The sequence below is a fragment of the Suricata suricatta genome, chromosome 7, assembly GCF_006229205.1.
Source record: "Suricata suricatta isolate VVHF042 chromosome 7, meerkat_22Aug2017_6uvM2_HiC, whole genome shotgun sequence".
Taxonomy (NCBI): domain Eukaryota; kingdom Metazoa; phylum Chordata; class Mammalia; order Carnivora; family Herpestidae; genus Suricata; species Suricata suricatta.
This window is the reverse complement of record NC_043706.1, coordinates 76,520,489-76,644,655: the sequence shown is the minus strand read 5'-3', so window position 1 is coordinate 76,644,655 and position 124,167 is coordinate 76,520,489. Positions and strand designations below refer to the sequence as shown.

General features: G+C 42.3%; 3 protein-coding genes, 3 long non-coding RNA genes, 1 other non-coding gene and 1 pseudogene across 8 annotated transcripts in view; 3 read left to right on the top strand and 5 right to left on the bottom strand.

Annotated features, from left to right (window-relative positions):
• The window catches only part of GABRR2 (gamma-aminobutyric acid type A receptor rho2 subunit), a 42,783-nt gene extending 20,151 nt beyond the window's left edge, over nucleotides 1-22,632 (top strand). The window contains exons 3-9 of the mRNA XM_029944376.1: nucleotides 12,115-12,182; nucleotides 13,705-13,928; nucleotides 14,895-14,977; nucleotides 15,177-15,317; nucleotides 18,232-18,384; nucleotides 19,332-19,528; nucleotides 21,849-22,632. Coding sequence (XP_029800236.1) covers nucleotides 12,115-12,182; nucleotides 13,705-13,928; nucleotides 14,895-14,977; nucleotides 15,177-15,317; nucleotides 18,232-18,384; nucleotides 19,332-19,528; nucleotides 21,849-22,160 — 1,178 coding nt within the window. The 3' untranslated portion in view covers nucleotides 22,161-22,632. The remainder of the gene's footprint in view (nucleotides 1-12,114; nucleotides 12,183-13,704; nucleotides 13,929-14,894; nucleotides 14,978-15,176; nucleotides 15,318-18,231; nucleotides 18,385-19,331; nucleotides 19,529-21,848) is intronic.
• Nucleotides 22,633-35,496: 12,864 nt separating this feature from the next.
• On the bottom strand, nucleotides 35,497-35,569 carry TRNAK-CUU. Its single transcript has one exon. It is a non-coding gene; the product is annotated as a tRNA-Lys (tRNA).
• A 5,635-nt stretch (nucleotides 35,570-41,204) lies between these two features.
• LOC115295279 lies at nucleotides 41,205-41,822 on the bottom strand (annotated as a pseudogene).
• A 2,764-nt stretch (nucleotides 41,823-44,586) lies between these two features.
• On the bottom strand, nucleotides 44,587-55,673 carry LOC115297056. The gene is made up of 3 exons (XR_003911237.1): nucleotides 55,583-55,673; nucleotides 55,195-55,489; nucleotides 44,587-44,753 (listed from the first exon to the last, which is right to left on the bottom strand). It is a non-coding gene; the product is annotated as an uncharacterized LOC115297056 (long non-coding RNA).
• On the top strand, nucleotides 46,859-74,766 carry GABRR1 (gamma-aminobutyric acid type A receptor rho1 subunit). Its single transcript, XM_029945530.1, has 9 exons — nucleotides 46,859-47,004; nucleotides 61,998-62,104; nucleotides 63,797-63,864; nucleotides 64,884-65,107; nucleotides 65,885-65,967; nucleotides 68,701-68,841; nucleotides 71,803-71,955; nucleotides 73,365-73,561; nucleotides 74,473-74,766. Exons 1-9 carry the CDS (start codon nucleotides 46,883-46,885, stop codon nucleotides 74,764-74,766), a joined length of 1,389 nt encoding a protein of 462 aa, XP_029801390.1. The 5' UTR covers nucleotides 46,859-46,882.
• Nucleotides 74,767-82,006: 7,240 nt separating this feature from the next.
• Nucleotides 82,007-98,496, top strand: LOC115295613. Its single transcript, XR_003910489.1, has 2 exons — nucleotides 82,007-82,100; nucleotides 98,365-98,496. It is a non-coding gene; the product is annotated as an uncharacterized LOC115295613 (long non-coding RNA).
• PM20D2 (peptidase M20 domain containing 2) lies at nucleotides 85,217-101,166 on the bottom strand. Of its 2 annotated transcripts, XM_029943672.1 has the most exons (7): nucleotides 100,432-101,160; nucleotides 98,235-98,383; nucleotides 90,576-90,718; nucleotides 89,176-89,330; nucleotides 87,053-87,188; nucleotides 85,619-85,726; nucleotides 85,217-85,406 (listed from the first exon to the last, which is right to left on the bottom strand). In XM_029943672.1, the coding sequence occupies exons 1-7, from the start codon at nucleotides 100,870-100,872 to the stop codon at nucleotides 85,252-85,254; spliced, it is 1,287 nt and encodes a 428-aa protein (XP_029799532.1). In that variant the 5' UTR covers nucleotides 100,873-101,160; the 3' UTR covers nucleotides 85,217-85,251. The 2 variants fall into 2 exon arrangements, with proteins under 2 accessions (XP_029799532.1, XP_029799533.1); XM_029943673.1 differs by lacking the exon at nucleotides 85,619-85,726 and having other exon boundaries at nucleotides 100,432-101,166.
• Nucleotides 101,167-111,862: 10,696 nt separating this feature from the next.
• LOC115295614 lies at nucleotides 111,863-112,494 on the bottom strand. The gene is made up of 2 exons (XR_003910490.1): nucleotides 112,413-112,494; nucleotides 111,863-111,979 (listed from the first exon to the last, which is right to left on the bottom strand). It is a non-coding gene; the product is annotated as an uncharacterized LOC115295614 (long non-coding RNA).
• Between the last annotated feature and the right edge of the window lie 11,673 nt (nucleotides 112,495-124,167).

Below are 124,167 nucleotides of genomic sequence, written 5' to 3'. Positions count from 1 at the left end.
AAAGATATATGCACCCCTACATTTATTGCAGCATTATTTACAATAGGCAAATTATGGAAGCAGCCCAAATATCCATTAATAGATGAATGGGTAAAGAAGAAGTGGTATATATAATATAATATAATATAATATAATATAATATATAGTGGAATATTATTCAGCCATAAGAAGAATGAAATTTTGGGGTGCCTGGGTGGCTCAGTTGGTTAAGCCTCCGACTTTGGCTCAGGTCATGATCTCAGGTTCATGGGTTCGAGCCCCGTGTCGGGCTCTGTGCTGACAGCTCAGAGCCTGGAGCCTGTTTCGGATTCTGTGTCTCCCTCTTTCTCTGCCCCTTCCCCTGCTCATGATCTCTCTCTCTGTCTCTCAAAAATAAATAAATGTTAAAAAAAATTAAAAAAAAAATGAAATTTTGCCAGTTACAACAGCACAGATGGAACTAGAGAATATAAGGCTAAGTGAAATAAGTAAGTCAGAGAAAGACAAAAACCATATGATTTTACTCAGATGTGGAATTTAAAAATCAAAGGAAAAGAAAAGACACACAGAGTCTTAGCTGTGGAGAACAAAGAGATGGTTACCAGAGGGGAGGTAGTGGGGGATGGGTGAAACAGGTGAAGAGGATTAAGAATACACTTATCACGATGAGCTCTAAGTAATGTATGGAAGTGTGGACTCACTATGTTGTACACCTAATCTAACATTGTATGTTAACTACATTGGAATTTAAAAAAATAATTAATTAAAAAAAAGATACTGCCACAGGAGTCTGATTAACTCACTGACCACAGCATTTCTTTCGACACACCTTGATGTGCTTTTCTCTCCCTTTAATGAGTAAGTTGTAACTCCTTAGTACCTGGGAGCAGGCATCACTAATAATGACCAGCCCTTCTTCGAGTGTGGCCCACAGAGATTTTTCTACTGTTGGGCTTCCCCCTTTTATCCTGTGGTACCATCTGGAGCAGTTTATTTTCTGCTCGCACTGCTGGAGGGGAGTGAAACCACACTTCACCTACGGCTGGGTGATAGCCCAGGCCCCGAGTTTGGCTGTGTGGAGTCCAGGGACAGTGGGCAGGCAGAACACCATGGGTACCTGTGATTCCTTGGGGAATCCGGTCTACAGTATGGCCCCTCAGTGACTAGACACCAGGGCCAAGGGTTTGGCAGTCATTCCTTCTCCTCACGTGTATTAAGCCCTCCTCAGGCTAGGCTCCCTGTTCTGTGAGTGCTGAGGGAGACACAATGAGTAAGTTTCAGGCTCTCCCCTATGGGTAAGTGAGATAGGCCATAGTAATAATGACAGTGATAATATAACTAGTAATAGAACATCTTTTCTGAAAATATTTTTTTAGGGGCGCCTGGGTGGCTCAATCGGTTAAGCCTCCAACTTCAGCTCAGGTCATGATCTCACGTTCGTGGGTTTGAGCCCCGTGTCCGGCTCTGTGCTGACATCTCAGAGCCTGGAGCCTGCTTTCGATTCTGTGCCTCCCTCTCTCTCTGCTCCTCGCTGCTCATGCTCTGAATCTCTCTGTCTCAGAAATAAATAAAACATTTAAGAAATTTTTTTAAATTAAAAAATAAAAAAATTTTTTAATGTTTTACTTAAAGGGGGAAGGGCAGAGACAGAAGGAGACACAGAACCGGAAGCAGGCTCCAGGTGCTGAGCTAGCTGTAAGCACAGAGCCTGATGCAGGGCTCGTACCCATGAACGTGAGATCTGACCTGAGCCGAAGTCGGAGGCTTAACCGACTGAGCCACCCAGGCGCCCAAAAATAAAATTTTTTAAAAGTTTTATTTATTTATTTTGAGAGAAAGACAACACAGTGGGGGAGGAGGGGAGGAGCAGAGAGAGAGAGAGAGAGAGAGGAAGAGAGAGAATCCTAAGCAGGCTCTGCACTGTCAGCACGAAGCCTGATGCAGGGCTCGAACCCATGAAACTGTGAGACCGAAACCTGAACCAAAATCAAGAGTGGGACACTTAACCAACTGAGCCACCCAGGCACTCCCAGTTATAGAACATCTTATATGCCAAACCTGGACATGGGTTTTACATGGATTAACACACTCAATCTTCATGACAACTGTATGAGGTTGGTCTATAATTATACCTCTTTTACAGATTAGGAAACTGAAGCACAGAGAAATTATGTATCCCCAAGGTCACACTGCTGGTGAATGATAGGACCCAAATCCAGCTCCTGGCTACCACCGTGGGTTTATTTTTTGCCTTTTTGAATCAGAGTCCTTTGAAAATCTATTTGTTTCCCGGAATAATGACAATCTCTGTTACCTGCACGTGCCTGCACACACACACACTCTCACACACACACACACACACACACACACACACACACACACTTACCTTTTACTTAATTTCAGAAGGTTCACAGAATCCTTGCACCTGTCCCTCGGGGCTCTATGAGCTCAGGATAACTACCCCCGCCTGCCTTGCACAGATGATCTCCACATGAGGGCACTGGTGGAGAGTGACAAATCACAGACATGACAAAGCACACAGGGGCAGCTGGAAAGTGGCATGAAGGGTCCCTAGGGAGGGCAGAGGAGGGAATGCAAGGCCAGGTGGGGCCCTCTATCCAGCTCCAGAGCCTAGTCTGTCTTCTGGTCCTCGTGAGGGCAAGGTGGCTTTCTCGGGCTTGTCTTCCACTTTCTGATTTGGATCATTCATGCCTATGGCAGAGGCTCTTCCACCCACTGATGAACTGGTTGGGGAAGACAGGAGTGGGGGACTCAGGGAACTGCTTCCTTAATCCGAGTTGGTAAATGACCCCTATCTTCTCCACCTGTGGGACCACAGAGTCTGCAACATCCCCCCTTGCTCTTCTTCTATACTTTCAGAGGAACCTCGTGCCATTGACCTCCCGTCTTGTTGTCTATTCATATGATCACTGCCCCACCCTACTCTAATGTGTGGGGCTGAGGGTGCAGAGTTTGGAGGCTGACAAAGCAGAAAGACAACCCTCCCCCCCAGTGGTTGATGGGGGAAGGGATGAGTGTTCTGGTAAGAAAAGAACAGGACATGGAGGGGTCCCGCAACCTCAATTAGGGGGCCGGGGAAACCCTCCTAGAAGAAAGGCGGGTTTAAGCTGAGATTCTGATCAATTTGACTAGATTGAGTAGGAATATCTTGTTGTGTTTCGAATGGAGTTATGTCTATTTTATGTGTCTATGATTTATTTCCTCCTTTTTTTTGAAATGTTTATTCGAAGTCTCTTGCCTGTTTTTGTGTTGGGTTATCTGACTTTTTCTTAATGGGCCTCCTAAGAATTATTTATATATTCTGCATACGATCTCTTTGCCAGTGGTGGTTTTTGACAAATAGGAGTTCTTGATTTCTTCAGCGAAAAATTTTTTATTGAATTGTAACTATATACAGAAAAGTACACAAATCCTAAGTGTACAGCTTAGTGAATTATCTAAAAGTGAACACTTTCATGTAATGAGCATCTAGATCAGGAAACAGTATTTCCAGAAGTCTTCTCCCAGTCATTATCCTTCCAACCTGGGCAACCATTAGCCTGACTTGCAATGCCAAGTATTCGTTTTGCCAGATAATCTCGATTTCACTGTAAATCTATTGATCTTTTCTTATGGTTAGTGTTTTTGTGTCCTGATACCGTATATTGCTATCCTGAGGTAAGAATATATTCCCCTCAATGGCCTTCTGGAGCTTTCTTGTTTTGCTTTTCACATTCGGATCTATAATCTACTTGGAGTTATTTTGCATATTGCATGATTTGCATATGTATGGCCAGCTGTCCCAGCATCAGTTATTAAAGATATATTCCTTCTCCAATCACCTGCAGCGATGTTTTTATAATAAATCAGTGTTCTTGGGTGGCTGCGTGGCTCAGTCAGTTGACCACGCAGTTCTTGATTTCGGTTCAGATAACGAACTCGTGGTTGTGGGATTGAGTCCTGGGTCAGACTCTGTGCTGAGCGTGGAGCCTGCTCGAGACTGTCTGCCTCTCCCTCTGCTCTCTCCTCTACTCGTGCGCGCGCGCTCTCTCTCTCTCTCTCTCTCTCTCTCTCTCTCTCTCAAAAAAAAAGTCAATGTCTTCAAATGTGTATGTCTGCTTCTAGACTTTCCATTCTGTTCCATTTTGTCAATTTGTCCATTTTTATGCCGGTTCTTTACTTCCTCTTCACTGTAGTTCTGTAATGAATCATGATACCTACAAGAGCACTCCTACCACTCCATTTTTCTTCAAGAAAGGTTGCTTTTAATTTCCTAATAATCATTTTGTCAAGTTCCATAAGAAAATCGAGTGACATCTTGATTAGAATTTCATTGAGTGTATAGATCAATATCAGATAATTAATATTTTTATAATATCAAATCTTCCAACTCAGAACCATGATCTATTTTTCCATTTATTCATGTCTTTTACTTCCTCTCTATAATATCTCATTGTTTACTTCACAGAGAACATGAAGATATTTTATTGGATTTCTCTCTAGGTACTTATTTGATGCTATCGTTAACTGTACTTTTGAAAAGCTTTCCTTTTCTAACTTTGATTTGTATATACTGACTCTGTATTCAACATCCTTATTAAAATCTTTTATTGACTTTAATAACTTATCTGCTAATTTAAAAAATTGTATGTCCAATATTATACAAATAATGGCACTTTTCTTTTTTTCAGTCATCATAACTTTTTCTCATTTCTTGCCTTATTGGGCTCTCTAGTCCTTTACATACAATATTGAATAGAAGTGGCATTTATAGAGATTTTTGTCCCATTCTCTGTATTAACGAAAAACTTACAACACTTTACCATTAAATATGATATTTACTGTAGCTAATTTTGGTACTTATCTCTTTTCAGGTTAAGGAAGTTCCCTTCTATTCCCATGTTTAAAAAAAAATCATAAATGGCAAAGGTTTTTCTGTTAATATAAAAGATTATATTGATTGATTATATCTTTATAGTTTACAGTTTTATGCAGAATTTCTAAATCAATTTTATGATCTCACTTAGTACAACAAGATATTTTATTTTTTAATTTTTTTTTAGGGTTTATTACTTTTGAGAGAGAGAGAGAGACACACACACACAGAATGTGAGTGGGGGAGGGGCAGAGAGAGAGAACTGGCAGCACAGAGCCTGACTCGGGTTTTGACCTCAGGAACAGCGAGATCATGGCCCAGGCCCGAGTCAGATGTTTAACCAGCCGAGCCACTCAAGCGCCCCACACTAAGATATTTTAAAGTTGATGCTATTTTAATATCTAAAGCCCCTTGTTTCTACCCTCTATTTTTTCTCCTGGTTATTGTGTATGTCTTATTTTCTTGTGTGTCTGGTTATTTTTTATTATGAACTATAATTATATTTACAATATTTTTAATAGAAGTGAAGATAACATGTAGGATGGTGTTATCTTCCCCAGAGTGGATTTCTCTTTATTTTTATTATTAAAAAAATTTTTTTTTACATTTATTTATTTTTGAGAGACAGAGCATGAACAAGGGAGGGAAGAAAGAGAAAGAGACACAGAATCCGAAGCAGGCCCCAGGCTCTGAGCTAGCCGTCAGCAAAGGGCCTGATGCGGGACTCAAACCCACGAACCGAGAGATCATGACCTGAGCCAAAGTTGGACGGTCCACCGACTGAGCTATTCAGGCACCCCAGATTTCTGTTTATTTATACCAGGTACCTGGTAGCATGCTCGAGGCCACTACCACTCCAGATAACTCTAAACTACTGATTTGGACTGATGTGATTTGAAGCTGGGCTGCATATCCCACAGGGGCCTATCTACCTTCCCTGCGAGGGTGTACTTTTGGGGATCCTTAGGTAGAGCAGCCTGCTTGGTGGGCCCTGGATTCTAATCCCAGCCCGGCAGCTTCCTCAAATCATCAAAAGCATTCTTCAGCTTCTCAGTTGCCTTCCTGAGCTGGCAGCTGCCCCCAGGAGAAATGGGTTCAAACACTGAACATACCTCCCTGGGACTCTGCTTCCCTCTCACATCCTCCTCTAGGTTTATTTTGCTAATGTCAAAGTCTTCAGAAAGAAATTTTAATATTTGGTCCAGCTTTTTAGTTTTGGGTAGAAATGTTAGTGTGAATTATTTAGATTATTTAGCTTGCTATTACTCAATGTGGAGGTCTTTGATTTTCCAATGTAAAAAAACCTTGCATTCCTGGAATAAACCTGATGTAGAAGTGATTTATCTTTTTTTAAAATTTAATATATTGCTGGATGTGATTTGTTAATATTTTGTTTAGGAGCTTTGATTCTATGTTCATGAGCAACACTGACCGGTAATCTTACCTTCTCGTGCGGTCCTTGTTCTGACTTCATCAAATAACTTGGCATCTTTTGACATGGATTTTGATTTTTTAAATATTCTTTTGATATTCTCTGGAAGAGTTTATGTAAAATTGGTGCTCTTTCCTCCTAAAACTTTGCTAGAATTTGCTGGTGAAATCATCTGGACCTATCATTTTCTTTGTGGGAAAATTTAAATTAAAGGCTCCATTTCTTTAAAATTTTTTTCATGTTTTATTTTTTTTTTTTGAGGGAGAGAGAGAGACAGAGAGAGACCGCATGAGCAAGGGAAGGGCAGAGAGAGAGGGAGACACAGAATCTGAAACGGGCTCCAGGCTCTACGCTAGCTGTTAGCACAGAGTCCTCCTATGTGGGGTTCGAACCCACAAACCGTGAGATCATGACTTGAGCCAAGGCCAGACACTTGACCGACTGAGCCTCCCAGGTGCTCCTCCATTTTTAAAATGCTTATAGGACTTTCAGGTTTTTGTATTTCTCTTTTTATAAGTGTTGATCAATATATCATATATTCCTGGGAATTTGACCAATTCATCTAAATTTTATTTATTTATTTTATTATTATTTTTTTATTTACTTGTGTGTGTCTGTTTGTTTTTGGAAGGGGGAAGGGCAGAGGGAGAGGGAGAGGGAGAGAGAGAGAATCTTAAGCAGGCTCCTCGCAGGCTCAATCTCATGACCGTGAGATCATGACCTGAACTGAAATCAAGAGTCAAGAGTCAAACACTTAACTGACTGAGCCCCCTCGGCTCCCCTCACCTAAATATTAAAGGTTATTGTAAAAAAGTTGCTCAGAATAACTTCTTTTAATCTTTTCATGTTTGTAGCACATATAGTGATGCCTTTTTGTTCCTGATAGTGGCTCTTTTTGCTTTCCTTTTTACAAGACCAATCTTTACAGAATTTTATCAGTTTTATCGGTTCTTTCAAAGAACCAATATTTGGTTTTAACAGTATCCTTTCAGTTGTGTGTTTTTTATTTCAATACTTCCTGTTTTTACTTGTATTATTTTCTTCTGTCTACTTAAATTGCTTTTCTTTTCCTAAGTTTTAAAGATGGATGCTTAACTCATTGAATTTAAGCATTTTTTCTTTTCTGGGATGATAGTTAAGGTTATACATTTTTCTGTAAAAAAAAGATTTAGCCTACATTGCATGAGGGTTTTTAAAAAATTTTTAAATGTTTTTATTATTTATTTATTATTGCTTAACTGACTGAGCCATCCAGGCTCCTCGTATGAGTTCTGATATGTAATACTTTTTAATCATTTTGTTAAAATTTTCATTATAATATCTTCACTGACCCATCAGTTTTTCAGGAAGTATACTGCTTAATTTTATGGAGATTTTTCTAGGTATATTTTTGTTATTAATTTCTAGTATTCATTGAGTTCATAATTTATATAAATTCTAACCCTTTAAAATTTGTCAGAACTGCTCTTTAGCACTGTATATGATAAATTTTTATAAGTGTTCACTGACTGCTTGAAATGTTTATTATATAGTTTTTGCATTCATTGTCCTATATATGTTTATTATGCCAAGTTTGTTAAATGTTTTAATCTATGTGTCCTTACTGGGATTTTTTTGGTCTGCCAAAAAATTTCATAAATTCTGAGAGAGATGTATTAAAATCTCCTGCTATAAATGTAAGTTTGTCTGCTTCTTCTTCAATTGTGTCCACTTTTGATTTTTGTGTTGAGGTTATATCAGTAAATGCACACAAATTTATATGTATATTTTGTTGGTGAACTGAGTCATTTATTATTTCTAAATGCCCCCTCTTTACTTATCTTTGTCTACTTTATTGATATAATATAACTATACCCATTTTCTTTTGGTTAGTATTTGAATGTTTTATCTTTTGCATCCTTTCTTGTTCTACTTTTCTGTATCTTCTATTTTCTTTTTTCCATAATATTTTATTGTCAAATTGTTTTCCATACAACACCCAGTGCTCTTCCCCTCAAGTGCCCTCCACCATCACCACCACCTGTCTTCCCCCCTCCCCCCTCCCCCCCTGTGTCTTCTATTTTCAATGTGTCTCTTTGAACCGCACAAAGCTGGGTTTTGTTTCTTGATCCCATCTGACAAACTTAGAGCATTTCTGAATTATTACATTGGACAATGTTTGTTTGTTCATTGGGGCATTTAGTCCATTTTTATTTATGAATAATTTTTATGTTGGTTTTGAATCTATCATCCTGTTCCGTCTTTTTTATCGTCCAACCAATTCTATGTTCTTTCTTTTTCTCTTTCCTCTCTTGTTTTCTTGTGGATTGATTATTTTTGGTTATTCCTATTTTGGTTTCCCTCTTGTAGTTTTGAACATGCGTACTCTTACTGTTTGTCCGTGGCTTCCCAGAAAACAACACAAACTCTTGGCTTATCATCCTAGTATGTTAATTAGCTACTTCTATTGTTCTCCCAGACAATGTGAAGACCTTATAGCTTTTACTCCATTTATTCCCCTTCTCACTTAAATGTTATTTTTGCTTGCATTTCTGTTTAGTTTTTTCATTCCCATAATACATTATAATATTGTTTTATGGGGTACCTGGGTGGCTCACTTGGTTCAAGCGTTCAACTTCAGGTCAGATCATGATCTCAAGGTTTACCAGTTCAGGCCCTGAGTTGGGCCCTGTGCTGAGAGCTCGGAGCCTGAAGTCTGCTTCAGATTCTGTGTCTCTCTCTCTGTGTCCCTCCCTCACTCATGCTCAGTCTCTCTTTCCTTCAAAAATAAATAAACATTAAATTTTTTAAAATAAAATTTAAAATAAAATAATATATTGTCTTATATAGTCAGTGTTTACTTAGAATTATGCATATGTTTACCATTTTTGTTGTCCTTTATTCATTTTGGCATCTCAAGCTTTCCCTCTGGGATCACATTCCTTTGGCTTGAAAAACCCCTTCATTTAGGGCAGAACACATGTTGGCAAATTCTGTTTTAGTTTGTCTGAAAATTCTGTCTCATATTTATTCTTGGAGTCTGTGGGGAAGAAATGACATATATCTTAATTTAAAACATGGATAAATTCCTAATGTGTGCTTTTGAGGACCATGTGAAGAGAAATAATGGTAGAAAGGCTAAGAACAACAACAACAAAAAAATGCTTGACTACATGGATATCTCCCTTATGCTGCCTTGAATTTGTCACCTCGTTGGCTGTACTGCATGAAATCCCACTTGAGACTTTGATTTAGCTTGCCAGATCCATCTCTGAATGCAGAAAAACCCATACCAGTGTGAAGAGGCCATGGCATGAATGCCTACTTAACTAGACTTTTCTTTTTCTTTATGGGCTCCAGTCCTACTCAAAACATAAAATGTTCACAGAAGGAGGAAAAAATCCAATAATTTGGAAGACTTTCTCCCAAAATCAGATTAGGAAGGGCCACAAAATAGAGAGTTCAGAAGAGCCTGCAAGCATTCGCCCTACTAGGGCAGGTCAAAAGCAAAGATCAACTCCATTGACTCTCAGACCAAGGAGGGTGGGGCTGCTGGTTCTGTTCAAACTTGAGATGTGAGTCCCTAGGAAAACAGCTTTAGAGCCTCCTGAACACACACATTGTTTACCTCCGACGACCCGGGTCTCCTGAGAACTTGACCTGCACTCCCATGTGGGCAGTACCTTGGAGCACTGACGTCATCCTCACAGGCATTATCACATTTCTCTTAGGGGAGCTGTGGAGAGCAGGGCAGGCCCTGAGAACAGAGAGACACAGTAATAGACTCCAAGCAAGCTGATATATTTTATCTTGAAAATGTCCTTTGCCAAAACCAGCTCCTATTCAAACACCGTGCCCATTATCTGAAAACTAGGCCACTGGGAAGTAAATCCAAAGAGGGCAATGGCTATATTGTTTCTTCCCTTTGGCTCCTGGAACGACTGGATGTTGCAGATCACATGGCACCTTAGAGAAAGGGAGAGAGGGGACAGGAGAGCTGGTCAGGTACAGCACGTGTCCATGAGAGGCAGTGCTGCCAGGGTTAAGGACTCAGATTTTGGGCTGTTTTAACATCTCTGGCTAACAAAGCATCCTGTGGGTGAAGAAATTAACCAGCCCCACTTCCCCGATGGCAATGTTGGGGGCACACAGCCCCGTGAAAGGGAGCAGGGCCTGTGTACTAGGAGAGGACCCTGGCCAGGCTGCCTGCAGACTCTCTCTCATGTTGCAAGGCCTCTGGGGGAGAAAGGCAGACTAGTCAGCCCTAGGAGGGGGCCTCCTCCCCACACTGACCATTCACTCTGGCACCTTCAAACAACCCCAGGAGCCTGGAATAAAAGGAGAACAAAACTGTTAGAGTGGGGCCTTCTCATGGGCCCTGATGACCTAAGTCATCAGTTGCAAAATATGAGAAAATAAAAAGATCAGCTTACACCCTGATTTATGTGAGAGGGAAAAAGTAAAAAAAAAAACTAAAGCATGGTATTCATTTACTTTCATGTTTCAGAACGTAGAAAATATCCATTAAATCCTGCTAGTAATAAATAAAAGGCTTCCATTCTATTAGGCTCGGTCAAAACAACCAAATCTTTAATGGTGGGATTGCAAGTTTAGCAGGTGTACGGGGAAAATTTGAGGGAGTTGGTGAGCCCATCCAATGCTCTGAGCTACTTCCATGAGGACCGTGGCTCCCAGGTTGAGGTGGAACTGAGGATCGAGCCTTCTGGTTACATGTCAGAGTCTTTTCCACCCCATGACCAAAGTCTTAGTGCCTTCCAGACCTTCTCACTCCTGAGACCCAGACTCCCTCAGCCATGCTAAGGTACTCCCTGCTTAGACCACAGTGGGTCAGCATGCCCTGGTCCACACCGGCTAGCCAGGGTTCAGCGGCTCTCAGTGCCACCGGGCTGGCCTGGCCCTCTGCCCAGTGCCACCTGACTCAGAGATATTTTTTTATCTATGACTATAATAGCCTTTGTTAGTATGCTTGACAAACACAGGTTTTTGGGTTTCCCCATTCTAGGTTTAAAAAATATATTAAAATCTAAGAAACATTTTATGGAAGTATAACATACACACCAAAAGTATACCAATGATAAGTGGACAGCGCACTAAGTTGTCACAAAGTGAATGTAACCATCAACCAGCCCAGGAAATAGAACAGGAGCCACAGATAGACCCACCACTACACATGGTTTTAGAAATCTTGCCACAGGCCAGGTGGGATTGAGTGTCAAGCCCCTGTGCTATGTTCTCTCCTACTTCTCATCTGACATGACCTGAAAGGATTTAAAAATATTGTACGGTAATGTCTTTTACACAGAGATCTTGTCTCACACCCGACTGAAGACTTCTAGAGGGCAGGATCTCAGTTATCTGTTAGGTCCTCTGTAGTAGAGTTTGAATAATCGAAAAAATCTAGCCCTGGGCATGCAGGTGTCCCAAGTCCACATCAGAGGCTATTAGGCATCATCTGTCCTCTATCAATGCCAAAGGAGGACAACTGACCAGGGTCCCTACTCAGACACTAGAGCATCATTCCCTTGACCCTCCAGAGATAGCCCTGGGATGTAGAAAGTAGTAATCCAGCTCATCGATTCATCCGACAAGCATGGGTTAAACATTCTCCTTGGCTCGGGAAAGACAACATAAAGCAGACTCAGGCCCCGCCCTCAGGAAGAAAGCTGAGGCACCCAACATGTCAGAAAGTAGCAAGGAAAAACCCTTATAGAATTTGAGCCACTGCCTCACCCCTGCTCCACTCAGGCTGTCCCCAGGAAGGGGGTGGGGGTTGCTGACCCAGTGGTAGATAGAAATGTGCCTCACCAGCTGTCTTTGCTCTTCGCAGGCCCTGCTATCCCAGTGGGTGTGGACGTGCAGGTGGAGAGCTTGGATAGCATCTCGGAAGTGGACATGGTATGTAGTGCCCTTGGTGGGGCAGCCTCTGGTGCGGGGTCCTGGGGTTAAGGTTTCGGGGAGCACCTGTGGCTGGTGGGGCTCCCTGGGTGTGGGCTGTGCCCTGCTTGGGAATAAAACCGAGACTCAGTTGGCTCAGGTGCAGTGAAACCTAGAGCAGGGGTTCTCAATTAATGGGTAAAAGTAACTTGGGGAATTGGTTACATGCAGATTCCTTGGTCCCACCCTGGACTACCTGAACCAGAGTCTCTGGGAGTGAGGCTCAGCCCCTTACATTTTGAACACACCCCTCAAGTGATGTGACTGGTCAGAAGAACCACACTTGGAGGAGCACGGGAGGTGGACACTTTCAGACAAAAAATTCTGTAGTTTTTGCTTTCTAGTGCCTGCCTTGAGCATCGCTCCCCTACGCGTTCCTTGGCAGGGTCCACCAAGGTCAGTTGGTAAGAGAAGGCTCTTTGAAGAAGCTTTGTTTCAGCTAAGACCTGAAGGATTATAAGGAGACAATGCGGGGAGCACCAGAACAAGAGCAGGGAAAATGCCCCTGAACAGAAGAAACCGGTTATACTTAAACTAAAACAGTGGAGCACAAAAGGAGGAAGAGGTAGGGGTGGAGGATTGGATGGGTGAGGCGCTCCCCTCTACGAGTGACCTCACAGGACAGCCAGGAGGGGTATAGGTGTGCTGGAAAGTAGAAGTTTGTGGGCACTAAGCTCTGAGTCTTTCCATCCTTGCTCCCAGAAGAAGATGTTTGAGGTGCTTATTTACTTATTTACACTTGTAACTTAGCACTCACATCTTCTGGCTATGACAGAAGGGCCAGACTCTTGGTTAAGGCATCACCTATGCAGGCAAGGAGACACTGTTTAGCAGAATGAGCTTTGAGGCTGAAATTATAGCAGATATGCAGCTGTCCAACCCTTCATCCGTTTATTCTGACATACCCCCATTTTTCCATCCTGCAAATATCTATTGAGCACCTACTGTGTGCCTTGCCAGGCACTGAGTTAGGGCTCGGAGCTTCAGTGGTGGGCAGGACACAATTCTGCCTTCAGATTCTACAAGACCAATGATAGAAACTCTCTTAAATGAGACACTTGACTGTATAAGTTTCTCCAAGTGTCCACTAACCTGAAACTGAAAGCTTCGCCAATAAGTAAGGAGCCCTGTGTGCACAAGTTGAGGTGAGAGAGAGTAGGACTTTGGGGGAAATCCTGCCCTGCTGGCCCCCATGTCAGGCTGTCCACCTTATACCTGCGGGTTTCATTTGCAAAGCCTGAAGGAGGGGATGCTCACTCTCCTGAACTCCAACTTCATGATGCACAACAACGAACTGTTCTCTTTCCTATGGTTTCCTAGCAGCACCATTGTCACGGCCGCTGTCCTACAAGGCTGCAGAACTGTCACCTCCCACTCTGGAGGTTGAGCCTGAGGTGTCTGTTACATTGGTTGATGATGGGTTGACTGTCAGAAAGGAAGCTGTCTAAGCATTTCTGTTTCGTATCATCTCGGGCTCCCATAGGACTTCACCATGACCCTGTACCTGCGGCATTACTGGAAGGATGAGAGGCTGGCTTTTTCCAGCAACAACAACAAGAGCATGACCTTCGATGGCCGGCTGGTAAAGAAGATCTGGGTCCCCGATGTCTTCTTTGTTCATTCCAAAAGGTCATTTATCCATGACACCACCACTGACAACATCATGCTGAGAGTGTTTCCGGATGGGCACGTGCTGTACAGCATGAGGTAACTGTCCAGGGGACACTGTTTCTTTGTCCAATGTCATTCTACTACTTAAGGTCAATCTCTTTGGCCCTGAAGAGTTTGTCACTATGGTTAGGCCTGTGAGCTATACAGATGGTCCAAGTTAGAACTTTCTAAAGATGAAATTGTCACCCTAGTAGCCAGTGACTTTCCTGTCCTCTGGGATCTCCAAGCTCAGGTTAGGAGAATAGTTAGGCCTGAATGAGTTCAGGGAATCAATGACCTTCTAGATGCCTTCCACCCCTGAGAGCCTATCATTCTAGTTTGTTGGTAATAAGGACTAAAAAGGTAATAATAGGGGCACCTGGGTGGCTCTGCCAGTTAAGTGTCCGACTTCAGCTCAGGTCATGATCTGACAGTCAGGCTCTGTGCTGACAGCTCAGAGCCTGGAACCTGCTTTGGATTCTGTATTTCCCTTTCTCTCTGCCCCTCCCCTGCTCCTGCTCCCTCTCTCTCTCTCTTTCTCTTTCTCACAAAAATAAATAAACATTAAAAAGAAATGGTAACAATAGCTACTGTTTATTGAGTGCTATTGCAGATTGACTTCTGGACTAATGAATGTTACACAGACTTATTCCACATCTTGGCCTGCTCGTATGGTTCACCAGAATTCAATGCTAATAGCTTTGGGGTGGCAGAGGTTGGGGGAGAGCATAACCACGCAGGCATCTTTGAGGGAGGCAGCCCGCTGGCTGAGGGTAATGCCCAGGGAAGGGTGCAGGCATGGGCCACCGACAGCCAACACCTTCTGTAGCTGGAGCCTGGGCAGAGCACTGCCAACATGTCCTATGGAAATTAGGGTCCTGCAATTTAGATATTGGAGTTAGCGAACTGCTGAAGCAGATATGAGGAGGCAGCTGCTCTTGGTCATGCCTGTGTTCTTACTCTGAGCAGACCTGTGAGCTGATAACTCACTGCATGAGCCAATATGCTCTTTTGGTTGCCTAGGATTACGGTCACTGCCATGTGCAACATGGACTTCAGCCACTTCCCCCTGGACTCCCAGACCTGTTCTTTGGAGCTGGAAAGCTGTGAGTATCCATGGTCCTAATGGCAGATCTTTGCTTTATTCCCTCTCCAATCTTTGTGCCATTTTAGTAACCATGAGACCGAGTCCTGCCTGCCAGTGTTAAGACCTGTTTCCACTGAAACTGGTGTAGGATTTCCCTGTTGTTTCAGCCTGCATCAGAATCAAAGGAGTCACATTAAGTTATTTTCCTCTCCCTAAAGATGCATATACAGATGAAGATCTGATGCTGTATTGGAAGAATGGAGACGAATCCCTGAAAACAGACGAGAAGATCTCCCTGTCTCAGTTTCTGATTCAGAAATTTCACACCACTTCCAGACTGGCCTTCTACAGCAGCACTGGTAGCTAATGTTTACCATGGTCTGATTCAGATGTGGAAGAAAATACATGAGAATTCTCCAGCCTTAAACTTTTCCCCTTCCAATGAAAATGAATTTGAATTATTAAATAATACATAATTCTACCAAACATTACCAGCACTTAAAATCGGAGTTTTAAAAAACTGCTGTCCTCTGAAATCCCACGGCCAGGGATGACCACTCCTAACAAAATGGCACACACCCTTACGAACATCTTGCTTTAATTATGTAATTGTACAGAATTGGGGTCATGTTTCCCATGCTATTCAGTAATCTGGTTTATCTGACTTAATGATATGGATGATAGATTTCCTAGGAAAGTAATACATGTATTTATTACTTATATTTCAATCTATAGATTTATTTTTAATGCTTAGTATAACTCATCCAGAATCTGGGGTTGTGTCTGAAGTTTTGGGAGGATGCACTTGTTAGTCCCCCTCTAATCTCACCGTGAGCTCTTGTAGTAGTTTTTGGAGGGCTGTCATAATAAAGTACCGCAGTTTGAGTGCCTGAAAGAAGTGCAGTGTATTCATGCACAGTTCTGGAGGCCAGAAGTCTGCAGGCCATGCTCCTCCCTTGTGCTCTAGGGAGGAACCTTTGCTTGTCTTCTGCTAGTTTCTGGTGGGTGCTGCATTTCTCTAGTGTCGGGCTCTGTTGTCATGTGGCATTCTCCTTGTGTCTCTTCTCTGTGTCTTCACATGCTGCTGTTTCCATGTCTGTCCACACTTCCCTCTTCTCTAAGGATACCAGTCACTGGTTTATGGCCCACCCTAATCTAATATGACCTTGTCTCTTCTTGATCCCATGGACAAAGACCTGATGTCCAAATAAAGTCACATTCACAGAAACTGGGAGTTAGGGCTTGGTCATACCTTTCTGAGGCCCACAATAGCACTGTGGTAGCTCCAGGACCCTAGAGGACGTCTCATTCCTTACCCTTGTGTACTGAGAAGCCCAGGCCCTTCTGGGGGAAGCTTTTGGTCTACTCTCTGCCCCCACATGGCCACCATCTTCCTGTTCACCTGCCTCCCTCTGACCCCTGTCCCCAACATCAAACACGGAAAAGGACTGAGCCTCTGGGAAGGTTGTGTTAGTGTCTAGACAGCCCAAGCCTTCTTCACTTTATGCCCACAGTGCTCGTCCTCATCCCTTTCTTCCCCTTTCTACAGATACATATTGCCACAGAATTTTCTTTTCTCATATCTTCTTGGTAAGTTCAAACCAACTCTTTCTGAAGTCATTTTTAAGAATGTCTTCTATAACTTTTTATTATGTTGCACTTTTAAAAAAATCGTTTTTTCTTTTTTTATGGAGGGAGAGAGTGTGTGCATGCACATATGCTCATGCACATGTAGGGGAGAGGCAGAGAGAGAGGGAGACAGAGAATCCCAAGCAGGATCTTTCCTGACAGCAGAGAGCCTGACAATGCTTAGTATAACTCATCCCACAAGCGATGAGATCATGATCTAAGCAGAAATCAAGAGTCAGACACTCAATAGACTGAACCACCCAGGCATCCTTTTATTTCTTTCTTTTAAGGAGAGATAGAGACAGCGTGAGTGGGGGAGAGGGGCAGAAGGAGAGAGAGACAGACAGACAGAGAGACAGAGAGAGAATCTTAAGCAGCTTCCATGCTGAGCATGGAGCCCAACTCAGGGCTTGATCCTACGACCCGGGGATCATGACCTGAGCTGAGATCAAGAGTCGAGCACCCAACTGACTGAGCCACCCAGGCGCCCCTAGAGTAAATATTTTTAAAGCTCCTGGTTTCTTCCTGGTGTTTCCAAAACAACTCTCTTTGGTTTTCTTCCAAGAAAAGGACAGTGGAGTAGCCCTTAGTAGAATGAAGGGAACTCTCAGCCCTTCCAGAAAGACCCTGTGCAAACCTAAGGAACAGTGTGATTTGCTTCATGGGTGCCAATTTAAGTATAGAAAATAAAGCTGACGTGACTGGGTAACTGTTGTAGATGAGTAAAGGATTGGGAGTTTCTGTCATATTTGAAGATGACTTGCTATGTATCCACTCCACCGGCGCACCTACCTCATTGAAACAACCCAGGAACTTACACAGTTACTATATGTCACACTTGTCTGCACCCATCCTATTGTTCCAGCCTTCCCCTAATGATCCACCCCTTCCTTGCCTGACTCAGTACTAACTTTCCACCCCTGTCTCAGCAGCCCAATGTCCTCCTGCATCCAAACCATCAGAGGAGTGTGTTTGACAGGCAGATTTCTGGGCCCCATTGCAAGCTACCGAGTCAGCATCCCAGGCTGGGCTGAGATGGGAGTGGGGTAGGTGTGTGCACACAGTTTCAGTCAACTTTATACATTTATACCGCCCTTGCCACCATCTGTGGTCCTAGTGATTGTGTAATGACCTTGTGGATCATTTGAAGCCTGTTCACAACCACTCAGCTAGTGATGTATGGGGACACTGGCTCAGCTGACCAATCTACAACAAGGGAACAGTGACAAGAGCCCAGCTCTGCTGGCTCCTGCCTCCCTGGTATTGGCCTCAATAAAATAGAGCCAGTCCCCCTTCTTAGGCTCCTGAGCAGTGATTCCTCAGGAAATATGGTCGTGGTTGGCAAAAACCAAATACCAAACAAGATGCTAAACCTAGATCTCTCTTTCTACCTTTCCCTAAGATGCTGTGGAGAGAAATTAGGTAATATTGAATAAATTTGTTTATAGGAGAGAGAGCTACGATTTTAGAAAGGAAATGTATTATATTAAGTCAACTGATCATTCACTTTTAACTTTCTGCTGAAGATGAGAGCATGGGGGAAAGAATAGGGGATGAGAATATGGGGGAAAGAAGGCTCCCCGGGGAAGGAGTTTGGTTTTGCCTCTCGCACTGAACCTCACCAGCTTCTCCTGTGCCCCCCAGGCTGGTATAACCGTCTGTACATTAACTTCACGTTGCGACGCCATATCTTCTTCTTCTTGCTGCAAACCTATTTTCCTGCTACCCTGATGGTCATGCTGTCCTGGGTGTCCTTCTGGATCGACCGCAGAGCTGTGCCTGCCAGAGTCTCACTGGGTAAAAGCATGTGATAATGTGTGATAGGGTGGTTATTTTTTTATAACTGGTCACTAAAAAAGAAAAAGTAAAATCATTATTCAGAGTTCTTAACCAATGGGCTACCGGAGCCAAAAGAAGCAGACGTCCCTCCTGCTTCTTGGCCTCACCGTTCCCACGCTGCTCTCGGTTTCCTAGACTACTTTATGAAAACCATAGGGAGCTACAACTGCATCAGCTTTGCTTGAGTCATTTCAGGAGGAAATAGCTTGTCTGGGGAATAGACTTCCACCACCAGCAGTGTTAGAGCTCAGTACTTTGATGAATAAGATAATTCTGTAAATACAAGAATTTTGTTTGTTGGCCTTGTTTGAGTAGAGTGAGTGTTTGAAAGCAGGGCCTGTATCGGGGATTTGAGGGGAGGGAGAGAGCTGTACACCTTGCATTCGTGGTGTTAGTCCTTGGAGACCCCCCAGAGTGAACCTTTACAGCTCATCATTGTCAATCTGGACACAATCAGGTTGGGCTCCCAGAAATGTGAGGGTTTACCCTGCAAGGCACAGTGAGGAAGAAACTAGCATGCAGGCTTCCAGGAATTTTCACAGTTTTCAGAGACTTAATGTGGCCAGAGAGAGAATGAGGCCATTCCATGCGGTGTGGGAAGTTTCCTTTAGAGATGTCTTTTACTCACTCTTTCCAATTCCACATCTGGACAGGTCCTCCATTAAGCACTGCTGATGTGGTTAGCCACATCGCAGAGACCCCCCAAAATGAAAGAGGACTGGCAGCATCTGGCCAGGGCGGGGGCCACCTGCTGCCTGTGGGGCAGATCCACAGTGTGGATGTTTCTATGCCCCGGGGATTTCTCATTAGCTTTAAGAGATGGAGCATGTAAAACGGGGACTCAGTGGAATGTGGGAGCAGTTCTGTACCCTTGTCGTTGGCTGAACTAGAGCTGGATGTTACAGGGATCACCACCGTGCTGACCATGTCCACCATCATCACGGGGGTGAACGCCTCCATGCCCCGCGTGTCCTACATCAAGGCGGTGGACATCTACCTCTGGGTCAGCTTTGTGTTCGTCTTCCTCTCGGTGCTGGAGTACGCAGCCGTCAACTACCTGACCACGGTGCAGGAGCGGAAGGAGCGCAAGCTCCGGGAGAAGGTGAGACCAGTTTCATTCATTTCCTGTCCTAGCCCAAGCTACTGGTTGGCTGAGAATGGCGGGAGGGAAGGTTGTGTGTCAAAAAGGGCGATGTTTACACAAAAGGAGGGGGATCTATTTTAGACTCAGTTCTAGCTTCTACCACAAAGGATCCCAGAAAGCAGAAAGTCTTTGGATCAAGACTAGGAACAGAAAGACTTGGGTTCTTAGGGCCAACTCTGCTACTTATGTTGGGCTTCCCTTTCCTCATCTGTGAAAAAGGTATAGCTGAACCCTCACCTCACCTTCCTCCCAGGATTGTTGTAAGGATCTCATGAAGTAATGTATATAAAACTGCGGGGTTCTAGACAGACATAAAATATCACTGTTCCTATTGAACAGGTTTAGGGACGGTGCCTCCATGTCCTATGACAAGACAAGGAGAGAGTTCTAGAATTAAAAATTCCTCTATTTATCTGTGCTCAGACACAGATATCTGTGGCTGTGAAAATTCAGCCACATGCAAGTTTAGCCTTTAGACTCATTGGAAATGCTGTGCTATGCACACTGTACTACACTGTACTATATTAACCTATTACATGAGATAGAATGCAAATGAGGAATTCAGGCAATGTGCATGGGCCTTTGGCACAGGGAGGAAAAGTTAATCCCATTCATATTCAGACTCTAATTAATCCCAGTAAGAAATAAAATGCCAGCTTGTTACTAAATCATTGCTCATCATTGCACCAATCAAAATGGGCATTCACCTAAAAGTTATAAAGGTCAAGGGATATTAAAATCCCACATTTATGCACATCTAGGTGGCTAGTAGCTCCTTCACATAAAGGAGCTTTAAATTTTAGGAAAAGAGGATGTGTTACTTTTTCAAAAATAGTCTTTGGGGCGCCTGGGTGGCTCAGTGGTTAAGGCGCCAACTTCGGCCCAGGTCAAATCTCACGTTCATGGGTTCGAGCCCCGCATCGGGCTCTGTTCTGATGGCTAGCTCAGAGCCTGGAGCCTGTTTCTGGTTCCGTGTCCTTCTCTCTCTGCCCCTTCCCCTCTCATGCTCTGTCTCTCTCTGTATCAAAAATAAATAAAACATTAAAAAAATTGTAAAAAAAAAAAAAGTCTTTCAATGCCCACATCATACCTGTTAAATATTTCTACAGTGTCTCCAAATAGGCTAAATTGTTTAAGACTTTATTTTTAAAATTCTATTCAAACCTTTTCTACTTTAGCATTTGGTAATATTCACTCAGATTTTCAATAATCTGCATATTGGTTATGAAAATGATTTTGGATTATATTTAAACACTTTTGATTTATAATCCAATGAACTTTTCTGTATAGAGCTGTTGAAAAAATAGCAAGCCTTCACCTGACAAATATGGGCTCATGAATTGTTGAACAGTGTCAGCTAGAAGCCCACTCTTGGCTGACTCAAATTTTGGAAAGAAGTTAAGTGAAACCATTTAGAAAGGCATTGCAGGGGTGTCTAGTTGGCTGAGTTGGTAGAGCATGTGACTCTCTATCTCAGGGTTGTGAACTCAAGCCCCATATTGGGCATGGAGCCTACTTAAAAAATAAAATAATAAAAAAGGATTGCAGGCACCGTGACCTTTTATGCTTAAATTTAACTTCTTAGAATAAGGATGCTGTCCTACCTAATCATCTTTAGATTGATGCACAAAGAGGTGAAGACCCACATTTGGAATGGGAATGCAGAGGTTTAAGGTTTTGACTCTGACACTAGCTATGTAATCTCAGGAGAATTATATAGCCTTTCTGGGTCTTAGCCTATCTGCAGTTGAGAGCATGTGAACTAAATCAGTGATTCTGGACCCCAGCTGCACAGAAAAATCACCTGGGGAGCTTCAACTTAATTAGGTTATTTTAAAAATTTTTAATAGCTGGCAGTTTTATTTTTTATTTATTTTTTAATGTTTATTTACTTTTGAGACAGAGAGAAACAGTGCGAACAGGGAGGGGCAGAGAGAGAGGGAGACACAGAATGTGAAACAGGCTCCAAGCTCTGAGATGTCAGCACAGAACTTGATGCAGGGCTCGAACCCATGAACTGTGACATCATGACCTGAGCTGAAGTCGGAGGTTTAGCCAACTGAGCCACCCAGGTGCCCAGATGTGGCTATTTTAAAGAACTCCCTGGGTGATTCTAATAGAGAGTCATTGGGCTGAGTGACCCCTGGAGATCCTTCTAGTTTTGCCTTTCTGTGGTTCTGAGTAGCCAGGAGGCTCTGATCTCGGTGCAGGCCACCTCCTCTGCCCCTCCGCAAGGTCTAAACATGCCTTCCACCTCTCTTGTGTTTGCTGCCCCCAGCCTCCCTGCACATGTGGAATGCTCCACTCAAGAACCATGATGCTGGATGGAAGCTACACTGAGTCTGAGGCCAATAGCCTGGCTGGGTACCCAAGAAGCCATATTCTAACAGAAGAAGAAAGACAAGACAAGATAGTGGTCCACCTGGCTCTGAGCAACGAATCCAGCTCCTCCAGGAAGAAGGGGCTTCTGAAGGGCCACATGGGTCTTCGCATCTTCCAGAACACCCACTCCATTGACAAGTACTCCAGGCTGATATTTCCTGCCTCCTACATATTTTTCAACTTAATTTATTGGTCAGTGTTTTCCTAGGAGCCCTGAGGCTATGCCTGGGAAAGGACATAGACCTCTATGGGGCCTGGCCAGCCATCTGCACATGGACCTGCTGACCACTCTTCCCTCACCAGATGGAGCAGCCGCCCCTGGACCACCAGCTCCTGGACCATCATGGCAGTACCCCCTCTCAGAGGAGCCCAGGAGCCCTCCAGCTTCCCTTTCCCTGGCCTCATGGGTTTGCTCTTCATTAATGGTGTTCTGTGTCCTACTTCATGTCTCATTAGGATTGTCATCTTCTGTTCTTATATGTAAACAAGAACACAAGGGCTCCTCCTCCCATAAAAAGTGACTCGAACGCCTCCTAGATGTTCTGAGACCCTAAGGAAGCCCAGGAGTCAGTTGTGAAGGGACAAGGAAGAATAAAGCTTAGGGGCTTTCTGGATAAGAGATGGAAATAGGATTCAAAATAGGAATTAAAATATCTGTAAACCCATACAACTAGATTAAGTGCCTACCTAGGAAAGAAAAAAAGCTCAGATCCCAGATGGGAAATGATTTGGCCTGTGTGGGTCTGGCAACTCACATGGTTTTGTGATCCATTCAATCATTCATTGAATATTGAGCTCCCATCCTGTGCCAGGTACTGTGGAAATGAACAAATAGAAGTCTCTTTTCTCAGAGAACTTCTCTAAGCCTACACTCATTCTACATATGGCAGAGGGTACTTCTGCCCTTCTCTCTCTCCCAGCGCCCACTTATCCCACAGATCTGTTCCGATTGCTGGTGCTTTTACTCCTATGTCTACCTAAAAAAGCACTTCCAGTCTCCTATGAGGCCCACCTGAGGCCAGCTTAATACTTCTGTCCTGGAATCTCCATGCAGGGCAAGTATAGTGCTGGGGAGAAGGCACTTAAGAATTGGTGATAACAGAACTTGGTCTTGGAGAGGCAGGAGCCATGAGTGTGCTGTGGAAATGTGTTCCACATACTATCTTATCTCCCTTTCTGGGCTTCTCTCCCAGCAGGCAGATGTCCCCAGTATCTCTGTGTCCAAGCCCTGCCCCCATCCCAGGCACCCTACTTAACCAGATGTGCCCCTGCACCCTGGAATGATTTTTTCTTTCTACAAGGCAGTGACTCTCCTCTAACGTGGCTGAGCTCAGATTAGAAAAGCAATTTGATTTATTGAATCTACAGTAAGTTGTGGATAACTTTTTCTCTTAGTCCTATTTTAGGTATTTGCCAGTTAACTCAAATGAACTTCTAATTAGCAGTATTTATGGAAATATAAAGGATATGATTTTGAGGAGGGGGCCTTTTCTTTAAATCACAGTACTTGGAATCAGAGGGCTGATCTAGGGAGCAGGGAAGGAATGCCCAGCTCAAATTTCTTGCTTAATCAAAGAAGCTCTTCTGCTCTTTCCCCTACCTACTGCCCCTTCTACCTTCCTGCTCAGGGTCTGATCATCTGGTCAGAAGTATACAAATGGTACAGCAAAAGTGAGAGTGTAACCCTGCCTTAAATCAAGTGAGCTCTGTCCTGTGGAGTCTGATTTGCAGCTCCTGACTCCCAAAACCAGGGATTCTTAGTTCCTGAGGAATAGAGCACAGATGGGTACCAGAGCCTCCTAAAGTTTCAAGTCAAGGGCCCATAGGTCCCTGATCTGCTCACTTCTCCCTCACCAAAACTGCCACAGTTGCCCTATGCATCTCAGATTCCCTAGTCTTTCCTTTTGTCAGTCCCCCCCACATTTCCTCTGTTCCCACACCCCTTCCTTGTGTGATCCTGGTCCCGGACACCCCCTTGCTTCACCACTTCTTCACCCATGTTGAGAGCCAGACTCACCATCTCTGTCCACCAGCCCTGATCTGAACTGTGGCCTCCAGCCCTACCAGTCCAGAGGTTGTGTGATCACGGCTAGGATTGGAGGAGTTAAACCCTCAACAGGACAGCCTCCAGGCAATAATATAGCATAGATTACCTCGGGCAACTGTGAATTTGGGAGGTTCCCAAGACTACTCTCAGGTTTAATAATTAACTGGAAGAACTCTCAGAACTCAGAAAAGCCATTATACTCACAGTTATGTTTTAAAGTGGCAAAAGGATACAGATTAAAATCAGCGAAGGAAAGCAGCATTTAGGGCAGGGTGCAGGAGAGACCAGGCACAACTTTCAACTGTTCTCTCTCAGTGGAACCAAGCATTTAGTGCTTATTTCTCTCAGCAATAATGTGTGACAGTATGCACCAAGGATATGCACCAAGGAAATGTACCCAAGTCCATCAAGATGTGCGGAGTTTTTATTAGGGGCTGGCCATTTAGATACAGCTAACTTTCCACCTGGCTGGCCTTAGCCTCCAGCCCTTTAAGAGGTTGAGCTGACAACTCTTAGCCTAAGGCCTCCATCATAAATCACACTGTTAGTATAGACTATCTGGCTTGGCCCAAGGTAAGGTAAAGACTCTTCTATTAGGCAGGACCTTCCAAGGGATTACCTCCAAGGAGCTGAGACTGACCCAAACCCTTTCTTTTGTCAAGGCTAATCCTTCATTACACAGCAATCTTTGTAAATTGCTTATTGTTAATGCTGATTGCTGCATTGCTATTATAGATTCATGCAACAAACATTTTAAAGCATCCCTTGCACTAGGAGGTTCAAATTAGAACAAGTTAGTTATAGCTGTCACAGAGGGTACACATATATAGAAAACAGCGTACACAAATACCTACAAGTTAAAAAGTGTTAAGTGCTACAGTAGTGGTTCAAAGTATAATGGGAGTTCAGAGGAAGGAGAGAATGATTTCTACTGGGAAGCCTGGATCTCAGGGAGGATGCAGCCCCTGAGCTGCCCCTTGAGGCTTGGGGATTTAGAGATGTTCATGCTAGATGCACATGTAGAAAAGTACATATGGGTCTGTGCTGTCCAACATGGTGGCCACTAACCATGTAGCTATTGAAATTTAAGTTAAATCAAATTAAAAGTACAGTTCTTGCCACTGTACTAGGCATCTTTTCCAACTGTTCTGCTCAATTGCCGCGTGCGGATAGTGCAGACCTATAGAATATTTCCGCAGCCACAGAAAGTCCTATTAGATAGCGCTGTTGTGGATGAAGGGGTCAGCCTGAGCAGAGGGGTGAGAGAGGCAGGAAAGTCTGGGGCTGCACAGGGCAGGGTTTGTGGGACAAGTCACCTGTTTTTGCTGGGTCCTAGGATATGGGAAGAGGGAGTGAAAGACCAGCACTTTCCACAACACTAGGGTCATGGCAGGCCCCCCATGCCACTGCCAACAAGGACAGGGTCCCCTTCCTGGAGTTGTCTGGCTTGGAACCGCTGGATTTCCCAGCCTCATGGACAGATGAAAGATGAAACTATGTAAACAAGGATTATTGGATGGTACAGGGCATCTGGACTTGTTTAGAAATGTTTACTCTGTAGATTCTCCTAGGCCACAATGCTACTCAAAAAATGATAATTATGTTGTCATTAAATATATTGCTGTAGTTGTCTTATTTCATTCCAACACTGCTCTGCTTCTGATTATGTTGTTTTCATAAATTGAGGCTCATATGGCATGGTGGCCTGTTTACACTTAAACAAATAAAGATGTATTTTAACTAGCTTATATATTTAACAGGAGTTAATTGTATAGCAAACATGTTCACAAGCATAAGCAGCATTTTATCATGTAGAATCATAATATAATGACACTACTGTGTCTAATCAGCACTGCCTTACTGCAGTGTAACACAGTTTGACTCTACTTGAGAAAAATAGAAAATTAAAAGGAGGTAAAGAAGAGACAGTAGGGGTGTCTGGGTGGCTCAGTCAATTAAACATCTGATTTTGGCTCAGGTCATGATCTCCTGGTTCACAAGTTCAAGCCCACCATCAGTCTCTGTGCTGGAAGCTCAGAGCCTGGAGCCTCCTTTTCTCCTTCTCTCACTGCTCCGCCCCTGCTTGTGCTCTGTCTCTGTCTCTCAAAAATAAATAAATGTTAACCAAAAAAAAAAAAAAAAAAAAGAAGAAGAGACAATAGTAGGAGTAGAAAACAGGAACTAGGGAAATGTTGAGGACATGGAATGATTCACTCTAGAGGTAAGAAGACAGCAGTAAACATGACTGTTATCAGGAATGCTTGAATAATACTTTATTTCACTGAATCTAAGGCACCAGCAATGTAAAATGCACCCATATTTTATGTACCACCAAGAAAGAAAAAAAAATGCTACTAATTAAATTATAGCATGCCAGTGATTATGAATCCTGATTTTGCCAATGTTAAGTTGTGAAAAAATATGCATGTTGGATACATGAAATAGGTATTATACAAAAGCTGATCAGACATACTTCTTTGAAACCACAGAACCAACATTTATTATGTGTTTGTCTTCAGTGTCTCATGCCTGGGTGGGGGATGGGGTGATGGCAGATACAGAAATAAATGGGAAACACCTTCCAGTGATTAAGAAGTTTACACTGCAGTGGGTGTGTTTCAAAGGAGGGAGAGATAATAGAATTTGGGGAATAAATGCTATTTGTGGTAAATTTTGAGCAATGGATAGATAGAGTTTTGACTAGTAGAAAAGAGGTAACATGTAGAGGGTAACTAGCAGAAAGGATGGTAACATGGCCGAAGGAAAGCTGAGGTGTGTTCAGGAGACAGTGGGTAGACATCCTACCAAACGTACAAAAGTCTCAGGTTCTCATCTTTGTAGTTCCATGATCCTGATATCAAGGTCCTTTTAGGTTCATTCTGCTTAGAATAAACCTGGGGGGAGAAATTTGTCTGGTCTGGTCATGTTGAAGATGATCAGAGCTCTATGTTATGTGTAAGTTTAGAAAGAACTCTTAAAAGACATTTTGATTGGGTTCAGTCTTTTGTAAACATCGGCAGAAGGGAGGCCAGGAATTCAAAAAATGGAAAGCTGCTTGGTCTGAGGGAACCAATGAGGCAGAAAAATAATGGTAAGTATATGGAGAAGGTTCACGTTACATTCAGTTATGTGTGAGAGCCACAGCCTGTGTGGGAAGCCAGGAGAAAGAGCTATTCCATGTGGAGGGTGAGGAGTTTGGGCCTGGCAGACAAGTGGAGATGTGAGTGCAAGTTATAAACGTTGGCCTGGAGCTGGAGGGAGGTAAGGACCCCTCCGAGATGGGCTCAATGAAGCTATCAGAGTGGGTGGGACTCCAGGAGCAAAGCAGAAGAGAGGAAGTCTGCAGACAAGAGCTTAGAACTATATATTTAGGTGGGAGGAGAAGGACTGATCAGAGAGGTAGGAGACCAAGACTGTTATGCCTTAGAAACTGGAAGAAGGGAGCCTCTCAAATGGAGGAGGATATGGCTGGGAGCAAACGATAACCATAAAAATAGAGAAGGAAAAACACTGTGATCAGACATGGCAAGATGGAGGCCAGAGGCTTGGTAGGATCCAGCACACAGGTAGATGTTCAAGAAGAGGGACTCTTCTCCTAACTATAAGTGATTTAGGGAGGTGGAAGGGAAAATGCCCAGAGACTCTTGTTTTCTTGGAGGATTTAAACCTAACACGGTGGCATACCTGGCCTGGGTGAGGATTGTGATCTCAGTGGTTGGTGTCCCAAGCTATTATATTGGAATTTAGGGGACTGGTCTGAAAACAGTGTTTATAAGCTGGTTGCCAGGTCTGTGGATGTGCAACAGTCTGAGGACATGTGCCATCCTCTGCCCCGCCTACATGGGGCAGGCACCACCAGGAGACACTGTGGCTGCCACTTCAGCCATCATGGAAGACAGAACAGGTGTTAAAGCAACTCGTTGTGTAAAGGGCCAGGTACTGAGTGCATTCTCTTTGCTTGATACCATGATGAGAATGGATATATGGTTCCCAACTCAATTCTCATGTAAACCCTGCTGAGGTGGGAAGGGTTGCCCCTACTACATACCCACGAGAGCATGTTGCCTTCCAGAACTGTAGTCAACACATTTAGGTAGGTGGACTTTGTGAAGCAATTATTATTTCCCGTAGCATTTTCAGGCAAAAGGGCAATTTATTCCCTTATTCACATGGATGGAGATAAGGTTAGAAAGAGTAGGAAGAAAACCCAAGCCGATCTGGGCTGTGCTGACACACATGGCTGTGAAGTCATAACTACACCCAGGTGGAAACTTAGAGTCAACTAGGGCACGTGGTTTGCTCTTGAGGCTGGAACCTGGCCCATGGGACTCGCAGCTGTTCAGGGTGGCCAGGACCAAGCAGGATGGGTTTCCACCACTTGTGCTGTTGTAGGGAAGGAAAAAGATTTCCTGGACCCTCTTAGAGTCCCTGGCTGAGTCTGCAAATGAAACAGAAAAAGACAGAAAGACAGATTAACAGGGGAAAAGCATACATATTTATCTAATACAAATTTCATGTGACACCGAGCCTTTGTAAAGAAATGAAGACCCAAAGAAATGGTCAAACCTGAGCGTTTTTGTACTAGACTTGATGAAGAGTGAAGTGGGAAGATATAACGGGACAAGGGTATGAGGTAAGTGTAGTAAATGGGGGTGGGGGAATTAGCAAGTCCTGTTTCTTCAGATTCCCCCCCCCCTTCATCATTAGAGATAATGGGTGTGGAAAGGGCACCTGTGGCCTAAGGGTTATGACTTGCTTCAGGGGGTGGCCAGAAATCCTTCCTGAACAAGCTGTTTCTCAAATTCCTTCCTCTAGTCAATAGGCTATATTTTGGGAGTTGTGTGTCCTGTTTGAAGGGTATAAAGACCAGCAGAATTCTGAACCCCACCACCATTCTTGGAGACTTCTTCCTTTTTCCTTTTGTTGCAAGAGAACAGACAGCTGCAGTTGTGGGATTAACACTGGATTGGAAGCAGCTGATGCGCCCACCCCCAGGCGATCACTAGGAACTGTGGCAGGAGTTAAAATGGTTCCCACGAGGCAGGCTGCGTGCCCAACCTGTCAGAGGGTGAAGGCGCTGGCGGTTTGCACAGAGGCCTAAATCCCGTGCCAGGAGGCTCTGTTGTCCCAGCCTGTCCCATCCCCGGAGTCACCGGTGAGCAGCTGCACGAGCAGTATAAAAACATTCGCCATTAGCGGATTGGATAAAGCACTCAATCCTCACCCTCAGACCGTCAGAAGTCATTACGGAATGACATTTAGGTCAGCCACTGAGAACATTAGGTTTGGGATTTATTTTATTTTATTTAATTTATTTATTAATTTAATTTAATTTATTTATTTATTTACTTATTTTTTGTCCTTCTGTGACTAGTTTATTTCACTTAGCATCATGTGCTCCAGGTTCACCACATTGAAGCCTGTATCAGAATTTTCTTCCGTTTTTATTTATTTTTATTTTTTTTTTTATTAATAGCTTATTCCCAAGTTGGTTTCCATATCACACCCAGTGCTCCTCCCCACAAGTGCCCCTCTCCATGACCATCACTCGCCTCCCCTCCCCTCTCCCTCTTCAGCCCTCAGTTTGTTCTCAGCATTCATAGGTCTCTCATGATTTGCCTCACTCCCTCTCCTGAACTCTTTTATCCTCCTTTCCCCTTCCCATAGTCTCCTGTTAGGTTTTTCCTGTTAGACCTGAGTGACAACATATGGTGTCTGTCCTACACTGTTGGTGGGAATGTAAACTGGTGCAGCCACTCTGGAAAACAGTGTGGAGTTTCCTCAAAAAACTGTCGATACAACTCCCCTATGACCCAGCAATAGCACTGCTAGGGATCTACCCAGGGGATACAGAAGTGCTGATGCATAGGAGCACATGTACCCCAGTGTTCATAGCAGCACTGTCAACAAGAGCCAAATCATGGAAAGAGCCTAAATGTCCATCAACTGATGAGTGGATCAAGAAGATGTGGTATATATACACAATGGAGTACTACATGGCAATGAGAAAGAATGAAACCTGGTCATTTGTAGCAAAATGGATGGGCCTAGAGGGAGTCATGCTAAGTGAAATAAGTTGGGATTTATTTTAAAAGAGAAATTGAAAGATAAGCCTCAGCTATAGTAAACCATTGTTCAATTTAAACCAACTAGGTTTGTGGTGGCAAAGCTCTTCTCCACCTTGTCCATTTAGCCCAAGACTCTGCAGGGCACATGAGTAACCCGAGGGCTTGTTAACATGCACACTCACATCCAGTAGGTGGGGAGGGGACCCAGATTATGCACTCCCAGCAAGCACCTGGGAGATGTTCGAGCAGCTGGTCTGTAGACCACACTTCAAGTACAAGACCCTAGAGACCCCTGCTCATCATTTAAAGTTGAGCTTAAATGTCACCTCCTCTCTGAGGATTTCTCGACTTTCTCTTCCTTCCTGAAGCAGAATTGATTACTACCGTACTGACACCCCAAAAGCATTTTATACATTTGAGCATTAAGAAATTTCTTTTATGTTGTGGTTATCCTCCTTAATATATGCTTTCCTAGCTCTGGCCAAGTGGTAGTCTGTCACCTGGGGAGTTTAAAAAAAAAATCTCAGTGCCAGAGTCCCACTAGCCCAAGAGTTTCTGATTTTATTACGGTCCCCACTCTTGTAGCCAGGGCAGAGGGGTAGCAGAGCACCTGGCTCCAGGGGTCCCACACAGACAAGATTTGAGCACTTGTCACTGACAGAACCCAAAGGCAGAGAAATTGAGTGGTGGTGAAACAAGAAAGGAGTTTATTTCAGTGAGGCTGATGCAGAGAAGACAGCAGACTAGAGCCTCAAGGATTGTCTCCAAAGTGTGGGAAATACTTCCAGGTTTATATGAGAAAAATGTGGGAGAAAGGTTGGTGGGAAAGTGCAGGTGGGCAGCAAAGATCAAATTGCTCAGTGTCTTAGAGTCAGTCAGGTGAGGTCTTGCTGGCTCAGGGCAGTGCTTATTGCCTGGGGCCTGGGGGCGGGGGGTGGGGTGGGGGGATAGTTTCAGTTGGCATCAGAGGATGTTCTCCCTGCAGGGTCTTTTGCTTGAGTTAAGAGATAAGTTGGAAAGAACTTAATTAGAAACTACAGACCAAGGTCAGAATGGAGGTAGTTGAAGTTCTCTTTCACTCTTTCTTTTAAGTAATACTAATGCTTTTTTGAAGGTGGGTACTAAAATCTGAAATAAATTTCCTTGGGAGAGTATTGTCTCGACTTGGTTTGGAGGGTTTGCAAACTGTGTTCCCTGGGACCCAGTGGGCTACTCCAGGGGTGGGAGATGGGAGAATAGGAATGAACAGAGGGTGTGGGGACAAGGCAATAGACCCAGCCCGACTGGGAGAACAGTAAGGAAGGAACAGAAGCTCATCTTTCCTCTTTTCCCAACAATTTTTTTCATCCTGCTCTTGGGCAAACCACCTAGTGCAACAAAGAAGACAACCTGCTGTAAGCAAGTGCCCAGTGCTTTAATCTTTCCAAGATCCCCATGAAGTAGGGTTCACAGAGGACATAAGAGGCAAATACGGCAAATTCTGGGGCCAGGACTGCAACAGGACTTCTGACCTCAAGTCCTTTCACTTGGCATGGTTCTCTGCAAGAAAGCTGTGGAATCTGAGACACAAAGGCCCCCAGGAAAGCCTCTGTCTTCTCCCATCGGCACTGAATATACCTGGCTTCTTGGTGACAGAGGTGGAATGAAGGCTAGAGGAGGGAGGGACAAGTAGGCACGAACCACCCACAGAACTTTAGGTTTCTGCACTGACATCGGATTTGCACGAACTATTTGGAAAAAGCTTATAGCCCTGGGTCCTGGTGTTCTGGCCTCCAGCCTACACCCACTTCTTCCAGTCCCCATCACTCTCCTCTTCCCTAAGAGACACCACTGCTCTGCCTCCGGTAAGAATGATGGCATGATAGCTCCATTTCTCCCCCCATGTCAGCTCTGCCATTGTAGAGTTGTAGAGTGCAACATGGCCACAAACCTTATTCATTCCTCCTGTGAGCAGAAAGAGTGCCCGTGGGTAAAAGCTGCAGCAGAAGATGCCATCACAGAAGCAATAAGCCCTAGAATATAAGCTCCATGGGACAGGAATTTCCATCTCTCTTCTTTTTAATTTTTAATGTTTTATTTATTTTTGAGAGAGAGAGAAAGAGACAGCATGAGCAGAAGAGGGCCAGAGAGAGAGGGAGACATGGAATTTGAAGACAGGCTCCAGGCTCTGAGCTAGCTGTCAGCACAGAGCCCGACGTGGGGCTCAAACCCACGAACCACGAGATCATGACCTGAGCCGAAGTCGGATACTCAACTGACAGGGCCATCCAGGGACACCTGGGCATCACTCATTCTTCGTTTTGCAGATTAGAAGACAGACCCAGAGAGGTTGAATAACTTGCATACTGGCAGACAGGTAATTTTGAAAGGAAGAGTGCTTACCCAGATTCTCTCTTCTGCCAGTTATAGAATCCAAATTAGTTAATATTCCTCAAGTGACATGAGTTGGTAACAGTATGTGATCTGGGTTAAGACTTCTCCCTTTGGCTAGAGATTCCATCCTCTCAGCCCTGTGACCCACTGGGATGCCTACAAGTGCCCAGACATTGGTACTTCATGTGTTTTTTTTCTGAAATTGGAATGATGACATGGGTCACCTCTCAGGATTCTTCACTCAATCATGCTTTTCACTGAGTTTCCTAGAGCATATCTCTGGCCTCAGAAAAACTCCGTTGAAAAAATTTGCTTGATATCATTGAATACTATCCAGGTTTATACATTTGCTCTTAGTGACTTGCTGAATGTCATCTATACCAGGTTCAGTTAGATTCAGCTACAAATAAAGACCATGGGCATAAAAAGAAAGAAGTCCGGAAGGGGCAGTCCAGAATGCTCTAGCAGCTCTGTTCCATGTAGTCTGATGAAAACTCAGGCTGTTTCCAGCTCACTGTTTGCTGCTCTTAGAGTGTGGCCCTTGACGTCATGGTCCAAGATGGTGCTAGGAATCCTAGAGATGTTTCTGTAGTTGAAGAGGCAGAATGCTTAAGTGGAGGAAGAAGGAAAAATGGAGGATGCCAGCTATTTTTCAAGGAAAGTGTGCTGTTGCACACTTCCCCATTGGCTGGAACTTGGTCTTATGGCTGCTTCTAGCTGCAAAGAATGCTGGGAAGTGTATTTGCTCTGAATAGGCATATACCTTGCTAAAAATAGGGTATTCTGGAAGAAAAGGAAAAACATATAGAGTGGGAAAGAGCAGTTCCTGCCACGCCACCCAAGAACACACCCACTTGTTTCCATGAAGCCCTGGCTGAGAACAGTTAAGGTCATAAGAGAAAACAAAATGTTCAGCCATTGCCTCCTGCCTCCCTCTCACCCAGATACCTTCTTGTTCCTATTCTCAAGTGTAAAGCAGGGCAGAGATACATGGGTCTTTCTAAAGCATTGTGTTGATGCCAAGAGCTTCTGTTACTACTGAGCTCAGAGACTTGGAATGTTTCTATGCCCAGAAATAGGACCTGGGAACTGAGTCCCTGCCATCATTTATTTTGAAAGAGGGCAGGCGTTTCCCTTTCCCTCAACTCTGCCAATTTTAGGAACAGGCAAATGGGGTTAGTAAATCTGAGGCAAGTCTCCTTGGGATAGACTGTGAAGGCCCAAAGCCCCTGCCCTCACTACTGCTCCACCTGTTTGTATGACTGTTGTCTCCAGGGGCTGAGCTGGCCTGTCCCCCTCACACTCTAAGGGGCCTTGAATACTAGAGTCAAGAGAGCAAAATAGCCTCCAAGGTGATTCTCAGTCTGAGGTTGTTTTTCCAGGGTTGGCCCTGAATCACCCCCATCATCCTAGTTAACAGTAGTACCTTGTTTTGAGATCTCCCGCCAGCTTGAAGAATGTAAATGTGACACAGAGGAGAGCTTCTGAGTTTGAGTATCTTTAGAAGTTGAGTCAATCAGCAAATAGGATATACATATATTAAAAATAAGAGCTACACCTGGGTGGCTCAATCGGTTAAGCGTCTGACTTCAGCTCAGGTCTGATGGTCTGATCTCCTGGTTTGTGAGTTTGAGCCCCACCCGTAGGGCTCTGTGCTGACAGCTTGGAGCCTGGAGCCTGCTTTGGAGCCCCTCTGCTGCTTTTCTCCTCCTCCGCCCCACCTCAAAAATAAATAAATATTTAAAAAGTAATAATAAGAAAAATACCAGAGTGAGGTAAGTAGCTGGAATCTATTGTTCTGGAGTTTCTTTCTTAATAAAAGAAACAAAACTACATTTAAAACAATATATTATGAATAACAATGTGTTAATTAATGCATTAGTTATCCGGGCCATTCGTGTGCCTGTGATTCAAGTTACTGCAGTACTCTTCTGTTCTTGTCTACTTCATGTTCATCAATGGGCCACATGAACATGGGCATCTAAATGGTTGGCATATCTAGTCATATCTGTATTTCTGGAAAAGCTACCTTTTAGTAAACTATTAGTTTTTTGTATAAACCATCTACAGCTGACAGCTTTTATTGATGTATCTTTACATGCAATGAAATGCACATATCTCAATTGTATCGTTCAGCGAATTTCAACAAGCGTGTATATCCAGTAACCCACCTTCCTAGCAAGAGATGGAACCTTTCTGACCCCTCTTATGCCTTATTTCCAGTCAGTCCTTCTGTCCACCTCCCCCTGACCTCACAGCCACTGCTCTGGGCTCTGTCACCACTAGATTTGGGTTGTCATTTCTCAGACTTCATATACATGGAATCAAAAGATATGTACTCTTTTGTGTCTGGCTTTTTTCATTCCACATGCATTTTGGAGATTCATTCATGTTGTTGCAAGTATCTGCAGTTCATTTCTATTTGCTGCTGAGTGGTATCCCGCTGTATGAATAAAGCATGATCTCTTTATTCTCCTGCTGGCGTCTACAGCCATACCACCCTGAACGCACCTGATCTTTATTCTCCTGCTGATAGACATTTAGGTCATTTTCAGTTTGGAGAAGTAAAGCCTTTTATAATAATTATAATAAATAACAAATAAATCTATAAGTAACATACTTATAGCTTATACATAAAGAAACTGACAGGTGTGTGAGTATATGCTTGACTTATCACAAAAACATGCTCATCAAAGACACTGACTAAAGCTCTGAGGCGCAAGCATGCATCTGGAACCATGCTTTGCGTGAGTGAGGAGCTTGTGGAGGATGGGAGGAGGAAGTGAACAATTACCAATTCGTGCACTTTAAAAAAAGCTTATTTATTTTTGAGAGGGGGGAGAGGGAGTTGGAGAATTCATTAACATTTAAAAAATGTTTATTTTGGCGGGGTAGGGAGCAGGGGAGGTGCAGAGGGAGAGGGATACAGAGGATGCTGAAAGCAGAGAGCCCAATGCAGGGCTTGAATTCTTGAACCATGAGATCATGACCTGAGCCAGATCAAGAGTCAGATGCTGAACTGAGCCACCAGGTGCCCCAGAGGAAGGAAAAGTAACCACCCAACATGAGGCTCGAACCCATGACCCTGAGATTAAGAGTCTCATGCTCTACCTACTGAGCTAGCTGGGCAGTTCACATACTTTTGAAAAGTTGTTATCTTCCAATTGCAGCCAAATGAAGGAAGTAGGCTTGGATTGAAAATGATTTACAATTTAGAAATGAGTCACTCCTGATTAATTGCCCCATTTTACAGTGGAAAAATTCTTGGACTTTTAGTTTTCTTATGGGTAAAATGGAGGCACTAGTTTCTACCTAGTGTACCTCACAGGGTTTTTTTTTTTCTTTATTTTTTTGAGAAGCAAATGAGAGAAAGCACACAAAGTGCCTGTCAGCTTAAAGCTTTGTGTAAGTGCAAGGTGGCAGTGTTGTCCCTGACAAATTCACACAGTTTTCCCTTGAAAGCTTAGAGTGGAATCTTTTACATGTATCGTGCATGTTTTGTTTGTTAGCTCATTTACCTTCCTAAAAGGTAAACACTATTGCTATCATTCCCATTTTACAGATGAAGAACTCGACGCCCGGACAGGTGTAGCTCCCAGAGGCCATACAGGTATAAAGGGCATAAATGGGATTTGAATCCATAGAACTGGCTCACATCGGAGCTGTTACTATTGTGCCGTCCGCCTTTCTAAAAAGATGTCATTATACCTCCTCCTAGCAGCTCACTTTACAGTAATTGTCTTCATCCACCGCCGTTATTTCCTTGTGGGAGGGTTGCTAAATTCAGATTTGTTGGTATGCTGTCTCCAAGATATAACAGAAGGAAACTGCAAGTTTGCCTCAAATCTTACTGATTTCCCATTTTGGTCTTCCTGGAGGTTCGTGGTGAGACTGCTGCGTCAGCCATATTCATAGAAAAAACTCTGTATTTATGAGATAATCTGAACCACCCACAGGATGCAACAGACCCTGTGAGCCCCTACTTTCCCAGGACACACAGTTCGGTGCCTCGCTGAGGCGGGACACGTGGGACACAGCCTACAGCACTGAATGCTCAGAAGGAAGCATCCCCATATCCAAGACCATTTGGTCATTTACTGGAATGTCTATAAAATTCCTGGCAGACCACTGCCTGGACATTTGGCCTTGCTTCTTATAGGCCCCTGCCCCTCAGCTGCACCCCCTCTGTTCGAGAGGCTGTGGACCACCGAGTTGGAAGGCACCTTGCATGACTGGGTGGGGATGGGGGAGAGAGGATGGACAGCACAGCATTTCTTTTTCTTCTTTCTTTTATTTATTTATCTTTGAAATGCTTATTTTTGAGAGAGAGAGAGAGAGCGAGAGAGAGAGAGCACAGACAGGGGAGGAGTGAGAGGGAGACAGAGCATCCCAAGTAAGCTCGGCGCTGACAGTGGAAAGCCCCACACAGGGCTCGAACTCATGAACTGTGAGATCACAACCTGAGCTGAAGTGGGACGCTTAACCAACTGAGCCACCCCGATGCCACTTTTTGTTTTCTTTTAAATTACTGGGGCCCACTCCTTTAAAAAAGTGAGGGGGGCACCTGGCTGACTCAGAGGGAAAAGCCTGTGACTCTTGATCTTGGGGTCATGAGTTCGAGCCACACGTTGGGTATAAAGATTACTTAAATGAATAAATAAATTAAAACTTAAAATAAAATTCCTGGGGACCACTAATTAACACCTCCAAATTGATCTGAAAATAAAGTTCAGTTTTTAAGCAAAATAACCATGGTTGTCTAAAATATTACATGTCCCTAACATTGAGGTTTTAAAATGTGAGCTGTGGAAATTCTAAAGTTAGGTGAAACTTAGCAACTTCTGAAACTGAATATTCAACTCTAGAAGAACCAGCTGAGAAAACCACCTGTGCTGCTTTCTTTAGCATTTTCTGCAGAAAAATTAGAAGCTGGAGCTATGGTCCCCCAAACCACATCACCAGGGATTGGCTATCTATCTTCAGCATTGACTAAAACAGGAAATTACCAGTGATACCTAAATGGAGCTAATAAGAATGAGAACCTCCTACAACTTTGTAGCACGTGGAAAAAGCAACCCAATGGGCTCCTGGGTGGCTCAGCTGGTTAAGTGTCTGACTTTGGCTCAGGTCATGATCTCACAGTTTGTGAGTTCGAGTCCTGCAATGGGCTCTGTGCTGACAGTCTGGAGCCTGGAGCCTGCTTGGGATGCTGTGTCTCATTCTCTCTCTGCCCCTGCCCTACTTGTGCTCTGTCTCTCAAAAATGAATAAATGTAAGAAAAAAAAAAGAAAAGAAAAGAAAAGAAAAAGCAACCCAAACCAAATAAGCCATCTGGACCTATTTTCTGTTCATAAATGAGGTGGGTGAACTTGAGGAGCACCAATACCTCCCACACTGGAATGGTCATGATTCTATCCATGGATGATCAAGGACATGATTCATCCCTCGATGATCAAGGACTGCAATCCTCCACTAACCTGTGAATTTATGTCACACGAGACATAAATTCTGGGTGTTCTCCTGGTGGGACAGTGGAGTAGGGAGCAAGATTCAGGGCGATTTCAGAAGCCCCTAAGGAAAGCCCAGCACTGGCTCTCAGAGGACAGAAAGTGGACACAAATCTACAAAAAAGCATTCATTTCACTGACTCCTAAGGGTCTCCAGTGTTTTTTCTCCCCTTAAAGCAAAAAACCAAGTCATTTGAAAAACTGGAGACAAATGAATACACTCTGAGGCTAGCCATTTTGTTTTTATTTTTCAACAGATTCAAAGAGAGAGTGGAATTTATGTTAATTTATTTTAAGAAATTGTATGCAATGAAAATCTGGAGTCAAAGCAGTCACATGCTAAAAAAATTTTGTTTTGTTTTTAATTTTTTTAATGTTTATTTTAGAGAGAGAAAGAGAGAGATACAGAATCAAGAGCAGGCTCCAGGCTCACTGCAGAGCCCACACAGGGCTCGAACCCACGAACTATGAGATCATGACCTGAGCCAAAGTCAGACACTTAACCAACTGAGCCATTCAGGCACCCCTAAAAAAAAAAAAGCAAATAGTCAGACATTAAATTGCACAACTGTTAAGTCCTTTTCTGCTGCTGAGTTCAGTTTAAGCCCATTGTTTATTTTATGGTAAAATTAAATGATATTCTTTCTTTTCTTCAAGAATTGAGCAGTTCTAAATGTGCCTTCTTATTCAAAGAATCAATTCTTACCCTGGCCAAATAGCCTTTCATTCAAATGAATCACTTCCCCTAATTTGCAGGGAAAAATCTGGAACTAATTAACTAAAAGATCTGATGTGTCTTCAAAATGCTTTGGGCAACATGTTAAATAAGACAACTGTGTGGCAGGGGCGCCTGGGTGGCTCAGTTGGTTAAGTTCCTGACTGCGGCTCAGGTCATGATCTCCCAGCTCTTGGGTTCGAGCCTCATGTTAGGAGTGTCAGACCCTGTGCTGACAGCTCAGAGCCTGGAGCCTGCCTCTCTCTCTCTGCCTCCCCGCTGCTTGTGCTCTGCCTCTCAAAAACAAACATTAAAAAAAGAAGAAGACTGTGTGACAAGATGATTTTGCAGACCTGCTATTTCAGGAAGGGGGAGGGTTAGAGTCAATGGAAAAGTCCCTGGGATCAAAAGCACAAGTTTTCTTGTTTATTAACCACATGTCCTGGGAGAAATAACTTAATGTCTTGGAGCCTCAGGTTTCTCGTGGATGAAGTAGAAGTAATACTCCTGTGCTTGCTCTCAGGGCTGGTTCTTGGGGCCACATGGAACCCTGGATATAACAGTGTTTCGTAAATGCCATAGGACCGCTCACTTGCAAACTGCAATTATTCAGCATTTGGGTTGCCATGGGGACAACAAAAGAAGTCCTTGTGTTTTGCATTTACCCCTTAGACCACATTAGGTCACAGAGGGAGCTTCCCATGACACCCCTCTTTCATCCCAGCTGCTCCATGAAGGGCTCCAAATGGTCACTGTGGCTTTAGGAATAGACTGATCTCACAGTATTTCTTTTTTTCTCCACAGCAACTCCCCTGGAACTGTGGCAAGCATATGAGATTCCATCGACAAGAAACTAGGGGACTTTTAGTGACGTTATTATGCCTGAACCTAGAAGCCTCTGTGACTTGGAAATGAGAAAAAATTACCTTAACAATTTTATCATGATTCCAGCAGAGGGAGACAGGGCTGTGCTGACTTCCCCACAGGACCAGTGATGTTACTCATAGATTTATGTCACAAACAGCCTTTCTTCCTTCCTTCTTTCCTTTCTAATCAGATGACTGTAGTCTCTTGAGAGAGAGAGTGACAAAGCAGGAGCGGGGGAGGAGCAGAGAGAGAGGGAGACACAGAATCAGAAGCAGGCTCCAGGCTCAGAGCTATCAGCACAGAGCCTGATGCAGGGCTCAAACTCATGAACCGCGAGATCATAATTTAAAATTTTTTAATGTTTATTTATTTTGAGAGAGAGAGAAAGAACAAGCAGGGGAGGGGCACAGAGGGAGAGAGAAAATCCCAAGCAGGGCCCATGCTGTAAGAGCAGAGCCCCACATGAGGCTGGATCTCACAAACAGTGAGATCATGACTTGAGCTCCAGTGCTTAACTGACTGAGCCATCCAGGCGCCCCTGGAGTCATAATTTTAATATCACCAGGTGGAGAAAATCTATGGCTGTAGGCCCTTATGAATTCAGTTGCACTTGTAAAACACTTCTAAAATGGGTTCACATTTTATTGATCACAGGAGCCACTAGGGTGTTTGGAAACAGGGGCAAAGGCAGGTCGTGCATTCAGTCTTCACAGTGCACAGCCTTCACACCTGTGGTGGGTGCCACTCGTGGCTGAGCCAGCTTTCACCCTGTTTTCCTCCTTCCTGAATCACAGTTCGAGTTTTGTTCAAGAACCTGCCCCTTCCCAATCCAGAGGTGGATCCTGATTATTCCAAGTCAATCAGATCACATTTTTCCCCAGTGAAGGTAACTGGTTTAGCAACAGACTTACGACCTTACTTGGCCCAGTCAGACTGAAGGGAAGAGCTTATCTTCCATGCCCTGGCAAAAGGTATTTTCTGTTTCCCACTGAATATGAATAAGGAGACTTGTTGCTGTTGGCAGCCATGTTGCAACCATGAGTAAGGAAACAGAAGACACATGAAAGAATAAGGGAAGGAAAGAACCTGAATTGTTGTTTTTTAAAAACCTGATTTTTTGTGACACTGCTAAATCAAACAAACTTGCAGCCTGAATTTCTTGCTTTGTGAGATAATGTTTCTTTTTAAGCCTGCTTGAGTCAAGTTTCTATTTTTTGCAGATATAGTATCTGTACAGATTGATGGGCTCCCTTGGCCTTTGCCAAAGGCACCCAGTGGTTTTCAGTCCACTGGGTGGGCTGAAATAATGGTTGAGAACCACAACTTTTTGTTTTCATTTAAAAAAAAAATTCCAGTATAGTTAATTAGTTTCAGGTACACAATTTTGTGATTCAACAATTCTATGCATTACTCAGTGCTCATTATGATAAATGCACTCCTAAATTTCCATCACCTAATTCACCCATCCTCCCAATTCCCCTCTGGTAACCATCAGTTTGTCCCCTGTAGTTAAAAGTCTGTTTCTTTCTTTCTTCTTTTTTTTCCAACCAATGTGGCTCGATTTTATTGCAGGGAAGCTAGGGAGGGGCAGCGCAAGTGAGGGTCTCGGTGGGAACTCCCATTGCTGAGTAGGACTGCCAGGCCCCAGGTCTGCCTGGAAGGCTGGAGAGGATCAGAGGCCTGCCCCCTTTGGTCCATCTTGGGCCCAGGGGTCTAGGCCCTTGTTACTTGGAGCCGAGGTAGGAAACAGCTTTTCCTGTTTTTCCCAAGGTCTCCAGCAGAAGGTCCACACTGTGCTCCGAGTTGATGCAAACCTTCTTGTTGGGTAGGTCAATGTCAAACTCAACTCCTTCCAGCTTGTTGAGCACCCGACTGACAGCACTGGAGCAACCTTCACAGGTCATGTTCACAGAGAGCTCGTGTTTCAGCTGGCATGCCCATGGGTGTGGTGGTAGCGCCGCCTCTACTGGCTCTGAGCTCTAGTGTCATGTGCTTCAAGAGTCTGTTTCTTGAGAGCCATTCCTTCTGACTACTTTGTAAGCAATCTATTGGTTTTCCATGGATCATTCGTAAAGGAGGTTGTTGCAAATTATTTCCTTGATATTATTCCTTTCATTGACATCACACTTTATAGATACTTATTATTTATTGCTAGTCCTAGATGGATCTGTGACTTAGAAGGATTATTCTAAATGAGAGATTGTAGTACAGCAAGTCAAAGCATACCCCAGGTCACCCAAGATGTCCATTACTGTGCTGGAAATACTCTGTATGTCGTAAGTGCTCCTCTCATTACTAGTTCTAGCCTGATGGAGGGGAAAACTCAAGTTATCTAAAACGGCAAACCATGATAGTTTAAAAAAAAGTAGGAATCATTAGTGCTGCCTTCCTTCATTCTCTTTTTCAAGGGTGGGTGATTATATATGTGTTTTTCTTCCTGATTCTGTTGCTAGTTGATGTTCATAAACACTAATCAAATTAAACAAAAATTACATTTTGAAAACTCACTCGTGGCTCCTACTGGAAAGAACTTGCCAAAACAAGAAGTAGAGGTTGCCACATAGGAAAGAGACTGAATACCCAACCTCCCAAGGCCAAATGTTTAAAAGATTATTCAGGGAATCACCAGATAAGCACTCATGAAGCATTTATTTGTCTAAGCTTTCATGAAACATTTATTTTTTGACCATAATTATGAGAAATAAAGAATCAAAAAGGAAGGGATTTTTCAACCAACAGTGTACAAAGTCTTGGGCTGGATGCTAGTGTGATAGAAAGATGAAAAAGATTCAATTGATGCATTTTATATTGCCGTTAGAGAAAGAAAGTTAATTAATACAGTGTATGTGAAATAAGTAGCCAACTGTTTTAGGAGTTAGATAATTAAATGCTAAGGTTTAGGGGCACCTAAGTGGCTCAGTCGGTTAAGTGTCAGGCTTCAACTCAGGTCATGATCTCATGTGGGTTCAAGCCCCACGTCAGGCTCTGTGCTGACAGCTAGCTCAGAGCCTGGAGCCTGCTTCAGATTCTGTGTCTCCCTCTCCCTCTGTCCTTCCTCCACTTGTACTTTGTCTCTGTCTCTCTCCCTCTCAAAAATAAACATTTAAAAAAACGCTAAAGTTTGCAGTACAGAATAAGAGATACCAGTACAAAGAGAGAGAACTTAAGGTGAGTTATCAAGCGAGGTTATTTTATAAAAAGGAGGGTTTGATTTCGGATGAACTTTCAAGGTGGGGCAATTATGGTATTGTTTAAAAAATTAAGTCGGGGCACCTGGGTGGCTCAGTCAGTTGAGTGTCTGACTCCAGCTCAGGTCACGATCTCACGGTTCGTGGGTTCGAGCCCCCTGTCAGGCTCTGTGCTGACAAGTTCAGAGCCTGGAGCCTGCTTCACATTCTGTGTCTCCCTCTCTCTCTGCCCCTCTCCCTCTCATGTTCCTGTCTCTGTCTCTCAGAAATAAATAAACACTAAAAAATTTTTAAAAAATTAAATCAATGTTAATAAAAAATAATTTTTGTTTCAAACACTGTTGAACATTTTCCTAAAATGTACCAATACATGAATATCTGAAATTGTTTCCTATACTTTGAAATGCTTTAAAATTAAACTTAGAAAAAATTTAAATGTATTTACGTATTTTTTCCTTAGGAAATAAAAGCATTGGGCATTTAATACGTTCATTATTCATTCACTAAATATTTATTGAGCACCTCCTGTGAGCCAGCTAAGATTCTAAATGATGAGCAAAAGAGATATGCCTCATTGATGATTGAAATCTTGTTTGGGGAGATAACAATAAAGGAGTAATTAGAAAGGGAAAGAACAGATACAAAATCTGTTGATCACAGGAGCCACTAGGGCATTTCTTATCTCTGATTTCCTACCTAGCAAACTTCAGTCCAAAACTGGGAAACCACATTTAGACACTGAGTTCAGAGCCTGTGCAAAATTGGTGTGCATGTACCTAGAGAATGTTCTGGAATGAGTAACTTAGAAATAATTCATGAAGGCCAAGGGCCATTGTCTTGGAGCAACCAAGAGTGTGGTGTCTGAAGTTGACCCTCTTGGTCAGTGAGTGCCTTGGGCATGGAGTGTTGGGCTGGGTCTGAGGGCCAGAGTCAAGGAGACATTTGAAGAGCCTAGAAGCAATGAGAAAGCAAACTAACCTCAACTACTGCCTGTTCCTCTCTCCACTAAACTCCAACTTCTCCTGGAGTTCCTGCATTGGTGTAGAGAAGGCCATGATGATTGAGGAATAAAAAAAGAAATTAGGAAGAGAGGAGATTGGTGTGCTGAATAAAGAAAAAGGAGGATTTTTTAAAATGTTTTTTATTTATTTTTGAGAGACAGGGAGAGACAACATGAGCAGGGGAGGGTCAGAGAGAGAGAGGGAGATACAGAATCTGAACCAGACTCCAGGCTCTGAGCCATCAGCACAGAGCCTGATGTGGGGCTTGAACCCACAACTGAGAGATCATAACCTGAGCCAAAGCCTGACACTTTACCGACTGAGCCACTCAGGTGCCCCAAAAAGGAGGATTTGGTCAAAAACAGTGGTTTTTAAAATTTGTCTAGAAATGCTATACGTGAGTAGGTCAGTGTGGGTCCTCAATAAGCCTGGGGTCATGATTTCTAACCCTTCTGCCTTCCTGAATCTGGATGTTAGCCCCAACTGGTTCTCTTAGGTCATGTGTACTCTATATAAAACCCTCTTATGTCCTTGTTTTGCAAAAATGGCATGGGTATTCTCTGCAATAAAGTCACATGGTGTTGATGGGGGGAAAAGACATTTGTTAAGAACACTAATAAGTAGGGTGGCACCTAGCTGGCTCTGTCAGATAAGCATCCCATTCTTGATCTCAGCTTATGTCTTGATCTCACTTCTTTACTACCTGACAGGGTGGTCCCTGTAAACTGGTCCAGGCCAGTTTTCTCAAGAGGACTTTGCAGGCATTGACTCCATAATTACAGCCAAATTGTGTTCTTTATTTTTTAAATTGATTTATTTTTTAAAGATTTTATTTTAAATTATTTCTACACTCAACATGGGGCTCGAACTCACAACCCCGAGATCAAGAGTCGAACACTACTAACTGAGCCAGCCAGGTGCCCCCAAACTTTGTTCTTTAAAATGGCTTGTCACATCTAGTCAACGGAGCATCATTTTCAACTATAGTATTCCAGGAGAGATCTTGATTGCATAATGGAGTCTTCTAGTTATATCCTGGCCAAAAGAAGAACAGATTTTTAGTGGACATATGTAAATAACTATATTGAAAAGTTTTTACTTTCCAGACTAGGTAAGTTTCTAGATTCCGAGGAGGGTAATTGACTGTGTCAGTGAAAATCATATATCATTTTTAAATGTTTCATTTTAGTTTACAACAGCAGAATTGACAAAATTATTGTGAATTACATATAGCATAAAAAGAAAAATAAAACGCTTCTTTACACATCCAGTAAATAGGGCATTAAAACAAATCAACAATATTCCAGGTAACCTCAATAAACTTTCCTGCACCAATTGGTGCAGTCTTATGTAATTAATTCTCATTCTGATGGATATTGTGTTAGCAGTTTCATGAAACTGTCTGTTTTTGAACTATAGAGTCCTGGAAATCCTGACTAAATTCTGCCAGTATGCTCTGAAAATTATCTAAGCCATGTAAGCCAAGATTTGAAGTCAGTGCTATTTCTTCCACAAGGTCTGAGACTGCCTTTCTATGGTGAAGACATAAACTCCAGCCTATTATCGTGGTCTTTGAACAAACATCAAAGAAAAAGAAAAAAATATAATGTTCAAAAAATTCAACTGAGGAGGCACCTGGGTGGCTTAGTCAGTTAAGTGTCCGACTTGATTTTGGCTCAGGTCATGATTCTCACAGTTCGAGAGTTTGAGCCTAGCATTGGGCTCTGCACTGAAAGTGCAGATTTTCTCTCTCTCTCTCTGTCCCTTCCCTGCTCTCTCTCTCTCTCTCTCTCTCTCTCTCTCTCTGTCCCTTCCCTGCTCTCTCTCTGTCAAATTAAATAAATAAACAATAAAAAAAATTCAACTGAATACATTTTGAAGATCTTATTGCCTTTATTCAGTGAATCAGGCAACATCTAACCTAGTAGCTAGGAAGGAGCTCTGAGGAATTCTATAAAATGAGAGAATTATAGAAGCTCTGCACAGTGTAGGAGGCAACAAGGAAGTTATACCTGACATAAAAGTGGATTGGTTATTGCAAGGTTGCTTTCATTTAGGGGATGACAAGGGTCTGTCAGGTAGATTACCTAACTAGTGCTAATTAGGCGGTTTCTGATTGACTGGTTTATGATTCCATTTCTGGGGTCTCCTGGGTGGCTCAGTCAGTTAGGCATCAGACTCTTGACTTCAGCTCAGGTCATGATCTCATGGTTTGTGAGTTCAAGCCCCACACTGCTTGGGATTCTCTCTCTCCCTCTCTCTGCCCCTCCCTTGTTCATGCTCGCACACACTCTCTCTCTGTCTCTCTCTCTCTCAGAATAAGCAAAACTTTTTAAAAAATCCATTTCTGGGAGAGCTGAAAATAAGTCTCAATTTGGTGACATGAAGCTTAGCACGAGTGACTCCATTTGGGGCCCGTTGTTTTTAACAATAGATAACAGAGACTTAATGACTACTGTTAATTAATTTCTGGTATTTTTTAAATGTGAAAAGTCTGGTCAAGTTCATAATACAAATAATACAGCTGATAAGGATATTTAGTTCTTTTTGTGCAAAATACAGACAACAAAGCTTCTTCCCCACGAGCCCTCCCAACCTCAGCCCCATGGACAACCTGTCCAGGTAGGAAGCCCTGAAGTTCTGTGGATTCAGCAAAGGAAGGGGGGGGGGGTGGGGCGCTGTACAAATCCAGCCCTCAGCTAAAGCAAATAATAATGGCCGGAAGCTTAAAATAGATCCAGGGAGGAGCTCATTAACTTGGCATAGGAAGCGGTTCGGCACCTCTCGCATTTCTCATTTTGGAAATTGCTTTGATCTGTTTTCCTTCTATTCACTGGACCAGAAAATACAGACCTTTACTAACATACTCACTGCATCTGATGATGAACTAATTTAGACCCGCAGAAATAATTGTTCAACAGGAGCACAGGGCTTCAACCTCAGTTCAGAAAATCCCTGACATCTGACGTAGGAGGATTTATAGGTTTAGTGGAAATTGCTTTCTCCTGCTCTCCAGATTACATACTGTGGGTTGATTTTTTTTTTTTTGCATGAGTAAACATCCTTGTAATAATGAACAGACCAATAATGTCTTAAGAGAGAAAAAGAACATCTTTTTCCTTTTTTTGCTGTTTCTTGAGAGAACTGTTTGGATTTGGAAACCCATGTTGGGTGTCCAGAATATGAAAGTTGGCGTCTTCCTGCTGTGGTGGGGATGGGTTTTGGCCACTGAAAGCAGAGCACATTGGCGACGAAGAGAAGTACAGGACATGTCTAAGAAGGGCAGGTGAGTAGACTTTTAGGGACAGAGATAATGGTACTGCTCCAGGATCATTTCCATCATAATGTGCTTTCTGTGGATGTCTTTCCCCACCTTTTCCCTTTGTTCTCCTGCTTCCTTTCTTTCAGGAAGTTAGAATTCTGTTGTTGTTTTTTAATGATGCTAGATCAGTGCTATCTTTATATATTCTTAAATCCCTTATGAACTGTCCTGGGTGAACAGTGGACTCTGGGAAGAAAGAAAATATGCACTTTAAAAAAAAATTAAAGGTAATTCTTTGATGTCTGCATTCTAGGTTGAAACATGTCTGCAAATTCAATGGGATCTCTAAGTAGTGAAAATGATTCTGTTAGATCTAATTATTTCTGTTAGATTTGTGGGTCCCTTTTAACATCTTTTGAAAGAAAACAAGGCAGCTTTCTTCAAGCTGTCTGGCTAGATGGATCATTAGATCATCCCCTACCAGTAAATGGAAAGGGTGCAAGGATGGAATGCCTGCAGATCAGACCCTAGCTCGATGCCAACGGTACGGGCCGCCCTGGCCGAGCCAGCATCCGGGCGGCAGCTTAGGCAGAGACAGACACCTTCGGGCACTCGGCGTCTCAGGCGGCCCCGATGACAGTGCTGGTGATTAAGGGCACACTTGCACACCTGCTTGCCCAACATTCATCGATAAAATAACACATTCGGAGAAAACCCAGTCCAGCTTTCTTTACTGAGGAGGAAAGAGAGCCAGTAAGGACATCTTGACTCTCAGTTTCTGTATCAGTGTCAAGTCCAAATTAAGCTTCGGGTCTCTTTATCTCTGATGTAAATACAAATAGAGGTCAGAAATATCAACGTATGTGAAAGGAAATCCAGCTTTCTAGAGTTCAGGGCTAATGCTGGGTGTCTGGCTCCTCCGTGTCCCCCTCCTGGGTGTTGAGAGCCCTCCACACGCGGGCTCCCGCACACCAGCTACGGCTCAGGGCACTCGTTTCAGAGTGTTCTAGCAACAGCACAGAGCTAAGAGCTGAAATACCCAGGGGTCGTGGTAAGTGCTGGACGCGAGAGGACCGCTGTGTACAAGCCATGTGCCCCGGTTCTGTCAGAGTCAGAAGTTGCTCGGGCAGACAGTGGAGTCCGTGGAGCGGTACAGCCTTAGAGATTATCGGAGCCAAATGTGCTCGTCCTCGTGATGAGCATCCTAATGATCTAGCATCATTAAAAGCAACAAGGGCAACAAGCCCCATGCTTGTCATCGAAAACTTCTCAGCCTCTCTTCTAAACCAGAGTTGGAGCGGCGACCAACTGATAAATACCAATGATGAAGAGAAGTCCCAGAGAGTGAAACAGATTTTCTTTAAAAAAAAATTACTTAAAAGAACTTGCATTTTTTTATTATGAAAGTTATATATGACCGTTATTTAAATTTTTTAATAGGAAAAATGCTTTAGAAACACAAAAATCTCCCATAATCCCCAAGCTCAGAAGTTTATGGGTGTTAACATTGTTAACATTTTTGTGCATTTTTTTCAGTCTTTTTTTTTTTTTTTTTTTTCCTAAGCATGTCCTGAGTTTTAACTAGTTTGGGATTATTCTGTACATCCAGTTTTGAAAACTTATTTTATTTAATATAGTTTTGTGTGCATGCTTTCTTAAAGTCTGTATAATTATCATTTGAGTGGCTGCATTATAACACACAATAATGCACAATGTACCACTACATGAATATCTTTGTACATAAGAATAGTTGTTTACATACATGTTTATTTTTAAGTGAGCTCTACGCCCAACATGGGGCTTGAACTCCAGGCCCTGAGATGGAGAGTCACATGCTCTACCTACTGGGCCAGCCAGGTGTCCCTACATATGTGATTTTTTTAATTAGAATAGACTCCTGGAAGTGTGCTGGGTCAAATGGCACAAGAATGTTAAAGCTCCAAATACATTTGGTCGAACTACTTTCCAGACCAACCAGATTGTTTTATTTTTATGTAGCCTAAATTTTTCTACTTTTTATATTTATTTATTTTTGAGAGATAGAGAGAGATAGAATGTGAGCAGGGAAGAGGCAGAGAGAGGGAGACATAGAATCCAAAACAGTTTCCAGGCTCTGAGCTGTCAGCACAGAGCCCAACGTGGGAATCAAACTCGCAAACTGTGAGATCATGACCTGAGCTGAAGCCAGACACTTAACTCACTGAGCCACCCAGGCGCCCACATATAGCCTAGATTTTTAAAGGCCTCACATAATTTCATCCAGATTCTAAACATGTAAGTTGCTGGTAATTTGTATCTGGGCTTCTTTTCATAATTTATCCTAATGAAATGAGAAGCAAGGTGAACATACTCACACAACAGGGTGAAGCAAGAGAAGTGTCCATGGTGCAAAATTTAAGGAGGCACTTGCACGATCCTGAGAGTGCCTCCTTAGGTTTTTCCTCACTTGCCTCACTGTAGCCTCCACCCTGGCAAATTATTTAAGTGCTTTTCCTCAGGATCTCCAAGGGAGACACATCCAGGTGGAATTCTCTTCACAAATCATGTTTGGTAAATATCAGAATGCCAGGGCATTGAACAATGTTTCTAGGATGAATCAATAGTTAATGTCTCTCCCTCTTCCCTGGAGGAATGGAGGCATAACCTGTGTACCCCACAGGCCCTGGGGCAAATGCCAGCTCTTGCTCTGGGAGGGCAAACTGATCTACCAGAAGCCAGAAGTACTACTATTATACTTGCTTTGCTATGCTAAAGAATTCAAATTTGTTCTGAAGGTAAAGAGTCTGAATAGCTTCAGCAGACTTCCATTTTTGGAGAGATCCCACTGGTAGCAGTATGGTGGGAGGCTGGGAAGGGTGCGAGAGGGGAGACAGAAAGTAATCCAGAGTCTGTGCCCTAGCCCGGGTGAGAGATGCTGAAAGCCTAAAGTAGGATATTCATGGAAAGAACAGGACTGGGGGAGATGGACCTGAGAGCTTTAAGGGGATAGGATCATTAGATTAGCTCAGGTGGAAGACTAGTAGGTATTTGGATTGTGTGATTGAGGAAGGGTGGGGCCAGGGAAAGGAGAGCAGGAGAAGGAGCAGATTTCGGGCGGGGGGTGGGGGGGAAAGGCATTCCATACGAGCCTGTGGATGTGGATGTGCTGTCACAAGATGCTAAGAGATAGCTGTCCAGTCAGAGGCCTATAGTTTCGCAACTCAGAAGGGAGATCAGACTTGGAGATGTAGATGTAATGGGAGTCCTCACAGGAGGTGGTAGATGAGGTGACCCAAAGGCTATGTTGCATGAAATAAGAATAGGATCAGGGACAGAACCTTAGAGAAAAGCAACATTTAAGGAGAGGACAGAGGAAGGAGCCTTGGTGAAGGACACTGGAAATGAGAGACCAGAGAAATGGGTGCACGATTGGAATAGAAGTGTGTCAAAGAGACCAAGAGGGCCATTTATTCAAGAGTTGTCAGATGCTTGTTAAAGGGCTGGCACCACTCTGAGCCATGAGTGCTTCATGGATGACTAAATAGGTTACAGGTTTTGCCCTCAAGAGGCTTACACACCAGAGAGGCATTTCAGCAAAGTGTTAAGCGTTTCCAGAAAGAGGGAGAGAATAATAGGATCAGATCACACAAAGATACAGAGGCCAAGAGCCACTGAAGATCTCAGAGAACAGTGGTGGGTTGAAGATCAGGGAGAAGGTGGGGCGGACAGAGGTAACTCGTACAAGAAACTCGGCTGTGCCTGGAAAGGCTGTGACTGGAGAGGTTGACAGAGGGAGACAGGCGAGAGTTTTCAGGCCAGAAGAGACCCAGCAGGTTCCCATGATGAAGGGGGAAGGCCAGGGGAAAGGCAGTGATGAGGCAAGTGCTATTTGCTGTCAAATCCCTGTCCTGACAAAGCACAAGCCACTTAATTACGAACTGGGCCTCTGATTGCCCTGAGTTTCTTGTAATTTGATTTTCTCCTAAGTGAGTAAGTAGTGCTCTCTCTCCATCTTGTCCCTTCATTCTCCAGATGGCTTGCTTCAACTTTTGACTCTCCTCTTTGTGCTCCTGGTGTTTGTCCAGTTATTAGGTGCCACTCGGTCTTACCATTTTCTGCGGCCTGTGGAAGCTCCCCATGCTCATGACGCCCTCCTTATCTTTCCTCTTTCTCTTGCTCATTTCTTTTCCTGCTCCCATGCTCACCAGAGATGTCACCTCAGAGGAACTTTCCTTCTCCATCCCTACCTCTCATTCTCAACCGAGTGACTTACTGCTGAGCTTCACAGCCCCAGTCTGTCCCATCTTAGAGGACTAATCTCTCAGCATTAGCAGTTCCTCCTTGTCTGCCTTGGCTTCTAGACTAGGAGCTCCTTGAGGGCTGTATTAGTCTGCTCAGGCTGCCGTAATGAGTTCCCACAGACTGGGCAGCTTAAACAATAGACAGTTATTTTCTCATAGGTCTGGAGGCTAGATGTCCATGATCAAGGTGCCAGCAAACTTGGTTTCTGGTGAAGGCTCTCTTCGTGGCTTGTAGACAGCCACCTTCTTGCTGTGTCCTCACATGGCCTTTCTTCTGTGCTTGCCAGCAGGGGCAGAGGGGGCATCTCTGGTGTGTCTTCCTCTTCTTGTAAGGACATGAGTCCTATTGGATCGCAGCCCCATTCTTATGATCTAATTGAACCGTAATTACCTCCCTATAGGCTCTGTCTCCAAATATAGTCACACTGGGAGTTAGGGCTTTAACATATGGATGGGCAGGGGGAGGGGCGGTCCAGTTGATAACAAGGTCTCAACTAGCACCTTTATTCTTATCTCCCTGAGTTCAAGTACAATATCTGATACATGACAGACCCTCAGGAAGTGTTGGGCATGAATAAATGAGTGAGTTCCGACTCTTGCTATTCCTGTACTTCATTCGCCCAACAAATATGTAGTCGTTACATTATGCTCCAGGTACTCTGTCCAGGGCTTGATGCAGGCAATGATGGCCCCTTGAGATGCTGAGTTTAGTGGGGGTAACAGACATTTAATCAAATAATTTTTACAGAATGTCAGAATTTCAAGGACCTTAGAAATCCCTTCATTATAAGGATGAGAAGAGAAAGGCCCCCAAATGTACAATACTTGTGACAGGGTCATAAAAAATCCCTTCAAAATTCCACACCCCTCTTTTCTCCACGTCTAGTGGCCTCCTCTCACCATCATAAAGTGAGAACAGGACATTATATTGACAGATGTAAGATTCAGGTTGAACCATATGGAAATATTTTTCTAGGTCAAAACCAGTTGAGTGTCAGCCATTTTATGTGGTTTAAACATCTTGCTTAATCCTTATAGTAATCTTATAAAGTTAGGATTATTTCTCCATTTTATAGAAAACTGAGGCACAGAAAGATCAAGTAACCTGTCCAAGGTTTACAGCTAGTTTGTAGCTACCCTGAGATTCACACTGAAGTCTGACTGGTGCCAAATTGGAGTCCCTTCCCATACTGTAAGCTGCCTCAGTGAAACAGCCTAACTTTAAACAAGTGATTGTCGCTTGTAATTACTATGACATCAAGTCCCCTTGTGGCCTTTACTACCCGCGCTTCTAGGCCTGGTCCTGTTCCACTTCCAGGTGGGAGGGAGAGAGGAGGGGGTAGGTAGAGAAGTTCACTCAGTAACTTCACTTATCAAAATGCATAGCAGGCTGTCTCCTTGACTAACATACCCTTTATTTGCTTGCCTGTTTTGGTCTTGGCTTTTTATTGTTTCATTTTTTTAAATAATTATTATTTTTTTTTAATTTTAGAGAGTGATAGAGAGTGCAAAGTGCAGGGGAGAGAAACAGTGGGAGAGAAGAGAGAATCTAAAGCAGGCTCTACCTCAGCACAGAGCCTGATGTGGGGCTAGATCTCATGACCCTGGGATCATAACCGGAGCCAAAATCAAGAGGATGTTCAACCTACTGAGTCACCCAGGAGCCCCTGGTTTTATTTTTTTAACAGCTGATCTATTTAATCAGTGATAGGAATTCCACTCAAAAGACATTTATTGAGAGTCTAAAGCGTTCAAAGGCATGTAGGTACATAGTGGATGGAATATGACCAGTAAACAAAGTTAGCTCCTAAAGGGGGTAGCGTTGGGATTTGAGGCAGATCTCTACAAGGTAGAAAGTAGTATATAGAAAGTAGCCAAAGAACTATAACAAATGGGAAAAATACAACCTGAGAATTCTGATAAAGAGAATAGGTGGAAAAGAGATCAGAGCTTTAAATTAAAAGAAAGTACTCCAGTTTCTTCAAACGGGAAGGCCCAGGAAACTTATGTTGGGGCATATGTACAAGATAAAAGAGATGATCTAGGTCAAGATTTTACCAGAGACACAGAGTGACAAGCATGTTCTTGCTGTTCCCTGTCACTGGGGGTGATAGCACCCCAGGCCTATGTGCCAAGAATCTGCCAAGTGGGTGGGAACAGGCGTCAGTCATGGTGGCAAGAAGAAAACTTGATCAGATGACCTTGAGCTAAGACTCTGAGACAAGATCAGAGGCCAAATGAAATTGGGCTGGTCCACTCACACCAGACACAGCCTCTGCTGTCTTTTGATTCCAGGAAGCTCAGGTCTGCACGGGCGTACAGAACTTAGGTGTCAATGAGTGTTCATACCCTGTATTAGTCAGGATTGTCCAGAGAAACAGGACCAGTAGGATGCATGTCATACGTATCTATCTGTTACATAGATATATTGTGTGATGTCATGAAATATATATGTATATATGGAGGGAGAGGTGGGGAGGAGGATTATTTGAAAGAATTGGCTCGTGTGGTTATGAGGGCCACCAAGTCTGAAATTTACAGGGCAGGTAGCAGTCCAGAAACTCAGGGGGAGATAATGTTGCATCTCAAGTCTGAAGACAGTCTTGAGGCAGAATTCCCTCTTCCTCAGAGGACTCTGCATTTTCGCTTGAGGCCTTCAACTGATAGGATGAGACCTGCCCACACCATGAAGAGCAACTCACTTTGCTGAAAGTCTACTGATGTAAATGTTAGTCACATCTTTAAAAACACTTCACTGCAACATCCAGGCTTGTGTTTAACCAAATACTGGGTACCATAGCCTAGCAAAGTTGACACATAAAATCACCCATCACATATTCTTAGAGGTTGTGGTTTGAAAAGCAGATTATTGGTTATTTACCTAAAAGTCCACTTAGTAAGAAATCAAAAGAAATGAAATATTTACACTCAAGGAAAAATACAGAATACTTATTCACTATGGAGAAAAATGCAAGCCTATATACCAATTCAAGAAATGTAATACAAATAACATTGTGGTAACATCCTTATTAGATAAATAAAAATCAAATGAATACATGCACACACACTCACACACGCCCTGTGCTGGGGGTTCGCAAGGAAACCAGAACCATATTTGTGGGGCTCTGCCAGTGGACTGACCCTTCCCACATTGCCATCTACCCACAAGGCTAGAGCTATAAAGTGCCTCTGGCATCATAGGGATGATGCCTTCTGGAATGGACTTGAAGGGTCTCCAGGCTCCCCCATTACCCAAACCCTTATTTTGCAGCAGAGGAAAAGAAACAGAGAGCAGAACCATGTGGTGTTCTGTCGTCAGCCAGCAAAGCTGAGGCTTGGGGCCATGTGCTGGCAGGTGTCCTCCCTGCTAGGTCAATGCCTCAGAGAGCAATGTGTGCAAAGTATCATAGCAGGGCACCTGGGTGGCTCAGTTGGCTAAGGATCTGACTTCAGCTCAGGTCATCCATCATCTCATGATTTGTGAGTTCAAGCCCCTGTTGGACTCCGTGCTTATACCTCAGAGCCTGGAGCCTGCTTCAGATTCTGTGTTTTCCTCACTCTCTGCCCCTCCCCCACTCATGCTCTGTCTCCCAAAAATAAATAAATGTTAAAAATTTTTTTAGTTAAAAAAAACCCACCAGTGGACACACTGAGAGCAGCCCCAGGTCCAGGCTCAGCAGCAAAGCAAACTCAGACGCCCTGGCCTGTGTCTCCTCCCCAACCTCCCTTTATTGCCACATGGGCCTCCTTGCTGCTTCTGGGGCACACTGTGCACCCCACCTCATGGCCTCTGTCCACTCTTTCCCGGCATCAGGAGGTTGCTTTCTTACCTTCTTCAGGCCTCTGCTTGATTGTCACTTTCAGGGAAATGTTCCCTGGCCATCTACATAAAACAACCAGCTAAGCACCCACTCTGAATCCTTACCCTACTTACCATCATAGCTCTGACTTTATGTTCCCATAAGGTTAGGTGGAACCCTGGATGCGTGTCCGTGATGATTTCCTTAGAAGTTTTGGCTTGGGCAGGCACGGCTATAGACATCCCCAAGTATCTATCTCCAAAGCCCCTCAGCTAGTTGGGGCAGTGGTGGTAAGACTGGCTCCAAGCAGTAAGAAGGCCTGGTTTTGGGACCTGGAGCTGCCACATACCCACTTCATGACTTTGGATAAGTCACGTAACATCCTCAAGTCTGTTTCTTCTGTAGAGTGGAGTCAATTATGTCTGCCACCTAAGGGTTATTGTAAGGATTGTGTGAGCCAAACTACAGGGAAGTGTTTTGGAGGTTTTATGCTCAGGAAACCCCTAAAGACCCTGGACCTACCAATGCCATCTTGTCATGGGCACAGATAAGAGGCTCCTGTGCAGACTCTCATTCCACCTGCACCCCCTTAGGGCTCATCCCTGCTTTGAGGACAGTTACACTATGACATCACCCAGTGACACTCCCTGGATCTGCCAAATGGAGGCCCCACCCAGGGAAAGGAGATGAGTTGAGGATGTCTTGCTCAGTCTGAGCTCTTACTGGTTTCATGCCATTGACATAATGAGACACAGCAATGTTCCTAAGTTGTCTTTTTGATAGTTCTGGCATGTGGCCAGGAACCAACCTGGAGCTCAACTTCCACAGCTTTCATGATACCATTTGCTCTTCTTTGGAATGATCAAGAATGCATTTTCCCATATTTGGCTTTCTGGCCTCTCTCTTATTTTCCAGATTTTTCTCTGCTGCAGAATCCTTAAGTTCCCCAAGGTGTAATACATCTGGGTCTGTAGGGTTGAGTTCCACTAAAAAAAAACTAGCACAGTGAGTGTTTCTCAACATTGGCAGAGGAGGTTTGAAAGCTGTTGATGGCTGGGTCCCACCCCTGGTGTGGGGTGTGGCCTCGGAGGTTTCAAGCTCCTTGGATGACCCCAAAGTGCATTCACATTGAGATACTCTGAGTTGGATCATTTCGTGCCAGCATTTTTGCTATGCTGGGCAGTAAATACTTCTTTTCACTGCTCCCTTCCCAATGCGAAGGCCAGTCTCTCTGATGGAGATTGGATTCTCTTAGCAGAGTCCCAGCCTCACCCTAATCACTTGTTAACATTGCTCCCTCTCCTCTAAGCAGCATATCTCCCTCTGCCGACTCTCCTGGTTCAGAATAAAACTTTAAGGAAAGCTTCTTGTCTTTAGCACCTTTCTTGAGTTTCACCTTGTTTAAGCCTTGGCCTCCTTGACACATTTCTCACAGGTCCATTCAACTCTTTGGGATATATCTTTAGGTTTGTGTTTCTCCTTTTATATTTTGTACCTATTTTTGTGAAATCTGAGTTCTGCACACTGCCAGGAGCTGGGGCTACAGAGATGTATCAGATAGATCCCTCCCTGATAGAGTTCATGGTGAAATGCGTGAAATGGTCAGAAAGCTTCTGGCCACACAGGCTGGTGCACATTCTAATAAGGCATGTGAAGAAGAGAGGTGTTGATTTGGGCAGGAAGGATGGAAACTTGGGAATTCTTCTAGGAAGAGGTGATAACTTGATCTGGGAGTGCATTTCATTGTCTGGATAAGAAGGAGTATGAAGAATGATGGCAAGGACCTTACAGACAGATGGGACAGCAGGACAACAGCACAGAGGTATAACTGGCCACTGCAAGAAGTGGGGGACGAAGTGGGGGGAGCTGAGGTGGGAAAGGAGCTTTTATATACGTGGCTATTACAAATGCCATGAAAACAAGAGTATTTCCATTAGTTAGTTGAAAATATTACCTCCTTGTCAAAATTAAGTTCTCTATCTTCTCAGAGATGATCTCATCAGCAAAGTGGAGTGTAACTTATCAGGTGCTCTGCCCTTAGCCAAATGAAAGAGACTTCCAGCAGACCCTTTGCTCATCATGGGCTCCATCCCTGCTCTATCTAACCTCTGAGAGAGTTCTGAGATGTGCTTTGGGAAAACCCCATCCACATACGAGCTGACGAGGACCTATGAGAAGGAGACGTCAAGATGTACCATAAGTCACAGCTTTTCATTCTGTCCCAAAGGATAGGATGAACATGGGTGTTCAAAAATGTACCGCCCAAAAATAGACTGCCCGAAAAGCTGTCTCAAATGCCATCCTATATTATCATAACTCGGGATATGTCTGTGCTTTCTTCATAACTTCCCAGGGGCTCATTCAATAACTGAATCAGTATCAATTTTGTGCAGAGCACACCAGCTCCTATGTGAGGGGAAAGATAAGCTTGGACTTTTTACATCTAACCCAAATTCCAGACAATCAGAGCCAAATCTTCCAGCAAGACACTGTCCCACCCTTGCTTCTAACCATTGGAGCCAGACCGTCTGGGTTTGACTCCTGCCTCCATCACTTTTACATAGTTATTCAGACCCTCTGTTTTAATTTCCTTGTGTATAAAATGGGAATAATGATAAATTCCTTAGGGTTATGAGGACTAACCCTAGTTAATACATGTAATATAAGTTAGCATAGTACTTGGAAGGTAGTAAGTACTCCTATTATTTTCTGTGAGTCATACTTCATTTCAAAATTAATAATCAGGGTGCCTGACTGGCTCAGTCAGTAGAGCATGTGACTCTTGATCTGGAGGTTGTAAATTTAAGCCTCACGTTGGATGTGGAGCCTACTTAAAAAAAAACTGAATAATCATACTCCTGGCTGCTAAAAAGATGCCAATGCCATGTAGAATATTTCATGATATATTGCAACTTGAGCTTAAAAACAAGTTATAGTATCTCCTCTTTTTTTCCTCTCTCCCCTTTCAGAGGATGAGGATATATACAAAGATTATTTCTTTCTTTTTTAAATTTATTATTTATTTTTGAGAAAGAGAGAGAGTGTGAGTAGAGGAGGGGCAGAGAAAGAACGAGAGAGAGAGAGGAGAGAGGAGAGAGGAGAGAGAGAGAGAGAGAGAGAGAGAGAGAGAGAGAGAGAGAGAGAGAATCTCAAGCAGGTTCCACGCTGTCAGTGCAGAACCTGATGTGGGGCTCAAACTCATGAAACTGTTGAGATTATGACCTGAGCGAAATCAAGAGTCTGATGCTTAACTGACAAGCCACTCAGGTGCCCTGGCAATGATTATTTTTGAATGGCTTTTATTTTCTCCTTTATGGTAAAGCTATTTTATAATTTTTTTAACACGGGCATGTAAGGGGAAAATGTTATTTAAAAACAATGTTTTTAAAAGTTGTTTAAATGAGGTTGTTTAATAACAACATCAATGAAAAACACTTTAAGGATCCTATTTATCAGTCTTTTCTAGGCTAGAATCTAAGCCTCACGATGAGAAAGGCAGTGGCAACTCAGAGCGCGGTTCTGTTTCAGGCTGGCCCAAAGCCAAAGAGAACTGGGTCAAGCTTAATTTCTATTCCAAGCCCTTCTTTCGGTTCTTCCTGATTTCCTTTTCAGATGCCCATCTAGGGGGCTGTTTCCTTCTTTCCTTCAACTAACATGTGTTGAAAGCCCATAGGGACCCAGCACTGTACAAGGTACTAGAGATAAAGAAGACTCTGTTCAGTGGCCTCTGGTCTCATCCTGCCCCTGACAACCATCAGTTGTGATGGCCTGTAGCCCAAGGAGCAGCCCTCCCTCCAATCTTAGCTCTTCCCTACTCCTGGGACCCACTCTTGGGACCCAGTCCTGCTGAGCTCCTGCCTCTGTCCCACTTTGCTACCAATAACATAATCCCTATGCCTCACTCCTGATGTGGGTGCATCATTCGAGTCCTGGCAGAAAATAGCAGTGTGCTCAAAAGGGCTTAAACAATAATTGAACAAAGGGACTACTCACAGACCTGTGGCCAAGGTTCAGGGAACTAACAGGCATGCCGATGTCCTCAAGGACTAGGAACAAAAGGAAGCCATACTACCCACAGGCCTGGAAGGGAAATAGTATTATTGGAGATTATTGAAGATACTGTGATTATCTGTAATCACAGAGCAACACAGACATTGCTAGTCACTAGTATTGAAGCAGGAAGAGAATGAGGAGCAAATGCCCTGCTCTATCATCTCCTGCCAGTCCCAGTGTGGCTGAATTCACAAGCCAGAGACGGCAAGGATGCCCAAGTGATACAGTCCACCTGGCAATGTGTTACTCTCTGTAGTAACGGTTTTGTGGTAGATTCAAGTAAACAATGGCATCAATTTCTGGTCTGGGTAAACCAAAGGGGGAGAGATTTTTCAGTCAGACCTCCTCAGACCAGTCTTTCTAAGTAATTAATCCTCCAAATCCCTGCTCCTATGGGTACTGGGAAAATGCTCATCAAAGGGCTAAAGCTTCATAGTTTTACTTTTTTCTTTCACATTTTATTCTGACAATATGGGCAGTAGATCTAAAAGGCAAGAAGTACACTGTTGATGTGAGTACCTAGACTGTCTCTAGCATGGCTTTGTTTTTAATTTTCGTCGTACACAGAGACGGAAGCACACAAAGATGCCAACAGACCAGGCAAGCATGGCCATCAACACATGCACGCCATTCTAAAGATGTCTCTTCCCCATGTGTCACCTGTGGTGATTTTCAGCAGCAGCTTCCACCCCCCGCCAAGGAGCCAGAGGCAGAAGGTGGGGGACCAGAGGAAGGGAGAACCGGACAGGGAAAATGGCAGGGCTCCTGGCTCCAGCTGGGTGGGAAAAAAGATGAGGGAGGCCAGCTTTCTTCCTCTCGAAGTCCCTAGCTTCTTCCTCCCTTACAGCCATAAGGAGCATAACTTGGTCCTGGCTTCACTAGGTCAAATTCTTTCCCTGAAGTGCTTCCTTTGCGGTGAGCACATTAATTTCCTTACTATGGAAGGAAACTTCCTTACCAGCTCAGTAATGACAGTGGTGCCTTCCATTAGTATACCTTTTAGAATCTGAAGAGTACTTCCGCACACAGTATCTCATTTGTTCCTCACACCCCTTGTCAGGTCACAGAGCTTACCTTCTATCAGTTGAGGAAACCGAGTCTCCAGAAACAAGTTGCCTAAAGGCACCAAGCAGACAGCATCAGAGTGGAGCTGGGAGCCCTGTTTCTCTGTCTTCCTGCCAGATTTTTTCTCCCTACAACGATGAACGATTTCTTCAGGAAAGAAGATGGCAAAGGACTTAAAGATGGACAGAGATAGTTATAAAGGAGAAAACTATATATATTGAGGATAAAATGAGTCAGGGCAGTGACTCTTAAAGTGTTGTCTCCAGATCAGTGATATCAGGGGCATCTGGGAACTTCTTAGAGGTGTTAATTCTTGAGCCTCAGCCCAGATGTACTGAATCAGAAACATCAGAGGAAAAGGGAGTTGCAGGAACCTGGGTTTGAATAAGCCCTCCAAGACATACTAATATATACCAAAGTTTGGGAATCACTGCACCCAGGGGAAAGGTGTGTGTGATGGCACCCTGAAGGGAACACATGACTGGTGTTAGCATAAGGAAGAGCAGGGAAGGTAGTCCATTATTTCTGTGGATTCTAGAGATGGCGTTGATGGTTGGATGAAGACCATTCAAGGCCATTGCAGCATTGTTTGTAATAGCAGAAGATTAGAAACAATTCAAATATCTACCCACTGAGGACGATCATGTGAATTATGGTGCATCCATGTAATGGATACTATGTAGTATAAAACAGAACAAGAGGCTTAGGATAATTAGATATGGAGAAAAATCCGAAGAGTATTTAAATAAAGAAAAAAAGAAAAAGCAGGAGAGTTTATATGTTAACTGTGGGCTTTAAAAAGGGGAGAACTAAGAATATATATATTTGTATTTACTTGTACCTACAAGAAGCTCTGCAAAGAGACAAAAAATCGTTCAGAGAGGTACCTCTGGATGGGAGAAGGGGGTAGATGGAGGCAGAAATGGGAGGATGAGTTTTCACTGCATTTCCTTTTCTAAAATTGTCCAACTCTATAAATATATTACCTATTTAGAAAATGTAAAAATAAATAAAAATGGCCCAAGGTGTAATTCAACAGCAGAACAGGAAGCTGCCACTGATGGAATAAAAATGGTGGACATTTCCAAGGGCAAGTCCATCCTTTTTCCGCAGAATGGGCCAACAGAGGTCAAGGGTACCAAGCTCTGCCCACACCCACTTCCTCTCCTCTCTAGCTCAAACCCTCCTGGAATGGCTGAGGTGCTTTGGAGAGGATTAGACTTCTTAGTAAGGCCAGGACCAGCAGTTCTCAGTGTTAGCTACATGTTAAATCATCTGGGAAGCTTTTAAGAATACTAATTGCCAGGCCCCATACCCAAGCACCCAAAACCAAAGCTCTGAGGTGGGGCCTGGGCACTGATATTTTTAAATCTCCTCAGTTATGATTTTAAACTACTATCTTAGACCTTTTGTGTCAGTTCATTTCTCTAGGAAGCTGGAGAGAGGGAAAAAAGATATCCAATAGCTTAAAAGAAGAAATCATACATCCCATCGAACCTGTCAAGATCAGATCTGAGGGGCACCTGGGTGGCTCAGTCTGACATCAGCTCAGGTCATGATCTCACGGTTTGTGAGTTTGAGCCCCACATCAGGCTCTGTGCTTACTGCTAGCTCAGAGCCTGGAGCCTGCTTCAGATTCTGTGTCTCTTTCTCTCTTTGCCTCTCCCCATTCATGGATTATCAATCCATGATAATCCCCTGTTCACGCTCTGTCTCTCAAAAATAAATAAATATAAAAAAAATCAGATCTGAATACAAAAAAATTTTTTATCTGGTTTGATTGGAATATGTGCTCAACTTGTTTCTCCCCTCGTGGCAGCCCAATTATGAAACGAAGCCCTGATATCACCAAATCGCCACTGACAAAATCAGAGCAACTTCTGAGGATAGACGATCACGATTTCAGCATGAGGCCTGGCTTCGGAGGTATGCGACATGGCCCACGGTGGTTGTCTTCTCTTTTTGGGTCTGTCCACCTGTGCATGGGTAGAAATCAAAGCAAGGGACCATCCAGCTGCTTTGCTCCCCTCAGTCAGGTCCGCCTTTGTTGTGCTTGGCAGCCAAGACAGGGCCCACAGTGTCTTATGAGCATCATTCCTACCTAGCCCCACCGTGGGCCCTGCTAAACACATTCTCGGGAGGTGCCTGCTGGCCGATGGTGAGGGTAAGCTAGCTGAGCTGTCCTCAGGCCACTGTTTCTGACAAGGAAGGCTTGGAGTCAGTGAGGCCAGCAGCTGGCTGCAAGAAGGACAAGGGGTCAATGGGGCTGCTATAGCCCAAAGCCGGCTCCTGAAAATGCTCTGAGACCACAATCTTGGACTAAATTCATTCTCATCTGGGAGCTGGCAGACGGAACTGGGGGTGTGTATCCAAGGGCAGAGTGTGGCCTGCTGGGATTAATTAATGAAAATAGCTTAAGAAAATAATGATCTGGTACAGAGGGATGTCACAGCACTCTGAAGCTTAGCCCACAGCTGCCAGATTTTAGCCTGCTCAGTGTCAAACAGGGTTTTCATTCATTTGGGTTTCTTCCTGCAATAAAAAATTTATTTTAGAAATCAATCTCATGTTTTTATTTCTTCCAGCTGCCTTCACCCAAAGAATAAACAGATTCTAGAAGGGAGCCTTTATTTAATCCATGACCTGCTGCTGTTGGATCCAAACCTGCCTCAATCCATGATAATCCGAGCCAGCCCAGTGCCTGTCTCCCATGCCTGAAAGCAGGGAGGAAAAGGGGCAGCAATCTACTCCTCCTATAATGCTCTCCTTCTCTTTATGAATATTAAGGTTTCATGGCTTAGAGATGCCAAAGGCCACCCTGGTGCATCACTTTGCCTGTGGAAGCTGCCCCATCCCGTGGCAAAGATGCAGACGTGTGGGCTTGGCCAATGACTTGAATGCTGCTTTGGTTCTAGGCGCCAATTAATCCAGTAGACCCTTTCTCATGGCCAGACAGAGACACTGGCTTCCGTGATACGAGAGGCTGCAAAATCAAGAGGCAAATATAAAAAATAAAGTGGATGACCTTGTGCTAAGAAGTAACTCCTTAGATTAGACCCGGCTTTGAGCTACATCCTCATCATATCTTTAGTAAGCATGTACAACCGAAGAAGAAAGTTTTATATTAACCTCATCATCTCAGAATTACCTGAATGATTCAGATAGAGAAAACTTTTCTCATTTAAATATTTACTTATTTTTAAGAGAGAGAGAGAGTGCACGTGCGCACAAGTCGGGAGGGGGGGCAGAGAATGAGGGAGAGGGAGAGAGAATCCCAAGCAGGCTTCGCATGGTCAGCGCAGAGCCCAATGTGGGGCTCAAACTCACAAACCACGAGATCATGACTTTAGCTGAAGTTGGATACTTAACCAACTGAGCCACCCAAGCTCCCCAAAACTTTTTTTAAGGCTTTATTGGAATATTCCAGGGAGGCGCCTATGACTCAACCCTTTGATTTCTGGCTTCATCTGAGCTTGACATGTGGGGACATCAAACCTTCAAGTCTGACAGGAAACTGAGGAAACTGGGGTTCCAGGGGGAAATGCTCCTATGCCTGTCTTTCCTATAGTGCAAATTCAAGTAAAAAGAAGAAATGTTCTTGCCATGCCCCATTTGCAGGTCCGGCCATTCCTGTGGGTGTGGATGTGCAGGTGGAGAGCTTGGACAGCATCTCCGAGGTCGACATGGTAAGTGTTTCTTTTTCTAGGACTGAGGCAGGTGGATTCACACACACACGCAGCCTATGCTGGACCAGGAAGTCCACACACCTGAACTCACTAGGTCTTACTACTCTCTGGCCCTGAGGATGCCAACACTCAGTTTATAGGTGGCTCAGGAAGGTTGCCACACTTGCCAAAAGATGCCCAATTGGTATGAAGCAGAGCCAGATGACAAAGCTGATCTGCCTCCAGTGCCTTGTCACTGGGAAGCGTTCTCGGGGCAAAGGCTCAGAGAACAGTGGGGTCCATAAACGGTAGAATCCACAGTTGTAGCTGTACAATATTCTACAACTGTAGATCCTCTATCTGGCGGTGGAAATGCAGATGAATTGCTGAAATGTGTCCCTCTTTTTCTTTTTAAATGACTTTAGGTGGAAAAATGGAATGTTCTACCACCTGTAAAAAGACTTACAGGACTTTTCACAGCCTTAGTTTGGTTTCTCCAAAAAGCAGACTTGAAGAGAACCGTTCTAGCGCAAGTCATTTACTTGAGAGGCGATCCCAGGAAAAATGAGAAGAGAGTGGGGGGAAGCGAGATGGAGGTGGGGAAGAAGCACAAAGACCTGTGCCCTCAAGCCAGTTACTACTATGAACCTCAGTCCCACTGAGGGTACTCCAGGAGTCACACCTCATGGTTATCCCAGCTGAGGGGCCAAGGAGCTGGGGTGCTTATCTAGCCCTATCCCAGCCCCCCACGACCCCCAACACATTGAGGGTCACAAGCACTGACAGTAACACCTTGTCAGTGTGGAGACGTGTGGCAGGGGATGAGGTGGGGCTCAGAGACAGCAGTTCTGTCAGCAGTCTCTTGCTGTGTCCCTCTGCTGTGGCCCCCCTCCTCCTGCAGCAAACCCCAGGGACAAGAAGCAAGACCTCCACTCTGCTGATGCCTTCACAGCCGGTGATGGCTCCATGGAGTGCACAGGGACCTGCTGACACCCAATAGTTCAGTGTGTGGGGTTCTCCTCTCTGCTCTTCCCCTCCAGGACTTCACGATGACCCTCTACCTGAGGCACTATTGGAAGGATGAGAGGCTGTCCTTCCCGAGCACCAACAACCTCAGCATGACGTTTGACGGCCGGCTGGTGAAGAAGATCTGGGTCCCCGACATGTTTTTCGTGCACTCCAAGCGCTCCTTCATCCATGACACCACCACGGACAACGTCATGCTGCGGGTCCAGCCGGATGGGAAAGTGCTCTACAGCCTCCGGTAAGGCCCTCTCAGCCTTCAGGCTGTGCCTCTTCCCATAGGTCCTTTTACACCTGAACCCTGGAGAGGAAGGCAAATCATTTGACCAATCACACCTGCAGTTTTGCTTTTTGGCTTTGAATAGCTAGCTGCTGCTTCTTTTTTTAGACAGTGTTTTTCCTATTTATTTTGAGAGAGAGCTGGCAAGCAGGGGAGGGTCAGAGAGAGAGGGAGAGAGAGAATCCCAAGCAGACTCCCTGCTGTCAGTGCAGAGCCTGATGCAAGGCTCAAACCCACAAACTGTGAGATCATGACCTGAGCTTAAATCAAGAGTCAGAGGCTTAACTGACTGAGCCACCCCTCATTAATATTATTTCTGATACATTGTATACAAATATTGAATATTGATAAAATCAATAAATGAACAAAAAATTTGACTTTATCTACAAGACAACAATATATGCTTCTATGATTTCTTTGAAGAAACAATATCATATGGACCTTTATTTCACACTTTTATATTGATTGAGGCCATTGCTTTGTTAATATGCTTGAATGTGATAGAATTCAGCAGAGAGAGACACTCTGTTTGCCTCACCCTCATGCGGGAGTTAAACATAAAAACCAGAGGACTCCAATGACTTTATTATATGCAAGCTACTTACCTAAATCTTGACGCCTTGCTCATCAGTTATAAGGAGGCAGTTATACGGGAAGAAAACAGAGGCCTTCCTGTTTATCGTTTTGCACTTGTACTTTGCAGCTCTGAAAATTTGGATTTTGTCTTTTTGTTTCCAGGGTTACAGTGACTGCAATGTGCAACATGGACTTCAGCCGATTTCCCCTGGACACGCAAACGTGCTCACTTGAAATTGAAAGTTGTGAGTAGACTGTTCTGGACATCAGCACACAGATCCCAAGTGATCCCAAACCCACATAACTCTCAATAGAAGAGCAGCATGTGCTCCTCATTCATGCCTATGCTTTTCAAGTGATTTTTCAACTATTAGTTATATTTTTTAAAGTTTATTTATTGTGTGTGTATGTGTGTGTGTGTGTGTGTGTGTGTGTGAGAGAGAGAGAGAGAGAGAGAGAGAGAGAGACAGAGACAGAGACAGAGAGTGAGAGAGAGAGAATGTGAGTGGGGAGGGGCAGAGAGAGAGGAAGAGAGAATCCCAAGCAGGCTCTGCACTGACAGTGCTTAATCCCACGATCTGTGAGATGATGGCCTGAGCCAAAATCAAAAGTCAGATGCTCAACTGACTGAGCCACCCACATGCTCCTCAAGTGGTTTTTTTTTTTAAATATTAAATCTAAGTCCAGGGTAATTTTGAAATAAAGAATAAATCAGAAACTAAAACCTTCTGTCCCCATAACGAACCCTTTTAATGTACTATAGCAATGGTTTTAAACTTGGTTCTGTGAAATGTGAACTGGGGGGGGGGCGGTAGAGGGCTCAGCAAATGTGAATCTCCTTCTGTAGCTGTTTCTACACACTGTCTATCTAGAGAGCTCATTTTTGATCTGTTTAATTGTTCCTCCAAATAAGATTTCTGTGGAAGAAAAGATTTCTTGACAAAAACAAGTTTGGTAATAATTGTCGGAGGGAACTGCCAAGGCGAGCGCCTGTGGTGCATGAGACTCTCAGGCACAATGGAGGGGCATCGGGGCACTTGCACACATGGAAGTCCTGGACAGGTTTACAGGCAGGCCCCGGGAAGGGCAAGCCTGAGGCAGCATGAAGGACTAACTGCTTGCATCTTCAGCTCTCCGCACAACTGCTCTGTGTTTCAATCTTTGCCCAAATACTTCCTCTGGTGGGCATAGTCTGGACTCTCACATAACTCCAGCTGGTTCTCTCCAGCACATGCCCACTGGCCCTTCCTGGCTGGTGACCAAGCCCTAGTGAGGAATCTCTTTGACTCAAGACACCTTTGTAAGCCTATCTGCACTGTGGCAACAAACCAGGGGTCCCCTGACTCCAGTCATCCGGGGTTGAGGAGGACAGGGATGCTGACCTTTTACATAGCAGGGGCCAAATGGACAGCTCTTTAGGGCACTGAATGTGGGGAAAGGAAGTCATAAATCCCAGGACCAAGGGAGTGACTACCCACTGCACAGTGACTTGCCAATTGCCATAGTGACTTGCCACTCACCAGGTCCCGTGAGAAGGTTACTGTTATCTGTTGCAGGTAAGAGGGATGTAACTTGCATGAGGACATAGTGCTAAAAAGGACTAAACTCACTGTCTCCAGAGCCTTGTTTTCCCTACTACACCCAGGCGGCTCCATCAGGAATGTAGCTTTTTCCAGATTGCATCAGTCAGGATACCACAGAGAAGCAGAATATCAGAGATGTATAGTAAGAGGTAGTTAGTGTCAAGGAATTGGCTCATGCGAGCGTGGGGCTCAGGGAGGCAAGTCTGACATCTGCAGGGCAGGCAGTCAGGAAGGGTGGCTGGGAGCCCTCGGGTGGGACCTGATGCTGCCCTCCACGAGCAGAATTTCTTCTTCTTGGGGAAACCTCAGGTCTGATCTTAAGGCTTTTCAGTTGATTGGATCAGGCCAACCGAGATTATCCTGAATCATCTCCTTTAGTTAACGGTGAACTGGTGGTAGGTATCACATCCACAAAGCATCTTCAGAGCAACACCTAGATTCTTGTTTGATTGAATAATGGTACTGTTGCCTAGCCACGTGGAGTGGATACATGAAAACAACCATCACACACATCAAAGGTAAGAAATAGTACAAAATAGAGGAATGAAATAGGGCATCAGAGAGCTCTGGCAAGAACTGTTTAGCACATGAGCAGACTGGACGGGCAACTGTAGGTTTTACCTCAGCTCTGTCCAGGCCGCAGGTAGGTTTGCTCAACTGAAGTAACATGTGTGCTCACCTAAAGTGGGAACACCAGTTAGGAAGCGAAGGACCAGTGGGAGTGATCCCGGGGAATCACTGGGATTTTACCCTGGGTAGGAGGAGCAAGTGGATGCCTGCAGAGAAACGACTTGTGTCTTGCTGCCAACACTTCGTGTCTCCTTTCCTGCTGAAATGCACCCTTATTACCTGAGCGTATTGAAAGATTTCCGCCATCAATGGATGCGTTAATACACTTTGAAAGGAGAAAAGCAAGGGCTCAATTAGCCTGGGTTTGTAAGGCTGAACCACATGCAGTTTTGCAGCAATTCAATCATTTCTGATCTACAAGTATAGCAACTTTATTCCTTTTTAATGTTTGTTTATTTTTGAGAGACAGAGAGAGAGTAGAGGAGCTGAAATCTGATGCTTAACCGACTGAACCACTCAGGTGCCCTGCAACTTCATTTGTTTTAACTTAATAAATGGCAGGCTGAATTGTGGCACAAGTACCTTTGCAGGAATTATGAGCATTTAGGCTTGAGAGCTTTGCTCTGATGACTTCTGGAAGACTGGGAAGAGTTAATTTGGATTTTGTTTTGCTTTGTTTAAACTGTGGCTTGTTTATTCAAACTCTCTTGCTACAATCCCAGTCATCTGTGTGGGAGATCTGGGGCTGCCTCCACTGAACCCACAGGCAGGTCTGTCCTCCCACAGCTGCCTGGCTGTGCCTGATGCTGTCTCCTGTCTTTTCAGATGCCTATACAGAGGACGACCTCATGCTGTACTGGAAAAAAGGCAACGACTCCTTGAAGACAGATGAGCGGATCTCGCTCTCTCAGTTCCTCATCCAAGAATTCCACACCACCACTAAGCTGGCCTTCTACAGCAGCACAGGTGGGGGTGGGGGGTGGCCTATGGGGGGGGGGCTTGGTTGTCAAGTGAGCAGAGCTTGTGCCCTTAGATTTGAAGCCAGAGGTGGAAATCCCTAAATCAGGATGGCAAACACTGGGGAGAAGGGATTTTCAGATGCCAGCAAAGCACTGGAAGCGATAACCTAGGAAATATCAGTAAGGACTCAAACAGAAGCTATGGGAGGAGGTTTGTTTGAGCCAATTACTTTGCCAGTTTAGCAGCTGGCATCTCACCCGATAGGATCCCCAGGGCTCCTTCCTCTATAGACAACAAAGAGTTCAATTTTAGGTCTGTGGATTTCCATTCTCTCTGCTCCACTCAACCAGTCCTCTCTCTCTCTCTCTCTCTCTCTCTCTCTCTCTCTCTCTCTCTGTGTTTTTCCACTCCCCTCCCTGAAACAGTCCTCTCTTAACTATACTGCTTACACAGTCCTCCTTACAACCTTGTGAGTCTTGGTGCCCACTTTCATTGTCTAGGGCTTGCTCTGTGGTCATCCTTTGGGCAGCGGAGGGGAACAGCTCTCTTCAACCCTTGCCTCTGTCTTGCTAATCATCTTTCAGGATGATATTGTTCAAATCTCTATGAAGTTTCTGTTGCCAAAAACATCACATGACTGCACAAGTAGTGCAACCTTTTAAGTCTTTCTAATCTGTAACAGAGGCACGGTTTTCTTTCCAACCACATCTCATGCAGCACATCTCATCTTTCGCACACATCACGCAGGAGTCTTGATTTTGCGGGGGATCCCCACTTCACCCTTAGTGTCCTAACATTTCCTCTTGTCTTGGTCTGTTCGGACTGCTATAACAAAATACCACAGACTGAGTGGCTTCTAAACAACAGAGATTTACTTCCCAGTTTTGGAAGCTGAGAAGTCCAAGATCAAGACGCTGGCAGCTTCAGTGTCTGAAGAAAGCCCACTTCCTAGTTCATAGACAGCCACCTTCTCCCTGTGTCCTCAAGGGAGCGACCTGAGGTCTCTTTTATAAGGGCATTGATACCACTCATGATGTAATCACCACCAAAGGCCCCACCTGCCAGAGGCCCGCTCCGGAGGGTCCAGGGCTCCCTGAAGGGGTAGCAGCGGATGAGAAGCAAAGAGGAGACACTCACGCAGCGCTGACATTCTTATTCCATCTCCTCTCTCTCCTGTGTCCTGTATCCTCTTATATCTCCATCTAACTCCTCCCTAGCCAGGTCTTGGGCCTTTATTTATAGCCTTATGACATCAAAAGGTGGAAGTTTTACAAATAATTCTCAGTGATAAAGATGCTTTGAAAAGGGTGCAGAAACAGGTTTTACAGAGGCATTTCTTCAAAACTATTCTAATTACAATGAGGTAACTTACACATCATAGGATAACAGGATATTCTCAGTTAAAAGCAGATAACATACACATTTGTTTGAACCTGTAGTAAATCTTACAACTAAGATAGCAGGATGTTTTCAGTGAGAAGCAGATAGCAAACACATTTTGTAACAATGATGCTAATATTCAGTCGTAGACAGGGCTAGGAGGCATTCTATTTGGCTCACAAGAGGAAGAATACATTCGAGATGGTTAGTAAGGAAACCTTTTGTCAACCTTGTTCTTTGATGTTGAAGGTGTTAGCGCCATAGGCGCCCTAGACAGCCGGCCTTTGCATATGAGTTTAAGTTGTAACTACTCTTACCCATCCTCACAATGGGCACCAAAATAGCATATGTATGCGCAGTAGCTTATGCCTGGCTCTTGTTTGTGTCTATTTCCTAAGTTAGGCTTTCTGTCTCTGGGCCAGGGTAAACATTATCTTTGTGTTCTTTAACCCCCTTTATTTCCGTGTCTTAAGTTTGTGAAGCTCAATAGAAGAGCCTTTCCGACAAACATCTGCAGTGCCTTGTTTAACTTCCTCTTCATAGAGGTGGGAACATGCTTCCTCCCATGAGGTTTCTGGGGAATATCGGTCTGATTTGGAACATTGTGAGGTCTAATCAATAGCAACAGGCTTAATTTTACACGAGCAATGAGTTAACAGAAGGAGATGCTAGCTTCCGCCCCTGTGGCAGGAGCCGTGCTACATCTACCATTTCCTTACTGTGACCGTGTCATCCAGCAAGACCGGTGCGGCTCCCAGCACCCACCTGCAAATACCATCACACAGAGGATTAGGTTTTCAACACACAAATCTGGGGGGGACACATTCACTCTATATCACCTCTGCAGGCACTTTCTGGGACTGTTTTACACGGATCACTATTGCATCACAATTATCTGGCTGCCAAGTTCTCAAGTTAATGTCACCAAGTCTCCATGTTATTTTCAGTCCTTGTCGTCTCTGGCTTATCCTGCCTTCTCCTTTTCCTTCCATCTTTCCCCCTTTCCTCAAAACTCCTCCATTCATGTTTTTTCCTTGTAGAGAACACGAGGGTGTAGCTAATGCAGAGCTGAGCCTGTGATGGGTCACTGTTCGTTCTTCAATGCAATGTTATAGTTAGCTAGCTATTTTAACTGACACATTTTCCTCCATAAAGAAATCCAAAGGGGCTTCTTTAAATAAATGTTTCTCAAGCTTTATTGTGCATATAAATCATGCGGGGAGTATTGTCAAGAGGAGATTCTGATTCAATAGATCTAGAGTGGGGCCAAGAGTCAGCATTCCCAACAAGTTACCAAGTGACAGTGACCTTGCTGGGCTCTGTCCCAGAGGATGAGTAATAGGTCTTAAATGGCCTTCTCAAGGGGCTCCATTTATGTAGAAGACAAGGGCCAAGGATTTCTTGAGAGGGACCCACCCATGTGGTGCACGTTATCATATAATCACTCTATTCCATGGGTTTTTGGCCACTCCCACTTTATAAAGGTATGGCAAGGCTCCGGAGAAGTGTCTAGGGCATTTATGGTTGCCCAGATACAATGTGAAGGAGGTGAGTGGCTTTGCTATCTTGTCTCCCTGTGCCCCCCAGGCTGGTACAACCGTCTGTACATTAACTTCACGTTGCGACGCCACATCTTCTTCTTCTTGCTTCAAACTTACTTTCCTGCCACCCTGATGGTCATGCTGTCCTGGGTGTCCTTCTGGATCGACCGCAGAGCTGTGCCGGCCAGAGTCCCTTTAGGTAAGGAATATCTCAAGTGCTCATTCCAGGCATCTGAAAATACAAGGGATTTCTTCCAGATAAAAACCATTTGTTTCAAATTGATTCTAAACCTCCATTGGCATTATAACTTGGAAAAACTAGGTCATTGATTCACAGGTAAAATGCCATTAATAAGAATGTAGGTGGCAGAACTGTCTCCAAATCCTCACAAGTACTCATGCCAGCAACCCACCTTCAGTCTTGTTGGAACCATGTTCTGGGGTCAGTGGTCCCTGCGTGTGGGTGCTTTCTCTGCTCACCTGCAGAAGAAATCATGTTCTCTAACAGGGTTTCTCAAAAGGTGGCTCAAGGGATCTTTGTGGCAGAATCTCTGGAAGAAATTGTTAAAACTGAAGAATCCTGGGCCCCTTCCACATGTATAGCATCAGAATCTCTGAGAAAGGACCAGGAACCTACATTCTGAACAAAGTCTCCTGGTAATTCTTATACATACTCAGGTCTGAAAATCCTTACTCTGGAAGCGTTCCATGGAGAGCTATTTGCTATCAACTCTCTTTCCCACTTTTAAATATTGCACCCCCTCGGTCACAGACCCCACCCCACCCTCGTTGCTCAGATGATTCAGAGGCTTCCAGGGAGACGGTGACCCCTTCCCTCAGGTTGTAGTGACACTGAATTGGAGCTGGCCTTTCAAGTGACCCCGGTCCCCTGTGATTTGGAGTTTGCCAAGCAAATGTTTTCAGCTTAGTTTGAAATCCCAGACAGACACCATTGATCAATGCCCTGTCCTTTAACAGTTGTTCTATCGCTTGAATAGTTACTGTGCTAAATAAATAGTCTAGTTTTCAAAATCTAATTTCCGCTAAATGAGGTTAACATCATTCTTGGTAAAACTGACCTCTGAGTCTCCAACTTTGCTGGAGGGCAGCCGGGCCCAGCATGGGGGTGGGTGCCAGGATTGCCCTGACGGCGGATCAAACGGACGCAGGACTGCGAGACCAGCCACGAGGACACAAATACGAAAATACACCTCGTGCACTTGTTTCTCTCTGTGGAGAAGTAGTTACAAGAAATACATATATACCTGCTCGTGCAGGTAATCTATGCTTTAAACAATTGAATGGAAATAAATGTCTTGCTCCCAAAATGTTTGGGGCGGGCTCTCTAGAGAAGGACAAAGTGATACGTTTGCTCTAATGAATATGTGCGTGTATGGAGTGGGGAAAGGGTGAGCAGGAGGAGTGGAGGGGTAAGAGAAGCTTCATAAAAGCTAAATCTTGAAAGATGAGTAGGTGTTTGCTAGACAGAGGGGCAGGGATGGAGATATTCCAGACCAAAGGAGCAAAAAGGACAAAGAACGGAGGCATGAAGCACCCAATGTGTTTGGTGAAAGACAAACACAGGCTTATTCCTTACTCTGTTTGCAGGGATCACCACCGTGCTGACCATGTCCACCATCATCACGGGCGTGAACGCCTCCATGCCCCGCGTGTCCTACATCAAGGCGGTGGACATCTACCTCTGGGTCAGCTTTGTGTTCGTGTTCCTCTCGGTGCTGGAGTACGCAGCCGTCAACTACCTGACCACGGTGCAGGAGCGGAAGGAGCGCAAGCTCCGGGAGAAGGTGACCTTACCACGAGTAAAGTGTTTGCTCAGGGATAGAGCCCGGTCCAGGTCACATCTTCTCTTTAAAATGGGGTAGTGACACCCCATCCTCAACCTTCTCCACCAGGTGGTGTGAAGAGCAAACAAAATACTATGTTAACACATATTAAAGGTGTTAAATTTACCCTGGGCTACATCTTTTAGTCATTCAAATATTTATTTCACACCCACCATATACCAGGAGCTAAGCCAAGTTAACTAAGACATAGTCCCTTTAATGTTGGTGGTGTTCATTGTTTAGTGCTAAAAATAGATGACAATTCAACATGGTGGAAATATTATTTGTGAACACAGAGGTGTGATTAAAAAAAAAAAAAAACCTTCCGGGGAAGTACATCCTCCATTCTAGGAACTTTTCTTTCATATGTGATCTTGTACATCTCCCATCATTTTCTCAATCATCCTCCCTCCCGCCTGGCTCTCCTTTCTTCCTCCTGTCTGCAGCCAAATGATTATCTCCTCCAGAAAACTAGAACTAAATAGGAGTGAAATTTCTCCACAATGCCACACCTTTCAATCCCCACTCATTACATCACACACACACATAATGTTACCTGAAAACATTTTATCAGAGCTTACATCCGCTTATGATCTCACGGAAAATAGGGCAATTAGCTGGTCATGAACATTCTCCTTGGTCTCTGGTGCAATGTGATGTTTCCTGAGTTGCTTTGTAGACTTCAAACAAAAACAGATGCCTGCTCTTTTAGAATGACTACAGTGTCACCACCATTATTTTCCCACGCCCTGCCCCTAACAGGGGAAAAAAAAAACTAGAAAAGGCAACCCCGTCTACTATTGTAGTTTCTTGTGAAGGGCTCTGAGAGATGAACTGAGCTGACGTCCAGCGTGTGCTTGCTGTGTTCGCAGCTTCCCTGCACTTGTGGAATGCCCCAGCCACGCGGGGTCATGCTGGACGGCAGCTACAGCGACGGGGAGGTTAATGACCTGGGCAACTACACGCCGGAGAATGGAGAGAAGCCGGACAAGATAATGGTGCAGCTGACCTTGGCCTCAGAAAGGAGCTCCCCGCAGAGGAAAAGTCAGAGGAGCAGTTACGTGAGCATGAGGATCGACACCCATGCCATTGATAAATACTCCAGGATAATTTTTCCAGCGGCATACATTTTATTCAATTTAATATACTGGTCTATTTTCTCATAAAGGCCTGTAATGCTATACATTTCACATTCTTCTGTATGTACCGCAGAAATACCTGTATGATGAGAGTAATTTAAGGTTATAATGAAATTATAAGTCCCCACTACCGACCCTTCTCCAGCTTTCCAAAATGACATTGACAAGACACTTACTGGTTTAATCTGCACTTAATAACCATCTATTGTGTCCACAGCATCATACTCGGTGCTGCAGGAATCAGGCACCTGTGGCAACTGGTGATAGTTGTTACTGGGATCCCTGGGAAAACACACTGCCAGTGTCATGGGCATCCTGTAGTTCAACCTCTTTTAGACCCTGGGTGCTTATTCACAAGAACGATGCCCTTTATGTGCATGTCACTATATTCTCTGGACTAGGCAGAATTGGGAAGCACCTAAGGTTCACTTGCCTGGAACGTACATGCACCTAAATCCCCACTTTAGCCAAAATTGATGCTTTACTTTATAGCCTATTACCTATTTTCAATGTATCTCTTCATGTTTATTTTAATGCAAGGCAATAATAGTATTTCTATTTTTGTTTATGTCTCATGGTTCACGAGGTTTCTCCTCTCTGAAGCAAAGATCTTTAGATTGGTACAATGGCTTCTGATTTCGGAGGGAATTTCTCTGGTAGGGAAATTTTAAAGAAGAGGGTCTATGCACGCATTTTGTCAGTTCTGTCCGGGAGATCACTAGCCTAGAAAACTTGTGTTTAGGTTTCCTGTTTCATAATCACTACTTCGTGTATCCTCACCTTGGAGCATGTCCTAGTTCAAAGTGAAGTCCTTTCTCAGTAGTGTGATATCTCTGCTGAGGAACTTGGGAACAGACAGACTGTTTTCTGTATAAACATTTCAAGAAAATGCATAATTTGAGACTATCTGTAACTCATTAGGATGAGAAATGCCCACATAGATTCTGAAGAAAAAAAGAACACCAGAAAGAAAAAGAAATGGGAAGACATCACTGGACATCTCCATTGGACCTCAGTGAATACCAGCATTTTCTATGAACTGGAAAACAATGGCCACCTCTTGCCAGAGCATGGGATAAAAGAGAGGGTTCTAAATTAATGTATTATTTAAACAAGTAGTTACTCATACTAGATATCTACAGGACCAACACCCACCAAACTTATCCAAGAACAGCATTTGTTTAAAATTCACTTTAATAAAGTGAATTCTATACACAATGATGTCAATTTCTTTCCAAAGTTAATTGGACTGAGGATCTGTACTAAACAGATATTTCTTCATATTAGAGCTACACTTCATTCTAATCTAAAAATAAAACCATATTTACATAAATTCTAATTACAAGATAATCTTCCATTTCCCCCAATGAAAGCTCATGAAAACAAAGTTTTTGAGCAAACTCAGGATACTTAAAGGGATATAGATGAAATAGTTAAACATTAGCTTTTAGTATAAAAAAATTTTGGGGTGGGTGCCAGGGTGGCTCAGTCAGTTATGTGTCTGACTCTTGGTTTCAGCTCAGGTCATGATCTCACGGTGGTGAGGTTAAGCCCTGCATCGGGTTCTATGCTTCACATGGAACCTGCTTGGAATTTCTCTCTTTCTCATTCTGTCTCTCTCTCTGCCTGCTCCTGTTTCCCCTCTTGGGCTCTCTGTGTCTCTCTCAGAATGAATAAATAAACATTAAAAATTTTTAACATTTTTCATGCTTATTTTCTGAAACTATTTCAACCCAACTCTTTGCAAACATCTTTGTCACTCCGTTCTTCCTCATGACCAGGGCCACTCTGAGTCATCTAGCAAGGTTTCCAGGGCACATGATCTGAATTTCCACCTACTTTGTATCATGTACGATGCTGTATTAGCTGCCCAGGCCACCACAACAGATGGCTTAAACAACAGAAATTCATTTTCTCGTAGTTCTGGAGGCTGGAAGTACAAGATCAGAGTGTTGACAGGTTTGGCTTTTCCTGAAGGCTCCCTCTTTGGCACCTCTTGTCCTAGGCTGGCCTTTTTCATGCACCTTGGTGCCCTGATGTCTCTTCTTTTTTTCCCTCCTTTCCCTTCCCTTCCTTTCCCTTCCTTCTCCTCCCCTCCCCTTCTTTCTTTCTCTTTTAATTTTAGGGAGAGAGAACATGGGATGGAGAGAGGGACAGAGGGAAAGAAAGAGAAAATCCCAAGCAGGCTCCACACTCAGCGAGGAGTCCAACGCAGGGCTCAATACCAAGACCCTAGGATCCTGAGCTAAGCCAAAATCGAGTCGGACGCTCAATCAACTGAACCACCCAGAGGCCCCCTTAACTAACATTTCTAAGAGTAGCGTTAACACTGGGGAAAACCCACTGGAGCAAGAAAACAGGTTCAGGCAACAAATATAAATATAATTTTAATTTTTTTGTGTTGCTGCAACATAGAACCTAGTTGAGTATAATTCTAAAACATCGTCCCTAAAAATGATGGATTCCAAGGAAATATAAATTTTTATAGGCTGAGTAGTCAATGGAATTATTTGATAATGATTAAATAAAGAGGCATGGAAGTTGCTTTAGGAAATTTACTGGCCACAATAGCAAGATTTCTTTTACACAAAGGTCAAGTTTTAAATCTCATTCAGGCATATTTTAATAGGATTAATTTTAATTTCCACTTGTAATTTTCCAGTAGGTTTCTTTCTTTTAGATCTTCTATTTGAAAGCAATCAACTTTAGTATTGCCCAATTTAATTATATGCCTAGAAAAATAGTTCAAACATAATGAGAGAAGAAAAAATGATCTCCGGAAATTTCTGAATCTTCACCCAAAATCGGCACCGTTTTCTTATGTTGTACATCTGCACATAACTATCCTTATTTGAAAATCAATTTTAGAGTTCTGGCTTCTCCCCAAAATACCATGGCTACAACTTAATATGAAGCTGGCTGCATAGTTACTGGCTTTGCCATTTCAGATAGATAATTAACAATCTTTGCAAAATTGTCTTCAGTTATGAAATACAGCAATAATTATATTCAAAATATGTCTGGTGGATTTACCTAAAAACTGAAGATTTAAGGTGAGAAGAAAAGCTAGTAAAAACAAGATAAAAGGGGCCAGCCAGATGCCCAAGGCTGGAGACTTCCCTTTGTGTACTTCTGGCTTCTGTAATCTTGTTTGCCCCCTATGTCCACCAATTACCCATGTAGCACCACTGATAAGGGCCCCCTTCCCCTTTTTCTTTTGTCTCTCAACCCCCTACCATCCCTGCCATAAAAGGAGGCCGATGCCATGATTCAGGGCTCCGCCTTTGGAGGTGACTCCGCTGGGCCAGCACCAGCGCACAATAAACAGTCTTCTGATTCCCCGAGTGTGTGTGGCTTGTTTCTCCCTGGGCACCCAGTATTTGCTGTTACAAAGGTACAGCTTTACAACTACTTTCCAATTTTGTAATACTGTCCTGTAATACAATTTAAATACCATGGCATTCATGTGAAATGTTGGGGTTCAGGAGCAAATGGTCAAGAAAGATGATGTCTTGAGACATTAGCGTAAAAATCGTGGTTTTTATTATAGCACGGGGACAGGACCCTTGGGCAGAAAGGGTTGCACTGGGGTTGTGAGGAGTGACTGATCGTATACTTTGAAGTTGGGAGGGGCTTAGGGATAGGGTTAGGTCTCTAAGGAATTTAGAAGCAAGGTTTCCAGGACCTTGAGGTCTGTCTAGTAAAACCTTAGTCATGAGACCCTTCAGATGTGTGTCAGTGGGCCATATGTTTGGAGGATGATTGCTAACATATTATTTTGTAGGGAGGGGTAGAGACAAGGTAAGTTTTCAAAGGGATTTTTGTATGTTAAAGAAAGACTTACAGGATTCTGGAGGTCTGCTAATGCCAAGGTCAGGTTGCTTTTTGCATCGAGAGAGTTCAGCTTCTGGAGGAGGGTCACTCTGCCTGTCTCAGGTATTTGTCAAGGGGCTGTAAGTTGCAAGGAAGTTTTTTTTTTTTCTTTTTTGCCTTTGTCCTCCATATCAGCATTCCTCAAGTTGGACTACTACTTTGGGGTATTCCCAGCATCTGTTTCTTTTTTTTTAATGTTTATTTATTTTTGAGAGAGTGAGTGAGCTGGGGGGGGGAAGGGTAGAGAGAGAGAGGGAGATACAGAATCTGAAGCAGAGCTGTCAGCACAGAGCCCGATGCAGGGCTTAAACCCACCAACTGCGAGATCATGACCTGGCCTAAGTCGGAGCCAGCTAGCCACCCAGGCGTCCCACTGCATCTATTTTTAATTAGGATAAAAATACAATTTGATTCTTGCAACTCAAATATCTCCAGAGCAGTGTTGGCATCAGCCAGGAACATGTTAGGAAAGAATCTCAGTACCCACCTTACACCTACTCAGTTAGAAGCTGTATTTTAACATGATCCCTTAGGTGAGTCCAGGGGGCCTACCCAGCAGCCCAGACGGTGAGAGTATTTGCCTCAAGCAAAACAAAAGAGACCAGAAACCACTGCAAGGGAGCAGCAGGCCAGACAGTGAAGGAGAGACTGTCTGCGGGGAGGCAGTGGTGAGGGGCAGTTACAGGGTAAAGGGACATATGGAATTTTCCCTTTTTTGGCAATCTTGGAAACGGTGCCTGGTTTTAAGTAGCCCATTAGTCAGGACCAATGGTTACTTCAAGGTGAGTCACTTAATGAACCTCTTTGTTTTGAGCTCTGTGTTCAGTGTGGGCCCTTTTACCTTGCTCAGGTTTCCATTGCTCAAGCCATTGCCTAAAAGCGGCTTCCACAATTTAGATGTACATTCAAGGTATCAATGCACTGAACTAGGATCACATAACCATACATATTTGGTTCTCAATCACAGGAAGTGACAGAAGAGCTGCATTCATATATCCAACAACTCAATATTGAGTGCTTACTTTATGTGAGAAGCGCTGTGTTAAGAGCTTGGCTGATTTGTTGATCTTAATCAAATTGGTCAAGTACTCCCGTAAAGTCTACAGCCCTCAAGTACCAAACTCAGCTTAAATGACACAAATGCCTTTACAAAATGGGAAGAAATGTTTGTTCTGGAATCTTTAAAAATATATTTCTTAGGGCGCCTGGATGGCTCATTTAGTTAAGCTTCTGGCTTCGGCTCAGGTCATGATTTCATGTTCGTGGGTTCGAGCCCCGCGTCAGGTCCTGTGTTGACACTTGAGCCTGAAGTCTGCTTCTGATTCTGTGTCTCCCTCTCTCTCTGACCCTCCCTTGCTCGCACTGTCTCTGTCTCTCAAAAATAAATAAAAAAAAAAAAAGCTAATCATTTTCTGTAAAACCAATGAAACAAAAGAACAATATATACAATTTATTTGCATAATTGTACTTTAGCTTCATGTATTTTCCTATCCCCATATATACACTGAAAAAAACACAAGATAATTGCTATTAAACATATTTATTATCACTTTAGATTTTTTCATACACATACTTTCATATGTACATATTAAATATTACAAAAAACTACTAACACCTGATGGTAGTAGAGACTGCTTATTTGAAAATATTATCATACACATCAAAACGCATCATCCTCAACTATCTCAATGACCTGCAAAATACCTGAAGTACGTAAAAAAGATAAAGTAATTTATCATAACTGACAGTCTTATAAAGAGTTGCTAGCACAAAGATAACTGACTTCTTTTACCATGAACATTTATTTTGATAGTTTGAAGTCTAGTGCGCTATGTAGGGCATTTCCACAAGACTAAAGAGATGCTTCAGGTAAAAAGTAAGAAATGTATAAAACACAACTATCAGAAAGTTTCTTTTTTAAAACAAGAGTATTATGTAATCATTCTTTAAAAAAAGACTTTTAATATCAATTTCTTCTATCCAAAGAAACAGACATGACTCCGGTCTATTTATTTATTTATTTATTTATTTATTTATTTATGACTCAGGTATTTTTTCCTCAAAAATTTCCAAGATAGTAGCCTTCAGATGATTTACTTTCAGATGAAGTAAATCTTATGAGGACTCCCAACCAACCACTAGATTTTTCAGGCGTAAGCTTATTCTTCTTATCACCCCGTGCTTAGAAAAGTCCTCAGGAAACATTCACTGAACTCAACTGCTGAAATTACAACAGTTAAAAAGCAACATAGCAGATCAACAAATAAATAGGCCTTTGGAAGACTGTGGGAAATCAAAACACTTTCCGTTTATAAAAGTACTCACAAACACATGAGAATGTTCTAGTTTCTCCTAAATGCCTCTGCCCTTCTGAGTGCTATACAAAGAGGCAATTAAATGGATACACTTCCTGAGTAGTTCATAAATATGAAAAGCAGTCCAAAAAGAGACAAGCTAAATATTAGCTATACTCAGTTCTATTATATGGTACATAGCAATTTAGTAATTAACAGTACCACATAATTGTTTTATTCACATTCTGTCGTCAAGCCTGCTTATAAAATTAAGTCACTGAAAACATTTTCAGTCTGTAATTAAATTTAAATCATCAAATTGGCTTCTGCCTTTTTATTATTAATTTAACAAAGATAGCTAAAGACTTTCATTTCAGGATGTAAGCAAAGCAGGATCATTAAAAAGGCATAAAGTAAAAGCATTTTCCATAAAAACAAAGATACTTCAAGTAGGTCCACCTATATGTCTAGTTTAGGTCAGGAATGAGGTCAATATTTTAAAAATCATGTAATTTTAAACTTTGTACTAAGTCAGCTTGGCCTTTTGTCCCCCAAGAGTCAGGTTTTAGAGTACCTGACGGAAAATAAGTACATTGAATAGATCCTGGCTTCGAACAGTATGCAGATATATTGATGTATTAATAAACAGACCTGCGATCTACTGGAGGAATAATAGCCAGCACTGACTCCAGGTGATAATTAAGTGTCGTCATTCAACTGTTTCTAGGAGGAAGATTCGGTTGCCTCTTTCCTCAAAACAATGACACAATTTTCCTCAAAAACAAGATACAAAGTTACAGACTTTAAAAAGTCCTATTCATGAGTTGACCTCCTAAAAAGTAGCCACCCTCTTTTACACATAAAGAGCTCGATATAACCCTTCTTTATCTAAAAGTGACACTGTTTGCCTGTAACCTAGTGCTTCCTTGTTTATCTTCCAAAATCTCTGGAGATTTAATGTATCCTGTGAGGATCAGTCAACCAACCATGGTAATTTATGCCAAGTATAAACGTTTATGAAAATTCAGCATTGTTACCTAGGAAACATGCCACTGAAGTATGAGGGTACAGAAAGAGCTTAGTTCCAAAGGAAAATCTGTATTATGAAGGAAGCAGTCTCCTAAATTCAAATGGCATAATGAAGCTTAGTGAAAACTGGTTCCTCTGGAATGAAATTGTGACTTCAGCATTTATGTATGTATTTACTTACACTTTTTAGTGTAATGTGGTTCAATTAACTCACTGGTATATAAAAAACAGAAAGGGATTTAAAAATCTGAATTATACTAAATACTATCAAAGTAAAATAATATAAAATGTCAAGGTAAGATCTAGTACTAAAAAAACAACCTGAAACATCAGGGGTGCCTGGGTACCTCAGTCAGTTAAGCATCTGACACTTGATTTCGGCTCCGGTCATGATCTCATGGTTCGTGGGCTTGAGCCCCATATCAGGCTCTGTCTGCACTGTCAGCAGAGCCTGCTTAGGATTCTCTCTCTCTCTCTCTCTCTCTCTCTCTCAAAATAAATAAGCAAGGTTTATAAACAATAACAACAACAACAAACCCCATACTTCTAGATAGACTCTAGCGTATCAGTTCTCAACCTCTTCTGATGTGATAAATCCATGACATGTTCCAGAATATTCTGACCAGAGTTTTCTAAAGCTGGAAGGGAAATGCAGCATTACAGACACGCAGATGGGAGGCGGATCTCAGTGGCACATCACACTCTGGCACACGGCCGACAGTGCTGGTGCAGACCGTACGCACCCAGCCGCAACTCCGTACCTCGTCCTCTCCGGGGAGGATACTTAACAGAGCACAAGTGAATCGGTAACAATGGAATGGCTAATCTGAAATTGTCTCTAATTTATTTTCAAAAAGCAAATTAACCACAAACAAAACACAAAATACTTTGTATGAATACCAATGAACTTGTGACACTTAACAAAAAACCAGGAGAATATTAGTGTGTTGGGTTCTTGTTAACAATCACTGTTCTAGAATGTTATCAAGGCTTTAGGAGGAAAAAGTGTGCCCCTTTAAAGGACAGGGCTTATATAAGGAATTTAAAACCTGGAGTTGGGAAAGTTATTAAGTTGATAATGAGGAAACTGATTCCATCCATTTAAACTGGTGATCTTGAAAGTACCCAAGTCTCAGTCTGAAGCCTCTGCTGATCCCTCTCCTGTTTGTAAAATATACACCAGCGATGACTACTCACGGTTCTAAATAACCAGACAAAGCGTGTCACTGAAGATCCAGTGCTAAAAGCTGATGGGAAGAGCTGTAAGGCTGGCTTGCCTACAGGAGTCTTAAGGCATTGGGGTAGTTGTATCTCAGAGCGAAGCACACGCTTAAAGAAACAAACTTCTGAGAGGCCAGAACTCCAAAGACAAACTGCCCATGCATTACAGCAGCCAGCCCTCTCTCCGTGCTTTCAATTTGGAGGCTTGAAGTTTTATCTTAGCAGAAGATCTAATTATATGATGTAAGTGAAAGAGAAACAGATTTTATTTTACTGTTATATAGGACAAAGACTGGTAAACTTTTTAAAGTAAAGGGCCAGATATTTTAAGTTTTAGAGGTCACATGATCTGGTCTTGGTCTGTGATGCTTTTTTGTTTTTTTCCCTAGGACCCTTCAAAAATGTAAAGATTGCTTTTAGCACGCTGGCCATATAAAATCAGGTGCTTACCCAATGAGGCTGTAGCTTGTAGTCCCTTATAGAAGGAAAGCAATTCTCAACTACTAAAATACACCACTAAAATACACCTCTCTTTTTTTTCCATTTTAAATAATTTCAGATCGAATAGGAATTAGAGGTTCAAAGGACTGTAGGATTAAGTGATTTAATTTTCCAGAGTGCTCAAGGCTCAGGGGCCCTGAGTGACTTGCTTATAGCAGAGAGGCCAAACGCTTACTTTTCCCTTTCCCCTTCCATTTTTGGAATATACTCAAATTTGAAGAGTTCCTTTAAAACAAAGTATACTAGAACTTTACTATATTCACAGCTTAAAGTTTTTGTTTTACCAGGTACTTTTTCCACATTCTTTTATCACGTTCAAGAAATTTACACTAAGAACCAAGAAAAACTTACAATATTTTTAATATTGAGAGAGCATAGGGCCTATGGAGGCTTAAAATTCTGCCCCCTAAACTCAGTAAACTGGACAGTTTGGCTTCTAAGTAGAAGCCTGAGTAGGGCTGCGGGGTAGCGGTGACCAGTTACACGACACTAACACTCAGAGCAAATGGACACTGCTCCTTTCTCAGTAAGTCCCTCTAGAGTATGTTACCAGCCAAACACTTCACAGAAGCATCTAAGCCTGTCTATAGGTTTTCCTAATACAGAAATATGGAATTAGGAATGGCACTTTACTGCCACTTCTCAGAGTTAATTATATATTTAAAAAAATGAAATTTTCCATTTTCCTTCAAATGGCAAAACTGAAGCTTATTCTTTGTACCTGAGTTTCTAGTTGTTTCCCACAGTATTTATGATTAAAAACCCGCTTTTATTATTAATGAAAAGATTCCCTAAGCCAACACATATATAATCAGATATTCAAAATGAACTTTTCCTAAATTTAGAACCTGAATTTTAAACTATTTAAAACTACTTTACCATCCTAAACCAAAAAAAGAAAGAAAAGGAAAAAGAAAAGAAAGAAGAAAAGAAAAGAAAGAAAAAAATCTTTCATGGGTCAATTCTCAATAGTAAGTTTGAAACCCCTTGAATCTTTTAAAATACAGTTACACAACATAAGGATTTACAAAATATTATCACTGATAAACCATGGATCATCCAGGTAGTTTAAGAAATGCCATCGCAAAAAAATAAAAAAGTAAAAAAAGTGCCATCGCAAAAGAAATCAAGAAGAAAAAGGAAAAGAGAAAGAAATGCCATTACAGCGGTGCCTGGCTAGCTCAGTCAGAGCAGCATGCAACTCTTGATCTTGTGTGGTTGTGAGTTTGAGCCCATGTTGGGTTTAGAGATTACTTAAAAATAAAATCTTAAAAAAAAAAAAGAAAGAAAGAAAGAAATGCCATCACATATATCAAACTCAACAACCCCATGAGATCAAAAGTTGTACCAAAAAAAAAAAAAAAAAAAAAGAGTTGTAGACTCCTCTGAATAAGCCAGCCAGGCGCCCCTGAAAATTTTCATTTTAGAGATGAGGTAATGTATTTTCTCCACATCATGGCCTCACTTTTCAGGTAAGAGGAATCTGACTCACTTAAGACTAAAATTAAGCATGCCCTCTCCCATCATTAAAGAAGATTCAAGAAAAAAATTAGTACTTCTTAATGATCTATTAAGTGGCTCCTAGATCTTCCTTTTATTCTACTGTATTTAAAAACTCTTCTTCTTCAAGTTTCAGTTTAAAGTCCTCTTTGATTCTCTCCAGCAACTCTGGTTTAAAAATAACATCCAAGGCAGTCATTGCCAGAGCTTTGGCCGTACGCAAAGTGTAGAACTGAGCTTCTTGTGACCCTAAAAGGTAGAGAAAATAAATGAAGAAATCTCCCTATTTATTATTAAATTTATATATTGGCTTTCAGGTTAGCTCTTAATATCTAAACTGGCTCTCCAAATGCCCACCATATACAGTACTTTCTGAGGTGAAGTCAGCTCATGAAATAACATGGAGCTGCTACCACAAAAAGAGAGCATATGCCAACACATCCCATCCTAATAACACATACCTGCAGCTTCAGTATATTGTTCTGTATGATTCAAGGCATTAGATCCAATGTAAAAATATGGATGAATCCCAGGAACCACAAAAGTAACATTTCCAAAATCAGTAGATCCTTGGAAAGGTAAGACAATCCATGAGTTTCTAATTGTTAGTTCAAAAGATGTGAGACTATACTTATCCAGTCTCTACAGCAGCAGACAGGATTTACCACTCCTTTCCTTCTAGAAATTCTCTACTCCGTTGGCTTCCATGACTTGACTTCTCCTGATTGTCTGGCCTTTTCTCTGGCCACTGTCTCCTCTAAATTGCTTCCTTTGCCAGTCTCCTGAGTGCTGGCAATCCCCAGGGCGTCACCTTTGGGCTTCTTCTCAGTGTACCTGGGCGACCTCAAACACTCCTGTGTTTTCAATTACTTTTCAGATATTGACAACTCCTACATCGCCAATCTAGGCATCTTTTGGGGATTCTAGATTCAATAGGCTATTAAACAGTTCCCCTTAGAAATCCTATGAGCACCTCAAACTTAACATACTAATAATATATGCCAATATACCATACCCTAATCTGTTTTCTCTTGAACTCCTTATCTCAGTAAATGATATCAACACCCCATTTCTATGGCCAAGTCCTTTTGAGTCCACTTCATCAGCATCTATTGTTGTATTTTAGAAAATACATCTCTAACATACAAACATATTAGTAATGATCCTTTTAAAAAGGAAAAAATCTGGGGCACCTGGGTGGCTCAGTCCATTAAGTATCTGACTTTGGCTCAGGTCATGATCGCACTGTGTGTGGATTCGAGCCCCATGTCTGTGCTACCAGCACAGAGCCTAGAGCCTGCTTCAGATTCTGTGTCTCCCTTTCTCTCGGCCCCTCCCCCGCTCACTCGCGCACTGTCTCTCTCAAAAATAAATGGATATTAAAAAATTTCTTTAAGTAAAAATAAAAAAATTAAAAAGGAAAAAAATCTAAAATAGCCCCCAATATATTTAAAGTCTAAACTGTTTACTAAACAGCTATTAGTAAACAACCATAACAGTAACTCCTCAGCAACTGGCATGCCTCCTTATATCTACTTGTGCTAGCCTGCTTACGGAGGGCTGACAATGAATTAAAATTCTATTTCTACTTTAAGCAGTTTACTTAAAAATTAGAACCAAGCAAATTTAAATACTAGAAATATTCAGAATACAAAGGAAAAAGGAAAAAGGAAAAAGCTGGCTATTTCTAAAAACAAATCTGCTCATTTAACACTTTACATTCACTGAAGAGTTCTTTAGTTTCTCTCCCCTAACCATTAAGTTAGTGAAAAATACTGTTAAAATAAGAGCAATACCTCCCTACCTCCAAAGCTGTTAAACAAAACCATGTAACCAAAGATGGTATTTTCCTTCCTCAAACAGCACCATATAGTATATAGAGAGAACTTGACTACCTGAAGGGCCATTCAACATTGCATCTTCGGAAATAAATTCTATTCCCAGTTTTTTTCCATTTTCAACATAAGCTTTCCATAGGCTCTTATTGGGAAGAACATTGTAATAATCATGTGCTCCACCTTTAATTTCTACCTAAAAAAAATTTTTAAAACAAATTCTGAAATAAAAAACTTAAATTTATGATCTAATTTTCAAATCAGCCAGAGATTTAAGAGGGTACATTTTCCCTTACAGACATAAATTGTCTTAAATATTTTACCTTAAAAAAAATCTGTACTACAACTTCCCTCAGACTCTACCCCTTCGTGTTTATAACAAACCACATGATGTCACCTCATCCTGCCAGCCAGCCAGCGTCCGCTCCAGTCACTTAAATAGGGTGTGGGGGGAGCCCAGGAATCTCCGTTTTAAGCAGCACCCCCAAGTAATTCTGATGCAGGTGATCCAAAAAAACAGACCCTGAGGAACACTGCTCTAGGCTGCAGCCTCTTGAAGAAAAAAATTAAGCTTTACTCATATTCAAAATATAAGCCAACACTGACACCAATGACTAGTCCAAAAGGTAAAAAGGTACCTGAGAAAGACAGGTTTATGATGAAGAAGGGTTGGTATGGTCCTCACTCATTATTTATTTATTTTTAAAAGTAATCTCTACACCCAACATGGGGCTCGAACTCACAACCCTGAGATCAAGAGTTGCAAGCTCTACTGACTGAGCCACCAGGAACCCCACATCCTCATTTATTAATTTCAGCATTTCAGTGTGTGAAGATTTATAAGCAGTTTATAGGTACCCAGTTAAGAGGATTTATAGATTTAGTTTTGATTAAATTAAGATGGGTAATGTTCTGCAAACTAAAGGCAATAGTCATAACGTTAGTAAAAGTCAATTATAAAATAGCAGAGCTGACATTTCTTCTACTCTTAGCAACATCTAAGTTAGAAATAATGACAACTGGGGCCCCTGGGTGGCTCAGTTGGTTAAGTGTTTAGCTCAAAATAAACTTAAAAAAGAAAAGAAAAAATAATGACAACTTAGTCATATATTACAAGTCAGCCAAAATATAAAAAATTATTAAGAGGCTATTTAAAATATAGATTAAAATCCAATAAATATGAACCTTATCCTAAGGGAATACTATACCTTGAGATACTGGGTTAATGATAATAGTTCTTGTGTTTATTCTATCAATATTTATACTTATAATTATAAATAAGGGATAAAGGATTAACTTTTTGCTCTCTGGACACTTAACACATAGGCTGTCTAAGAATCACTGCTACTGTGAGACACTATTACCATCTGAATAAATAATACGTCTCTAGTCTAATGAAAGCAGAAACTAATAAGGAAGTAAGTATGAGGTCTAGGCCCTAACTCTTAAGAAATATTGTCTCATTTAATTTTCACAAGGATCTAAAGATAGAGTATATCATTATCTCTCTTTTTCAAGAGAAAATGGAGGCCAAAGTTATTAAGTAATGTTTCTAAAAGTTACAAAATCAGTATGCTGAGAGGCACAGATCCAGACCCTGTCTCTCCCACCAGGATACAAGCGCCACCCCAGGCAAGGTTTATGTAATTCTGAAACTTCTCATTCTGCTAAGTGATGGGTACAGAAATGTCACTGACTTTAGGGTTTAAATGAATAACACTTCTTCACTAACTTCTGCATCTATTTTAACTTTCATTCCACCAAGCCATAAGTATTTATATCATTAGGGCACATATCTAGTAATTTCACCCAAAATAGCTTTTGCTGATTTTGCCATAAAGTTCCCTTTATAGGAATTATACTGAGCAATTCTGAAAACACAACTGCCAAGAAGGAAGGCTATAACTTGCAAAACGGCGGGGAGGATAGCTCAGCATTATCAAGATCATTCTAAATACATGCAATAAGATGACTGCAGTCCTTTCCACATGGGCACTGAGTAAGATAAATATGAAATAAAGACTTTCACATCACCCATTCAGTCAAAGGATATTACACACTCAAAACATTGCCAAATGAAAAAGGGGCAAGTTATGTTCTAATCTAATAATACTCCAACTTAACAACCCAGCCCACATATATATCTCTCATTATAACTTATATTAACTCTTAAAAGTTCTTACTGTACATCCAGTAGCCAAAGCTGCAGCTCTGAAGCAATCTTCTGCCTTTTTGGTCAAAACTGAAAGTTCTTTCATTGAGGGTGCACGAAAGTAATAGATTAATTCCGAGTAAGAGGGAATGATATTGGGTTTGACACCACCGCTTTTTATTATGCCTATAAAAAGAACCAAAGTACTGAAATTGAGCTTGGAAACCATTTCTTTAAGTTTATATATATCCATAAAGTTTTCAGCCTATATATACATGAAGAAAAACAATTTAAATTTATTAGCTTCACCAATCAAAGGTTTTGATGTGCTGTACAAAAGTTTTCCTTTTTTTCTTTCTTTTTTTTGTACAAAAGTTTCTATATATAGGGTAATGCTTTCTGGCTAAGAGGAAAAAAAACTGTCTATACATACTTAATACTAAAGGATTTAATGGTGTTGAGAAGTTACATTGCATGACTATAAAGAAACTGATAGAAACTTTTATAACGATCTTAAGATTTCTGAGAGAGATTTTTTTTTCGGTAGGCTTAATAAATAATAATTGTACATTTTGATAAACTTTTGACTTAAAGAAAAAATGGTATAAGGTTCTATAATTATCCTTGTATTTCCAGAATCCTATGACTATTTTCAATGGCTCTGGGGATATAATGTTTATGCCAGAAAGAAACCAATGCAGATCAAAAATCACTAAAGCACTATTAACGGTCAAAACAAATGCATTTATTTGGAACTTCACTGAGAAGAAAGATTTAACCATTCAAAATAATAACTGAAATAGATATACAAAATCTAAATTTATTTGACCTTTAAAAATCATCATTTTTACATATTTCTCTTTAAAAAACTAAGGTAGGAAATTGATAAAAGTGCAATTACAAACTAATTTAAGCCTATAACAAAATCAGGTAAAAATAGGTATTAAAGTAAAACAATTTCCCAAATCATAAGAAAATAACTAAAAAATAAATTCATACCTTCAAGATTGTACTTTATTACTGTAGTTACATTAAGGTGATACAGATCATTTAAAAAGATGTTATTGAGGTTTATCAGCACTTGAGAAAATAAAGCCAAAAACCATAACTTTTTTTAAATTGAGAAAACGATTTGTTACCATTAAAAAACAGGGAGGATAACTGGAAAATCAAGATCCAACTTTCAAATGTACATTCTTACATAAAACATGACCATTACTTTTACACATAAATACTCTTAACTGTTTTCTTAGCCAACACATACAGACATCCTAGGATCCTGTCACGTGGATTTCTGAAACTATTTTAAAAGTTTGGAATATTCATATGAAATATATAAAATGTTTACAATTTTTAAAAATCAAATGCTAATTACATTGCACTGAAGTATATTAAGCACCATCCATTACACAGAATACTCGACTTTCGTACCATGAACTCTCCAGGTTGGCTTCATCTGCTGTCTCAACACAGACAGGTTGTTGTAGGCGAGAACGGCAGCATCTAATGCATTGACTCCTTCCCAGGGATATGCAGCAGCATGAGATGCTTTTCCATAGTATTTCACAACCACACTAGGAAACAAAACATTTGGAATTACTCTCTTCAAAATCACTGAAGAAAAAAAATCCAGAATTAGAATTACCCAACAAGTACTTTGGAATTTTTATTTGCAAATCACTTGCAGAAATAACATAGCAATTTAGATACCTTAGTTATAGTTTACTATTATGTAATACAGTGAGTGACACAAAGAAAGCATTCAAAAAAAGAGAGGAAAAGAGAGAGAAAAAGAGAACGTTGCTCAATCAACCCCCTGTAGAAATTAAATTTGTACACAACTCAGTTCCAACAAACATGCAATTCTGTACTAGGCACTGAAATTAGAAAAAAGAGGGTTCCTGTCTTTTATACCACGTCATAATAACTCTATATAAAAGGTCTGCAAAACTCAGATAATTCTGTCCTGGGGTGGGGGCGGGTGAAGGAAAACCGAAATAGGTGACAATCTGAAATGAATAAAGACAACCTCTGAATACCAGATTATACTCACAATATTATAAGTCAGTTGTTTCCGACCAACATTTTATTAATGTTCCAAAACACCTGCATCACTAATATCTCAAAATTTTATCAATTATTGTGATTGGATTTCCAAATAGTTCTCATACCAATTTAACTACTCAGATACAATTTAAAAAATAATGGTTAAAGAAATGATTGCATATTAAATAGTTATTTATAGGGGTGCCTGGGTGGTTTAGTTGGTTGAGTGTTTAGCTTCAGTTCAGGTCATGATCTCTCAGTTAGTGGGTTCGAGCCCCGCGTTAGACTCTGTGCTGAACACTTGCTCAGAGTGTGGAGCCTGCTTTGGATTCTGTGTCTCCTAATCTCTATGCTCCTCCCCCACTCATGCTCTGTCTCAGTCTGTCTCTCAAAAGTAAATAAATGTAAAAAAAAATTTTCTAAATAGTTATTTATAAAGATGACTTGGAGAGGCAACACTTTTTAAGCTAACTAATAGTACCCACATTTAAATTACTAAAAAACTATTCTAGATTTATTTTTTTAATGGACCAGCTTAAGAATCCTTGTTATGCACATATTCCTTGATGAATTCAAAATATTCTGCTGGTGAAACAAAAACAAGTTAAAAGCATCCAAATAAACTTTTAAGATTTTGGGATATTTGTTAGTTCCTTGATATATATCTTATCACCATCATTTTGAAACTGGAATTTTGGGGTGCCTGGGTGGCTCAGTAGGTTAACCCTCCGACTTTGGCTCAGGTCATGATCTCATGTTCATGGATTCAAGTCCCACATCAGGCTCGGTGCTGACAGCTCAGAGCCTGGAGCCTGCTTCTGATTCTGTGTCTCCCTCTCTCTCTGCTCCTCCCCATTCATGCTCTGTCTCTGTCTCAAAAATAAATAAAACATTTTAAAAATTAAAAAAAAAAAAAAGAAACTGGGATTTTACCTGGTGATAAATATAAAATGGAAAAGGATGACCTTTATGAAAATGGCTCTGGCACCATTTCTTCCAGGGTTCAAATCCATATATAATTAAAACACAACAGGAGCACCTGGGTGGCTCAGTAGGTTGAGCCTCCGACTTCAGCTCAGATCATGATCCAACATGTTCGTGAGTTTGAGCCCCACATGGGGCTCTGTGCTGACAGTTTAGAGCCTGGAGCCTGCTTTGAGTTTTGTGTCTCCCTCTCTGCCCCTCCCCTGCTCACACTCTGTCTCTCTCAATCTCTCAAAAATAAATAAACTTAAAAAAAAAACACCAAAAACAAAACAAACTACAGGAAAAGAAATGTTAATGGTTATTTTTTCAGCATTAGTGTTTTAGCGTATTTTAAAACATTTTAGAGAGCATATTTTATTTTATTTTACTTTTTATTTATTTTTCTAATTTAAATTTATGTTAATTAACATACAGTATAGTATTGGTTTCAGGAGTAGAATTTAGTGATGCATCACTTACATACAACACCCAGAGCTCATCACAAGTGCCTTCCTTAATGCCCATCATCCATTTAGCCCATCCCCCCAATCCCACCTCCGCTCCAGTAGCCCTCAGTTTGTTCTCTTTATTTGAGTTTCTTCTGGTTTGTTTCCCTCAAAGAGGAAAGTATATTGCAATTCAGGCCTATCTCGAGAAGCAAGAAAGGTCCCAAATACACAACCTAAACTCACACCTACAAGAGCTAGAAAAGAAACCGCAAATAAAGTCTAAAGCCAGAAGAAGAAGGGAAACAGATTAGAGCAGAAATAAATGATATACAAGCAAGCAAAAAAAAAAAAAAAAAAAAACCCCACACAAAAAAGAAACCAAAAAACCCAGTAGAACAGCTCAATGAAACTAAGTGCTGGTTCTTTGAAAGAATAAACAAAATTGATAAATCCTGGCCAAAATTGATAAGAAAAAGATCCAAATAAATAAAATCACAAATGAAAGAGGAGAGATCACAACCAGCACCACAGAAATACAATTTTAAAAAATACTATGAAAAATTATATGCCAACAAACTGGGCAATCTGGAAGAAATGGACAAATTCCTAGAAACTCACACACTACCAAAACAGGAAGAAATGGGAAATTTGAACAGGCCCGTAACCGGCAAAGAAATTGAATCAGTTATCAAAAATATCCCAACAAACAAGAGTGCTGGGCCAGATCCCTTCCTGGGGGAATTCTACCAGACATTTAAAGAAGAGTTAATACCTATTATTTTCAAACTGTTCCAAATAACAGAAATGGAAAGAAAGCTTCCAAACTCCTTCTATGAAGCCAGTATAACCTTGATTCCAAACCCAAAGATCCCACTAAGAAGGAGCATTATAGGCCAACATCCCTGATGAACTCAGATGCAAAAATTCTTAACCAGATCTAGCAAATCAAATCCAATAGTACGTTAAAACAATTATTTATCATGATCAAGTGGGATTTATTCCTGGGCTGCAGGGCCTGTTCAATGTTTGCAAATCAATCAATGTGATAGACCATAATAAAAGAATATGAAACATGTGTCCCTCTCAACAGATACAAAAAAAATTTGTCAAAATACAGCATCCTTTCTTGATAAAAACCCTCAAGAAAGTAGGAATAGAGTGAACATATCTCGACATCATAAAGGCCATATACGAAAGACTCACAACTAATATCAGCCTCAATAGGGAAGAATTGAAAGCTTTCCCACTGAGGTCAGGAACACAACAGGATGTCCACTCTCACCACTGTATTCATCACAGTATTGGAAGTCCTAGCCTCAGCAATCAGACAACAAAAAGAAATAAAAGGCATCCAAATTGGCAAAGAAGTAAAACATTCACTCTTCACACATGATACTCTATGGAAAACTCGAAAGACTCCACCAAAAAACTACTACAACTGATACAGGAATTCAGCAAAGTCGCAAAATATAAAAATTAACGTACAGAAATCAACTGCATTTCTATACGCCAATAATGAAGCAGTACAAAGAAAAATCAAGGAATGAATCCATCTACAATTGCACCAAAAACCATAACATACCTAAGAATAAACCCTAACCAAAGAAGTAAAAGATCTGTATGCTGAAAAACTATGGAAAGCTTAAGAAAGAAATTGAAGAAGACACACAAAAAATGGAAAAACATTCTATTCTCATGACCTTGAACAACAAATGTTGTCAAAATGTTGATACTACCCAAAGCAATCTGCACATTCAATTCACTCCCTATCAAAAAAACACCAGCATTCTTCACAGGGCTAGAACAATCCTGAAATTTGTATGGAACCAGAAAAGACCCTGAATAGTCAGTCATGCTGAAAAAGAAAATCAAAGCTGGAGGCAGCACAATTCCAGACTTCAAGCTGTATTACACAAAGCTGTCATCATCAAGACAGTACAGTACTGGCACAAAAACAGACACATAATCAATGGAAGAGAATAGAAAACCCAGAAATACATCCACAAATGTATAATCAACTAATCTTGGACAAAGCAGAAAAGAATATCCAATGACAAAAACGCAGTTTCTTTAGCAAATGGTGCTGGGAAAACTGGACAGGGACATGCAGAAGAATGAATCTGGACCACTTTCTTACACCATACACAAAAATAAACTCAAAATGGACTAAAGACCCAAATGTAAGACAAGAAACCATCAAAATCCTAAAGAAGGAAACATGCAACAACCTCTTTGACCTCGGCCACAACTTCTTACTTGACATGTCTCCAGAGACAAGGGAAACAAAAGCAAAAATGAACTACTGGGATCTCATCAAGATAAAAACCTTCTGCACAGAGAAGGAAACAATCAACAAAATTGAAAGGAAATGGACAGAAAGAGAGAAGATATTTGCAACTGACATATCAGATAAGGGGTTAGTATCCAAAATCTATTTTAAAAATGTATCAAACTCAACTCCCCCAAAATAAATAATCCAGTGAAGAAATGGGCAAAAGATAGGACTAGACACTTTTCCTAAGAAGACATCCAAATGCTACAGACACGTGAAAATATACTTTACATCACTCATCATCAAGGAAATACAAATCAAAACCATGATGAGATACTACTTTGCACCTGTTAGAATGGCTAGGAAACAACAGATGTTGGCGACAATGCAGAAAAAGGGGTATACTTTTGCACTGTTGGTGGGAACACAAACTGGTACAACCACTCTGGAGAACAGTATGGAGGTTCCTCAGAAAAATAAAAATAGGGGCTCCTGGGTGGCTCAGTTAAGCATTCAACTTCCACTCTGATCATGATCTCATAGTTTGTGAGTTAAGGCCCTCATCGGGCTCTGTGCTGACAGCTCAGAACCTGAAGCCTGTTTCAGATTCTGCATCTTCCTTCTCTCTCTGCCTCTCCCCCACACACACGCTGTTTCTCTCTCTCAAAAATAAATCAAACATTAAAAATTTTTTAATTAAAAATAGAACTACCCTACAACCCAGCAATTTCACTATTAGGTATTTATCCAAACAATACAAAAATGCTGATTCAAAGCACCCCAATGTTTATAGCAGTGCTATCAACAATAGCCAAAGTATGGAAAGATGCCAGATGTCCATCGACTGATTAATGGATAAAGAGGATATGGTATATATACATACAATGGAGTACTACTTGACAATCAAAAAGAATAAAATCTTGCCATTTACAACAACGTGGATGGAACTAGAATGTATTATGCTAAGTGAAATAAGTCCATTAAAGACAAATATGATTTCACTCATATGGAATTTAAGAAACAAAACAGATGAACATGGGAGAAAGAAAGAAAAAATAAAACAAACTGACCAGGAGGCACCTGGGTGGCCTAGTCCATTGAGCATTCATCTGATTCTTGATTTCAGCTCAGGTCATGATCTCACAGATCGTGGGACTGAGCCCTGCTTCAGGCTCTGTGCTGAGTGTGGAGCCTGCTTGGGATATTCTCTCTCTCTGCCCCTACCCTGCACACACAACTGCTTGCACTCTCCCCCTCTATCAAAATAAGTAAACTTAAAAAAATCAAAAGAGCCAGACCAAAAATATAATGGCAGAATATTTAAGGGGGGGGAATCCTCCTTTAAAATTCCCTTTATATGTGTACCTATTTAGGTTCATAAATATGCTAAAAAAATTCCGGGAAGGATACATGCCTCTCAAGAAGAGACAAGATGCAGGAGAGGTGGTCAATATGGACATACTGGTTTATCTATTATTGGAGATTTTTAGGATGAGCAGATCATATTTTTAGAAACTAATTTTTGTTCTTGTTCCCTTATCCATCTTAAAAGATGGCCAATGAGAAAATCAACTTGGGGCGCCTGGGTGGCTCAGTCGGTTAAGTGTCCAGCTTCAGCTCAGGTCATGATCTCATGGTTCGTGGGTTCGAGCCCCACATGGGGCTCTGTGCTGACAGCTAGCTCAGAGCCTGGAGCCTGCTTCTGATTCTGTGTCTCCCTCTCTCTCTGACCTCCCCAGCTCACACTGTCTCTCTCTCTCTCTCTCTCAAAAATAAATAAAAAAACATTAAAAAAATTAAAAAGATGGCCCATGAAAAATCTAAGAAGCCAGAGACTATGAAAAGGCCTGAGGTCTACTGAGCTGATGACAGGATCAAGGTGAAGATGCCCAACTCGAAGTCCTAGAAGGCTAAAGGGCTGGTAAGCTTGCCTGCAGCTGCAGGCCCCTTCTAGCCAGAGGCCTTGGCAGAGACCTTGGCAGAGACTTCTAGTCTCTAAGGCCCTCTGGAGGTGTTTGTTCTATATCCCTGAAACCAAAGTTGAAAGATTCTTCCTCCTGCCACAGCATCAACTCCCAGTGATAAAAGCGAAGATTCTGGGACAGTTTAAATGGTCCTCCTGGGAGACAAGGCCTCGGTGTTGCTGAGATGGAAGATACCCAAGTACCATCTAGAAGCGCTGCTGCCGTGGTTCTATCACTCCCTAGCTCCCATCGAGGAGAATACATGGTTTTCCTGAAGCAGCTCAACAAGGGCTCCTGGAGACAGGCCCATGAGATAGGCCATTAACTACCATGACGGAAACTTTTGGTGTGCAAAATTCAACCCAGTTCGGCGATCCAGGAAAGTGAGCTCTTCGACACAGAGGAAAATAAAAATGTTTCAACACCAGACAAATCAGAAGAGTACAGATGCAAATTCCACTAAAATCCACAGCTAGTTTCTGCCTTTCCTCTGAGAAGTAAGATTTACCCTCCCTGCAAAGAACTCAAGTTACAAGGAGTAAACTAGAGAAGTGTTTTCTTCCCAAGTCTAATAAAGCTGCCTCTTACAAATATATTCAGTTGCAAAGACAACCCAAGTCAAAGGATAGATTATTTTCCAGAAACCAAATTGCTCTCAGATAGTTCAAAATAGAATACAAGTGTCAAAATATTCTGTTTGCTAGTCTTATGCTTTTTAGGCACTATTCTTTTTTTTTTAGTTTATTGTCAAATTAGTTTCCATACAACACCCAGTGCTTCTCCCCACAAGTGCCCTCCTCCATCACCACCACCTCTTTTCCCCCTCCCCCTTCCCCTTCAACCCTCAGTTCATTTTCAGTATTCAATAGTCTCTCAGGTTTTGCATCCCTCTCTCTCCCCAACTCTCTTTCCCTCTTCCCCTCCCCATGGTCCTCCATTAGGTTTCTCCTGTTCTCCTGTTAGACCTATGAGTGCAAACATATGGTAGGCACTATTCTTTTAATGTGTATTTATTTTGAGAGAAAATATGCACGTACATAGGGGAGGGGCAGAAAGAATCCCAAGCAGGGTCCACACTCAGCATAGAGCCCGATGCAGAGCTCGATTTCATGACCATGAGATCATGACTTGAGCCAAAACCAAGAGTCAGGACACTTAACCGACTGAGCCACCCAGGTGCCCCTGCAGTATTTTAATAGTCCAATTATAAACACTATCTCAAATAGAAGAGGATTACCAAATGTTATTCACGGGATATCAAGTAAGGCATCACATCATTTTTCAACTTACTGTTTCAATATATAAATACGGGGTTTTAGTCTCCAGTTAGGACACAGAAATATTTTGATAGTCTGTTTTCCACTAAGGAGCTTATTTCAACTTGATTACTCACTCATGTTCAGCCACATCAGGTAGATAAGCAGCATTCTCTTGGGACGGGTGGGCCATAAAAACAACATCAAGATTTTTAAAAGCCCCTGCTTCAATTAAATCAATTTTACCACCACCATCTTCTTCTGCAGGGGTTCCCAGGACAACTACCTAGAAGGACATACCTGCGTCAGAGCAAGACAACAGCAAAAAATCCTCGCAGGAACATATTACACAGGTTGCATAGGTATTCATAATCTACATTAAAGTCCTTGAACTATGGAGAGAGGTGTCCTCTGGCACTTAAATAATGTAGTGGGCATAAATCTATGCTGCTAAGTTAACCACAAATTTTAATTTACCTTATTACATCAATTTGGCACAAAATATGCACTAAAGCTAAAGGAAACTCTTCCTATATATTTTTATATAACTAAAGGCAAAGATGAAAAAAGATAAATACTATATATTAAATTCCTCAAAATTATTTAAGACTTCTTTCTTAAAGCCTCTTTTTGACTAAGTCTTTTAGCAATGTATGTAACTATTCATAAACCCTTTACTGGTTAAGAACGTTCCAGTTGCTTATTAGTTATCCCCACAACAACCCTGTGAGGTAGGTGAGCGGTGTGTGGCATCATGTCAGGGATGTCAGGGATGGTGGTTTCGAGGCGTGGAGCGAAGTGATTTGGTCCCAGGACACATTGCACGTCGCCAGGCAGAGCACGGCTTAGATGTTCAGATCCTCAGACCTGAACTCTGGTTTCCTTTCTCAGCTAACTCATTAAAAGATCTTAACTCATTAAGCCTTTATAAACAGCATTAAAGTAACTTTAATACCACAGTTAGAAACAGCCCACTATTACACAAACTTACTAATTCGATTCCACCAGTTCAACCAGGCAGATTTACTGGTCACCAAACACCTAATTAAACAAAAGAGAACTTTACAGAATAAACATTTTACTTTGATATTTAAGCTTAACTTCTTCAAGCAACTTTTAAAAGCAAAGAAAAATTACAAACAACTAATACACTTTCAAGAGCATATACAGGAATACAGTGAAACAAGTTGAAAAAAGTCTTGGCTTGTTAAGGAAATCAACATAAATTCTATTTTCAGAAAAAACTGATAACCTTGCTAAAACTGCTTTACCGTTCAGATGTGTACAATTCCCAAAGTCAGCCTTCTTTTGAAGTTATAAAGCACTCAAACTCCTAAATTAACCTGCTTTTTACTCTGAACTCTTGACTCCTTAAATTTGATGACTTCAAGTTAAATCTTGCTGACGTCTCTGAATCTTTCATAAATCTGGTTAAAGTTAAATCTCTCCCGTGTTTCATGCAATAGCAAAGGTCACCCCCCCCCCCAACAAAACCAAACCCTACCTAGATGCAAAAACAAGCCCCCAGAAGCAGAAAAGAGAAGGCAGCTAAAGGGGAAAAGCCACAAAAGATGAAACTGTTAAAAGGGAAAGTTACTGACATTGGAAAAAAACGGGCTACAGAATATGAAAATAAAACATCAGCTTTGCCCTTATTACAAATGTTGATGGTTGAATTTTAGCTCGCAGAATGAAGACTATGCCATCTGAAAAAACACAGTAACACAAGATTAAACTTGCCCTACAACAAACATAAATGACATTTCCCCACTTAAAGGAGAAATTTCTTAAAATCATGAAATAAATATTAAAACTTATGGATGAACTCATCTATGTAGTAAATATCCATTCACTTCCCCACTTTTGAGGAAAGGTTTGGTAGTTGTAATGACTGAAAAATCCCTCTCCAAATACCAACGATTCGAATCACAACAGCTCCTATGACTGCAACAAACAAAAGCGGTATCCCTACAGTAACTACTACTTCCAGAGATTGCACAACCTCGTCAGCAAATCGCGGTTACTTATGTTACCAAAAATAAATCACAACTAAAACCAGGCTGGGTCCTACGTTCTTTCCCTAGGGAGAGTCTACTCAATCGTTTACAACTACAGAAGAGAAAACAGAAATCCGCGTGAAGTCGCTGGGTCGGCACCTCGAGAACTACTGACTTTGATCCAGCAGTTCTGCCTTCTGGCAAAGCCGAGGCCGGGTCTCCGAGGGGGCGGATGCGCACGGGAAGCGCCGGGTCCCTCTGTCCCCGGGTCCCGCCGTCCCGGGTCCGACCCGGTCTGGGCAGGCGATGAAAATCTCGCGCCAGGGCCCCACCTCACCTTCACCGGCGGAGGCGGCCCGGGGAGCCCCTCCAGGGCCCCCTTCACGCCCAGCGCCGCCGCCGCCCCGACCTCGGCGATCAGGTTGTGGCCGCAGGCGTGCCCGATGCCGGGCAGCGCGTCATATTCGCAGAGGAAGCCCAGCTGCAGCGGGCGCGGCGCCGCGCTGACCCCCGACGGCTCCCACTCTGCGCGGAAGGCCGTGGCCAGCTGGTAGTGCGGCTGCACGACCCACGAGGCGGCCGGAGCCTCGCGCTCGAAGAAGCGCGTCAGCACGCCGTGGGCGCGGTGCTCCTCGTAGGCCAGCTCGGGCTCGCTCCAGATCGCGCGGCTCAGGGCCCCCAGGCGCTCGGCCGCCTCGTCAATGCGCTCCGCGGCGCGCAGCTTCAGCAGCTCCAGCTCGGAGACGCTGGCGCAGGCGCCCCCCTCCACCGGTCTCATCGCTCCCGCAGCCGGTGACCCGCTATCGCTCCGCTGGACTGCCCGCTCGGTAGCTCCCTTTTAGCTGGCCCCCGCTCCAGTGCGAGCGCCGGGCGTCCTCGAGAATCGGGGAGGGGCCCACGGCTCGGCCTCGCTGCTCCCGGGGGGAACAGCCCCGGGGCCCCGCCTCCAGCGCCTCGCCCGGTACAGGGTTCGCACCTCACTAGGCTGGCTAGTGCTCCGCCCTGGGAGGAGTTCAGGTCTGAGACTGAATTATGCTTTCAAGTCATTATTATTTTTCTGTTGTTGCTTGTTTCCCACAGCAGCAGGATGAGATCGGTTTTATTGGTTAATTGGCATTATAGACCGAGACCAAGTAGAACATAGTCCTTGAAAAACGCCACTCTCCTTTCTAAAGCGATTAAAAGATATGTAAGGTTTTTAATTCATAAAACTAGACGTCAATATAAATGCTATATAAAGAACACTGGTCTATAGTCTATTTTTTTTTAAAGTGTTCAGTACTTCTTGAGGTTGCTGTATTACCTAAAAGCTGCAACTACTCTTTAGTTTTCTTGTAAGAAGGACACTTACTAGTGTCTAGAACAGCAAGCCCCTGGGGTATAGTAAGGACTGGAAATGTAATTAGCTATTATAGTGTATTTGGGTAGATAAGAACTAAGAATTTAAGAAGGAATATTTGTTTAGAGCCCAAACTAAAGAGTTGATAGAAAGATTTATGGTCATCAATATTCATACCATTTTGTTGACGTGGGTTTTTGATTTGAACATAGTAACAGCTATGAAAGAGGACATCTGACCAGTTTTGTTTGTAACTGATGCTGAACTCATGATGTGTGCAGCTGCTGTGCACAATATAACTGGGTTTTAAATTACCCAGTGAAGAAATTCAAGATACCATACTCTTGTTTTCCTCCAGAATGAAACACAAAGTCTGAAGAAAAAACAAACTGTTGTTGATATTCTAAGGTCTTCTGCATCTGAGAGCTTCCATCAGCTTTTCATGGTCTACCACCTGTCCCTTAATTTGTCACAGTTCGGTTAAATGGGACACAATATAGTCATATAATTAGAGAAATGAATTTTTTGAAAATAAGGCTACTGGAAGCTGCACATCATGGCTCTACTCCTGTTTTAACTATTTCATATGCTAACAATGCCAGAGTCAATGTCCTATTCGAACTCTGAAAATACTCTCATTCTCCATTAACACCCTAACTAAATCTCAGCCCTGAAGGTCACACATGTGGTATTAAATTCATGGACCCCCTTGTCTGTGCTTAGTAAGTCATACCCTGATATACTTCTGACAAAAGTCCCACCTTTATCTATGAAATATAATATTATTGCTTCATGTGAGTAAAACCAATAGGGGACATTTGTAGCGTGCTTATCCTGTGGCAGGCACTTAACTTAATCTTCATAACAACCTAGGAGGTTGTTCATGCGATTATTTGTCTTTACAGATGCAGTGTCCAGGGTTACACAGCCAGTAAAGAGTGGACCCAGGGTGGAACAAGAGCAAGTCTGGCTCCCAGTGGCCTGCTTTTGTAGCCACCATACTTTACTGCTGACATAAGCAGACATCCCAATTCATAAATGCATCTGTAGCTTGTCTATTTACATCAGAACCCATAACAATCACTTATTTTGAATAAATGTACTGTAGCAACTCTGCCTGTTGCCATCAGTAGAACCCACGTTTGCTAGTTCTTACCAGACAGCTATAACAACAACAGAAAAGGCATACATATAAATTCTATGTAGAAGCTGCTATTTATATTGCTGGTCAGGAAATTAATAAAGCTATCACTTGAGTTGGAGAAAAAATAGATTCTTTTAAGCTCTGACCCGTTTGTGTGCACACACATGCATATGTGTGTTGGGTTTCCTCTGTGGGCACTCTATATTCCTTGCTTATGGAATTTTATATCCTTTTACTTAATAAATTATGATAATTTGTTGAATGTGCATCCTCCTCAGAAGTGCTGGGGGAAAAAAGGAATAAAAGGTGCTAAACTGATTTCATCCATGAGAGAGTACAGATATTTCACCAGAAAATAAATAAAACTTATAGTAAAACCTTTAAAAATATAGTATAAAGGAATTTGCTCCCAATGTGCATGGGAATCCTACTACCTTCATTTTAACAGTATTTGGAACCTGGGGGTGCCTGGGTAGCTCAGTCAATGAAGCATCTGACTTCAGCTCAGGTCACAACCTTGAGGTTTGTGAGTTTGAGCCCTGTTTCAGACTGTCTGCTGCCAGCACAGAGCCCGCTTCAGATCCTCTGTTACTCCCTCCTCAGCCCCTACCCAGCTTGTTCGCTTTCTCTCAAAAATAAATAAACATTAAAACAATATATGGAATCTGCACCATTTCCTCCAGAACCGAACCCCGGCATGAGTAATTTAGGGCTACCACTGGCAGCATGCAGAGTAAACAAAATATGGTGCCACTCTAGGATATTGGTCATTCACAATATCACATTGCCCTAACCTTCCTCCCCCACCCCCTGCCATTTTCCACCTGCAATACTTAAGTTATCTCCAGAGAACTCTCTAGTTGATGTAAACATGCAACTTGAACTAGACAGCACATTACAAAATCACTTCTGGGCTAAGATATTGGAAAAGCTGGCTGTCATTTTGGCAGAAAGCAGTGAGCTAAGAATTCAACAGAAAAGGTGAACTTTGATTGAGGGTGAAGGAACATGGAGGAACCATGTACACATTGTTAAAGAAATAAAACTTTATCCAGACAGCAGGTAACTACTGGATGTTATTAAGCAGGAGAGAGGTAAAACTGGATATTTGTCCTGGAGGAATAATTAATGACTACGTGGAAGGTAAATTTGAAACAGACTTTGGTCTGAGACCAGCTAACTGGTGTCTGCAAAATCCCAGAATTCCAGAAACGTTCCACAGGTGTTAAGTGACAGGATTTGGTGCCTGACTGAATGTGTCTGGGGGAGGGAAGCACGATGGAGAGAAGGAAGATAGATAATTGAGGTTTGTAGTGTGAACAAGTATGTGGATGGAAAGTCATTAAGTAAAATAGGGGTAGCATAAGCATGTGAGTGAGGGTTGAGCTGATGGATGTGCGTTAGACATGTCAAGGGGAAATGGAGTTGTCCAACCAGGAGACCAGCAATGACCCTAAGGAAAGTTGAACAACTAGGGAAAGTGCATTTCCAGTATCTACTATGCATAATGATTTTATCCAGAGGAGAATTAAACTATCTGGGGAGTGAGAGACTAGGGAGGAAAAAAATTTAAAGCTGAGGAGGAAACTCTGGAAAACAAAAACAAAGGGAAGGAGCAAGAATGTCTGGCAGAATCTTGCTTCTGTCGAATTAGGTTCTTTTACAACTTGTTTTCAAGTGCTGTATAGATTTCTTCAAATGGCCCATGAGGTGAAGGCAGCTATTTCAATGCCCGGAATGTCCTGGTACACGGTTATTTGAGGCTCCCCTTGGCTTCCATCCGTCCTGGCAATGAGATTAGCAACTCTCCTGACCATCACGGTTCCTGGAAATGAGGCCAGTGAGGTTGTCTCAGAGGCGGCTGCTCCTCTGCCTGATTCCCCAGGGCGTGTGTACTGTCACACTGCCGAGAGGGAGCCTGGCTTGTGCTGGGTGAGAACCCTTCTCTCCTAAGGTTGTGGCTCAGAAAAATGGGAAGAGCTGTTATTGCTCCAAAACACTGAGAGCTTGGACCTACCGCAGTGGATGAGGGTCCTTTGTGAGATTCCTCTCTTAGGCCATGAGTGTAGCTTAGCCATGTGCATACCATGGTTAGTAATTACCTTTTTTAAGGATTCACTTCTCAAACGTCTTGGTCATTTTGGTGCTCATTATTTAAAAATCGCTAGCAGGAATGGATGGCGAACGAAGATGGTCACAGGGTGCTTAAAATACTCAAGATGTTTTATAAAAGATGTGGTAATGAAGAGTCATCAATAAATTTAAAATGTGTGATCTAAAAAATTAATAAATAGGGGTGCCTGGGTGGTTCAGTCAGTTAAGCTTCCAACTTCGGTTCAGGTCATGTTCCTGAGTTCGAGCCCCACATCAGACAGCTCAGATCCTGGAGCCTGCTTTGGATTCTGTGTTTCCCTCTCTTTCTGCCCCTCCCCTGCTCGTACTCTGTCTCTCAAAAATAATAAATAAAAACTTTAAAATTTTGCTTTAATTAATAAGCAACATCTAGCAAATTAGAGGCATGCTGGTAGATGAAACAGAAAGCAAACTAAACATTTCCAATAAAACTGTTAAAGAAAAAAACAATTAACAATGTTCCTAAAGGGCTTCCACATAAAATGGTTTTCCCCTTCTGTTTTGCCGCCAGGTATGAGACTAAAATAAGGAAAGGTTTCTGGAAAACTTTGGTTGACCAGAAAAGATGGGAAAGCCAAGTTAAGTCTTTCTTACTAGTTAATATTTTAAAATATTTTCTGTTTGTTAACATGACACAAAATAAGCCACTGACAATTAGTTAAATTGAAACTAGAGCAAAACTAGGATATTTAATGGCTGGACAGAAGCAGTCAAAGGTACAAAGTTATGCAAAGGGTAGTTTCAATTATGCAAGATGACTAAATCCTAGAGGTCTACTATACAGCACAGTGCCAATAGTTGACAATGTAAAACATTTGCTAAGGGAATAGATCTCATGTTGAGTGTTCTTATCACACACACATAATAAAGAGGGCAGGAGGAAACTTTTGGAGGTGATGGGTATGTTTAGGCCATTGATTGTGTTGATGGTTTCATGGGTATACACTTATATCCCAAATCATCAAATTGTATACATTAAATACATACAGCATTTTGTATGTCATTTATACATGAATAAAGTGGTTTATTAAAAAGAAAACAAACAAGAACCCAAAAACCTTCAAAGGTTGTACATATTTCTCTGATAGCATGGTGATTTCCAAGTTAAAAGGTTTTCAGAGATTCTAATCAACTCTAAGTATAGCTCCTAGCTTAGCTTAAGTAATGACTGAAAAACTGAAAACATTTAAATATTAGTGGTCATGGTAACAAATTATTGTTAATTTTACATTTTTAAAACATGCCTCTAAATTGTGTATCTTGTGTTAATGTACTATCAAGGTACTCATCCCGATATCAAGGTATAAAGGATCTCATCTCGGCCCTGACACTTTATCTGTGTCTCCTCAAGCCACCCACATTCTTACCTGTAAATTAAATTGGACTCAGTTATGTGTAAGACCCATTCTAGAATAAAGATACTCCCCCAGGCTCAGGATACCATCCTTTAATCATCTAACTTATCTGCTTCGATAAAACATTTTATTTTTAAAGCACAGTTTGGCAGTAAGCCATGCTTTTTGGTTTGATTTATTTGATCACCGAAGGGGAGAAGAAAGGACACAGAACACTCTAGATTCTGGTTGTTTCTTCCCATCCCTGTTTTCCTTTTGATCTTTTATTTCCTTAAAAAATTTTTTTTAATGTTTATTTTTGAAAGAGAGAGTCATACATGAGAGGGAGAGGCACTGAGAAAGGGAGACAGATGTGAAAGTGGGCTCTGTACTGACAGCAGAGAGCTCCACCTTGGGCTTGAACTCATGAACCGCAAGATCATGACCTGAGCCAAAGTCAGACACTTAATCAACTGAACTACCGAGGTGCCCCTGATGTCTTCTTTTCAAATGACATTTTATTTCTGATCTTTGAATGTAATACATCATACATGTTGACTCATCTGTAAAACGGAAATAGTGGTACCTATATTGTCGTCTCACAGGTAGGCTGTTGTGAGGATTAAATGGATTCAGTTACATGTATAGACTAGAACAGTGCATGGCCTATAGTCCTGCAAGCACTCAAAATGTCGTCCGATATTATAAGAATATTAGCATTGTTTTTTTACCTGTTCACCATAAAAATCAGAAAAGTCAGCAAAACACAAAAATAATAAAAATTATTTATGACTCACAATCCCATTCACATGAGTATTGTTGTGGACTAATAACAATTACCACGGAAGTACCTGTGCTTGCAGGCTCCCCCCACCTCCTCCCTGTCTCTCGCTGTGTGTACCCACATGTGTTCATGTGTGTGTGACAAATGTAGTCTGTGTGTGGCTGGGCCCCCTTTGTGGTTCCTATGTTTGTTCTTTTTTCATCTTTAGGCCAGACTGCTGCATTAAATTCAAGTGCAAACCACTAATGATTATTACAGTTTTTATGGAATGCTTTGAAGGGAGAGTAAGACAGCATTACATCATGCCCTACAGTGTAAAATGTCATTAGATTCTTCCAGCTTCTCTCTTCCCCCCAAAGTCGCTCTCCCTCTGACAGTGCCTCGTCTCTCCCCTGTCGTGCACCATGGCCTCCACGGCTACTCCAGCTGCCTCTGGTGCCCCTGTCCACAGGACTGCCCAAAGCGTGCAGCCTTGGTTCAGCAGGACCATTAAACCAAGGCTCTTCCAGACAAACATCAGCCACCTGTCACTGTGCCAGGGGGAGTCAGGTCATCTGTGGACATGTACTTTGACACATACCAGTGGGAAAGGATGCCCCTAATTCTTAAGTTTAATAATTATCTTTCAAGTCGCGAGAGATAAAAGAAAAAGAACCTGGCAAATCCAAGCAGTGGGCGTCAGTGCATTGACTCTCTGACCCCCTAAGTGGTCCACACGGTCACCATCAGCTCATCAGAGTGTACTCTAAGCATTTGGGGATGAAGGTCCCAAGATGATCTTGATGGAACCCTGGTCCCTCAACATGTCCTTTGGATATCTGAACCCAGGGAAAGCCCTCCCCTTGTATCTCTCCATTTTAAAAAGTTCAGGTATACAAAATGCTTTAAATGAAAATAATAGACATTACAACTCCTCAGTCTCTTCTGGAGTTTTTTTTCTTTCTTTCTTTCTTTTATTACTGAGAGAGAGAAATAGAGCATGAGCAGGGAAGGGTCAGAGAGAGAAGGAGACACAGAATCCTCAGCAGGCTCCAGGCTTGGAGCTGTCAGCACAGAGCCTGATGTGGGGCTCGAACTCACAAACCATGAGATCGTGACCTGAGCTGAAGTAGGCAGCTTAACTGACTAAGCCACCTAGGTGCCCCTCTGGAGTTCTTGAAATATTGTTAAGATCAGTAATTAATGATGAACTAAACAAAGCAGATGCATCACCACCATCAAATTACTTAGGTCGTGGAGTGCCTGACTCTTGATTTCAGCTCATGTCTTGATCTCAGGGTCATGGGATAGAGCTTCACATCAGGCTCCACATGGAGAATGTGGAATGAACAAGAGAACTTAAGATTCTCTTTCTCTGCCCTTTTCCCAAGCTTGTGCTCTCTCTCACTCTGTCTAAAAAAATAAAAATAAAAATAAATAAATAAATAATAATAATTACTTAGGTACTTAGGTGTGATGTTTTAACTGGATATACCACTTATGTTCAAAAGTGATATTTTGAGGGGTGCCTGGGTGGCTCAGTCAGTTAAGTGTCTGACTTCGGCTCAGGTCATGATCTCACAGTCTGTGAGTTGGAGCCCGGCCTCAGCTCTGTGCTGTCAGCTCAGAGCCTGGAGTCTGCTGCGGAATCTGTGTCTCCCTCTTGCTCTGCCTCTCCCCCACTCATGTTCTGTCTCTGTCTCTCAAAAAATAAATAAATGTTAAAAATATTTAAAACAAACAAACAAAAAGTGGTATTTTGATGCTCCCCAAGGTGCTGCTATCTCTAATGCTATGCACACATCAGAGCTTGCCAATCTGTTGTCCCAGAATTTTATATAATGTGCTGTCTATTTATATCCATGTTGTGCATCTATCTACTATATTGGTCTGCTCAGGCTACCATAACAAAATACCAGAGACTACGTAGCTTGGACAAGAGAAATTAACTTTGCACAGTTATGGAGACTAGAAGTCCAAGATCAAATTGCTATAAGGATTCGTATAGTGAGGCCTCTCTTCCTAGCTTACAGACAGCCATTTTCTCCCTGTGTCCTCAAATGGCTGTTCCTCTATGACTGCACAGGGTGGAGAGAGGACAGGGAAGCAGAGAGAGAAAGAGGGAAACTCCGGTCTCTCCTCCTCTTCTTATAAGGACACCAGTCCTACTGGATTAGGGCCCCGCTCTTATGACCTCATTCAAATTTACTTTTCTAAAGGCCCACCTCCAAATACAGTCACTTTGGGGGTTAAGGCTTCAACCTATCACGTTTTTTGTGGGGGAGGCACAATTTAGTTCATAACATCTACCAAACAGCAGCAGTTCCAGCTAACTGTATAGCAGCAAAGCAGAGGACTTATTTTGAATAAAGATCTCATTATAAGCTATAATATTAAATATTTCTAAAAAGAAACATCTAAAAAAATAAACATTAAAAAAAATAAAAAGAAAAAGAAACATCTATAGTAAACACATAACTAGAATTAGACAAATTCTTCATAAAGCCTTTCCAACTATTTTCCTTGAGAAACTGAAAATTCTTTTTTTAAGTATTTATTTTGAGAGAGAGAGAGAGTGTGTGTGTGTGCATGTGTGTGCACATGAGCAGGGGAAGGGCAGAGAGAGAGTGAGAGACAGAGTCCCAAGCAGGCTCTGTGCTCAGTGTGGAGCCTGACATGGGGCTCCATCTCACAACCATGAGATCATGACCCTCGTGACCATGAGATTAATAATGCAAAGTGTGGGGCACCTGGGTGGCTCTGTCAGTTAAGCCTCCGACTTCGGCTCAGGTCAGATCTCACGTTCGTGGGTTCGAGCCCCGTGTCAGGCTCTGTGCTAACAGCTCAGAGCCTGGAGCCTGCTTCCAGTTCTGTCTCCTTCTCTCTCTGCCCCTCCCCCTCTCATGCTCTGTCTCTCTAGCAAAAATAAATAAAACATTAAAAAATTAAAAAAAATAATGCAAAGTGTTTGAAGGAGAGAGAAAAAAAGAAGGGAAATAAGGAAAGTATGCAGTAGTGACGTTTTTACATTGCTGTAGTCTTATTTAAAAATTTTTTTTAAATTTTATTTCAGGAAGAGAGAGAGCACAAGCAGGGGACAGGGGCAGAGGGAGAGAGGAAAAATCACAGGCAGGCTCCACACTGAGCCAAAATAGGGCTCCATCCCATGACCCTGGGATCATGACCTGAGCCAAAATCAAGAGTTAGGATGCTAAATCAACTGAGCTGCCCAGGAGTCCCTTATTTAAGTGTTTTTAAAAATTAAGTCTGCAATAAATATAATAAAATATACACAAAAATATGCATTTTTAGCCCAGGGATTGCACATTGAAGGTGAAGTTAAAGAAAACAAATGAAGCTCAGTAAATAAATAAATAGATAGAAAGACCAAAGTTGCCAACTCATGACCAGTCTATTTGTCTCCTTTCAATTAATGGCTAAGTTTTATGCATGATCATATTAAACTGGAGTTTCTAATGTACATGATAGGATCGTCTATTGTACTGCTAATCTATGAGAACTTGATCTTCAAATACCCCAGGCTGTGAAATAAACAAACTCCACACACACACTTTAACCTAGATTCCAGTTTCAATCTCCAAAATTCTATGAAGTGTTTCCCGTGTCCCTTTTTGCCTTTTGAGTACTAACATTTCCATTGATTTTATATTTTTAAATCAATATAGAAACTGAACAAGTGCTTGTTAGTTAACTTTAGCGGAGTTGGTATCTGAAACAGCAATAAATTAGTAAAGGCTTCAGGAGTATTGAGACTCACATATGCAAAGAAATGACATCGCTCTACAGATAATCAGCTTAACCAATCCATGATTGTGACAGGACAGCAAGCCTATGACGGTGGAAAAACCTTAAAAACTGACAGAAACATCTTTTTGAAAAGTATTAATTGCTCTGTAAGGTAAAAATAGTGTGGCAATGGATTCCACTTTTACCCTCTACTACTCATTTCAGAGAAATTGGCCACCATCCCCTGCCATATTGCCACTTATTTTTTTATGATGAAATATAGAATTGATCACAAGAGGGGCATCTGTGTGGCTTACTCAGCTGAGTGTCTGACTCTTGATTTCAGCTCAGGTTAAGGCCACACAGTTCATGAGATTGAACCCCCCACATCAGGCTCTGTGCTGATGTATGTATTAATACATACATGTATTATAATAAATTATAATTGCACTGAATTAGCAGAGTTAGGTGAACATGACTCATTTGGTAAGGATGTGTCTTGGTCACCAAGATTCTTTGAAACACAGGTCTGACAAAAAGGATGAGACTTCACAGTTCAAAATTCCTGTAACCATAAGAAAGAGCAAGAAACAGAAGTGAAATTTGGGAATAATTTATGCAAAAACCAGTGATTAAGGTCAAAGAGAAGGGTTGGATATGTGAATAAAAGGGTGTTCCTGAATGTCAAGAACATTTGGAGGAGACTGTCAGGTGGTGGCTCAGTCAGTTAAGCTTCCAACTTCTGCCCAGGTCATGATCCTACGCTTCATGGGTTCGAACCCTGCATCAGGCTCTGTGCTGACAGCTCAGAGCCTGGAGCCTGCTTCAGACTCTGTGTCTCCCTCTCGCTCTCTGCCCCTCCCCCACTCGTTCTCTGTCTCTGTCTCTCAAAATAAAATAAAGACATAAAAAAAATTTTTTAAATAGTATTAAAAAGAAATAAGTGGAGGTAAAAGTCAGTTTACTGGAAATTCTTCTAAACACTAGATATGTAAAATTGTTAGGAAGGCAAGAGTATATTTTCATCTTCCTAGTCAAACAGGAAATACTATCTGTTAGTGATATACTCAACAATGCAATGCATATAATTATATATGTATCATAGTTTCTCCCTCCTCTTTTGAAGGAGATTGTACATAATAGAATTTATCAGAATTACTATTTGTAGTGTATAAACTTAGCAAGACCATACACAATGAGTAGATCTATGAAGTAAAACATTATATACATATTGCAAAGTACTGGATTTTGTTTCAGCATACCTGATACATCTGCTCTTGACAAAGGCTGATGACATGTCAGTCATTGGAAGGTTTAATTGATTCTTGATTTAATACAAAATACTGGCATCAATAAGGATAACATAAAGCCCATTATATTCATCTGAGATAGGATATGGCAGACAAATTGATTGATGAATGTGGCCTATTAAAAAAAATTAAGGTTTATCACTGCTCAAGAAAACTTGAAATATCTTTAAATTTTACAGCTCGTATCTCTACTATATTTGACAATAATTCTAAAAATATGCATGATGCTATAGTCATTACTAGTCATGAAATGTGAAACTAAAAAAAACTTTTCCAGAGGTGCATGGGTGGCTCAGTCAGTTAAGCATCAGACTTGGGCTCATGTCATGATCTTACGGTCCATGAGTTTGAGCCTGCTTTGGATTCTTTGTTTCCCTCTTTCTCTGCCCTCTCCCAATTCACCCTCAGTCTCCCTCTGTCTCTCTCTTTCTCTCAAAAATAAACATTAAAAATTTTAAAAAAGCCTTTCCAAATTATCAATAAGAAATAAATTTCAACCAATTATGCTAAATTGTCCTTCTGCGCTGCTTATAGAAAATGTTACAAACCATTGTCATATGAAGAAGAGAGCAGTGGTGGCTAGGTGATTCAGTCAGTAGAGCACACGACTCTTGATCTTGGGGTTGTGAGTTCAAGCCCTATGTTGAACACAGAGATAATTTAGAAAGACAGAGAGAGAGAGAAAGAGAGTGAGAGATCAAGTTTTTCTATGGAGTAAAATGAAAAAAGAGTAGTACTAGAGAGTGGTTCCAGGCACCTGTAATATTTTTCTGATATTTATAATATTGATCAACTTTAAAACATTTGAAATTTTCTTTTATTAAGTAATCTCTATGCCCAACGTGGGGCTCACACTCACTACCCTGAGACCAAGAGTCTCATTCTCTAACAACTGAGCCAGTCAGGCACCCCAACTTAAAAAACTTCTGACTATTTCATCTTCTCCACTTCTATAGCTGTAGTAATACCTACTGGTCTCCTGCCCTGACTCCCTCCGGCAAGCCAGGCTCCCACCCCGGCTGCTGCACGTGTTGACGCTGAGGACGTACATCCGTACCCTGCTGTAGCAAATGACTGTCCACAGCTGAGGGGAGCACCCTCCCTGGAGATGCCGGCATGCTGCACCACCTCCACGCCTGACTGATGCTGGGGCATAAAAGCCGCACCTTATAGCAGCGTAATACACACTCTAGAGCCCCCAGCAGACCTGGCCTGGGCTAGATATCTTCGGAAACCACATCTTTACTTAGCTTCTCTGGCCTTATCCAGCATCCCTCACTACCCAACAACTTCCTGAGAACTGGCCCTTGATAATAAATCACTTGCTCAAGAATCCCAAAGCAGGCTCTTCTTCTAGGGAACCCCACCTAAAAGAGTATCTAATTTTGTCTGCTTTCAGACCAAGCCCACCTTTTGGAGGGAAGATAAGGCACTTGTCACTTTGAAGTGACAAGATTAGTTGTAAGCCCATATAAAGAGCAGCTAGATCTCCAGATGTCTGTTCTAACATTGCATAGCCAGGCACCTAAACCTTTCCTATCCAACAGAGGAAGACAGGTATTCTCACTGTAAAAGTTATTCTCACTGTAAAAGTTAAAACAGAACTCTAGCCTCAGGGATATTTCAGGGAAGTAAGACAAATGGTAAAATAGGGAGGTTAAGTTAAATTCCATGTATTGAGTTGTGAGAACCTTAATGCCCTGCTCCTTCTCAGCTCCTAGAATAATAACAGCCAGGCTTGCTCCTTCTGCAGGAGGATAAAAGGGGTCCCTCTCCTGAAAAATAGAACAACAAAACAAATAAACAAAAACCTAGCCTGGGAGAACAAAACCCTGCAGTTGCTAGTATTCCAGCACCTACAAAGTAAGACCCAACTCTTACAGTAATACAGTGAAGCCACCTATTAACACACCCTGGCCAAGCTTCCAATCCGTTTTTTGGTGTTTGTCTCTTAAATAAGAACAGAGAGCCAAGAATCACTAGACTTTTGAAGAATGTCTGTACCAACTCGACCCTATTGCCAGTCTAAGGGCCTCTGACTGGGAATCCTAGAGATACCTCCAACAGACACCTGTTCTAGTTCTGAAGCTCTCAGTTCAAGGGCATATGTTGGTCTGAGAGGCTGCAGATGATTTAAAAAAAAAAAAAAAAAAGACTGTTTGTTCTCAGTGTTCTGTATTGAACAGTTTTGATGTTTATCATACACTCCAAGATTGATGGGGTGCACCTTGCTCTAATGAGGTGGTCTCTGACACATGCAGGATTGGCTTAAGTGCAGAACTACTCCACGGTCCGAGCTCCTAAATTACCCAATGCAGCTGATTACCACTTTTCTACTGAAAACGAATTACTAGCTTGCTGCCAGACACTGGTCGAGACTGCACCACTATTAAGGGACACTGATGACCAAAGATTCCAATACTTTTCTGGGTGATACAGAGGAACAATGGACTAAGCAAGGAGCAGCTCCATCTCATTGATTTAACGTGATTGATATATTTAGGAATGTGAGAAGGCACAGCATGGGAGAAGTTTAGAGAATTCATGAACCAGAGGCATCTACTGTCTAGGGATGACATTGTCCTTATTGAATGCTCTCTCTCAGACAGGGACTGACGTTCGGAGAGATGTGACCAAGCTTCATTTATTGATGGCAATGGCAATGTCCATATTAACGACAAAGTTGGTGTTGGGAGGCAAGAGGGTCTACTATATGTAGTATGGTTGCATGTACATCCCAACATCTTTGCTTAGATTCCCCTGAAGCAGAGCCAGGGACGCGTAAGTGCAGGTGACTTTTTTGGAAGATAATCCCAGAAAACAGGAGAGTGACACAGGCAAAAAGGAAAAGCCAGTAAAATGTGTGTTATTGAATCACTAGACACAGCTAGGGATCAATCAACCCTAGAATCCACTTGCAATTATACACTATTGTACACTATTGATAAACTGCATATATAATTAAATAAAACACAATATTGATACTATTGATACTAGAGATAAAGAAAGTAAAAAATAACTTTATAAAATTATATAAAATATTTATAAAATAGTGTTCTGAGAACTAAAGTTCTATGGATGTTACTTTGAGCACAAGTATGGTCATTTAAGTTGCATTAAAATTTTTTTTAATTTATTCTATTTTAGAGAGAAAGACAGAGAGAATGAGCAGGGGGGAAGGGGAGAGGGAGAGAGGGAGAGAGGGAGAGGGGGAGAGAGAGAGAGAGAGACAGAGAGAGAGAGAGAGAGAGAGAGAGAGAGAGAATCCCAAGCAGTCTCCATGCTCCACACAGAGCCCAATCAGGGCTTGATCCCATGATCCTGGGATCATGACTGATGTTCAACCCACTGAACCACCCAGGAACCTCCTTGAAGTAGCATTCATAATGCTGTTGGGGGCACCTGGGTGACTCATTTTGTTGAGTGGCTTATTCTTGATTTCAGTTCAGATCATGATTCCAGGATTGTGGGATAGAGCCCCAGGTTAGGCACTGCACTGGGTATGAAGCCTGTTTGGGATTCTTTCTCTCTCCCTCTTTCCCTCTCCTCTGTTCTCTTTCCCTTTCTCTCTAAAATAATAAATAAATACAAAAATTAAAAAAAAATAAATAAAATGCTGATGAATGATGGGGCACCAGGGTGGCTCAGGTCGAAATCCCAGGGTCATGGGATCAGGTTCCATATAGGCACCTCTCAACCCATACCTTTGCACCACCCTGAGCAGGGAGGCTGAGTAAGGTGCTCTCTCTCTCCCTCTTCCCCTCTCCCACCTCACACATGCACATGATCTCTCAAATAGATACAATAAAATAACTGATGAATGAGATTAAAATCTTTTTTGAACAGACATCATTTTAAGTCTCTAGGTTCATGATGTTCATCCCCATAGTTGGTTTATTTGAAATTTGGATTCACTTCAAAAGAGCTGTTCTTAGGATTCAGAGGTGGAGGATAAACTCCAACCCAAGAAGGAGGCTCTGTAAGTGCTTCCCAGGAAATGGGAAGAAAAAGGAGGTTTCCACAGAAACTTATGTCCTTGGATTGCGGGTAGTAATGAACCTCATATTGGTGCACAGCTGGGTGAATGTGGCCTCAGCACAGGAGGCCTGAGCAGAAGGAAAAAGTAGCTCTCCTTCCAGACCAAGCCCATTCTTTGGAGGGATGAGGGAGCTGGTGGAAAAGCTTACTGGGATGTGGTGACTCCTAGCTCAGTTATGCTTATAAAACTTCAGCCATCATCTCTTCTAGCCTTGAGTGTCTTGATCTTTCTTCATTAAGTTCTTTTATTAGGGGAATAAGTTCCTCCTTCAGGTTAAAGTTTGTTCTCATCAGCTTTCTACAGGTGCTCCCCAAAGATGACTCAACCCCTACATTCCCTTTTTGAAAAGAGCCAAGGTGGTCAAGGAGTTGACACTACCTTGAATTACTGCAGCTGGTGTTTGTGAACTTTTCAGCCGGTGTTTGTGAAAGCTGCATTCTCCATTTCACACAGAGTCAGTTTCTAGCCAACTGGATTAAGTCTAAACAAATCTGAGACCCACCAAAAGGCCCATGACGGATGCACACGCCACTGACTCCAGCAGGAGACCACAGAGGGCAGGATTATCCAGCCCCAGTTCCTCCACCACCACTTGTGGTTTCCCAACGACACCTTAAGCCAAGCTCCACAGTGGCTTGAAGCCCTTCCATGGCACTGAGGCCAGAACAGAGTTCTGCTTATATGTCGATAAAAATGACAGTGGTGATCGTCTTTGGAGAGGAGGGTTACTGGAAGGGGGAATGAGGGAAATTTCTGGGGGTGATGAAACTTTTCTACATTTAGATTAGAATGTTGGTTACACAGGGCATATATATTTTTTAATTGAGATATAATTGACGAACAACATTATATTAGTTTTAGGTGTATAACATAATGATTTGATACATGTGTATATAGGATGAAATGATCACCACAATAAATATAGTTAATATCCATCAGCACACATAGTTACAAATTTTTGTTTTCTTGTTATGAAAACTTTTAAGATCTACTCTCGTAACAACTTTCAATGTATTGTTAATTATAGTTACCATGCTGTACATTTTCTTATAACTGAAGGTTTGTACCTTTTGAGCCTCTTCATCCATTTTACCTAACACCATCCCCAGCCTCTGGAAACCACCAGTCTGTTCTCTGTATGTATGAGCTCTATTCTTTTTTAGATTCCACATCTAAGTGGAATCATATTTGTCTTTCTCTGATTTAAGAAATATTGTTTGCAGGAGACCATGCATAACATGCAAGAGACTTTTAATGGACCTGCGTGCACCAAGCTCTGTTTCACAACTCCCTGCATTCATCCTATGCATCTCTGTCAGAATCAGCCTTATAAAACACAAATGATTTTCTTAATCCCTTGCTTAAAAACACTTGATGGAGCGCCATAACCAAAAGAATTAAGACAATGCTGCTTGGCGCACACGCACACACACACACATTCACAGCCTCTCAAATTTGGCTCCTAATCTCTATTCAAACTTCTTTAGCATTCTTCCTCTCCCCCCACAAGCCCGCCGCCTCCCCTCTCTGTAGCTAAAATGTCTCCCAAATGTAGAACAACTTACCATTGGTGGTACTACTACAGAGGGTTTTATGTGTTAGACTGATGCGGCTTTGAATATTGACTTGCATAGGGTGAGAGTTGGTCCCCTCTTAATACTCTACATTAGGGAAATAGTTTTAGTTTGGTGCTGGTGTGGCTTTAACATCTCTCTATTGTGTGATTAATTGCCTTTTTAAGAGAGAGCAGGCCTCAGTCTTGGAATGTTTGTAGATAAAATTGGCTAGAATTTATTATTTAAAGAAAAAATAGCAAGCCTATTACAGTAAAGAAGTGCATCATGGCAAAAATCTCATTGGATATACAAAAATGACTTAAGTTTGGGAAATATTGGGCCAAGTCTTTCAGAATTAGGAAGCAAAACTTCTATTTTCATCCCCAGTTCCTGGTACTATGGTTAACATACAGTAGATCATCACTAAACATTTACCAAGTTAATTAGGTTAGGAAGAAGCACCCACCTCTAACATTTTCAAGATGCAGTGTCATTTTAGGGAATATGTGAGGTACAGTGACATTCCTTCTGTAAGCTACCCCTTTCTGAAAAAGTTAAATAACATCCATTATTATCATATAAATGACCTTTTAAATTATTTCCTATAGCTGCTGTGGAAGAAATCAACTTCATAAGAGGATACAATCATAGATTTTTCAATGGATTGTGTGGAATAATGTCTTATAAACCAAAGTTCAGGGGCTACAAAAGAAAGTTTAGAATACATTCTATGCAAATCACCGCACCACTCTGCCTTCGAGGTCAAGGTACGTTTTCAGAAGCAGCTCTAACTAGAGGAGAGCTAGCACCATCTGGTGGGGAGTGAGTTGCCAGCACAAGAGAGATTCACGGTCAGGTGACTTCATTTATCCTCAAATTGTTTCTTCAAAATACTTTCATTGCACAGATTTCAAGGCATTCACACATACCCGAGTGCAAGTTAATTTTCAATCAGTTCTTGTTCCCCAGTTTGACAGTCAAAACAAAACTAGTTCAGGAATGCCTGAGTGGCTCAGTCAGTTGGGCATCCAACTCTTGATTCTGGCTCAGGTCATGATCTCAGGGTCATAGGATCAAGCCCTATGTCAGGGTCCCTGGACTCCCTACTGAGCATGGAGCCTAATTATGATTCTCTCTCTTTCCCCATGCCCCTCTCCCTTGTTCATGATCATTCTCTCTCTGAGAGAGAAAGAGAGAGAGAGAGAGAGAGAGAGAGAGAGGGAGAGAGAGAGAGAGGGAGAGAGAAATGTTGCAGCAAATACTCTTTAAAAAAATTAGTTCATTAATCTGATTAAGATATACTAGTCTTTCATTATTTGACTCCTTAGTTACAGACCTGATAATTAACCTATTTTGATCCATTTAAGAAGCAGAAGGGAAGTTAGTTATATTACATAACCACATACACTTACAGGATTGCTTTAAAATAAAAGATGTTGCTCAGTCTTATAAACCAGTAATGGCATCTTTTGGTTATTGGTGGTAATTAGAAATAGGGATAGCCTTGAATTTCAAACTTTACTAGTAACCCAGAAACAGTATCTTTATACTTTCAAACTTTTTCATAAAATCTGCTGTTGAAATTGAGAGGGTTGTGTTTCTCCTGTCTACCATTGGAATAGGTGTTCCAAAGTCACAAAAAGAGTAGAAGAGATAGCCAGCTAGGATAGCCCACTGCCTTAATGGGCAGGTAGGTGGAGAATGAAGGCAAGTCCTAAGTGCTCAGATTCTAATGACAACAAGTTAGGGACGCCTGGGTGGCTCAGCTGGTTAAGCCTCCGACTTTGGCTCAGGTCAGATCTCACGTTTGTGGGTTCAGGCCCCATGTTGGGCTCTGTGCTGACAGCTAGCTCAGAGCCTGGAGCCTGCTTCCGGTTCTGTGTCTCCTTCTCTCTCTGCCCCTCCCCCTCTCATGCTCTGTCTCTCTCTGTATCAAAAATAAATAAAAACATTTAAAAAAATAAATGACAACAAGTTAGCTATCAGCAATCTCCTCCAGAGACAGGGCTCAAGAGTAAGGATTTGAAATAAATTCTTATGTGCCTCTATTTTAAACATAACTATAGATTATTGATTTTAAAGACTTGACCAGTAAGACAAATTTTAACAAGTTGAAAAAAGATTCTTAATTTTTCTTACTATTTTCTCTATGGAAGTGTGATTTCAATGAAAAGTTTAAAACCTGTTTACTTTTGAAAAGGTATAGAAATGATTGTATCTAAACTGGAAATAACCTTATTGACTTTCCTAAAATATTTTCCAGTTGCAGTCTGTCTCTTATGGAGAAAAATAATGGATTATAACTTTTATTTATTTTTATTGAGATATAATTGGCACATTATGTTGTATGAGTTTAAGGTGTAAACAGTATTGATTCTATACCTTTATATACTTCAAGATGATTACTGCTGTATCATTCACTAATACCTCTATGGCATCACATAATTATTATTTTTTGTGGTGAGAAAAGACTATAATTTTTTTTATTATTTATAAATTTTTTTGTTTATTTACTATTGAGACAGAGAGAAACAGAGCATGAGTGGGGGAGGGACGGAGAGAGAGGGAGACAGAATCTGAAGCAGGCTCCAGGCTCTGAGCTGTCAGCACAGAGCCCGACGCGGGGCTTGAACCCATAAACCGTGAGATCATGACCTGAGCCAAAGTCGGACGCTTAACCAACTGAGCCACCCAGGCGACCCTAATTTTTAAAATGTATTAAACGGAAGGCCACCTGGGTGGCTCAGTCAGTTAAGCATTAACTTTGACTCAGGTCGAGATCTTGCGGTTCATGGATTCAGTTCATGAGTTCGAGCCCCACAGGGGCTTGCTGCTGTCAGTGCAGAGCCTGTTTAGGATTCTCTGTCCCCCTCTCTCTGCCACTCCCCAGCTTACACTCCATCAAAAATAAACAAACGAACAAAAACCACAATAAAATGTCTTAAATGGAAAGCAGTAGTTGCTGCAAAAAACAAAACAAAACAAAACAAAAACCCAGTATATTAAACTCTGCTATAAAAGGGGGGAATAGTTATTAAACAATTGCCAGCTTTTGCCAGTGGTATACTCCTTGTGAATTCTTTGGCAATTTAGAGAGAACATTAACCCTCCCGAGCCTGTAGGATACCATTGGTAAAGAAAGCAATGATTGACTTACAGAATGGCACCTAGGTAAATTCTAGGACTTAGGGTAAACATGTAAATGTTTGTGAGTCTGGTGACAGGCAGGGTACTTAGTCTTGACTTAAGCCTTTCCCCTCACTGCTTCAAGAGCACCCCAAAATGCCAAGGAAAAGGCAAAGTACAGTTTCATCACCACTTGTATCAACTGGTTTGAGGACCTGGTTAAGACAGTGGCCAGGCCTATCATTGTATACCCTTCTTTCATTGTCCATTCTTGACCATGTCCCTCCGTGGGCCTTCCAACTAGAATGCAGCTTATAGCTTACGGAAACTTCTTTACACTTCATATTTGGAAACAGGAAGTGCATACCTTTTTATGTAATACAAATAATTATGGCTCCACAACTAAATTGATTTATTAAATAAGAAGTACACATTTAAGATGTACAACATGATGATTTGAGATGTATACACAGTGAAATAATTTCTACAGTCAAGCTACTTAACAGGTCCATCTCAAAGTTACCATTTCCACAACTTACTTTAAATCAATTCCAGCTACTTTTAAAGTTCAAGTTCCTAACTGAACCTCCTTTCACAGTTTAAAACCCTTTCTTCAGATACTTCTAGCAATAGGAACAGGAAAAAAAAACCACTACTCATCATGCACTATAAGATTTTTCACATACTCTTACAAAAGCTTTTTTTCAAACTGCAAAGAGCTTTCTTGAGCTTTTCCAATTTTATTTTGATCTTATTATTTTTTTTTAATGTTTATTGATTTTTGAAAAAAAAGAGAGACAGAGTGTGAGCAGGGAGGTTTGCAGAGAGAGAGGGAGACACAGAATCTGAAGGAGATTCCAGGCTCTGAGCTGTCAGCACCACTCTGATGTGAGGCTTGAACTCGTGAACCAGGAGATCATGATCTGAACCAAAGTTGGACGCTTAATAGACTGGGCCACCCAGGCACTCCAGGCTTTTCCAATTTTACAAAGGATTTTAAAAGTAATAATATGACGGTATCGAAGGTAAGAAGAAGAAGGTAAAAATCAGAGTATAATGATTTCACCTAGAAAAAATCCTATTTACATTATGGACATAGAAATACATAAAATTTTAATTAAGTAAATTCACAGTTTAATAGAGTTTTTACCCTACCTAATATGTCAGGCAATAGGTTTATTAATGACTCATTTTCCACAAGGTCGAGTCTCTTTTCTCCACAAGGTCAGTGTAGTGGGTTGAATGGTAGCCCCAGAAAAGGTACATCCAAGTCCTAATCTCCATATATGACCTTATTTGGAAAAAAAGGTCTTTGTAGCTACAATTAAGGATCCTGACATGAGGTAAACCTGGATTATCTGGGTGAGCCCTGAAATCTAAATGACAAGCATTCTTATAAACCAGAAGAGAAGGTCCTGTGAAGATGGAGGCAGAGAATGGAAATATGCAGCCTCAAGCCAAGGAATGCCTGGAGGCACCTGAGACCGATCAGAAGCTGCAAGGAAGGAGTCTCCCAGAGAACCTTTAGAGAAAGTGTGGTCCTATTAACTCTATGATTTTAGACTTCTGACCTCCAGAGCAGTGAGAAATCTTTTTTAAAGATTTTATTTTTAAGTAATATCTACATCCAATGTGGGGCTGAACTCAGAACCCTGAGATCAAGAGTTGCATGCTCCACTGACTGAGCCAGCCAGATGCCCCACATATTTCTCATTTTTTTCCATTTATTTATCATTGAGAGACAGAGAGAGACAGAGCATGAATGAGTGAGGGGCAGAGAGAAGGAGACACAGAATCTGAAGCTGAGCTGCCAGCACAGAGCCCAACGGGGCCTGAACCCACGAACTGTGAGATCATGACCTGAGCTGAAGTCAGACGCTCAACCGACTAAGCCACCCAGGCGCCCCAAATTTCTCGTTTTAATCAACTGAATTAGAGATAATTTGTTATGATAGCCCTAGCAAACCAATATAGTCAGCACTCCAAACTTCTCGACTATAAACCCAGTCTGCTCTCCAGCTTCACTTTCCTGTTCTTCAGCTTTTTGCTCGTTTGCCTCCTATCATTCCTATCTTGCCTCAAAGTCTTTGCACATGCTGTTCCAGTGCATGGGTTGCTCTTCTTCATTCTTTAAATACCTCCCCAAGACTTCAGGTAAAAATTCAGTATAGCCCTCTAGCTCTGTTTGCCAACCACTATAAGGCCCCCTATCCCACAGCATACAGCTCTTACTATAGCCCTGTCATCTCTTATGTCTTTATTAGCTATTAGAGTCTCCTTCCCTACCACATTGTAAGCTCCATGAGACTAAGAACCCTGACCACCCTCCCCATCTCTTTTATACTCCCTGTCTTGCCTTGTGTCTAATAATAATTCCTTTTCAAACGAATGGCCACTCTTCCAGAAGCGTTTCTAGACCTGGGGAAACTCTCACAGCCTTTGAGACAGCTCTGAGCTGTGCAGGGTCACCCTATTATCTATCCTCCAAAATCGACTCCTTCTGAGAATAAAAAGGGGTGCTAGTAATAATTGTAAGTTAGTTACCCGGGGTTGCCCCGCTGGCTCAGTGGGAAGAGTGCACAACTCTTGATCTCAGGGTCCTGAGTTGGAGCTCTATGTTGAGTGTACAGATTACTAAATAAACAGAAACTTAAAAAAAAAATAATTAACAAGTTACCTGGTTAAAATGCTGGGTAACAGGCTGTGCCAATCACAAGAGTGAACTTGAAAGCAGGAGGGTAACTAGAAAGGGCTGGGCTACATTTTGGAGCAAGGGAAGGAGGATACTTTAAATTTGCTTAATTTAAATTTGCCACTGCCTTTCATTGCTTTCTTCTATATCACCTATTCATTTGTTCATTCGTTTATTGTTGGACCCTCTCTCTACAATAAGCGTTGGGACCTGGCCTGTAATTTTGCTATATCCCACATCTAGCACATTCCTGGTGCACAGCAGGCACTCAAAAAACATCTAAATGAATGTACCAACAGCTGAATAGTATGCCCTAAGTGAAGAATCAAAATACAGACAAAGCCTCGAATCCTCTCAATTTGAAAGCCTTATTGGGCTCCAGGCTAAAGGAACCAGAGGCGAGCAAGTTCCAAGGTCTTGCGCTGAGGATGTAGATATGAAGGCCCCAAGGGGCCATCCGGTTGTTCAGCAGCTGAACTCTACCTTCACCTCCACCCACTCCGACGACTCCCGACACCCTCTCTCCCAATCCTCCAACCCCGGCCTCAGCCCCAGCTCCTAGGACCCCGCTGGCCTCCGCCCTCCTGACACACTCTGACTCCGGCCCCTCCCTTTCCATACCCCTCGGACTCCAGCCTCCAACCTGGCCCCCTCCCCGGATCTCCGCGTACCTTGGCACCGCCCCATCCCCAGATCTCCGCGGAACTTGGGACCCTTCCACACTGCCCCCTCCCAGATCCTCTCTTGCAACGCCCCTTTCTTTTCAGATTCCCTCGGTCTGCGGGACCCCGACCGTCTTCTCCCCGGATCTCTTCGGACCCCCACGCAGCCCCCTTCCCGGATCTGGGCAGACCCCGGCAGCGGCCCCTCCTCGGATCCCCAGGATCTTC

Bases quoted from the DNA above. Each gene is read 5' to 3' on its own strand.
- GABRR1 (XM_029945530.1), top strand. From the start codon at position 46,883: ATGTTGGGTGTCCAGAATATGAAAGTTGGCGTCTTCCTGCTGTGGTGG. The intron at 63,865-64,883 runs GTAAGTGTTTCT...CTTCCCCTCCAG, and splicing joins GCATCTCCGAGGTCGACATG to GACTTCACGATGACCCTCTA. The intron at 71,956-73,364 runs GTAAGGAATATC...CTCTGTTTGCAG, and splicing joins GCCGGCCAGAGTCCCTTTAG to GGATCACCACCGTGCTGACC.
- PM20D2 (XM_029943672.1), bottom strand. From the start codon at position 100,872: ATGAGACCGGTGGAGGGGGGCGCCTGCGCCAGCGTCTCCGAGCTGGAG. The intron at 89,331-90,575 runs GTACGAAAGTCG...TTCTTTTTATAG, and splicing joins GCCAACCTGGAGAGTTCATG to GCATAATAAAAAGCGGTGGT. The intron at 85,407-85,618 runs GTATGTGTTATT...TCTACCTTTTAG, and splicing joins ACAATATACTGAAGCTGCAG to GGTCACAAGAAGCTCAGTTC.